This window comes from Vicugna pacos, chromosome 11, assembly GCF_048564905.1.
Source record: "Vicugna pacos chromosome 11, VicPac4, whole genome shotgun sequence".
NCBI classification, from domain to species: Eukaryota; Metazoa; Chordata; class Mammalia; order Artiodactyla; family Camelidae; genus Vicugna; species Vicugna pacos.
In genome coordinates, this window is record NC_132997.1 from 10,119,608 (window position 1) to 10,263,786 (window position 144,179).

Genomic DNA, 144,179 nt, shown 5'->3' on the forward strand with positions numbered 1-144,179 from the left:
CTTTTCTGTTTTAAACAAAGATAAGGAAATAGAGTAAGTTCTATTCAATTTCCCTCTGGGCCCATTGGCATTCCTCCCCTGTGATGAAAATATAAACAAATAACAGGAGTGGGGAAAAAAGGGAGGGAAAAGATCCCAAACATGTTAGTGGAAAATATATGTATAATCTTTGATATATAACTTAACAAAAGTTTATGGACCAAGGATAAGGAAGCCACACTGAACAGATGCGCTGGTTCTGAAATATGGTCCAACAAAGTCTGTAACAGGGTGAGCTTTACTTTGAACATTCTCCAAGTTGAAATGAAAGCTTCACAGAACTGATACATCAGGCACCATCAAATAAAAATGCTGATATGGCACTGCTCCCAAAACAAGGGGAAGAGAGGCTTGAGGGCTGGATGGGGAGGGGAGGGAAATGGGAGGGAGCAGTGAGCCAGCCTCACCTCCCTACTGGGGGCTCAAACAGTTGCTGCCCTGTGACAGTAAATACACAGCAGCCATTTCGGTCATTCCTATTGTCAACTGAAATAAACACATAGCCTTAAAGTTAAACGTTGTTTTATTTGGTGGGAGGACTCAAGCTGGGATGACAGCCTCTCAGATGGCCCTGAGGGACTGCTCCCAAGAGGTAGGGGAGGAGCTAGGATATATAGGAGCTTTACAACAAAGACCAGGTAGTTGGAACAATAAGATTACTTGTTATCTAAAGAGAATCAGGCATCTTAAGTTAAAGAATTTAGTGTTTTTCTATGTATGGGAGGAAGTAAACATTTGGGCTCACTGAATTCATTCCTTTGCCAAGCACCTAGCTACCTAGGGCCAGTATCCTGTCCTTTCTTATTCTGTCTGAATATGTCCGAGTGCATCATTGTGAGTGGCTGCAGGGGCAGGTCTGCAGGCTTGCCCTCACTGGGGGGTGGCGGCAGCCACTGATGACTTGGTTTCAGCATTCTTTGTTTACTGATATGTTTGCAGTATTTTTGTTCACAATGCTCACTCTTGGTCCTAAATTAGACCAATATTTTGGGAGACATTTCGTGACCAATTTTGTCCCATGGTGCTAGGAAGGCTTATTCCTAGATTAGGTGAAGAATCTGTTGACATGCCACTCAATGCTAGTTTTGGATCAGGCCCTGTTGATATTAAAAATTCTCTGGATCACCTGTCTTACTAGTCTATTATGATCCAGGAGATGTTTACCCCTCATTGCTCATACCCATACCTAGAATCACACTATTACAATTATTTTATGCAGGGTTATAAATTTTATCTATTTCTTCAAGATGTTCAGCCATCAATCTTGTTGCAGACCTAGTTACACACAGGGAAATGGAGGAGACAACAATTTTATAAAAGACAGGATATAAGTAATATTGTTAGTAATGTTAATAAAGCCACAAATAAGAATTTAATAGCTGAGAAGTTACATTTTGGGGTTAAAATTTTGCTTGTGTTTCTGATTGAGTTTGAGTGATCTTATAAGAAAATTTATATTTATGGTCAGGCTCAGAGAAGGTATTATTAATTGGCCAGGTGAGGTCTCTCACCTTGTAATGTGAATAGTGGCCTAAATAGAACTATCATTCCTTTTTAGAATAAATTTTCTGAGGGCTATCTAGTTAGAGCCTCAGAGTAGGGAAACCCACCAAGGTAACACAGAAGTACTGGACATAAGTTATTTACCATAAACCTAACAATTCGATTAGTTCATAATCAAAGGTGTGAGCAAATATCAAAGTAATTGGTATACAGGTCTGGTCCAGTGTCTTGGGTCAGCTGTCTACCTCTGATGTCGTCTTCTTCTCATATTGGCTTGGTAGCTTTTTCTTCATTTGAGTATTGTTTTAAGGTGAGCAGTACTCCATAGGCCAGTCCACTGCAGGGGCTCTCTCTGACTGGAAACTAATCCAAAAGTCAATTTCCTTTAGCTTTCACTGTGCATGGTCTAGTGTAGAGTACCTGGTAATGGGTCCTTCCATTCAGGTTGGAGACAGTTAAGTCATGTCTGTTCCAGTATGTATAATCCCCTGGTTGCAGATCATGGGGCATTAGAACTTTACCAAAGGATAGATTATTGAGCTTCAGAAACAAATCTAGAGTGTCCTTTTAATAATTCAATTAAACTTTGCAGCAATGTAACATAAAAGCAAGGAATGATTTGGGAAGTTTCTTAGTAAATATAGACCTCAATTAACAAAACTAGAATTTAATATCCATTAAAATATAATCTTTTTCTCTCTAAAGTTCCCTCATTTTTATCAAATATAGTCAAATCAAGATTAATTTGTTTATAAGTTAAGTCTAATTATTTGATCATATAGGCTGTTTTAAATTGGCTGTGTTGGAACTTTTAATAAGAAGTCTCAGTCTAAAATGTTAATAAGGTTTCCTAAGGCCAGGAAAGCCACGTCAAGGGCTTGTCATAGATTTTTGTCTTACAGATTTAGGTAAATTGTTTTCTCTTTGAGGTCCTTAAAATACCTTGAGATTCCTATATCTGTTAGGAGATGATCTTTTTAATTTAATCTTTTTAATTTAATTTATCTGATAGAGCCACTGGGGACCTAAGAGTTTCCAGTCTCTGGAGGGATCAGATAGAAAAGATAACTGTTTCAAGTCTGCTTACATAGGTGTAATTCATCAAATTGCTGTGAGTCATAACTAGCTTAAAAAGAAGAGTTTCTTTATGCCTGGGAAACACATTAAAGCCAGTAATATTTCAGACAAAGTCAAAAATTATAACCATATTCATCAGTTTACTTAGTCCCCTGTAACTAACCCTTTTGTTAACACTGTTATGAAATCAGAGTTCTCATTAAACCTTTAAAATTTCCTACCCAGTTTAGTTTAGCGCTATAGTTCAAAATTTACTAGAAACCAGTAAATCTCCTTGAAAAGAAAGCATTTTGTAAAATCATCAGAATATAACAATAACTGTCTATAAATGGCAAAAGACTTAAAAGCATGATTAAACACCATTACACTGTAATCTATAAAGAAACCTGGTCACAATAACCAGAATTATGACTGGTAACATTTCAGATATACCAGAATTTTAGGGAGCCTATATAAATTATATAATATCTATATTAATAATATTTTCTCATACAATATAACCTAGGAAGATTTATTATTCATTTGACAATACTTCCCATGTTATTTAACATACCAAATGAAACTTACTACTTTAAAATCTCTCTTTGGGATGTTTCAGGGGCCCTCTGTAGCACTCCAAAGTTAACTGGAGATCAAAAGAACATTAATCAGAAATTGATATTTGGGAAGCTTGTTAAATGGTTTCAAAACACTTGGTCAAATAAAAGTATAGATCACTCTAAAGTAGTACTTATTCATTAACAAGAAAATATTTCAAATGTAAAGGCAGAACAGATCACTTAAGGAGTATAAGTAGTTTACAATCTGTTACTGAAGGGAGATTAACATTTTAAGAAAACTTTGTCCATTTAACAAAGAGAAAACCGAATCTAGTCTTTTACAGGGTTACTTGTAAAATTCATTTACTTTGACCAAATTTATTCTAAACTTAGCCAATCCCGACCATGTACAAAACTCTTTCCTCAGGGTTCCTCTTCCACAAGCCTTCCACAACTTTCTATACTCATATTATTTTGTCCCTTATTTTCTCTTTCATTCAGAAGTAACCAGCTTCAGGACGAAGTTACTATTTTCCATTAACAAAATATAATTCCATTCCTTATATCTTCCTTTACACATTCACCTTATTTTCCTAGGATACTGAGATGTCTCCCTTAATAGTAGAGAATATTTCAGGGTGGCGCCAAACATTTATTAACATTTTTAAACACCTTTAGTTTCTCTGTAAGAGGAAGTCAAATGTTAAGTAATATTTCAATCTTATTTTATCTGAAAATGACATAGCTATTTAATAAACTCCCTTCATTTAACTTAATTTAGCACAACTCTACAATTTAAAGATACAAAATATTTAGAGATTTTAAGCATACATTTTTAAAAATATATTTTTAGAGAATTTACCCAAAAGGTCTCATCTCATTTGCATTTTAATTTACTTAGAATTTTATCACACATTATATTATTATTATATTATTATTATTATTATTATTATGACAAATCTGCAACAAGTATAACAGGATCTTACTTGAATTTCATTAAACCTAGGTACAGTAAGGGTTTTATACTTAATATTGATGACTCTAAATATGTCTTTATTAATTAGAACAAACTTAAACTAAACTTAATACCAAGCATTAACTTAATATTAAATATTTTCCAGTTCATGTGAACCTGACAGTCAATTTGGTCAGTTTTTATTTTAAAAATACTTAATTTGTACGCTCTTATTTTTATGTCAATTAAGCAGAGCTCTTTGACTTTTTTTTTTAAGCAGTAGAAATATCTCATATCCATAATGTGCACACAGACTTATAAATAGACAAAAGCTAGAGATCTCATAGCTTCACTTTAAATCTTACTTAAGAGTTAGGTATTACAATATAAATTTACTGCTTATAAATAACAGTTGGAGTAAGCTGAATTTGCATGCTCAAATCACTAAGGCTTACTATTTATGAAAAAGACAATTAAGATTTCTTGACAAAGTCTGAAGGACCTGTCAGAGTTCTGAGTTTTCAAATGCCAAAAATTTCTTTGGCCTTAAGTTTATCTCGTTGAGCTAATTAGGCTCAGTCCTAGGTCATTGTTTGCTGTATTTACATTTCTGATCTGCAAGACAAAGACAGTTGCTTCCAGTTCCCCAAAGAATTGGTCTGTCACCTAGGCCCAATTGTATCTTCTTAATTTGCCTTTCTTTATCAGTGAGAAGAGCTGTAAACAAAGAATTACATGTTTTAAAACTTTAAGGTTTACTTTATCTTGTCTTCAAAAGCTTTCAGAAGGCATTTAGTAAGATCTGTTTTCCTTGAGTTATAAGTTAAACCCAGGGTAAATCTCTTATTTATTTTTTTTTTTTTAGCCCCTGAATATTAGTTTTTAGTTTTACTTTATATTGGATGGCTCAGGCAACTCTATTGGCTTCCTTTAGTTTGTTTAATGTTTTCTGAGGGACAGATATGTGCACAGACTTATAATACCAAGAAGGGGAAGTGTTTTTCCATGGAAACATATCTATCCCACAACATAATTTAGCAAAAGAGATTTATATAAAGCCCACTTAAATATATCAATTTTACAAACTTTTATCTCAATTTTATTAACTCTTATACCTTTAATTTTAATATTTATTAGGTTTAATCAATAATTCTTATTGCTAGAAGGGGTGCCAGGAGCCTTTTTCTTTTATTAATTTCTTGTCCACTTTATCTAATTTTATATAAAATTCTCTGGGATCACCAATTTTGAGCCAAAGGACTTAGGCCTTTGTAAAATTTTCATTTGATTAATTGATCTGTTGCCCCAATCATTGATCAAGTATCTCAGTCTATATATATATATTTTTTTTTCTAGCCCTATAAATATATACATTTTAAACTGGGGTAAATAAAGCAGACTTGTTTGAACTTTAATGTTGGGGACCAGTAGGTGATCCCTTTTGCCTTTTTCTTTTTTTTTTAACTTTACATAGTGTAGTATCAAAACCTTGTATCTAAATCCAAAAATGTCCATTTTATTTATCCCATTCAAAATAGCCATCTAAAAAATATTTATCCAATTGGGATAAATCCCTTATTATTGTTAAGAAAAAATCTTTTGACATTTTTACATTTCTTTTTTCAGTTACTCAACCTAATCAACATTAATTATTCTAATGATTTTATTAGCATCTCTAAAACACATTGAAGAAAAAGAGAAAACACAAATGTAGCTTTCCAAACCGGTCTTTTCTCTCTTTTAAACTAAGTTCTTAGGTTAACCATTAGATATATTTTTCTACCTTTAAACTTGATTGATTTTAATAGGTACCAATAAAACAGCTGTTTATAATGAGAGCTCTCTTAACTTTCACCAATTTAGAAGTTTTTCCAAATTAAAGGAGCCATATATATATATATCAAATTAAAGGAGCCATATATATATATATATATATATATATAGTGACTTTAAACCAATAAGATGAAGAGGCTTTTCCACATTAGAGTGGGGATGTTGCCTAAATAAAATTCAAAAGTTTACTCCCCAAAAGGTAAAGGCCTTTGTGGCCCAGGCTGATGCAACAAAGTTCAAAATGGCAAAATGCCTAAGAATTGGTACAATCAAAGAACCGCTGAGAATCCCAATTTATTTGCTTGGCCACCACATGCACACAATACTTGTACCCTTTGCATGGCAGAGTACAAATTTTCCTTTAAAAAAAAGGAAACATATACATACATACACACACATGAAACACCCAGAGAAAGACAAAACATCTACATTTCAAGGACACAGAAAGAGAAATCCAAGTTCCCCTTAAAGGGGCTTTTGTTTTTATAAGGTCAGAATTCCAAAAAATGTTTTATCAGGCCTGGCTAGTTACTTTCAGAGTGAGATTGTTTTTTAAATTCCCAATTAAAGTTGTAAGTTTTGTATGTAAATAAACCTGGCTGGGTTATTAGTTGGAGGCTGGCAATCTGTCATTTCTTTTTCTTCTGTTTTGAAAGTTCTATTCCCCATTTTAAGGTCGGGTTGTCAGAATAAAATTGGTAGTAGGTTTTCCAGCAGGGACAACTGTATGGCATGAGGTTTTTGCTTCTACCACTCCTGCAAGTTTCTCAGTCACCTGAGAAAGCTGTTACCAGCCAGGAGGAGGGTCCCATTTTTAGAGTTGAAAGGTTTCTCATAAGAGTTTTACTTTTATCCTAACAAATTTAATGGAGGTAGCCAAATTGAGGAAAGCATTAGACCAGCCTCTTACCTAACCACTCAGTCCAGACCCCAGTATCTTTCAACTGGGCCCCACTCAGGATGTCTCCACTGAGTGGGTATTTCCTGGTATCTTTCAAACAGCCCCACCCAGCATGTCTCCACCTGGGTGGGTATTTCTCCCCAGTATGTTTCAACTGGAGGACCAGGTACCTGGATTCACCACCAAATAAAACTCAGGATCATCAACCAATATGGGAGATCTGAGAACCAGGAGAGACTCACCCAAATTCATCTGGACTCTGCAAGGAGGTGGATGGGCATAAAGGACCTCTGCTTGTACCAAGGCACCGGTTCCTCATAGAGTTCAGTCAAAGGAGAGAAGTCTGTTCTGAGTCCCTTCGTGGTTGCCAAAACTGTCGACTGAAATAAATGTGCAACCTAAAAGTTATGTTTTATTTGGTGGGAGGACTCAAGCTGGGATGACAGCCTCTCAGATGGCTCTGAGGGACTGCTCCCAAGAGGTAGGGGAGGAGCTAGGATATATAGGAGATTTACAACAAAGACCAAGTTTATTATCTTATTGGAACAATAAGATTACTTGTTATCTAAAGAGAATCAGGCATCTCAAGTTAAAGAATTTAGTGCTTTTCTATGTATGGGAGGAAGCAAACATTTGGGCTCACTGAATTCATTCCTTTGACAAGCATCTAGATATCAAGGGCCAGTATCCTGTCCTTTCTTATTCTGAGTCTGCTCAGAGTGCACCATTGTGAGTGGCTGCAGGGGCTGGGCTGCAGGCCTGTTCCCACTGGGGGGTGGCAGCAGCCACTGATGACTTGGTTTCAGCAGCCACTGATGACTTGGTTTCAGCATTCTTTGTTTACTGATATGTTTGCAGTATTTTCATTCACACTATTAATGCATTGGTGGCAAATAGTGACCTATTGAGGGGTTGGCAGGGATTGCCTGGTGTAATTAAGCTGCTTTCTAGCAGTGCCTTCAAAAGTACTTTGCCTATAGCCACCATCTGTGATTCATGGCCAATGTTTCTGCTGAGGGAGGAGTTTGGTCTAAAGGCAGACAGAGTCCTTTCCTGCACAGCCCACCCCAGCACCCTCAGCCGAATCTCCTCCAGGAAGCCTTTGATGTCTGTCTAGCTCTTAGGACAATGGAGAGAATTCCTTCCAGCCTTTCTTCTTATTCTCTTCACCTCCCTGAAATGTTGTCATCCCCATCTCCTTTTTTTCCATGTGTTCTACAAGGTTGATTTCTCTGCAGAAGGTGTCTTAGGTGGAATCTAAGTCCTGGTTTGGTACCTCCAGACCTAGGTTTGAATCTCTGGTCGTGGGTGTATTTCTCTCTAAGATTCTGATTCCCACTGGAACGCCCACAGCACACAGTTGCTGGGGTGAGGGGTTAATGGGATGAGATGTACTAGTGGTACTGCAGATTACCAGAACCAAGCCATGGAAGCTTCTAACATCAATCTCCTTCCCTTATGGAGTGGAAACCAAAACCTCTGTATTTATCATTGGGGTTCAGCAAAGCCATTCTGACCTTTACATCTTTCACAATATACAATGGCTTCCTCACAGAAAATATGTTTCCTCCCCTGTGAAGCAGTGTATCTGAGTTTGATGTCTCTTCCTTCATCCATAACTAGACCACCTTAGGCTGTTGTCTAATCCCTTGAGTCTCATTTTGCTCTTCTGTGAAATGGCAGTAGTAACAGCAATAATAGTATCTTCCATGGAGGGTTTTTATGACATTCCAGTACAATCATGCATGGTAAGGACTCAGGTGTGATTACTCTGGTCTTTTTCTCTTTGCAAGGACTCACTAAGCCTCACAGCAGCTGAATCAGTTTTCCTAGGTGCTGGAGAGCATCTCACAGAGAGATAGCTCCCCAGTGGACTTTTGCTTGTCCCCAAATCCTGTTGTCCTCCTATGGAGACCTGAACTCCTCAAGGGAGGGGTGGGTGTCTGCCACATCTTTGTAGCTTCCAGAGTCCAGCTGTTCTCTGGGCGTATCTGGGTACTAAATGAATCTTTACTGAATGTAAATCTGTGGTGTGGGTTAAATTTGCAGAAGTCAGTTTCATTCCATAGACACTAGAAGTTTTCTTTCCAGACACAAGTGCTAAGCAAGTGGCCTCTGTCTTTGGGGCACCCCATGTCTCCTCTCCTCTCTCTTTTCCCTTGCTCCTCATCCTGTGTCTTTCTCATCCATCCCTGGCCTTGGGGAAAACACAAGATCCCTGGCACTTCATGCCTCCTCCCAGGGGATCGTTCCCAAGTCTGAGCTCCTCCACAAGGAAGTAAAAGCCTTCACTCTCTGACAGCAGAATCCTGTCTCCACTGTGGACTTCCCTGGCCTCTGGGGAAGGTTTTGGGACCTCTCAATTAATCCAGTGTTGGGGAAAGAATTGGACTTGTGGATTCTGTGATTCCTGTCTGCCTTCTATGACTTTATGACTGTCTTTCTGCAATGGTTGGGTCTCGAGTGGAAAGTCAAATTTCTGAGAAAACCTGGTGGGACCTAGGGCTGTACACCCCACTAGAATCCTTCTGGAACTCTGGTCTACAAAATCACCACTGTTAGGGTTGAAGCAGCTGGGGTAGAGAGTGTGAAATCATCTCAAGGTCCTTAGGTCCTTTCTCTCCTTTCCCTGATGGATGTCCAGAATCTCAGCTGGAAAATCACAGTCTGTCCTGGGGTTTCATACAGGGTTTTTTGTGATTATGACAAAGGACCTGCCTTGAGCCCCAGATGTCCACCTTCATGGTGTGATTTGCCGGGGAGGCAGGGAGATCCAAACTGGATGCCCAGAGCCTGACCTGCAGCCTGAAAATCCAGGTTCCAGATTTATTCCTTTAGGCATGTGGGGCATTTCTTCACTAGAGTCCCTGTTAACAGGTAAGGTTCCTGGGAGTGGGCTGATGTTATCCCCATATCCAGCCCCTCTTTAGAAGGGCTTGAGTACTCACAAGAACTAGACACAGGCTCTGGGGAGGAGGCAGAGAATCACAAGGGAGGGGATGAGTAAGCTGGAAACTAAAAGTGACTCCCCTAGTTCACAGACATCCTCTGGAGCCAACCTGTGGAGGAGAAGTTGCAGGCAGGAGGCATGAGTGTTTCCTTAGCATCTACCATGTGCCAAGGTATCTCATTTGTCACAGACAAATAAACAGACAAAACTATGAAATAGCTCTTTCCTGCCTTCCACACCCAATACACTAAAATATAATCTCCATAAGGGGGGAGGATTTGTGTTATTCACTGCTACATTCCCAGCATCTAGAACAGTCTCTCACTGCTCGATCAACATTTGCTGAATGAACAAGAACTATTATAACCCATTTTACTGATGAGGGAACTGAGTCCAAGAAATCTTCACTGATTATCACATTCTACATAACTGGTAGATGGTAGAGGCTGGATTCTAACTAGGTCTCCCCAACTCACTGATCAAGTTTTTCTACATGCATTTGGTTGTGATTCTGCCCCTACATGTGTCCACCTTGGAGCAGGACCCCAGGACCCCCGCCCATACCCACCTAGGAGTGCCACCATTGAGCTTTGGTTACCAGCTTGAAGAAGCAGAAAGGGATCTAGGCTGAGATTAAGAGGAACAGTGCCCCAGCATCCGGAGCAAGCCTTGGGTGCATCTCCATATGTGCTGCCCTCCTTTGTGAAAATGGGATTATCAACAGCCTCACAGACAGGATGTGAAAAGTAAATGAGACCACGGGTGGGCACAGGAATTGGAAAGCCATAATGTGATAACCACATTTGAAGGAAAATTGCTCACTGCCTAAAACCTGCAGCTTCCTCAATTAGGAGGACTGCACAGAAAGGGAGAGGGAGGTGAATTGCTCTCATATTCTGACTGTGGTAATCAGCCCAGTTATTTGCTCCTCAATTCTGAACCCTCTTCCCTCCCCACTTCTCCAAGAAAAGGAGATTATTTTTAATTAGTTTTACACTAGATAAATGAAACTCCACAATAAGTTAATGAGAAGGACATTGCACCAGGAGACAGCATGTTTGATTATTTTTGCAGAATTTCTTAAGCTTTATTATTTCCAGGCCATCCCTGCAGGAGTCCCCATGTCTGGGGTGAAGAACATGGGAAAGATGCCCAGGATTTCTGGGTTGTTCATTTGTGGTACTTGAGACCAGAAAGAAATACTCTTTACTTTCATGAAGGGAAAGCCCGAGACTGCTGTCAATCATTTTGGCTGTTCTCCAAGGGAGCAATTTTTCTGATACAACTGAGTAGCCCAAAGTCCCCTTAATAATGACCATAGCATTGAACAGGATAGCCCTGCTTCTCTGCATCCTCAGTTTCCATTTTTGCTTAGATCCTATCATCACACATTTGATTCTTACAACATGTTCCTGATGGATGTCCCAGGATAACTTATCCTAAAATTCTTCATTGGCTGTCCTTGGCCTGAAAGATAATATCCAAACTCTTTGGTTTCTTATTATCAGAGCTTTGCCTCCATCTCCTGAGAAACCACACACCCTTGCTCTCTGGTGCCTCTGAACATTTAAATGTTCTTCCTTCTGTCTGGGGTCTTTTCCTTATCCACCTTCTTGACCCCTCAGGGCAAATTAGCAGGGAAGCACTGTCAGATCTTCTGAGGCAGCTCAGGGTTGGTGGGGTCTCAGCAACCATCCCAGAGTGCCACACACACAGGTCAGAACATGTATGAATGTCCCTGCACAGTAACAGTACTCAGGGGCTCTGTCACTATGTGCTGCTCCATCTGGAATGAAGAATGAAGGGAGAGGCTAGAGAACTGTACAAGGCTCTTTGCTGCCTCAACCTGGAAATGATGAAAACTAACATTTCATTGGCCAGAGGTGGTTACGAGGTCCACCTAACTGCAAAGAGGCCACAGAATGCAGGGGAGCAAATGAAACATTATGTGAGCCTTGCTGTCTGTGCCACACTGACCTTAATCAAGTTTCTTTTCATCCCTGGGTTCAAAGAATATTCTGTCCAACCTTATTATGTTATAAATGGGGAAACAGAGACATCCTCCAGCTCTGAGACATATATATATACATACATACATACATACATACCCAGGACCTTATGCATGCTAAGCATGCACCCTACCACTGAAATATACCAACTCCCCTCTACTATGGTTTAATTAATTCTAAAACCTGACAAGAGTCAAGATCCTTCTGGACCTTGTAGATTTCATTTAATGGCTCTGCTGAGGGACTGAATATACCTCCTGGACCTCCATCACAGCTCATTGCACCTGTGACTTCTGGCTTTGGGGGAGGAAAGTTCTCTACCTCTTTATTTCCTCATAGTCTTCCCTATAAAATACTGTGGGATCACCTTCTGTGAAGACAGCATCCTTTGCTTTTTAGCATACATCGGTCCTCATAGGAGAAATTTCTATGGTGACAACTATAAATGAAGGACTTTTGTAAGAAGGTAGATTGTCTTGACCTAATGCTTTGTGTTGCTTTGCATAGATACTGCCATCTCATGCCTGTAATACATAAGATCATGTAACAATCATATTCAAATTGGTTTAAAATTTTAAAGTTCACTTGCAGCCTTGGGCAAGGAAGGAAGAATAAAGGAAGGAAACTAAGCATCTAGTGTCTTATCCCCAGCAAAATGAATTGTGGCACTTAGACAGAATAAGTCACAGGAATGGCTGTAATTCTGCACCTGCAGCAATCTGATTATCCAAGCAGAGAAAAGAATCAGAACCTAGGAGACCCGGGAAGGCTGCATGCCACATGTGGTTACCAAGGTTTAGATGTTTATTTTTAGAACAGCATGATGAGTTGTTATATCTGTTTGACCCAAGAGAGAACCTGGGAGGAAAATGCTGTCTCAATCAATATTGAAGCAGTTTGTGTCCATAACAGATTTGTTGTGAGCATAATTAATAAGCCAGCATATTTTTATTGAAGTCATAGTCTGTTTTCAATATTAGAGAGGGGGAAAAAGTATAATGTGTTCACTAGCCTCTATGAAGATTGAAGAACAGATTCAGTACAAACTGCTGGGTAGCAATTCAAAATCCAAGCCAGGATGTGGTCTTCACTGTCATGTGAGGAACTTGGAGGGTACACTGTGGGCTGAGGGGACCAGGGAAAGCTAATGAGGTGAGCAGACCAGGGTAACAATGGAAAGGCAAAAGGCTGTGTGAAAGGACTGCTCAGACAGGAGGAGCAGCACAGCTACTGGGTGGTGGGGAAGCTGTACAAGGTATTGGGGAGCTATAAAATAATTGGTCAGCTAAGGGGATAGCAGAAGATTGTAAGGGTAGATTTCCAAGCCAACTAAAAGTGGTATCTTCCTCCTCAGAGCCCTAAAGTCACCTCTTTTTAATGATCATGTCTTCCCTTTTCACTTGAGATCTGTAAATCTGAGATTTATCCACATTTGCAGAGTTCAAGCACTCTGAAAATAATTCTATTCTTTTCTTTCTGTCTCACTGGGCCAACCAAGCATATTGCCTCACATTCAGAAAATATGCAGTACCCTATATATGCTTTGAGTTGAGTTAAGCTGAATTGAATTGAATTGAACTGAACTGAACTGAATGGGACTAAAGCTAAATTTGAGAGCTTTATGGCCAGCTGAAGTCTAATGAGGTAAAGAGTTGGCCTGTAATCTTTAATCCCATGTTAAAGAGTTTGGTCTTTATCCTGAAAGCAATGGGGAGCCATTGATGATTGTGGGCATGGGTGTAATATGTCTAAAAGCTAATCTGTAGCTGGCTGAAGTGGAGAGAGTCAGGAGACCTAGAGACCCATTATCATTTATGAATGGCTTGCAGTTGCTCAGGAGCCAGCCTGAGGTGATGTGAAGACCACGTGCTTAGATGCTTGCAGGAACCAGGCAGCTTCCTGAGACAGGAGAAGGTAATTGGGCACATTTTGTGGGCAGATTCACTTTGTTTTCATGTTAAACACATTAAACTAGACTTCATCTACTAAAAGAAATAGCTCAGTCTGTTTTTCTGGATTCCAGAGTTGTTCTCCATCTGCATTGTCATTTTCCTGATTTCAACTGAGTCAGAGATGCAAAGAAATATTTCTTTCCTATAAGACAAACAACAGTCTGAGCATGATAATAAATGGTAGCTCACACTTGACCTCAGTGCCAGGAAGACTCTGAGGAGAGATGGGCACTGAGACAGGCTGCAGCCTACATTCCAGAATAAAAAGGGCAGTTCCTATTTAGCTACAATTGATTGTTCATGAGCAGAAATGCAAGTCTGTTCACCAGATATTTTTGAAAGAAAAGTGGGAACCCAGAGCTCTCTGACTTCTCTGAATCTTAAAATATTGGCTCAAATGTATTTAAAACACTGTTGATGCCAAGCAGGTGCTCATTCCTACTTTTTGATCTATGTTTGGGTACAAAAAGAAAGAGTCTTAAGCCCCTGAACCAAGATTTAAGTCCCAACTCTGACAACCACTGATCTTGAACAAGCTACTTAACCTCTTTGAGCTCCAAACACCTATTATAAAAAAGCAGATAATATTTCTCTCCTTGCAGAGTGGTGAGGAATAAATTAGAGGATAAGCATATTCTAAGTACTGAAAAAAAATCAATAACTTTAGGTTTTGAAGTCTGGGGTGCAAGGATCCAAGAGCACTATTCCTTGGGTGTGGAAAGATTAGAAAAATAGATCTGTGGATTCAACTTGGGGCAGTGATGGGGCTGGGGCATTGGTGACAGTGTCCCAAGAAATTACTTGGTCACAGAAAGCATCTGAAACTTGGGCATGGAAAATACCTTTGGCCACAGTTCTCTAAGACATTGCCAGCTGTAATCAGTGGTCCATGTAAAGAAAGGTACCTCTGTGAGTGAAATACGTATGACTTTTAGGTGAACACAACTCATCTCAGATGGTTGTTGAGTTCAGGGACCTGGGAAGGAGGATGTTCCATGTGCCAAGTTGAACCAATAGAAAACAACAGCAAAATCAAGGCATAAGGATGATAAACGCAGGTAGATTCTAGTCTCCCACCTGTGGAGAGGCCTGAAATCTGTCCTATGTTTAAAGCTCAGCTTGCATTTGGTTTCAGTTTGATAAGCTGTCACCGAAAGCCCCTTTTCATGTCCTCAGCTTTCACAATGGTTGGCAGGCTGAGCCACTGGAAATTATCCTACAAAAAGGCAACCAATGTTGAAAGGCTTTGGCTGTGATGCTGTTTCCAGAGTTAACCTTTTTCCAGTATTGACATCTGTTGCAATCTATTTTACAGACTTCACAGAGGGGTCAATCATAAAAAAAATTAATAAAATTAAGGAGCAGGCTGGATGTCTTTTAAACCATGTCTGTATGAATCTGGATATGTGAGGTTTCCAGTGGGATCCTTATCTATATTCAGATGTGTATGGGTATATTTGGTTGAGCAGGCCCCACCTAAAAGGGAGGAACTTCAGCAGAGGGCCAATATGACTGACAGCAAAGTATTCTCATGGGAGGGGTTGGGGGTGTGGGTGGGAGGATGCATGATTATGAAGAAAGTCAGGTAGATCTCACTCCAGTGGGGCCCACAGGATCACCATGCTTTGTGCCAGGAGACAGGATGTTGGGATGGTATACAATAATCTGCCTTACTTAAAACTTTGTACAACACTGAGGCACCATAGTCTGTGTGGGTTCATCACCAGCTGTGTGTTCTGGCCAGCAGAAGTCCCACTAAGACAGAATGAATTACTCTATACTCTGTGGAAAAGTCAAGAGAGTGAGAGGGAGTCGGGAGTCAACTCCATGAGCCTCTCAAATCTCTCATATTTACTGAATACAGTCAAAGGAGGAATGCAGGAATTTAGGGAAGGATAGGGTGGGATCAAAATGAGTACAAAAGGCTTTGTTTATTGTTGGTGTTTGGCTCAATGTCAGAAGACCCTTTTTGGTAAATCATATATGTGTTGAGTCTTTCAGCTTATCAGGGCAGAATGTATGAGAATCAGCTGTTTAACAAGATTTTTCTTGGACTCAGGTGGCTGTGCCTGTCTTAGGTTGCCCCCTCAGGGGATCTTACCAGTCATTGGCTAACCAGCTTTCTCACCTGTGAGTCTGCAGCTTTATACCATTCCAGCCCAAGGCTGTTTTGGGGGCAGAAGACTAACAGCAGGCATGCCCAGTGTTTATAGTCAGGGGCCTGGGTCATTGCTAAAACATCAAGGCAGTTGCTAAACACATCTTCTTTAAGGAGATAAGTGGCTGGAATCTGTTACACAATTTGTTAACCCAATCATGGGCTCCCACAGTCTGTTCCCTTATATCTGAGGGTGTCCCATATCCAAAGGTGACCAAGAAGAGAGCCCACTCTCAAGCCTCACTACTGACAAGTGCTATTCCATCATGAAATAAGTCTGCCAGGCAAAGCACAGTAAAATGTGCCTCTAAAAAATTATTTGTGGTTTATCTTAAGTTAAAATTTAACTTACAATTCTGTTTTTAGTTTGTTTGTTTTTGCTAAATCTAATAAACCTACTATGAAATTCTCACTGTTTTAGGGGCACATAGTACCTCACCAAAGTGGCCCCTAGGGGCTTTGCTGGGGGCTATGTCGTAAGGCAAGAAGCTCATAGTGAGAACCAGTGAAATGTCAGTGATTTTTTTCTGACAGTGTGGTGCCATTAGTCTCACAGGCTTGTGTAGTTTGAGAAAACTTAGGGTAAACATGGATAGATTTTTACAAAAAAATTTGAAAAATAATCGTGGTGGACCTTAAGGCAGCTCTTGCACAGATTTTTTTTTATTAAGGTATAATTATATACAGTAAAATCCACCATTTATAATGTACAGTTTTCTCAAATAATACAGTCACACAAACAATCAAGATATGGGACTGTTCCATCATCCTCACAATGCTGCCGTACCCAGTTGCGGTCATAAGAATATCTTAATATATACAGAAAAATCATTAGACAAAATTTAATATACGCATCATAAGTCTCTTATTAGGCTAGGAAAAGAAGGAATCTTCCTTAATATGATACAGAATAGTCTACAAAAATATGTAAAATATCATACTTAAAGATGAAATATTGAAAATATGAGCAAATGATGCCAAATACCATTGCTTCTATTCAACATTATTCCAGAGATTTTTACCCAGTGCAATAAAATACACTTTAAACAGATATAAAGGCTAGAAAAAACTTGACTATCATACTTCACAGATGACATGTGGTAAATTAAAACAGCAAAAGAATTTATAGAACCACTATTTGAATTAACAAGTGAATTCAGACCCTATAAAAATTGCTGGAAAATGCCTACATAAACATAACTTTTACTTTCATGTGACAGCAACAATTTTTCAAAAATGAAAAATTAAGGAGGAAATAAAAATACCTGCACATCATACACATCCAACCAAAGATTTGTAACTAGTCTATATAAAGAACACTTACAACTCAATAAGACAAACAATCCAAGAAAAATAAAGATTGTACTAAAGAAGCTATATGAATGGCAAATAAGCAAATGAAAAATGGCTCAAAATCTTCATCATTAGGAAAGTGAAAATAAAAATCACAATAAGATACTACCACACATCGACTAGAATGGCTAAAATTCAGAAACCATCCACGCCCAGTGTAAATGAAGATATAGAGCAACTAGAACTTGCATATGCTTCTGGCAGAAATTTAAAATGGTACAAGCAGTCTGGAAAACAGTTTGGAAAATCCTTAAAAAGTCCAACAGATACCTATCATAAGTCCCACCAATTCTACTCCCAGAAATTTAGACAAGAGAAATGAAACATATCCAACACACATGTATTTGAATATTTAAAGCAGCTTTATTTATAATAGCCCCACATTGAAAACAGCTCAAAAGTCCATCAACAGGTAAATGGATAAGCAAATCATGACATCTCCATAAAATGGTATGCTACCAAGTGATAAAAAAGAGAGAATTATTAAGATGCACGACAACCTAATACTGTAAACAGATGTCGACAAATGTCGACAGTCAAATGAACCAACTTTAATAAAAGCCATGCAATGGAGCACCATAGAGCAATGAGAATAAACGATGTTTGCTACAGACAGTGATATGGGTACATTTACAAACATAATGAGGGGGAAAAAGCAACACAAAATAATACTCTAGGTTTTTATATATATAAAGTTTATTTTTTTAAAAAGATAAAACTTACCTATTGTGGTAGACCTTCGGGGCAGTGATTACTTTGGGGAAAAGGAATTAGTGACTTAGAAGGTGCATAAAGTGGATTTGGGGGTGTTGAAAGTGGTCTATTTCTTGATATGGGTAGTGCCTTTATAAGTATGTTCATTTTGTCAAAATTGATTGATCTATACGTATGATGCTTTTTCCTTTTACTCTAGTTCCATCTTAGTTCACTAAAATAATTTATTTTAAAAAGCTTAGGAAGAAACTAAAAGGGTCTGAATTGCCTTGGTTACTGATCTTTAATATACACCCACTATTACTCTCTCAAATCTGGGCGGACCCTTATACACACGTGTCTCCATCTTAAGCGCGCAGCCCCGCCCTCAGGACACGGGAGCCAATCCGCGCACGTGCTTCCCAGCCATGTCCAGGCACCCTCCCTGGCCGTGCCCCTCCCTCCGCCCGCCCAACAGTCAGTTCCTCAGGCAGGCAGGCGGCAGTTGGTTGAGCGAATGGCGGCTCTGCGGAACTTCAGAGCGGTGCCCGCCTTTCTCCGGGCGGCAACGGCGGCGGAGCGGTCCCTCCAGGAGGCGCGGCATGGGCAGAGTGGCGGCCGCGGATCTTCGTTCCCAGCGCAGCGACGGCAGCGGCGGCGGCGGCTCGGCAGCCAACCTGGCGCCGGTGGCAGTGGCGGCGGGGGCGGGGGGCACAGCCCCGAGATGGTCCGCGGGCAGGTATTTGCTGTGGAGCCACGCTCCAGCAACCTCTTACATTGGGGAGGGCTCCCACGTCGTCGAGTGGTGAGTGTTCTCGCTCTGCGTGCCGGCTGCGCCCTCCCGCATGGTCCCCCGCCTGGTCTTAGTACACGCAGCCGCGGCGTGGGCCCCTGACCACAGCCCCAACCCCGAGCCGGGCCGGGACCCCAGCCAGGCTGCCCCGTCGTCCTTGCGCAGGCGTCTTGGGCGGGGCTGGGCCTCTAGGCTGGGGTGTTGCTTGGGGCGCTTCCCAGCCGGCCCTCTCTGGTCGCGGGGATTGGGGGAGTGGCGTTCAGGCGGTGGGTAGTGGCGCCAGGGGTGGGGTGGAGACCAGGACCTGGGCACCCAGGACTCCCCACCAGGTTGAGTGCACAGTGGCTTGTGTGCACAATCCTGAAATCATCATCTTGTTTGCCCTCTGTGGGAGCCATGATTGGGTTAACAAGTTGTAACAGAGCCCAGCCGCCTGTCACCTTTAAGAACAAATGTGCTTAATAACTGCTTTGCAACAAGGCGCTTGTGCATAGGCACTTCTGTCTCCTTGCCATAGAAAGCAGAGACAATGCCTTGCTTGCATAGTTGAGGTTTTAGATAAGCACTCTGCTCATTGCAAAGCAATGCCTCAGGACCTCAGCTATAAACCCTGGGCATGCCTGCTGTTAGATAATCTGTTATTCCCAAAACAAGGAACTGGCTGGTCTGGTAGTCTGCTTTGTAATTAACATACCTAAAGAATGTATCTTGTTCCCCTCGCCCCATGACTTCCCTAAAGATAAACCAAGCCTTTGTACTCATAGTGACTTCTCCAATCTCTAGCCCATCCTGTCTTTCCCTAAATTCCTGCATTCTGTCACACCACTGTTAATGATTTTTCCTTTGATTGTACACAATAAATGTGGGAGCATTTGAGAGGCACCTGGAGTTTTCTCCCGACTCCCTCTCACTCTCTTGACTTTTTCCACAGAATCTCGGGTAATTCATTTGGTCTCTGTGGGACTTCTGCCAGCCAGAATCCACAGCCCACCTTATCTGCATTTTCCATGGATGGATTCGGTTCAGCACCTTCCGTGGTGCCAGTGGGAATTGCCCATCATGTCCTTGGGCCCTTAGAAGAAATAATGCTTAACTGTGTACTGAAGAAAGTCCTTAGGTTCATAACATGTCAGTTGAAAGATTTGTTTTTTTAATCTGATAAGAATTTTTCCTAGTCTGAAGATGATTTAGATTGGGTAACTTTCTATCACAGTTGTCCACTTAATGTGACTTACATCTCTATTAGGTGAAATGTCAAGTCCTCTTAGTGTAATTTTTTTTTCCTTTCTTAATATCCAAGTACAAATACTGGAATATTAGAATCCTGTTCCAGACGATAACTTTTAATCTTCAGGTTGATGATATTTAATATAAGTTTAATCTATTTTGTGCTTTATTAGTATTTAGTAAATGTTGGTTAAGAATGCTGGGTTTATAAAGGATTTCTTGATTGAAATAATATTTGAATAAATGATATATTTACTCATTTATTTATTTAAATTTTTTTGAATTGAGATATAGTCCGTTACAGTGAGTCATTTTCTAGTATACATCGTAATATTTGTCGTACATATATATACATGTACATATTTTTTGTTTTATATTCTTTTTCATTAAAGTTTACTATAAGATACTGAATATAGTTCCCTGTGCTATAGAGAAGAAATTTGATTTTTATCTGTTTCCATTTTTTATTTTATCTTCCTGATTTCTTGATTGAAATATTAATAATACTTGACTCACTGATTTTATAAAAGCTTAATGTTTCCAGAAGGACTTAAAAGATTTTAAGGAAGAAAAAGAAATCTTTCATTTTCTGAATCTGTTCTTTTGGAATTTTGCCTTTCCTGTGCAAAATCATTTCCTAATCATTCGGTAGAGGATATAAAGAGTGGAGTTTGAATTGAGCCTTTCTGAGTGGGTGTGGTTTTGATAGGAAGACAATAGATGCAAGTGACAATCTAAGCTGTGGAATCCAATCCTGGAAAAGAACTTAGGTGGCAAATTGTGGGGAACTCTGTAGGCAGAAGGGAGTTTGACTTTATATTTGTGCAATGGAGAAGCATCAGAGTTTTTGAGAAGAGGCAGGCACATGATCAGTTTTGAAATTTTGGGAGAATCTACATCAACACTGGTGTAAATGATGGTAGAAAACTCAGATGGGGAATAAGGCTATGCAACCTTCTAGAGGTGAAGTGATGTAGTGGCATGGAAGATGGAGATGTTAAGATCAGTAACAGTCTCTTCTCAGAGGAGTGGTGGGCTTTCCATCATGGCAGGTATGGGATGAAGCAAAGGATGATGAGATTTTACAGAGTAAGAGGCTGAAGAGGTGAGATTTGGATTTGGGAGAGATTCTGAGACAGGACCTGGTGATGTAGTATAGGGAAGTTTGTTAATTCCAAGGCTTCTAGCTTGGGGGGCATGGTGGTGCCATTAGAGGAGGAGTACTGTAGGCAGAGGAGGTTTGTTAAGGAGAAATAGTTCTGGTTTGGACTTGTTGAGTTTATGATGCTGGTAGGCTATTTAGGCTATATACAGAAGGCATCCTGAAAATAAGAGAGACTTAGAATCTGGAGATGAAAATTTGTGTAATTTGTAGTCTGGCGTGGATGAACACAGATTCTTATTTGAGTCATTGGTTAGGTGAAATTGTGTGCATATATTCTGTGTGTTTATCTTTTTAGTAAAGAATCCATAGCATTCAGTACATTTTCAAAGTGTTCATTATCCCAGAGAGGTTAAGAATCAGTGAGACAGAACAGAAAGACTGAAGAAGGAACGTTGGTAAGCAAGTAGATTTAAGAGGTGGGCAAAGGAAGAGGAAGCTGAGGACTGGTGATATATAAGACTTGGGAAAAAAGAAAAAAATGATATGAAAGAAGCTGAAGCTGTATGTTTCATCATCTAATTAAGGTAAGTATCTATGTTGGATAAACTCAGTTTGAAACATTTTCTGAATGACTGAGAGATTGTGAAGTCATCTCCATAGAGGTCCTAATTGAAGTCTTGAGAAGGGACACGTTGAGAAAAAAAATTTGTGAGCTGAGCCAAAGGAATGTCTGACTTTAGGTGTCCTTAGTGGGCAAGCTACAGAAGAGGAGGAGGAGATGTGGTCAGAGACCAGAGAACTGGGAGCCCACGTTGTCAGAGGAGCTGGGGGACATAGTGGTCACTGGGGATCGGTGCTGAGGACTGTACAGAGCACAGCGCAGCTGGAAAACAAGCTGTTTGTTGACTTTCAGCTCTCCTCAAAACATGATTTTAACAAAAATTTCATTGTGCTCACATTCCTGATGGCACAGTATCCAGTCTTGTTAAAGTGTCTGTGATTCCGGCAGGCTAGTGAGAACTACCATTTAGTCAACACTTTCTGTTTTCTTTTCTTTTTTTAAATATATATTAATTAGTCCTCTTAACCAAAATGCAGAGGTGGTTCCTTTCAGTAAGTGGAAGTTTGGACACAACAAGGTTGCTTAATTTGCCCACGGATACCCAACTAGAAAGTGGTAGAGCATCTCTGTCTGGTTCCTAAGTGATACTCAACCAAAGATCAGAGTTGAGAAAATACATGCTTTCAATAGTAGAAAATATCTGTTGTCTGCTTTCTGTGTGATTTTCTTTTTAGCCTTTTACAAAAACCTTTCATGCAAGGTCATTCATTTAGAATTCATTGAGTGCCAGTTTTCCACAAGGAGTCAAGGGGCACCTACCCTTCATTAGCTCTTGCTCCAGACAGTGGGGTGCAGTTAAGCAGGAGCACAGAAGGCCCGTGGGGAGTGCTGTGGGGACAGAAGGCCAGAGTGATGTGGGACTGTCTGTGTCTGGCTTCACAAACCTTCGTGCTTGGTGTGGATGTATGATTGGGAGTTTGCCTTGAGAAGTGCACCCCAGGTAGAGGAGAATGCACATGCCAAGGCACAGAAATCTGAAAATGGCACATCTGGTCAGGAAAACCAGGAGTTGTTTGGAAAGGGAGGGTGTGGGTGGGTGCCTTGGGGAGAAAGCTGGAGTGGAGGCAGCTGGGATAGGTGGGGCCAAGTTCTGAAGGATTTTGTTTTCTAAGGAGCTGGAACTTGAGTTGGTAGGTGAAAGTAACTGAAGGAAGCCCTTTTTCTGCTGTATCCTCATCAAATTTTGTTTCCCTCTTTGTCTGTCTTTGACTTTGTACCCACTGTAATTGTTCTGTTTTCTTTCTGCTAATTTAGGGGTACTCAGTGGGTGTGATTTTTTTACTCTGTCTCCAGGGGCATTTTGAAATGTATGTGGGTTTTGTTTTGCTTTTTGTTGTTACATTGATTGAAAGTGTTACTGGCCTTTGTATATGTGGTGGAGGCGGATGTGCCAAATGACCCGCATACAGTGCACACGTGGCACAGTCAGTCCCTGCACCAGGGGAGCATCCTGTTAAGATGCCAGTGGTGTTTCCCTCCAGCCCATCCCCAAGAAGGGCTGGGCCCTAGGCATGTCCTGCCTTCCTCTGAGGTACATCTCCTGCATGAACTTGTCCTTATTAGTTTCAGCTGTAGCCCTCCCTCTATCCCTCCCTGGGACTTTGCTGGGTATTGGTACCAGCTGTTTGAAAGGCAGGACCAGCAGTGCTATAAATCATCTACAGAGGCTCCAGACCAGATTCCTAGTTGTGCTGGTTTGACTGTTAATTTGACTTTTAATAAAGAAGTCTCTTGTATGGTTTTTGGAGCTCAAAGATGTGAGGAGACCATCCATCTTACATGAGCAACAGAAAATCCAGAGTTTCTGAACGGTTTTGAGTACAAGGAAAATGCAAACAAAATTCATTTTCATATTAGTAACATCCCTAATAATGTGCTCCCAGTGGTTGGCTATAGTTGATATGCCATTCTGATGAAATGAATTGGTATGTTCTCAATTCTCAAGCATTAATAAAAAGTTTTATGAAAAGCATTCTAGTTGAGTTTTCTAGGAACCATGTATAGTTTATTCCTCACCTTGCTCGCAGTAATGTACCTACTAAGTAGAAAACAACTGATACCCCAACAGGCATCTCATGCTACCCCACCACTCATCCAGCCTGCTCTGCCCACCCCCCTGCCTGACCCTGAGATGCTCTTTCTTCCTTTTTGCTTCTCTTTTCTCTTTCACTTCCTGGGGCTCCTGTACATTGGAAATCCAATAGAATATATGTTCTCCAAGGTCTGTCTCAGATGCTCAGTCTTAGAGCAGGTTCTGGTCTCTGAACCCATCTGAGGCTGGTAGGAGCTGGGGGTAGGGGTGTAGGGGTGAGGTCTGCATGGACTTCACCACAACCAGCTGACTATCATTAGTTGCAAGCTTGCCTTAGGTGCTGTGGTTTCAAAGTCATTTTCATCCTCACCTTTGAGGTATTATTTTTTTCACTTTACAGATAAGGAAACTAGGTCTCAGGTAACTTGTCCAGGGTTCACAGCCAGTAAATGTAGAGCAGAACTGAGATTTGTCTAGACCTGAAAACCTGACATTATTCTTTTCTTCCCTAAACTCCTATAGACTTTCTTCTGTTATGGTGAGTTACCTGGAAACATGCTTCCTGCAGCCTGGGTTCCTGAATGAGTTGGCACCAAAGTATAACATGATTGTCATGGCCAACTTGGGCCTAATGTAGAGTTGGAAGAGGGAGGAACCAGAAACTTGGAAGGGGTGAGGAAGGTAGGTTCAAAGCAGCATCATTTTTATCAGAAGAGTGTTTATCAGTGTTGACCCTTCTCACTCCTCCTACTTACCTCCACCAGTTTCTTGATTTTCATTCATTTAGTAATGTTACCGAGCATGTACCTGACCTGTGTGCTAAGCACTAGGATCAAAGTGGTTTTAATGCTTTGGTGTTTACAGTCTAACAGGAAAGTAATCACATTTACTGAATATGATGAGGTGCAGAGTGTTACCTTTTATACCCATAAAAAGTGGAGCAAAGTTTTGAGGAGTAGTCCAGGAGGGTTTCCTGGAGGAAGTGCTGTTTAAGCTGGGACCTAGAGAATGACTTGGAGGTAGCTGAGTGAAAGATAGGGAAGGGTGCTAAAGTAATTCAGGCACTACTTGTAGCAAATGGGTTGTAGAAATTGGGGAGTTTGTGATTAAGATCCAGGGATTTCTTATGGTGTTGCACGGACAGGAAGAGTAGTTAAAGCTTCAGGCATGGATGTAACCAGGAACTAAAAACTAGACCAAGGCAGCTACTTCCCTCCCTCTTCACATTTACAGAATCTTCTTGCACCCTGCATCTCTGCACAGTTTTTTTTTATTTATTCTTTTCATTTTGCCACATCCCCATGCACTTGGCAGAAGAGAGCTGACCCTAGCTTCCCAGGGGTATATGTCTTTAGAGCACTCTGACTCCTGGGGGAGAGAATACAATCCAGCTTGGCCTAGTGTCCACCACTGGTCTGGGCACCTGAGGCCCAGGTGGAGACATTTGATAAGGCTGAACCTCTCTAAGGTGGCAGAGTGAGGTGGGGGTGGTACTGAGATGTCTCCCGGTGACCTCTGACACTTACCAGGCCAGTTCTTGCTGCTGCTTCCCCTGCTGATCTTGTGCTGGGCTGAGGCCTGCTGTTGGGGGCTGAAGGGGGAGGAGAAGGGGGGAGGGCAAAGTCATTTATGCAGGAGAGGGCCTTTGGGTTGCTTTTAGGGTGCTTCTACTTTCCCATCTCTGTCAGTGTGGGAATGGTAGCCAAACTGGATGGCATTTCTTACAATGTATTTAACATTTGACAAATATATAACATGTGAGTTATGCAGCCTAACAACAAACACCCAAGAACCCACCTCCCACTGACTGACTTCAGACCAGATTGAGGCCCATGTTCTGATCTGTGGCTGGGAGTCTACAGTAGAGCGGGGAAGAGTGTGGTCTCTGGACATCTGTGTGTGACCTGAGCTTGTTTTTCTCTCCTGTAGAGAGGGTAGTGATACCCACCTCAGGGTTGGGAGGATTGGATGAAACACACAGGTGAGTGCTGAGCCCTTAGCCTCGGGTTAGTGCTCTAGTTGTTACTCCCTGGAAGTGAACGGGCCTGGTGAGACTAGTGTCCTCCCTGTCCTCAGTCTCTTGGGCATCATCCTGGAGTGTGAAGCAGAGTCTGTGGAAGTGAGACTGTTATACTTGAGTCACATGGTTGTGTGGTCTAGGGCAACATCCTCTCCTGGCAAGATTTATCCATAGAGCATCTTCTCTGCCTGGCCCTGGTCCATGTTCCTGCATGCTCTGAGAAATGCTGCAGGTGTAGGAGACAGACTGATAAGGGAATAGATTACTGTCACTTGGTGATACAACTGATATGAGATAATTCTGGACAGAGCTACTAACTCCACCTGGGCTTCCCAGTTACTAATTAATTCAGCAAGTGTTGTTGGTATACACTAGGACACAAACTAGTTCAGTTACTTCAGTGAATAAAGCACCTAGTCCCCAGGCAGCTGATGGACAGTGGGATGCCTGTCTTGGAGAGAGCCCATTCCATAGGTTGTTTTGTTTTGCTTATGTTTTCCTTTGCTGTGCAAAATCCTGTAAGTTTATTTATGTCCCATTTGTTTATTTCTGCTTTTCTTTTTCTTGAGTAAACTGCCTTGGGAGAACATTGCTGGGATATATATGAGATAATGTTTTGCCTATGTTTTCTTCTAGGAAGTTTATTTTACCTTGACATATGTTTAAGTCTTTAACTCATTTTGAGTTTACTTTTGTATATGGTGTGAGGGAGTATCCTAGCTTCATTGATTTACATGCTGCTGCCCAGGTTTCCCAGCACCATTGCTGAAGAGACTGTTTTTATTCCATTATATGTTCTTACCTCCTTTGTCAAAGTTTAATTGACCAAAATTTGTGGGTTCATTTCTGGGCTCTCTGTTCTGTTACATTGATGCATATGTCTGTTTTTGTACCAATACCATGCTGTTTGGATGATTGTATCTCTGTAGTATTGTCTGAGGTCTGGGGGTGTTATTCCTCTAGCCTCATTCTTTTTCTTCAGTAATGCTTTGGCAATTCTGGGTCTCATGTGACTCCATTAAATTTTCATATGATTTATTCTAGTTCTGTGAAATATGTCCTGGGTAATTTGATAGAGATTGCATTAAATCTATAGATTGCCTTAGGCAGTGTGACCTTCTTAACAATGTTGATTCTTCTAATCCAGGAGCATGGGATATCTTTCCATTTTCTCAAGTCTTCTTTAATTTCTTTCATCAGTGTTTCATAGTTTTCCATGTATAAGTTTTTCACCTCCTTGGTTAGATTTATTCCTAGATTTTTTTTCTACTTTTGGTGCTATTTGAAAAGAGACTGTTTCTTTACTTTCTTTTCCTGCTGGTTCATCATTAGTGTAAAGAAATGAAACTGATTTTTGTACATTAATCTTGTATCCTGCTACTTTGCTGAATTCTTTGATTAGTTATAGTAGTTTTTGTGTGGACCTCTTAGGGTTTTCTATATATAGTATAATGTCATCTGCGTATACTGTCAGTTTTACTTCTCTTCCAATTTGGATCCCTTTTATTTCTTTTTCTTGCCTGATTTATGTGACTAGGACTTCCAAGATTATGTTGAATAGGAGTGGTGATAGTGGACAACGTTGTCTGATCCCAGATTTTAGTGGGAAGATTTTTCAGTTTTTCACCATTGAGTACTATGCTTACTGTAGGTTTGTCATAAAGTTTTTTAATATGTTCAGATATGTTCCCTGTATACCCACTTTGGTGAGAGTTTTTAACATAAATGGGTGTTGAATTTTATCAAATGCTTTTCCTACACCTATTGAGATGATCATGTGGTTTTTTTCCTTTCTCTTGTTGATGTGGTATATTTCATTGATTGATTTGCTTATGTTGAACCATCCTTGTGTCCCTGGGATGAAACCAACTTGATCCTGGTGTATGATATAATTTATATACTGTTGGTTTCTGTTTGCTAATATTTTGTTGAGGATTTTTGCATCTATATTTATCAGTGATATTGGTCTGCAACTTTGTTTTTTGGTAGTTTCTTTGTCTGGTTTTGGTATCAGGGTGATGGTGGCTTCATAGAATGAGTTTGGGAGTACACTCTCCTTTTCAGTCTTCTGGAAGAGTTTGAGAAGGACCATTATGAGTTCTTCTTTGTATGTTTGATAGAATTTCCCAGTTAAGCCATCTGGTCCTGGACTTTTATTTGTAGGGAGGGTTTTTATTGCAAATTCAATTTCATTTCTAATGCTCAATTTGTGTTCAAGTGGTCAGTTTCTGCTTGATTCAGTCTTGGTGGACTGTATGTTTCTAGAAACCTGTCCATTTCTTCTAGGTTATCCATTTTGTTTCTATGTAGTTGTTTATAGTATGTCTTTATGATGTTTTGTATTTCTGTGGTATTGGTGATCCTGGATTTTTGTTTGTTGGAAATTTTAAAGTTTACTGATTCAGTAAATCTCCTTACTAGTTACTAGTCTACTTTGGAGCTCTCTGGGCTTCTTGTAACTCAGTATCTGTTTCCTTCCCCAGGTTAGGAAATGTTTTAGACATTGTTTCTTCAAATATGTTTCCTGTCCCGTTTTCTCTTCTCCTTCTGGAGCTCCTATAATGAGAATGTTACTCTGCTTGATGTTGTGCTATTAATCCCATAAGCTGTCTTTACTTTTCCCCCCCTTTATTTCCCTTTTTGCTTCCATATTTGAGGGTGTTTCTCTCACCTGTCCTTGAGTTCCCTGATTCTTTCTCATGCTTCGTCTAATGTATTTTTAAGTTCAATATTGTATTCTTTAGTTCTGTGACTTCTGTTTGGAACTTTCTTATATTTTCTAACTTTGTTGAAGTTTTCACTGTGTGCATCCATTTTTTATTCTCAGTTCAGTGGGCTTTTTTTTATGAGTGTACTTTGAATTCTTCATCAGGCTAATTGCTTATCTTCATTTCATTAAGATTTTTTTCTGGGGTTTTATCGTGTTGTTTCATTTGGAACATTGTTCATAGTCCTCTGTTTCTTCATTTCACTTGACTTTCTGTGTTAGTTTCTATGCATTAAATAAAATGACCTTCTCTCCCAGTCATGAAGAGTTGTGCAGGAAATGAAATTTATCAATTAACCCTGACTACTCTTGGTTGTCAAGGAAACTGTGATTGTACAAGCAGCTTATATTATTTTTAACAGTTCCCAGCTGTTGAGGATGTGCCAAGATTTGTCACTATCCAGAAGGGGAGGCTCTCAGTCAGCACCTAGATTCAGGCTGATTGGAATAGAAACCCTCCAATAACTGCTTTTAAAAAATACAAATATATTGAGTCTTTGGACTGGAAGTGTAGGCCCTGCTGACCCCCAGAGCCAGGAAGCCTGGAGGTGTTCCCTGGAGAACAGTCGTAAGCAACAGGACTTCAGATAAATGCCCAGGCTCCTTTCTGGGAAATGTCAGTGAGTTGTAACAAGGCAGACTGATAGTGCAAAGATGGCACCTGCAGCCTGCCTTCCGTGAGAGCACCTCTGTGGCCTCCTGATGTGTGCCAAACCTGACCTGCCTCCAAGTCCAAAGCTCTAAGACTAGGAAGTAGGCCTTTGTTTCACATCAAGGCTAGGGGTGTATCTCAGTGTAATATGCAGTTCCCTGAAAGTGGTAGCCTGCCAAGAAGTGTCTCTCCAGTTGTTATAGTCCCATGGGACCCAGATATGCAATCGGCCAAGGCCTCCAGAGCCAGGTAGTGAAGGAGCATCCCCTGAGTGGAAGCCACAAAAACTGGGTCACCAGTGTGTAGACATTCCCTGCTTGGAGATACTGGTACTCTGGAGCCCATCAGAGGGAGAGTGTGAAGATGGCTGGAGGGAGGCAGTGGGAGAGTGCAAAGATGACACCTTCTGAATAAAGGGAAGCAGAAGAAAAGAAAAAAGAAGAAAGAAATATAGCAGGACAGAGGGAGAGCTGGGAAGATGGCTCCTGCTGGCTGGGGCATAAAGTTGGCTCCCAGAGGGAAGGGAAAAATAATAAAGATGGTACCTGCTGGTTTTATTAAGGCAGAGGGAGAGTAGGAAGATGACACCCACCACCAGCCTGAGTCTCTGGGGAGAATCCCAGCAGCCCCTACCCCTCAGACCAATGCTTCCAAATTAGGAAATGAATCTCTTTCACATAAAATCTGGATGCTTTAGAAAGGGCTGCTTCTGCACTTGGCCCTGGGACCAAGATCACAGGCCCTTTAAGAATGGGTCCTGAATTCACCACAACTCAGTGGGTCTCACAGGCATGTGACCCAAGTGTCTTCCAATTCAGATGTTTTGGGGTTTTCTCTCTCAGTTGTTAGTATTCAAAGTTTGAGTCCCCATGCTGGGGTACAAACCGTTCACACCTCAGGGAGAAGTTCCCCATTTTGAATTCCCTCCTGAGTGTGTCTGTCCACAGCAGGCATGGGGTTTATGGTGAAATTGTGTCTCAGCCTTTCCCACCTCCTTTGATGTGGTTTCCCTCTGGTTTGCCTGATGAGAAGAGGTTGCTCCATTTCTTAGGCTTTTCCAGAGAAAATTGTTCCTCATGTAGTTGTACATTTGTTGTGTTTGTGGGAGGAGGTGAGTTAAGCATGTTTCCACGGTGCCACCTTGAACTGAAACCTATTGTGTATGTTTTAAATTTTGGTTTTCAAATGCTCAGTTCACTGCTAGAATATGGAAGTATGATTAATGTTGTGTATTTATGTTTATGTATGGATCTTGAATTCTGGGATCTTGCTAAAGCCATTTATTATAATTTATTATGAGTTTTCTTACAGATTCCTTGGAACTTTTTCCATAGATAATGATGTCATCTGTAAATAATGACAATTATATTTCTTCTTTTCTAATCAGTATGCCTTTATTTCCTTTTATTGCTGTGCTACACTAACTAGAACCTGTAGTGCCAAGTTGCAAACTGACAGAAGAGAGCAGACATTCTAACATTGTTTTTGAACTTGGGGGAAAGCATTAATTCTTTCACCATTATGATGTTAGATGTGGGTGTTTTGTAGATGTACCTTTAAGTTGAGGTAGTTCACTTCTGTTCCTAGTTTTCTGAGCATTTTAAATGTGAATGGGTGTTGAATTTTGTTTAATGCTTTTTGTGTATTAATTGATGTGACTTGCATGGGTTCTCTCCTCTAGACTCTTCATAGGGTAGATTACACTGTTGATTTTTGACTATTGAACCAGGCTTGCATTCCTGGAATAAATTCAACTTGGTGATAGTCTATTCACATGGATGCTTATGGTAGGTATTCTTGTGAATTTCTTGCAGGAGGCTAAATTACATTTCCCCAATGAGGTCCATATCTAATCACTTCTGTGACAATGTGTGAATGTTACCTTGTATGGCAAAAGAGAGTTTGCAGAAGTAACTAAGTTAAAAATCTTGAGATGAGGTTATCATAAATTTTCTCAGTGTACTTAATATAAAAGTAGGGACAGAGGAACTGAGTCAGAGAGACCATGATGTGAAAGGAGCAGAGATTAAAGTGATGCAGTTTGAAGATGGAAGAAGGGACCAAACTCAAGGAAGGCAGGCATCCTCTGGAAGCCAGAAAGGAAAAGGGAACAGATTCTCCTGTAAGTTCTCAAAAGGAATCAGATCTGCTTGACACCTTGACTGATACCAGACTACTGAGCTGCAAAACATTATTATAATACATTTGAGATATGTTAAGCTACTAAACAGTAATTTGTAATTTAATGATACAATTTGTAATTTGTAATAACTTGTCATGACAGCCAGAGAAAATGAGCACACATATTTTGTTGAGAATTTGTGTTTGTGTATCCATATTCCTGGGGGTATTTGTCAGAAATTTTCTTTTTTGAGCTGTCATTGTTGGGTTTTGGTATTATGTTATGCTGGTCTCATAAAATATTTTGAGACATAATCACTTTGCTTCTATTTGGCAGAAAAAATTTTGTGGAATTCGTGTTATTCTCTTGGAACATTTAATGGAGATCTCTAGTGAATATATGGATCTGGAGATTTCTTTTTTGGGAAGAACTCTACCTATGAGTTGAATTACTTTAAGAGTTTTAATATATGTTAGATCATCTATTTCATCAGAGTTAAGTTTTTGGTAGCTAGTGGTTTTTAAGGAATTTACCAATTTCATGTCTGTTTTCCTTGTGTGTGGGTATATATATTATGAAGTGTAGTCAGTTTACAATTTTGTGTCAATTTCTGGTGTACGGTATAGTGCTTTAATCATACATGAACATACATATACTTGCTTTCATATCCTATTTCATTAAAGGTTAATTGTAAGTTGTTGAATATAGTTCCCTGTGCTATACAGTATAAACCTGTTGTTTATCTAATTTATGTATTATAGTTAGTATCTGCAAATCTCAAACTCCATATTTATCCCTTCCCATTCTTGTCCCCTCTGATAACCATAAGTTTGTTTTCTCTGTCTGTGTGTTTCTGTTTCATAAATAAGTCCACTTGTGTCTTCTCCTTTAGATTTCACATTTAAGTGTTAGATGGTATTTTTCTTTCGCTTTTTGCCTAACGTCACTTAGAATGACCATCTCCAAGCCTATCCATGTTGTTGCAAATGGCTTTATTTTATTTTTGCTTATGGCTGAGTAGTATACCATTGTATACATACACCACAATTTACTTATCCAGCCATCTGTTGATGGACATTTAGGTTGTTTCCATGTCTTGGTTATTATAAATAGTGCTGCTGTGAACATTGGGGTGTATGTATCTTTTCCAATTAGAGTTTTCTCTGGATATATGCACAAGAATGGGATTGCTGTATCTTAGGGTAAGTCTATTTTTAGGTGTTTGAGGAATCTCCATACTGTTCTCCATAATGGCTGCCCCTAACTACTTTCCCACTGACAGTGTAGGAGGGTTCCTTTATAGGAGGGACTGTTCAATATGCAAATACAAATCTGTTGACACCAGTCCACACACTTCCAGCTGTGGGTAGTTAGGGAGGGATATTAACTGTGGAGTGCCTTTGCAGAATCATTAGCCCCTAAGGCCACAACCAGATGGGTCATCCTCCCTCACCTGGACAAGACACTCCTGCACAGAAGTCCCACAAATCCCACAGTCATGCTGAATGACATTCCCCTTTTACACACTTTTAACAGGTGCCCCATTAGCTTCCTCTCAGCCCATTCCCCACATGTTCTTGGGATTAAGAGGGAGCTGTCTCCAACACTCCCCACATTGCAATAAACCTAGGAGACTAGAAGAGGCTCCCTCTACAATGGTGCAGAGATAAGGGAAGCCCTGTTTTTCAGGCCAAGTCTTCCTCTCTGGTCAGGACACCAAGGCAGGAAACCATGGTCTGTCATCTGGCCACCTCAGGGAAGCAGACTGAAGCTCCCCAAAGACAAATGTTGTCTCCAGGGTCCATTCTAGAGAACTGGTTAGTATCCAGAGGGCTGAAAGGCACAAAACAGTTCTTCTTCTCTAGTTTGTTCAGGGATGCAGATGATGATGGAATGTGCCACAGGCCCATGGCCAACCAGGCTTGAGGGAAAAGGACAATGCAGGGGTCCCTGGGGAAATTGAGAGCTGCAGGCTGCCAGGAGCGTCTGAGGACCCCGTGTCAATGTGGAGGAAGATCTAGTCAGCCACCTGTGGATCCATAGCTCTGGGGAACTCCTCGCGCTCCTTCTTAGGACCTTTCTCTGCAGAGCAGTGCAAACATAAATAAGACTACAGTGGTCTTAGGTTATTTCCAAACAAAACTATCATTATTCACATTTTACATACAACCCTCCAAGGTGCTGCTCCCTCCCACAGCCACCTATATCCACTTCCCCAACCCTCTAACTGCCCACCACCCCACTCCACCCTGGTCCTTATGGTCCCATCCTCCTTCCCTGCCCTTCCTCCCAGCCCCCCAGATCAGCTGGGGTCAGCACTGAATGAGGAGGAGCCCCTAAGGTACCCTGGGATCCCCCTGGGGGGCTGACACTGGAGGGCTGACCCACTATTCCATACTGGCTGCAGTTCCTCTTTCTCCTCCTCCTCCCTGTGACAAAAAGGTCACACCTCTTTTTTGACTGTGAGGCATGTACCAGCCCCAGAGTCAAGGCCAGCATCCCGGAGATCCCAAGGTCAGGGTTAGGCAGGGACAGCTTCCCAGCAGACACTGGGCCCCCACTGGAGCCCACTTCCTAGACTTGGCAGCTGGTGGAAGTGGTGGACTGAGGCCAGTTGTCTGAGGGGAGGGGGCCTGGGGATCCCCCTGAACTCCAGAGCAGACAAATCTCAAGGGCCCTGGGGCAGAGCTCTGGGACATCCCCCAGGGCCACAGGCTGTACTGAGAGGCCAAGAGGAAGGCCAGGGTGGGGAGCTTCTCCTTGTCCTCACTGCAATCATACCCTGGCCCTGGGGCCTTCTTAATGGAAGACCTCTCTCTGAGAACTGAGGCATCCCTGGGTTCCAGGCTCCATCCAGTGCGGTTTTGACCCTGGGAAGGGGAGAGGGGCAGTCCAGCCGGGAATGGAGGGAAACCCTGATGTCCTCGAGAGAGAATAAAGTGTTTCATCCTGAACAGGTCACTTTCTGTTCAGTAGCACCTTAGAAGTTCCTTGAAATCAACATCTGGTGGGCTTTCTTCATCACTGACCCCTAGATGGGGGCCTTGGTCATGCGTCAGGGCATCTTGGCTGATGTCAGGCTCACAAGGACTTGAGTCCAAACAGGGTGCACTGACTGGTGTGTGCCTGCACACCCAACTCCTCCTTCAGGACTAGGAGTCATTTCTGCACCAGCTGGTAGTAGGGAGGTGGACTGTGACTGGCCCTGCATACACAGGTGCGGGAGGAGGGCTGGGTGGTGGGATGATGGCACTAGTGTGCAAGAGAAGGGATGTCTCCAGCACTCCAGTCAAAATACAGACTCTAGAGCACTCCTGCTGTCCTCCTGGGCCTTATTCCCAGTTGTGTATCCTTCCTTTCCCGATGGGCCGCCATTCTCTCCTTCCTATGGTCCTGCATTGCACCCAGTCCCTAGCAGGTGCTCTACAATGCCAGGCCTTCCAGGCAGGGGGGGATGAACAGAGCCCTGTGGGCCTCCTGTTCTGTGGTCCCATCCCTCCCCCATCTGTCCTAGGTCTTTGCTTCCCTTGGTTACCTAGGGGTCCCTCTCTCCTCTGGCTCACCTCTTCAAGGGTGAGTCCTTCTTCCTGTCCCAACTCCTCAGCTAGGATCAAGAGATACAGGTGTGGTTATACCGAAAGCAAGTCTGCCAGGGATTGAGGGTGAATGAGAGCCTCCATGTAAGATGGAAGAGGCTGTGAGTATCCTTGTCCTGGAGTAACTTGTATGCCATGAATACCTGGAGGGAAAGTGAAAAACAGAGACCCACCCCATGTCCTCCAAAAGATGGCCTGCTTTATTTAAACCACTGAGGCAGTCAGCTACACACACACACACACACACACACAAAGCTGAGGGACAAGGTTCAGAGTTTAAGTCCCAAAGGCCTGGGACGAACCCCAATCCTGTTGCTGAGAGTGCCAGTCCCTGGAATCTTGCAGCCCCCAGGCTCCAGGCCCAGCCCACCTTGGTGATGAAGTCTTTCTGGTAACACAGCTTGTCAGTGTAGCTCAGGAGATCCAGGTCCGTGTAGGTCATGTTCTGTTTCTGCTTCAGTTCATTTCTGTCCTCTTAGAATTCTGCATCTAGCTCCCCAGTGGCTGAGGGGACAGGCCCCACCAGCTCCTACATGGTGTCCACATACTCTTTCACAGCCTCAGGGAATTTACTTAGGTGCCATGGTCTCCCAGGGACACTAGGATCTGTGTAGCTGCAGGTGGGTCGGCTGGGCCCTGGGGCCACCCTTCCTAGGCACACACACTGGGGCAGAGCGGGAGGAGGAAATAAAGGTTAGGGGCTCCTGCGTCCAGCTCCTGACCATGCATTGCACATGTCGGTTCAGACAGTGTTTGGACAACAGGGACATGGGTTTGGTTGGAGTCCTGACCACCTGTATCTTCACCCACAGTGATGGAGAATGAGGAGGGAGAGGTAAGGGGGAGCTTCTGAGAGAGTCACATGTGAGGAAATGGGAAACTTCAACTTTCCAAGTGTCTCCCCATCCCGCCCACTTCTCAGGTAGACTTTATATGGGGTCCTTAGAAAGGAAGGTGGGACTGAAGTTACAGAACTGACCAAGTCAATACCCCAGAGTGACAAAGGGCAGCTGAGACCCCTCTTGGTCACTGTCGAGGTTGAAAGACCAATGAGCCCCTTGAGGGAAAAGGACTGATGTGGGGGTAGTGGCCATCCCTAAACCCCTGTTACCTTTGCATTCAACTCCAGTGGGCACATGGTTACCTGGCTGAGGGCACACTTTTGGGTCTGGGGGACCCCAAGTTTCCAGCCTTGGTGGTGCTGGAGGAGGCAGGCACTGCACCCACTTCATCCACTGCAAATGCTAAATCTGCATGTCCTCCTTTATCTCAAACTCCATGACCCTGGGGGGTTAGGGAGGCACAGGCCATGCTGAGAAAAAGGCCTCAGCTCTGGAGCCCACCAAGGGAGAAGAGATGGAGGAATCAGAAAAGGTTGTGCTGGGGACAGTCAAGGCCTGTGAGATGCAGCAGGGAGCTGCTCCTGGGGGAGATACCAGATCTATGGACACCCTTGCCTCCCCAGTATTGGATGGTGTTCGATAGCATAGACCGAGGTCGCTTAGTTGAAACAGGCCTGCATAGAAGGTCCACAGAGGAGACCAGGAAGGTGTCACATGGACTGTCCTGAGAGCACTAACTGGATGTGATATCATTTGGCGGTGTGACTCACAGGAGAACAGAAGCCCTGGAGGGTAGGGGTATTGTCTACTTGATCCATTAAATGATGGTTTTTCCTAGAAAAGCACTGGTCCCTAGTGGACCTTCTTATATATTTGAGGAATGAATGCGCCCAACAAACCCCATCACACAGATCTGAGTGGGCCTGGTAGCCACTTATACCTCCCAGGGATCCCTGCAACCCACACTCACTAAAATTGTTCCCAACAGAGCTTCTTTTCTAATTTTTATTTATTTTTTTTAACTTTTTAAAATTGATTTATAATCATTTTGCAATGTTGTGTCAAATTCCAGTGTTCAGCACAATTTTTCAGTCATACATGGACACATACACATTGTCACTTTTTTTCTCTGTGAGCTACCATAACATTTTGTGTATATTTCCCTGTGCTATACAGTATAATCTTGTTTATCTATTCTACAATTTTGAAATCCCAGTCTATCCCTTCCCATCCTCTGCCTCCCTGGCAACCACAAGTCTGTATTCTCTGCCTACGAGTCTATTTCTGTCCTGTATTTATGCTTTGTTTTTGTTTGTTTGTTTTTGTTTATTTGTTTAGATTCCACATATGAGCGATCTCATATGGTATTTTTCTTTCTCTTTCTGGCTTACTTCACTTAGAATGACATTCTCCAGGAGCACCCATGTTGCTGCAAATGGCATTATGTTGTCAGTTTTTATGGCTGAGTAGTATTCCATTGTATAAATATACCATATCTTTATCCAATCACCTGTTGATGGACATTTAGGCTTTTTCCATGTTCTGGCAATTGTAAATAGTGCTGCTATGAACATTGGGGTGCAGGTGTTATCCTGAAGTAGGGTTCCTACTGGATACAAGCCCAGGAGTGGGATTCCTGGGTCTTATGGTAAGTCTATTCCTAGTCTTTTGAGGAATCTTCACACTGTTTTCCATAGTGGCTGCACCAAACTGCATTCCCACCAGCATTGTAGGAAGGTTCCCCTTTCTCCACATCCTCTCCAGCATTTGTCACTTGTGGATTTTTGAATGACGGCCATTCTGAATGGTGTGAGGTGATACCTCATTGTAGTTTTGATTTGCATTTCTCTGATAATTAGTGATATTGAGCATTTTTTCATGTGCCTTTTGATCATTTGTATGTCTTCCTTGGAGAATTGCTTAGGTCTTCTGCCCATTTTTGGATTGGGTTGTTTATTTTTTTCTTATTGATTCATATTAGCTGCTTATATATTCTGGAGCCAACAGAGCTTCTTGATTCCACAAGAATCAGAGAAAAGGTCTTGGGATGAACACACTGTGCCTTGTCCCCTCCAAAGCCCTTCCTAACAGTGACAATTAATGAGATCACATGTCCCATTTGAAATGGGAAAACATTTCCACTCAAGGTCAAAGTCTCAATGACACAGGAGACAGAGGCTTCCTCATAGGCAGGAGGACAATGAGCAATTAACCCAAACACAGCTCCTCTAGCTGAACTTTCCAGGGTCCAGGTCCCCAGAAAGCACTGTCCATGAAGGATCCTCTCTGTCCCTACCTTCCTAAGTCCTGATCCTCTCTTGACCCCAGTGCATACAGGGGCAAACTGAGGCTGAAGGAGGTAGAGTGACAATCCCACATATGACTGCTAGTAGGTGGCTGAGTTACCAATGTCTCATAAGGACAGAGTGCTCACTTTTGGAACAGAAGTTCCAGCATTTGCTGGGTGGTGTTGAAGGCTCTATAGATGCCCAAGAATGTGTTCAGGTAGGAGGGGTTGCTGCTCAGGATGGCAGGTAGCAGGTTTACCACCAGCTTCTCCAGCCTTTGTTGCTGGAGGCTCCACACCCTGTAGGTCTCATCCCTGCTCCTCCCTGATGGTCCATCTTCCCCCTGGGATGGAAGGTGAGAGACATGAGTCAGAGGCAGCACCGAGGACCACCAGGGGGTTCAGGCTGGAGCTCAGAATCCTCAAGCCTCATGGTCTTGTGCCAGAGGTGGAATAGGGGAGCCCTGAGCAGACACACAGTTCTTGGGATCAACAGTACAAGGGGTAGATGGTGATTATTAAAAGCATTGGTGTCTCAGATCATTGTGTCAGCACCACAGTGCCAGTATCTCCCTGCATCAACTATCTCATTCTTGTGACTGCAATCACAACATCCCATTCTAGAGATGAGAACACAGAAGCTGATCCCTGGGTGAGAGGGATCAGGATTGTCAGGCCAATGTAGACACGTGGAGACAGACAATAAACAGGACAACCTGTAGAATAATGCAGAAACACCCTTGACTTAACATGAACTGAGATTCTGTCAAAATCTCTTTCTATTTTCTGACTCATATGTGGGCACTGACTTTGCATCTGGCCAAGGCAGGGCCTGGGCTGTGAGGACAGGTGGGAGAGCTGGGGAATAGTTTCCTTTGCCAGCAGGTCTCTAAGAGGGAGCCCAGGGGAGGAGCAGGGCAGCTCTGGGACCTGGGGCTTCCTGGGTGTGGTGTCTCTTCCCTCACACTCACACTGAGCCCATCCTGGCATCTGTTGGTTTTATGGGGCACCTGCCCCTTTTGCAGGGAGATAGAGCAGGGGACTCTGGACCAGATCCTGTCCCATGTCCTGTGTGAAGTCCTGCAAACACAGTACCCAGTGGCCAGGCAGAAACCTCAGAGCCCTGTCTCACTGCCTTCCTGGTCCTCAGATCCATAAGACATCTCCACTCCAGTCACACACACTCAACTCTGCACAAACCTCCAACAGGGACAAAAAAGCTGGCAACCAGAGGGCCTTGGTTTCCCATTGGCATGGATAAGAAGGCCCCTCAGGAGTCCTTTTTCCCTCCTGCCAGCCCTGCCCAGGTGTAGTCATGACAGGATCACCAGGCTCAACAACCAGTTCCTTTCAGACTGGACACATCCCCTCAAGTCCCCTTTCCCCCCACATGGAGGTGAGGGGAAGTGGGCCTGCCCAGGGAGGGCTCCTCGAGGTGACTGGTCCCAGACTGGCTTGTTCCAGTCTACCTGGTGTTACTTTAGGTGAGATCCTCATAAGGGACCAGAGGCGTCAGGGTTCAACAAATGCCTTCAGCAACTGAACAACCTCTCAATCAAGGGTTTCCTTATGGAGATGTCCTGGGAGATCAGGAAACAGGAAGAGAGCATGTTTCTTCATCAACTGTCTCCTGCCAAGTGAGCTGTCTCTGGGGCCGTCACTAGAGTGTGGGTGCCTGGTAACCAGGTTCCATTTCTGTTGGGGTCTTTTAAGGAAGTGATGTCACTTCCTGGGATCTACTTCCTGGAACCCCCTCCTCAGACAACACCTCCACACACATCCCTCTGGGCTGCTGTCTGCTCACCCCCTTCTTGATGCAAACCCACTTCTTCCACAGTTACAGCAGCCCTGCCCTCTCCACAGCTCCCAGGGATGGTCTGCATGCAGCTGTGAGGAGACGACCTGGCTTCTAGTCTCGTCTTCATTCTTACCTGTTTTCCATCCTCAATAAGTCCTGGTGTCTGTCCAGGCCTTTCTGTCTCCCTACCTGCACAGTGGGAATGATTCTAGAATGTTCTTCCACGGATGTCCTCAGGCATATGCAGAATAAGACCTGAAAAATGAGGAAGTGTTGTTATGTGTAGGTGTTGCCTCCTATCCCTTTTTTCTTTGTTTTACTCCCCCATGTCTGTTCCTTTTCTGGTCCCACCCCATAATCCTTATTCTATGTCATTGAACATGAGTGTCTATGTGTGTGTCTTTGTGTGTGTGTGTTTAAGCTAGTGCTCACACTCTGACCAGCAGAAAACTGCTCCCACATGGGAGGGATGTGCAAGATCATCCTGAGGTCTAAGGGTTTCTAATTTCCAATGCAAACACAATGATGGGGACTGAGGCCCTGGCTAGCAGATCAGAGCTCATGACTCAAGGCTATGCAGGTAGAAGGACTGGAACTTGGATCAAAGACAGTGTGTCTCCACTGTCCACACTCAGTCCCACAGTGCTGGGGGCAGTGAAACTGTTCAGTTCTCTGGTCACACAGTCTGTGGGCTGAACTTCTCCAGCTGGGCGTGTAGTGACCCAGGGACAGATGAGCAGATGATGGCTGTCATCACCAGGCAGACTTGACAGTCTCATTTGCTGCTTCCTTTATGTTCCTGTCTTTAAATCCTTATCCCCAAGACTGAGGCTGGCTGTCAGGTTTTATCCAGGCTCAATCCCAGTAGAAACAGAGATTAGGTCACCAGGAACAAGAGGCTCTTTACTCAGCTGGAATATCTCAGCTTGCTTGTAACTCGCTGAGAAGCAGTTTCTCCCAGTGAATTCATTATAAAGTGGTCTCAGTTTTGCCATTTGTTTAGATTCCTCATATTAGTAATATCATGCAGTATTTATTTTGTCTGACTTACTTCACTTAGAATGAAAATCTAGGTTTCCCAGACGTACACCCCAGTGCTCACAGCAGCACTCTTTACAACAGTCGAGGCACAGAAGCAACCTAAATGTCCAAGGACAGATGAATGGATTAGGAAGATGTCATATGTGCACACAATGAAATATTACTCAGCCATAAAAAGAATGAAGTAATTTCATTTCCAGTAACACAGTTGGACATGACGTTTATCATACTAAGTGAAGTAAGTCAGAGAAAGACAAATACTTCACTTGTATGTGGAATCTAAAAAAAAGATACATATGAAAATATTTATAAAACAGAAACAGACTCACAGACATAGAAAACAAGCTATGGTTACCAGGATGAAAGTGTTGGTGAGGAGGGTTAAAGTAGGAGTGTGGGATTAGCAGGTTCACATGATTATACACAAAATATATAAACAACAAGGACCACTTTATAGTACAGGGAACTTTATCCAGTAACTATTAATAAAGTATAATAAGATGAATATGAATCACTATATATATAATATATAATTGAATCACTATGCTATACAGTAGGAGGTAATGCAACACTGTAAATCCAATACACTTCAATAAGTCATGGGGACAGAGAGGGTGCAGGGATCCCAGAGGACATACAGCTGCCCAGCCCTGATGGGAGTGGGGGCTGAAGGATGATGAAGGGAGAGCACCCCCAGGCAGAAGGACTCCTGAAGGGAATGAATGGGGAATCATGTGATGGGATTGATGGCTCAGCTTGTAAGGACTACGCTGCCAAATGACAATGAGAATGGACCAGAACAGGTGAGGTGGGTAGCTTTGTGCCTCCCTGGGAGGCTGGCGCAGGAACAGACAGGCAGGAGGAAGTGTGAATGGGATCGGGCCAAGGCTCTGTGTTTGGGGAGAAGGGGAAGGATCAGAGGGGGCTGATGGAGGAGAGGTGAGAGGATCTGGGGATCACTTAGCCCAGAAGCAGAGGGAGACAATTCCCAGATTTCTGGCAGAGGAAACTGGGAGGATGGTGCTGCCATTCCCCAAACACAAAACAGAGAAAGTGGGCTTGAGGGAAGGATGATGACTTTCCATTTGGACATGATACTAAAGTGTCTGTAGGCCTCTGACTCTGAGTCTGGCTGCCTTGTGTTACTGGGAACTTTTAGAAATGCAATTTCTCAGGCCCTACCCCAGATCTCCTAAATCAGGAACCCTTTGGGTGGCTAGGGCCAGCAATCTGGGTGTTAACATCCCTCCAGCCCTTCCAGGAAGGGTGTGCTGGTCAATGTTTAACAACTCATTCCTGGGGACAGGGGAGGAGTCCTGATTTTAGTGTCTGCCAATTCAGTGGTGGGAACCATTCCACCACAGCTGACTTCTGGCCACTCGCCTGATGTCACTGCACACAGGGTTGTGAAGAGGCACAATTGTCACTTGCAGGCAGCATGAACTAGCTCCAGGTGGTTGTGATGTGAACCTAGGGCCCCAGAGACCCTGCTGGAGACCAATTGCATGAATGTATCTACTAGGCAGGTAGATGTGTGGGTGTAAAGCTCGAGGGAGGAATTGGGGTGCAGGAAGTGTTCTGAAGATGCCAGCGGAGATACAAGCTCTGACTAGGTAAACATAGGGACAGAAACATGAGTAATGATTCTTGGTTCCTGCCCTTAAGGAATGTGCAGTCATGTAGAAAAACAGAACAAAGTATTCTAGAGAATGACAGAAGCACCAAGGGTGTTAGACCCTCAATCTGGGAAGTTTCCTGGAGGAGGTGACAGGGGCTGGGTTTTCAAACACAGGAAGGGATTTGGGTAGATGAGAGGGAGGCCAGTATGCCAAGCAGAAGGGAGAGGGAAGAAAACAGCAAACAACATCCAGGGGCTGCATGTGGGTGAGCACAGCCAATAGGAGGGGTTAGCACTGTCATGACAGATGGGAGGCCAGGGAAGTCAGGACCAGGAGGGAACTGGGCTCAGAGCAAAGGAATTTAAACTTCATTTTGAAACCTATGAGGAATTGTTAAAGAATTGGAAGGAGTGGGGGTCTATGATCAAAACTTTATGGAAATGACAGGCCAGCCAAGAAATAAGCACCACTCAGAGGGTTGGAGTACTCAGATTTATGCTGGCGGGCTCAGAGGGGCTTCTGCTCTGAAACTCTGAGCACCTTCAAGACGTGTGCTTGAGGTTTTATAGGATTAATTACAAGCTTGGGATTTTTAGCAAATAGGGGGTGAAGAGATCAGCAATATCACAAAAGGGAAGAAGGGAATCAGTAAGCTAGAACTTTTTAAAAAAGGAACAGATCAGTTACCAACACTAATAAAACTTAAAATTATGATTTAGTCTAGCAGAACTCAGATCAGTAATATGACACTGGTTAAACTTAGATTTATGAGTTAGGCCCAGCCCTGCTTTTCCTTCTCAAACTGAAAGGTCATGCTACCTCCTCAATCATCATGCTCTATTTGCTATGAAATTTCTTCTGCTTCTCAAACACATGAAGCTGTTTGTCACCTCCAGGTCTCTTTGTGTACACTTCCTCTTGCCTGGGACCCTCTCACACTAGCTCACCTCTGGGTTAACTTCAACAAGTTTCTGCCCAAATATCACCTCCATCGGGCCCTCCAGGGCCATGACATGAATTAGAACAGGCCCCCTAAGTTCTCTCCATCACAGCACCTCCTCCAGCTCCTTGTGAGAGATGGCATGAACCACAAGCTACAAGGATCTTATTGGTTTCTGTGGCTGAGTTTAAAATGTGTGCATTTCAACTCCAATGCCAAAAGGGAAAAACAACTGACTTCCCACAAATGAAAAAAAAAATTAATTGTATTTAATGGCATTGAACTTTGCTCTCAAGGCCCTATTCTAATGTTCTCCCAGCTCAGGATACTTGGGCCAAGTTTTAGGTTTTCCAGATCCATTTAAACATTCTCTGTGCAGTTCAGAGTTTGATTACAGTTTTAACAAACACCCTCAGTTTCTCAGGGTGTCTTCGTATTCCCTCTCCCTTGTCTTCATTTTCAATGGGCCCTGGGCACAGGGAAAGCTCATACACCACAACCCTTGGAAGTGGGTCTGGAGAGGGGAGAGGCCTGATGCGCTGCTTCTGGATACCAGCCTTTAAAACTCTGACAGCTTCAACTGCAGTGAGATGGGGCAGGGCTTTCAAAGTTAAACACAGAATTATCAATTGATCCAGCTGTTCCACTTGTAGAACTAAATTTCCAAAAGAATTCTAACCAGGGTCTGTGTTCACAGTAGCATTCTTCTCAACAGCCTAAAGGGGCAAACAGCACGTGTCTATCTGCAAATGAATGAGGGAATCAAATGTGGTGAATACACACAATGGAATATTATCCCAATTTGAAAAGGAATTCCGTTCTAAAGTTAGGTTTACCAGTGGGTAATGTGGGCAGGAAGGTATATGTTGAGTATATGAAATTCACTCCTCTTGGGGAATGATGGAAATGTTAGCTATCTTAATTGTTGTCGTTGTTTCATTGCTGTGTATATTTGTTATGGAAATGACAGGCCAGCCAATAAACAAGCTCGACTCAGAAGGTTGGAGTACTCAGATTTATTACACCGGTGGGCTCAGAGAGGCTTCCACTCTGAAACTTTAAGCATCTCTAAGATGTATGTGAGGTTTTAAAGGGTTAATTACAAGCTTGGGGTATATTGGCCAATAAGGCATGAACAGCTCAGCAGTATCACTATCACAAAAGCAGAAGCAGGGAGTCAGCAAACCAACTCTCCAAGGCCAGATATGTCTCTCTGAAAATCCCAGTTGGCTAGCAAAAACATGAGTGGGGAATCAGCAAACCGACACTTATTAAACTTAGATTTATGAGTTAGCCCATCCTGGCTTTTCCTTCTCACTAATTCTTTGCTCTTTTAGTATACTAGCTAAATAAACAACCCTGTCCAAATTCAAGATTTTACTATTGAAAAAGCATGGATACTTATGAGCTCTAAAATCTCATCCGGATCATCATATGGTTATATAATATGGGAAGGTAGGAATGTTGCCTGTTGGTCTCTTTTTTAAACTATCATACTTTGGGTGGGCATGCACAGGTGAATCCAGTCCTGCAGTAACTAGCGGATAATTATTTTGATTTGCAGAGGTTTTTAGAAGGATTTATCCAAGTAAAATAATTAATTATATTCACAGGATGAACATCATTCTAAACATTCTAAGAGGAAAGTTAAAAAATTACTTGGATAGCCAGAAGGAAATATTTTTTAAAAATAGAAGAGAAAATGTGAGAATTAAAGGCATTTTCTCTTTCACAGAACCTTGCTCCTCCTCACTCAGTCCCTCCCTGGTTCCTTCTGCTTCCCCTGAGTGTCTCCCTGCTCACCTCTCCAAGCCTTAAACTGACTCAGGGGAAGAGGAAGGTGGTAATCTTTTAGATGGGTGGTTTCCATTAGAGCACTTCTTTAGCTGGTAATAAATTACCTGCTCAGTTTGAAGACACAAGGTTATGTACTTCATGGCCTAGGCTGAGTCCACTTAGTGTCTTTGACAAGATTACACTTTCAGGAGTTCTTTATTATCCACACACCATGTAGCTAGAAAGGCAGAAATGATAAAGAGAGAATCACAGAAAAATTAAGAGCTTGGAGAAAAGTGCATTTCTGCGTAGGAGGGCAACAGATGAAGAACAGCTGTACTAGTGACTTGGAAAAGGCAAATAATCAAGGTATTACCTTAATATAAGTACATTTAGGGAAACCAAAGTTCTCATGTGAATCACATTTTTCTTGTGTTAATGTGAAGGAAACCAGCCAATCCTAATTGGGTCACCAGCAAAGGTGATGCCATGAGAAGCTATCCAGAACTCCTGGGTAATGCAAACGTCTTTCTCATCAATTGATGTTTCTTATTTAAAGGCTTCATTTCCCCATGCCCCAGAATTTTGCAGAAGTACACCTTCAGTGTGTTTTCAGTTTACAGCCTACACATGGGAATGTACCCTGATTACTGCATGGCATTCATCAGCCAACAGCTGCATGGAATTCTGCAATTAGTAGATTTTGCTCCTTTGATAGAACAATCATTAGATTAGGGTCTGGAAGATCACTACATCAAGGGACATGGTGGCCAAGGGAAGCTGACTACCTGCCACCCCACCCTCTGTAACTATGGAATAAATAGGGAGTTAAGAACTCATTGAGAAGAGTTGCTAAAAGCTGTACTTGAAGCCTTTCCACTAAAGGTGAACTGGGAGATGTCACAACAGTGTGCCCAGAAGATAGGTTGATTTCCATCAGTGATTTGTTGAAGGTTTCTCAGAATTCCCTGGTGTGAAACAGGGGGCAGACCAAAATATGCTCTAGTTTTAGCAACCTTTGTTTTAGCTCTCTTGCTAACTATTCATATCCAAATTAAGGGAAAAAAATGTTATGGTGACAGGAATAAACTATTAGTCAAATCTTAGCAGCAGCTACTCAATTTGGGGACAATCTAGAGAAAGACAAGAAAAGAAGAAATTAGACTGTGTTGGCTGCTTAGTTAGAACTTTTTACCAAAAGGAATAATCCCTACTCTGGTCAACCTATGAAAGAATCAAAGGAAGGGACTGTAAAAAGAGACTATGGAGGATGAAGGGATTGCAGGAACAAGAGAATCAGGAGAACCTAAATGAACAAAACCTTCAGCTAGGAAATACTTGGCAAATGGCTCAAAATTGGACAGACTGAGAGAATCCTGGTGGTGCGAACTGGCAAACAATATGTGTCAGTGACTTTTCCTCAGGCTAATGTCTTTGATTGTTCTGATAAAAACTGGTGCTCCGTCACAACATTGTAAAATGACTATAACTCAATTAAAAATGTTTAAAAAAATAAAAAGACATTTAGAAGTTCAGAGACTCAAAAAAAAAAAAAAAGACTGGTGCTTCTTATTCTACAGTTTCCTCAGAAATTAATTTCTTTTCTTTTTTTTTTCAAGATTTAAAAACCTTTTATTTATTTTTTTTCTCCTCAGAAATTTCTTACTTTCCATCTGGCAATAGATCATTAGAGGTTGTTGGTATTTTGAACCAGTCTCCTTGTTCCTTTTCCTCCACAATTCCCATGAGATCAGGTCCTCTCACTAAGGAGTGTGTGTTCTTATTTCTCCCCGTTCATCTATAAACCTATTGGGGACAGACCTATGTGCAACTAAAAGATTACCATATTCTGTAGTCTGGATGGAATATCTATGGAGCTCCTTGGGGAAAAAACACCCAATTTGTTCACTATGTGCCTTTTGAAAGAAAAGGGGCATGGTATAGAGTGGCAGTCTCACATCATGCTGGGCAAGCACACCAAGCAAAAACAAAGCAATGTATCACTTTGGGTCTAGGAAATAATATTTTCTTTCCCTTTGACCTTTGTGGAGAGGTTTTCTGAGTTGAAAGATTTTTTTTTTATTATATTTCCCCAACAGTGGACAACCTTGTCTTCCTGATCTTAGGAGGAAAGCATTTCATCTTCCACCATCAAGTATGATGTTAGCTGTGTGTTTTCAAAAATGTACCTTATTAGGTTGAGGCAATTCCATTATATTCCTAGTTTGCTGTGGGTTATATCATGAAAGTGTGCTGATTTTGTAAAATTTTTCCTCTATCTATTGAGATAATCATATGTGATTAAATGAGACAACAATTTGAGTTTATTCTATTAGTATGATGTATTACTGTAGTAATCATTTTTAACCTGTAATTGATGGTTTAGCATCTTGAAATCATTGGCCAAGCTAATGGCTAAATATGTTAACATACATACCACTCCTGTGTTTCCACAGGTACATAAAAATCATATTACAAACCTCAATACCTGGGTTTTGCTTCCTGCTCAGTAGGGCACTTCTGTACCTTACATAGTATAGTTAGGTTACTATAGTTTATTAGCACCATTCATGATTTTCCTTCATGTCTGTGTCTCTTGGCCAAAACTGCTTGTTCCCTATATGGTCCTGGATGGTGTGGTGTGTCCCTTCCTCTTGAAGAACTGTAAGTAATAAGGTTTTCTTTCACTGGCAGCGACCTCCATGTCTCATTTTACCATACCTGATTAAAACAAATCCCAGGTGCATCTTAACAGTTGGTGCAGTGAGCAGGGTGTTTCAGTGATGGATGGGAATGATATGTCTCTTACTAACTGGATCCAGTTGACCACAAATACTGCTTGGGAAGGCACTGCTGGCTATTGACACACTTGTGATTTATCAGCTACTGCATCATATTGTGTCTGTTGGGGTTCTCAGTTTATCTAATTCAGTTGTGTCAGAGTTCAAACAGCTGAATCCACCCTTAGCTCAAGATGCTGTGGTCTGAGCAGTTGGTCCCTATGTGTTTGTGATGTACCTAGTCTGGATGAGGTCTCCAGGGATACTTAGGGTAATTTGCTATTGTCCTGAGCAAAGGTCCCCTAAAGGGATGGGAACAGTTACTCTCCCACCTTCACCTGATGGGTGAGCCCTATCTGTTGACCTTCCAGGACAATGTAGGTAGGGGCTGCTCCAATAGTCTTCATTATTTTCCTTGTATGCAAAAGACATACCAGCTTGTCTCATTAGGTAGCAGAATATTGCCTGACTAGGCATCTTCAAACTGAAAGGACCTACTGGCTCTCAGTTTGGGGGTACCCATCCCAAAGAGACCATGGCTCCCCACAAATGTTATGTTGCAAAATCCTCTGCTGTTATCTGCCTTGCTGCTGTCACAGTTTGATCCCAGACCCAAGGATATAAGGTATAAGAGGTCCCATCCCTGGAGAACTCCCTGGAGACCAATGACCCAATGTTTAATGAAAAAGAGAAAAGGAAAGGGATATCTGGTTCTAACTAACCCCAAACTCCCAAGGATGTGTTCCAATTAATTAAAAAATTATAAAATACCTAATCAATGCGCATGAGATATCTTAAGTGCTGCTGCTTATCAGTATACAAAAGGTCTTATACTCAAAACAAACAAAAGAAAATTGACATCTAAAGCTGATGCCACTTCTGCACTTTTGGATGTAAATGCCAGACCTTCTGAGGTCAAGTAGACATCCTATTGACCACCAAGGGAGGCCACCACTCACAGTGCAAACCACTAGGAATCACCAGGAGTTTTCAGGTAAATACCCAAAGGGTCTGATCAGGGGCAGACAGAGCACAACCCACTTAATGATACAAGCTATTATAAGAGTTTGTTTAAGAGTTAAAAAGAGGTGAAAGGAGCTGATTATAAGGCAGAGAGTGGCTGTACCAGGTAAAAGCTGCTGCCCTAGAGCCACCTGGCCACTCCCTCTCCTTCCATTTTTCTTAGCAGCAGAGAAAAAAGCTAAAAAGCACATCTTCAAGCTGTTAAAAGCTTTAAAAAGAAAAGGGGAAAACCCTAGATCTGGGAGAAAAATCAGATAATGAAATAAATGACATATATGATATTTTAATATTAATATAGTAAATAAATTATGTATGTGTATAAACATGTAATTATATTAAAATAATTCCAATTATGAGCCCCTGCAACAGATAAGTGATGATGCTTACTCCAACAAATGTTGTGAAAGCATAAAGAGAGGGCAATGAGAAGGAAAGGTCTGGCTGGGCTAACTCATAAATCTAAGTATAATAAGTGTCAGTTGGCTAATTCCCTGCTGATGTTTCTGCTTGCCAGCTGGGATTTTCAGAGAGACATGTCTGGCCTTGGAGTGTCGGTTTGCTGACTCCCTGCTTCTGCTTTTGTGTTAGTGATACTGCTGAGCTGTTTGTGCCCTATTGGTCAGTATACCCCAAGCTTGTAATTAACCCTATAAAACCTTAGTCACACGTCTTGGAGGTGCTCAGAGCTCCAGAGCAGAAACCCCTCTGAGCCCGCCAGTGTAATAAACTTGAGTACTCCAACCCTCTGAGCGGCACTTGTTTCTTGGCTTTCCTGTTATTTTCCATAACAGTAAGTCAGATATAAACCAGCATATACTAACAGCTAAGCATAAGATATGTATTATTTTCTCAGTTAGTACTATAGAATGTGATAAAATAATTTTTTGATCAATAGGAATTCAGACTGAGATACAGTAGTTGCAGCAGAAGTTGTGAGTACACTCCACATCATAAATCATCATGTCTTTCAGCTCAAATGACTGAACACACTGCTGCCAGAAGTACTTTCAGATTCTAAAGTTGCAACCAAAATGTCAAGTGCCAGGACATGTCCACTGCAAAAACAACACAAATAATAGCTTCACTTAGGATTACAGAGATTATCAATGTTCTAAATGCTTCATCTTTTTTTTCCAGCACAGCCTTGGATGCAAGCAATTGCAATGCAGAAAATATATATTTACCTCTTGCTTCTACACTACTCTTGCTAGTGGTAAAACAAATACAAATTTTGCTGGATGTTTACATTTTACAAAAATGTTTATTCTAAGCTTAAATTATGAATGACTCTATGGAAGATGTTGGCTGTTTTGCCCATATACTGCATAATGCTTGCTTTTCAGATAGCTTTGTTGCCGAGTCCAAACTCGTTCTGCTCACCACATGACAGGCCAATAAATTGGAAGATGAGGGGTTGGGGCAAGGAATAGCCACTTTATTAAGAAAGCCAGCAGACTGAGAGGATAGCCAACAAATGTCTTGGAGAACCATCCTGCTCCAGTCAGAATACAGGCTCCTTTTATACAAAAAACAAGGGAGGGGTTGTGGTTGGTTATTGCAAACTTCTTGCTGTAGGCATTCTTTGTTCTTGCAGCCTTCCACATGTACCAGGTTATGGTGTCCCTGTAAACTTCCAACAAAACAAAGGTTATTCTCTATTTTGCAACTTGCCATCTCCACATAAGTGCAGAAGTGCTAACATCCTTAAAGGTCAGATCCCTTTGAATAGGCTCTCCTGTCTATTTCAGGCCAAAGGCAACATTGTTTCATAAAAGGTGCAGAGCCAGCAAGACTGAGACTAGAAAGCAGGGCACAGTGGTCGAAACTAAAGGAACAGATCCAATATAGAGTCAAATTTGTTCTCCTTTATTATAGCTTCTGTTGTCCTTTCTGTTAATGTTGAAGTAATTGTCATGAAGTTGTTCTCTGACTTCAGTTTTTATATTATTTGAATTCAGTGATTAAAAGATTTTTGTCATTTTTGTTGGCATTTAGTATTTTTCATTTTTCTTGTATTTAGAAATTCATTGGTGCTCTCTAACAAACACAGCTGGAAGAGTTCTCAGTTAATTTAAAGCTCTGAACTAATAATTTTCAAGGAAAGGCCTCAAATTCTTGTTTACTTTTTGAATCCATTGAATGAATCCAATTTGCTTATTTTTTGTTTATCATTTTCAGTATTTCTTTAGCAATAGAATTATGGGAAGTGAAAGAGCAAAAAGTGTTATTGAAATATTCCATTGTTTAATGGAACTTGGTGAAGTCTTCCTGTCAGACTGTTCTTAAAAGGGAAAATATTAGTTATGTATAGGAAAATAGATTCTGGTTTGTGGATAATCATTATTGTATCTGTGATGACTGTATTTTGAAATGAGTTTCACCTCTTGAAGAATTTGATTGTTTTATAGGAATGTTACTAATTTCTCTTCTAACACAGAGACAAGTGGAATGATCATGTGTGGTGTTAAAAAGGAAAGGAAAAAGTTGACCTAAAAGTTCTCTTTTTGTCAGTGGACATGTTGAGAAGTCATTAATCAAGAGATTGAACATAATCCTGAAGAACGGAAAAGGCAAATTGTGCTGAGAAAGAAAATCCGGACTGGGCTACCTTGTAAATCTAAATTAATAAGTGTTGGATTGCTGAATCTCTGCTCTTTTTTTTTTTTTTTTTTTTGCTAGCCAGCTGGATTTTCAGAGAGACATATCTGGCCTTGGAGTGTTGGTTTGCTGGCTCCATGTCTCTGCTTTTGTGATAGTGATGATGCTGAAGCTATTCACGCCCTATTGGCCAAAAATCCCAAGCTTGTAATTAACCCTATAAAGCTTCATGTACACATCTTTGAGGTGCTCAGAGCTCCAGAGCAGAAGCCCCTCTGAGCCTGCTGTCACCATAAATCTGAGTACTCCAACCCTCTGAGTGGTGCTTGTTTCTTGGCTAGCCTGTCATTTCTGTAACAGTGCCATGAATGATGTATTATGTGTTTAATCGCATCAATTTGTAGAGCAGTTCCCAGAGTTGTTTACTTTATGCTATTATATCTGTTCATAATGCTAAAGTTGTGTGTTTTTTTGTTACAGAAATGACAGGCCAGCCAAGAAACAAGCACCACTCAGATGGTTGGAGTACTCAGATTTATTATGCCTGCAGGGTCAGAGGGACTTTTGCTCTGAAGCTCTGAGCACCTCCAAGACATGTACATGAGATTTTATAGGGTTAATTACAAGCTTGGAGTATTTGGCTAATAGGCGTGGAACAGCTTTAGCAGCATCGTCACAAAAGTAGAGGCAGGGAGGCAGCAAACTGACATTCCAAGGCCAGATAGGTGTCTCTGAAAATCCAGCTGGCTAGCAAAAAAACATGAGCAGGCAATTAGCAAACCGACACTTATTAACTTAGATTTATGAGTAGGCCCAGCCCAGCTTTCCCTTCACATTCTTACTAATCAATGTCCAATGGACAAAAGAACTAAATAAGTAAGATGTGACCACTGTAGAAGATAAGTTACAATGTAAATAGAACAATGTCAGTGGACTATCTCTGGAAGAAATTCTGTAACTGAATTCTTCAAAACAAAGAACTGTTAAACAGAGCCAACACATCAGGGAAATGTAACATATGAAAGAGATACGTAATTTAAATATTTATACTTTATTTCAGTTGAACAAGTAATAAAAGTATGTCTCACGGCTTGAGCTTTATTTTCTAAACCTGGCAATTCTATCCAGTGTACTGGAAGTCGCAGACCCCTCTCTGAGCTGGCTGGAGGGCTTTCAGGAAATGCACCACGCGCTTTCTGGCCCAGGACAAGGCAGTCACTCTGAGCCTTCTGTGCATGTGCGCTGCCCCACTTACCCTCCCCGTACTTGTCCCTGTGCTCCCATTCTGAGGCTGTGGTCTTGCGAGAAGATGGTGCTGGTGCCTCTGGTGGCTGAAGGTGGGGAGCAGAGTTAACAGGACTCGACTACTGAGTCCCTGAGTGTTGGGCGGGTGGAGCAGGGGCCCCCGCGCGAGAGGGGTAAGTGAGAAATGGCTTTATCCTTGGACTTCGGTGTGAATATGGCTCTGTTTTCATGAAAATGAGGAGAACCGCCTCATCCCAGCGCTTGTTAACCAAGCAACAATGAGTTTTCTCATCTTGGGGGTGAAGGGTGGTCTGAGGCCTTGGTGCGACCGCTCGCGGACTCTGGCTTTCTGGCGCTCAGTAGGTATGCACTTCTCTTCTCAGTGGAGAACCGTTTTCTCTTCCTCTCGGGATCTCGCTCCATCCTCCCAAACACCTGCGGTCAGTGTCACGTCCCATTTTAACGGTGAAACAGGCTCAGAGAGGTGATAGGAATCCAAAGTGGCGACTGGCGCAGGGGCAGGAGGAAGGATAGAGTCCATACCTCATTCTCTGCCCAGCATAAAACTTGAGCGTGAGTCAGTCGCAGCAGTTAGCAGCTTTATGGCCCTAACCCCCTGAGGAAATCACTTTGAAGTGAATGCGGCATTGGATTTGGGGAATTTATTTTTGCTGCTAAAGAACTTATGAGCCAGGCACATAAATGGAGGCGTCCCGGTCCCTCTGACCACCCCCGCCCCAGCATTGCCTGTGTTCTCAGTAGCGCCAGTTTGCTTTTACAGGTGGTCCTGCTTGTAATTCAGGCCGTCAGGAAGATCCCAGAGCTTTAGATTTTGGGTGAATATTCCAACTGGCTTGGGTCAGACTTTCTTGCAACAAAGCAGCTTTTGTGATGTAAGAAGGGGGTTCCAGGAGCAGGAATCCCTGGTCGGACAACCAGTTGGCCTGTGACTTCAGTACATATCCAGAGCCCAAGTGGAAGGAGCTCTTATTGCTTAGCCAGAGCAATTTGGGTCCTCCTGCCAGAATCACTGTCATATCCAGACTGTCACAGACTGGGTGGTGGTGGAAGTTGGGGCCAACTTTCAGAAGAGATGTAAGCTGTGGCTGGGATAGGAGGGCGAAACAAAAGGAACAGAAGGTACAGCTTCTTGGGGAGTTATGAAAGCATCGTGTGGAAGGAAATGCTTACTAGCCACAGGGGAGGAAATTACCTTCTTCATCCCTTCATTCTTTACTCCACTCTTTCTGGACTCTAAGCTGCTACCACACTACACCACAACTAGAGATATGCTGATGACCTTCCTGTCTTGATCTTAGAGAATCAGAGACAGTACTGCAAGGCAGGTCTTTAAGACTTGTACTTCAGACAGGTCTATTTCTGCTTTAGTTAAAATATGGTGTTGGGATAGTGTGGGCAGGAAATGGGTGTAAAATATTAAGTGGTTACAGTCATACATTTTATTATGGCAGAATCAAGAGCAGGCATTGAGTCTCTTGATAGTTCAGGCAGGTTTTTTATGTTTTGACAACAGATAAATCAAAACCAGTTTTGTGTGTGTGTGTGTGTGTGTGTCAAAAGATACTTTTGAGGCCCTGAAACCAAGAGGAATTTTTTTCTTCCCTTCCAAAAGAGACCAGCCCTTTAAAACACCCCATCCCTTTTTTTCAGAGTCTTGGGATTCTCTGTTTTTTGATGAACAGTTTACATTTTTGTTCTGTATTTTTGCTCATCATCAGTTTTAAAAGCATTATATTCCATTCCTCGGCTTTTCCTAATTGGCTGAATTAGTTTAATATGTTTACATCTTTCTGGGTTTGAGCATACATTCTTAATAAACTAGCAGGAAACAAATGTTTTTACATTTGAAACTAGTGTGTCCAAGCACTGCATAGTCATACAGTGTCATACATCAACACAGAATGCTCCCTCCCTGACTGTTACCCTTTCTGCCCCTTCTAAAGTTGTCTCCCTTTCTGGGGTACTTGCCAGCTACTATGTGGAGCTCTTTAGGCAGGTGACATCTCTCATGACCTTTCCTTCTTAGCCGTACCCTTACAGTTCTGCTCTCTCTTCCAGGACCAGAAGAAAATGATCACATCCCCTGTGAATTCTTTAAAATTTATGCACAATTTTGCTTAACAGTGATTATTTGAAGTTTATAAAATGTACATTCATGTGAAACAGTAGAAATGAATAAGTTAATATCAGGAAAGATAGAGAGCAGAAGTCAGGAAATTACAGTCCATGGGCCACATGCAGCATGCTCCCTGTTTATTCATGGCCCAAAACTAAGAATTTTTAGATGATTGAGAAACAAGCAAATCAAGAGTAATGTTCTGTGATGTGAAAATTGTATGAAATTCCAATCTCAGTGTCTGTAACATTTTATTGGGACATGGTCATGCTCATTCATTTATGGCTGTGGCTGCTTTTCATTTACATACATCACAAGGGCAGAGTTGAGTGGTTGTGGCAGAGACTGTATGGCTCACAAGCCGAAAATATTTGCTGTGTGGACATTTACTGAAAATGTTTGCTAACCTCTAATACAGAGTAGCAGATCCATAGAAGGGCAAAGATGCCATGTAGGTAAATGTGAGTCTTGTTATCTTACTGAGTTCTGAAACTAGGACATAGAAATTTTTTGAGAGGCTTCAGTATGTGACATTGTGAATCTTCCAGTGACAGCCTTAACATTACATAAAGAAGTGGTAAGAATACAGAAAACAGTTCTTATCCAATCTGGAAGAAGTTAAGAAATGTCAAAAGTACATATGTGATAAATAATTCAAATGAATTGAGCCAGTGTTAGGACTCATGATTGTTCAAAGAAGGGGCAGGTCTGTGTAGACCAGGGTGAGGTTAATAGGTTAGTAGGATGAGGCTTTGTGACAGTCCTGAGGACTGGACAGAATCTAAATCTTTGTAGAGCCTGATAAGGGATTCCTCTCATATTTAATTGTGGTAAAATACATGTGAAATGAAATTCACAGTTCAACCTTAAAAAGTGTAGAATTCAGTGGCATTTTGTATGTTCACAATGTTGTGCAACCACAGCCGCCATCTACTTCTAGAATCTCTTCCTTATACCAAAAGGAAACCCCGTGCCCTTAATAAGCAGTACCATAAGTTAATTAACAGTTGCTCCCATTTACCCCAGCCCCTAGCAACTGCAAATCTATTCCTGTTTACAGACCTGCCTATTTTGGATAGACCATATAAATGGAGTCATGTAGCCTTTTGTGTGTGGCTTCTTTCACTTACCATGTTTTCAAGATCCATCCATGTGGTAGCTTATATCACTTCTTCATCCCTTTTATGACTGAGTAAATATTCCATTGTATGTGTGCATGTGTGTATGTATGTGTATATATATACACATACACATACATATGCACACACATATGTATATATATATGTAGTTGATGGGCATTTGTGGGTGATTCCTGTTTGGTTATTGAGAAGAGTGCTACTGTGAGCATTGTTGTACAAGTTTTTGTTTGAAGACCTATTTTCAGTTCTTTCCTAGGAGTGAAATTCATGGATCATGTGATAATTCTGTGTAACTTATTTTGAAACTGCCAAACTGTTCCACAGCAATGTCCTTTGCAAGTCATATGAATTTTATGTTACCCTTTCTATTTCCACACAAAAGGCCTTTGAAATTTTGATAAGGATTGCACTGTATCTGTAGACCACTTTGGGGAATATTGCCATTTTAAGAACAGTGAGTCTTACAATCTATGAACATGAGGTGTTTTTCTATTAATTTAGTTTTTTAAATTTCTTTCAGCAATGTTTTATAGTTTTTAGTATACAGATCTTACATATCCTTGCTTAAATTTATTAAGTATTTTATTATTTTTGATGCTGTTGTAAGTGGAATTGTTTTCTTCCATTTGATTCCTTATTGATAGTGTGTAGAAATACAACAGATTTTAAAGTATTGATCTTGTATCTTTCAGCTTTGCTGAATTTATTCACTAGTTCTAACAGTTTATTTGTAGATTCTTTAGGATTTTCTATATAAGTCATCTGCAAATAAGAGACAATTGTACTTCTCCCTTTCCAGTTTGAATGCCATTTGTTTATTTACCTACCTATCCACCTACATACCTACCTATTTGCTCTGGCTAGAATTTCTAGTACAGTGTTGAATATATAAGTAGCCAAAGCAAGTAACCTTGTTTTTTGTTTGTTTTGTTTGTTTTAAAATCATCTTAGTCTTCTTAAGTGTACAGTTCAGAAGTGTTAAGTTTATTTACACTGTTGAGCAACCAACCTCCAAAGCATTATCATCTTGCAAAACTGAAAGTCTTTACCCATTAAACAGACACTCCTCACTCCCCCCTGCCTCCTATTCAACTTTCTGTTTCTATGAGTTTGACTACTCTTGATACTTCATATAAGTGAAATGATACAGGACTTGTCTTTTTGTGACTGGCTTATTTTACTTAGTGTAATGTCTTCAGGGTTCATCCATGATGTAGTATGTGTCAGAATTTTCTTCCATTTTTAAGGTTGAATGATATTCTATTGTGTACATATATCATTTTGTTTATTCATTCATCTGTTGATGGATATTTGGTTTACTTCTGCATTTTGGCTATTGTGCATGGTGCTTCTATGAAAATGGGTGTACAAATATCTCTTTGAGACTCTGCTTTCAATTCTTTTGGATAAATACCAAGAAATGGTATTGCTGGATCACATGGTAATTATATTTTTAATCTTTTGAGGAACCACTGTACTGTTCTCCACAGCGTCTATACCATTTTATATTCCCACCAACAGTGCACAAAAGTTCCAATTTCTATGCTTCCTCATCAACACTTGTTATTTTCTGGGTCTTTTGATAGCAGCTATCATAATGGGTATAAAGTAGTATCTGATTGTGCTTTTGACATGAGTTTTCCCAATGATTAGTGATGTTAAGCATATTTTCATAAGCTTATTGGCTATTTGTTTATTTTCTTTGGAGAAATATCTGTTTAAGTCCTTTGCTCTTTATTTATTTATTTATTTTTTGTTATTGAGTTGTATGAGTTCTCAGAGAGCCCCCAGACAGGTCAAAACACAATTCTTTGAAAACAAGATACATATATAGACATATGTTTTATTGTGCTTTGCAGATATTGCATTTTTTATAAATTGAAGTTTTTTGGCAGCCCTGCATTGAAACAAATATGTTTGTGCCATTTTTCCAGAGGCATTTTCTCACTTCTTGATAATTCTCATAACATTTCAAACATTTTCATTATTATTATATTTGTTATGGTGATCTGTGATCAGTGACCTTTGATCTTACCATTGCAAAAAGATTGTGACTTATTGGAAGCTCAGCTGATGTTAGCATTTTTTAGCAGTAAAGTATTTTTCAATTAAAGTATGTACGTTTTAAAAAATGTAATCTTATTGCACACTGATTAGACAATAGTATATGTATATGCACAGGGAAACCAAAAAATTGATGTTACTGAATTTAGTAAATTGGTCTGGAACTGACCCTGACATATCTACAAGGTATGCACTCTGGCACCAGCAAGCCAAACCAGGAATGCCTTGGTTTTTCCAGATTTTTTGTTAGATTGCAGAGTTCTGAAAAACTTGATTCTGAGAGTCTCTTCTAGTTTAATCATTGCTTCACAGGAGGGATGGAATTCTGGGTTTCCCTACTGTACTATTTTACCCCAAGATTTCCACATCAGTTTTATTTTCAGTTTTTAAAACTTTTTTTTTTATTGAAGTATAATTGATTAACAACATTGTGTTAGTTTCTGGTATAAAGCAAAGAGATTCAGTTATACATATATACACATATTCTTTTCCATGTTATTTTTCCATTGTGTTTTATTACAGGATATTGAGTGTAGTTCACTGTGCTGTACATTAAGATATTGTTGTTTATCTTTTTTATATATAGTAGTTTGTAGCTGCTAATTCTAGACTCCTAATTTAAACTCCCCCATCCTCTTTCCCCTTTGGTAATCATAAGTTTGTTTTCTATGTCTGAGAGTCTGTTTATGATTTGTAAATAGGTTCATTTGTGTCATATTTTAGATTCCATGTTAGTGATATCATAAGGAATTTGTCTTTCTCTTTCTGACTTGCTTCACTTAATGTGATCATCTGTATCTCCATCCATGTTGCTGCAAATGGCATTATTTCATTCTTTTTATGGCTGAGTAATATTCCACTGTGTATGTATACCACATCTTCTTGATCTGTTCTTTGACCAATGAACACTTAGGTTGCTTTCATGTCTTGGCTATTGTAAATATTGCTGCTATGGACAATGGAGTGCATATACTTTTTTGAATTATAGTTTTCTCTAGATATATGTTGAGAAGTGGGATTTCTGGATCATATGGAACTCTGTTTTTAGTTTTTTGAGGAACCTCCATTCTGTTTTCCATTGTGCTGCACCAATTTACATTCCTCCCAACAATATAGGGGAGGTTCCCCCTTTCTCCACATTCTCTCCAGCATTTCTTATTTGTATTATTTTAATGATGGCCATTCTGACCAGTGTGAGGTAGTACCCGATTGTGGTTTTGATTTGCATTTCTTTAATAATTAGTGACGTTGAGCCTGTTTTCATGTGCCTATTGGCCATCTGTGTGTTTTAATTGGAAAAGTGTCTGTTTAGGTCTTCTGCCCATTTTTTGATTGGATTGTATATTTTGTTGTTATTTTTGAGTTGTATGAGCTATTTATATATTTTGGAAATCAATCCCTTGTCAGTCTCATTGTTTGCGAATATTTTCTCCCATTCCATAAGTTGTCTTTTCATTTTATGGCTTCCTTTGTTGTGCAAAAGCTTATAGGTATGATTAGTTTCCATTATTTATTTTTGCTTTTATTTCTATTGCCTTGGGAGATTTACCTAAGAAAACATTGGTACAGCTTATGTCAGAAAATGTTGTGCCTAATTTCTCTTCTAGGACTTTTATGTCATCATGTCTCATGTTTAAGTCTTCAATCCATTTCAAGTTTGTCTCTTAGTATTTAGGTGCTCCTGTATTGCAAGCACATACGTTACTGACTGTAACATCCCCTTCTTGAATTGTTCTTTTTATCATTGCATAGTGTCCTTCTTTTATGGTTTTTCTTTTAAAGTCTGTTTTGTCTGATATGAGTATTGATACCCCCACTTTCTTGTCATTTCTTTTTGCATAAAGTCATTTTACATCCTTTCACTTTCAGTCTGTATGTGTCCTTTGCCCTAAAGTGGACCTCTTTTGGTAGCATATTGTAGGCTCTTGTTTTATTATCCAGTATGCAACTCTGTGTCTTTTGTTTAGACCATTTAGTCATTGACATTTAAAGTAATTATTGATGGATATGTATTTATTGCCATTTTAAACCTTGTTTTGTGATTGACTTTGTAACTTTGTATTTCTTCTTTGTTCTGTTTTGTTTTTCACATTGTGTTTTGATGGTTTTCTTTTATATTATGTTCATGTTCTGTTCTTTTTGCTTTTGTGACTCTATTGTATATTTTGATTTGTGATTACTCTGTTTTTGAAGCATGTTAACCCATTACTGTATCTATTTCCTTTAGACTGGAAGTCATATGGGCCCAAACACATTCTTAAAAAAAAAATCCACAATTTTTTACTCTCCTCCACCACATTTTATGATTTTGATGTCCTCTTTTGCATCTTCGTATTTATTTATTTTTTTGCCATTCACTGTAGTTATCACATTTCCAGTTGTGATATTTTCTTTTCTATGTATTCCTGCTTCTTTTCTATTTAGAGAAGAGCTTTCACTATTTCTTTTAGGATAGGCATAGTATTCCTGTATTATTTTAGTTTTTACTTGTCTGAGGAATTTTTTATCCCTCCCTCTATTCTAAATGATAATCTGGTTAGGTAGAGTATCATAGATTGCAGGTTTTTTCTTCAGGACTTTAATATATTTTGCTACTCCTTTCTGGCCTGCAATGTTTCTTTAGAGAAATTAACTAGTAGCCTTATGGAGATTCCTTTGTAATTAACTCTTTGTTTTTCTCTTGCCACCTTTAAAATCTCTTTAATTTTGGCCATTTTAATTACAATTTGTCTTATTGTAGGTCTTTTTGTGTTCATCTTGTATGGGATCCTCGGTGCTTCCTATACCTCGATATCTGTTTCCTTCTTTACATTTGGGAAGTAGCCATAATTTTTTCAGATACATTTTTTCATCTCCTTTTCTCTTTCTTCTCCTTCTGAGATCCCTATTATGCTTAGGTGGGAAACTTTATATTATCCCATGGGTCTTATATATTGCTTTCATTTTTTTTTTATTTGTCTTTCTGTCTGCTGTACTGACTGGGTAATTTCTGTTATTCTGTCTTCCAAACCACTTATTCATTCACACTGCATTATCCAGTTTGCTGTTTGTTACCTTTAGCCAGTCTTTGTCTCAGCAAATGAGTTTTCTAAATTAATTGGCTCCTGTTTATAGTTTCCAGTTCCTTGTTACAGTGATCTGCAATCCCATCATTCTTAATTCCTTCCGTAATTTCATTACCTCCTTTTTGAACTCAAGTTCTGGTAGGCTGGAGAGGTCTGTTATGTTATTTACTCTTTCAGCAAAATCCTCTTATTTCTTTAGTTGGTAATGGTCCTTCTGCTTTTTCAACCATAAAGTCCAAAGTGTTCAACATAACGACTTATATATATCATGAAACAAATACCACAAAAAGTTTAATATCCATCATCTCATATAGATACCCCAAATGTTTTTCATTGTGATATAACTCTTAGAATTTATTCAAACTTTCATATATACCATACATTGTGTGAACTGTAATCATCATGTTGTACATTACATCCCCAGTATCTATTATACCTGGAAGTTTGTAACCTTTTTGCTTATCTATTTTATTTATTATTGAAGTACAGTTAGTTTACAATGTTGTGTCAACTTCTGGTGTACAGCATAATGTTTCAGTCATACATATACATACATATATTTGTTTTCATTTTTTTTATTATAGGTTGTTACATGATATTGAGTATAGTTCCCTGTGCTATATAAAAGAAACTTGTTATTTATCTATTTTATATAGTTAGTATCTGCAAGTCTCAGAACTCCCAGTTTATCCCTTCCCACCTCCTTTCTCCCTGATAACCATAAGTTTGTTTTCTATGTCTGTGAGTCTATTTTTGTTTTGTAAATAAGTTTGTGTGTGTGTGTGTATGTGTGTGTGTGTTTAGACTTCACATTTGAGTGATATCATGTGGGTATATTTTTTCTCTTTCTCGCTTACTTAGAATAATGAAGGACCTAGAGAATAGTCATTCTAAGGGAAGTTTGTAACTTTTGACCACTTTCATCCAGTTTCCTCTCCCCACCTTTTAGTCCTCCACTCCCAGCCACTGATAACCACTAATCTGATCTCTTTGCCCATGAGTTTGATGGTTTTTTTATTGTTACATTTTTGTTTAGATTCCACATATAAGTGAGATCATACAATATCTTGTGTCTGATATCAGATTTTTCATAATTCCTTCAAGGTCCATCCATATTGTCATAAATAGCAGAAATTCCTTCTTTTATTGCTGAGTAATATTCTCTATATATTTTATATTCTATATATATTTTATTCATAGTATTTTATACCTCTTAATTTTCCCTACCTCTATCATGCCCCTCCACCTTCCTTGTCCTACTGGTAACTGCTAGTTTTTCTCCATATCTGTGAATTTGTTTCTTTTTTGTTATATTCACTAGTCTTTTTTATATTCTGCAAATAAGTGATATCACACAGTATTTGTCTTTCTCTATAAGACTTATTTCACTTAGCATAATACTCTCCAAGACCATCCAAATTATTACAGATGTCAAAATTTCATTTTTTATGGCTGAGTAGTATTCCATTGTTTGTATATACAGCACATTTTTATCCATTCATCTGTTAATGGACACTTAGGTTGCTTCCATATCTTGGCTGTTGTAAATAATGCTGCAGTAAACATTGAGTGCATGTATCTTTTTGAATTAGTGTTTTAATTTTTTTTTTTTGGAAATATACCCAAGAGTGGAATTGCTGGGTCACATTTTCAAGTTTTTTGAGAAACATCCATACTGTTTTCCACAATGGCTGCACCAGTTTACATTCCTACCAACAGTATATGAAGGTTCCTTTTCTCCACATGCTCTCCAACATCTGATATTTATTGTCTTTGATAATAGCCATTCTGATAGGAGTAAGGTGATGTCTCATTTCTCTGATGATTAACAATGCTGAGCATCTTTTCACACATGTGTTGGTCATACGTATGTCATCTTTGGAAACATGTCTATTCAGGTCTTCTGTCCATAGTTTTTTTTAGGGGTTTTCTCTTGCTCTTTCATTTGAGACAGATCCTTCTGTTTTCTAATTTTGCTTACTTTTCATCTTCTAGGAAATAAGTGAAACAGTTACAGCCACATAAGTGGCTTCCTTATGTGGAAGCATCCCCATACAGTCGGTGTGTACCCAGTGGATTTGATAGGATAGCTGGATCCAACTTGAACACAAGTTATGCCTTTCCTTAGGGTGTGCTGGCAGTTGTCACCTTGGTAGTAGGTATTACTGGAGATGGAGAGACTACAGCTGAATCCAGGTTTGAGCTCGGGTTTCCACTCTGCTCAGTGGCTGTCTCCACCCTCTTAGAAGTGGGCATGAGTCACATATTGCTGGACTAGGATCCCTGAGGGTCAGGTCCCAGCTGGCTCCAAGTATGTGCTCTCCCCACTTCTAGCAGTGGTACTTTTGCTCCAGAGGGGAGCAGCACTGGTGCAAGGTTGGGCATTTGGCTTGAACTGGGGCACAGACCATGGTGGTCCTTCCAGGGCAGACATCTGGACTGCTTCTGTTGTAAGCCTGGGCAAGCAGCTGCAGTGCATGTCGCCACCTTGCTCAGATGCTGCTTTGGGTCTGAGCCTCCTTTTTCCTCCCAACTGGCTCTCCTCTTGGCCTCTGCCACCCTTGCCCTGGTGTGGAACTGCACCACAGAGCACATAGGGCCTGTGTGGGCCCCTAGCGTGGGTCTGGGCACCAGCTGTGTTTGGCTTCAGATGCAGATCAGAGGTGCTTCTCATATGCATTCTATGTAAATGCCAGTAATGGCCACCCCTGCTCTTCTCAGGTGCCAGACTGGGTTACACACAGCTGGGACCTCATCCCAGTGTGGATCTGCATAACAAAGCAAGTGGGACTCCAACGTTAGCTGGGCTCGGGCTTGAGGACCTGCCGCAGCAGTCGCAGGAAACCAGGCAGCCATATGTGCAGTTTTCAGTCTGTGTGTTTTGTCTTGCTTCAGGAGCAAGCAGGCATGTGCATGCTCCACACTGGTGAAGTCCAGGCTTCCCATAGCCCTCCTTTTAACCTTACTGGCCCTCCAGTTGGCCAAGGGGCTCACCTTCCCTGTATCAGACCCCATGCTAGGGTGCCAAGTATGTGACTTGACCACTAACTCCCCGAGGAGGATCTCTACCTGTGTATTCTCCCTTTTCTTCTGTGTCCTCTCTCAGGGGCACAGGTCTCAACCTGATCACTTCTCTTCCCTTACAGCCATATTCTGTGTGGATTTTTCTTACAGCCTTGGTTGCACAGGAGTCTCCTGCCAGTCTCCAGTTAGTTTTAAGTGAGAATTGTTCCACATGTGGATGTATATTTGAAGTGTTTGTGAGGGGAGGTGAGTTCTGTGTTGTACTGTACTATCTTCATCTCCTACCTCTGTCAAGTGAATACTTTGCCCGTTAAGTTAAATCTAGTCTTATTTATAAAGTCATACAACACAGATGTATGTGGAGACATTCTCAGAATTAATAGGAGACTTGGGTACAATATTAAGGTATTACAAAGTTACAAAGCAAGTAATACTAGAAACATCACCAAGAAGTAGTTATTGAATCCAGAGGATCTCCAGCGGCTCAGGATAAGGTGGATTATTTTTCACATGGGAATTAGAATTATTTTCCATCTTTAAATTCTCCAGTTCTCAGAAATACCATGTACTGATAAAAGTATAAAAAATCAACTCTTCAACTAATTTTATCACAAAATGTCTGTCCTTGTATGAATGTTTTTAAAATTTAATTGAATTATTCATTCATCAACTACTTATGAGAATCTACTAAGTGCCCTGTGCTATATACTGTAGGTTCTAAGAAAAATGAACTGTGGGCCCTTACAAAGGAGCCACTCAGTAGGGTGGGAGTGGGAGGTTAGGACACTGATAGAATATTGTTGAAGTCTTATAACTGAGGTACACAAAAAATTCTGCTTCATATTCTTTTTCTTTAAAAATTGCAGCTGTTTTATTGATCACCTTATCACACTTCTCTGTAATAAAAATATATGATTAATTGAGGTTGAAGGTTTGTTTAAAAATTTTCCTGTCATGATAAAACTATTTTATTATTCCAATGAATCAAAACAAATATATTTCAACTATTTATGAATAAGTGTTAAACACAAAAGTAAAGTTTTATTGGAAATACATCTTACAGAAATGGAGTTGGATGGAGTTTTTAGAAACTAGTGTATTTTATTAGTCAATGAGAATTACTCCCATGAAAAATAGTTCAGCCTTAAATCTACTCTATGTTCAATTCCATGGCTGTAAGCATTGAGAAAACTTGTTTGCATAAATAAGTAGATGTGAGTGAACAGAGTGAACAGAGTTTTGTTATAGTAATATCTCTTAATTTTTTGAATTGCTCCTGAATTATATGCTACCAAAGATCTATCAAAGAAAAAATACTTTTAATGATCTATCAACTGATAACTCTGATTAGGGTTTCTTTCAATTTAATTGAAATCAAGTATAGTCACCCCTTGGTATCTGCAGGGGACTGGCTCCAGGATCCCCTCCAAGGATACCAAAAGTGACTAATGCTCCTTAGGTGACTCTCTCTATCCATGGATTCCACATCTTCAGATATGGAGGGCAACTTTAACTGAAAACCCCTTGACTTGTAAAAGGATATGTTCTCACCCACCAATCAGCTGTTCCTTTCTTTGATGTACTTGAGGGGCTTGCACCATGAGGGTATTGCATCTTCATAAGGTTTTCCATATTCTTAATGAGTATGTTATTGGTAAAGAAAATGTAACTAGACATTTTAATCCTATTTTGAAATGCTCTGTCTGCCCTTTATATTGATAATTTAACCTGATTTCATTTTGTTGTGGTTACTCATTTGAATTTATAGCAGCTTGACTTCAATATCCTGCCAAAAACTGCTCCTTTACAGCTTTGTCCCCACTTCTTGATGTCACAAAATTACATCTTTATACATTGTGTGCTCTAAAACACAAACTAATAAATCTTTTAAATGTGTTATTCTCTAAATTATGTAGAAAAAATGATTTGGAATTACAAACCACAGTTACATTAATAAAACTTTTATTCCAAATTTAAAAAATGTATAACTCAAATCATGTAGAAAATGGAAAGTACAGTTATAAATAATTGTCATAGTAATACTAGTTCTGTAATTGCCTATGTATTTCCTTTTATTGGATCTTTATTCATGCAGTTTAAAGTTAATATTTAACATCCTTTCATTTTACCTTGCAGGGCTTTCTTGAACATTTCTTGCAGGGCAGGTCTAATGGTCATTAACTCCCTCAACTTTCATTTATCTGGGAATGTCTTGATTTCTTCTTGAAGAGCAGTTTTGCCAGATGTAGTATTCATAGTCGACAGGTTTTTTTTTTCATTTAGCTCTTTGAATATATTGACCCACTGCCTTCTGACCACAAAAATTTCTGATGAGAAGTCTGAAGATAATCTTAATTGAGGATCCCTTGTGTGTGATGAGTCACTTCCCTCTTGCTGCTTTCAAGATTTACTCTGTCTTTTGAAAGTTTGATTGTAAGGTATCTTAATATGAGTCTCTGATTTTATCTTAAAATTTGGAGTTTGTGAAACTTCTTGGATGTTTATATTCATGTCTTTCATTAAATTTGTGAACTTTAATTCAAACATTATTTCTTTAAGTATTCTTTGAACATTTCTGTGACTTTGAATGTTTCCTGTGCCCCTTTCTCTCTCTCTTCTTGCCCTGGGACTCCCATGATGCATGTTTTGCTGTGATTGATGGTGCTTCTTAGGTCCCTTAGGCTCTGTTCACTTTTCTTGGATCTTTGTACTTTACATTCCTCAGCCTTGATAATTTCCATTGTCCTATCATCAAGTTCACGGATTCTTTTTTCCATCAGCTCAAATCAGCCTTTGAATATCCATATGGATTTTTCATCTCAGTTAATGTACTTTGAAGCTGCATAATTTCTTTCTGGATTCTTTTTAGGTTTTCTATCTCACTGATTTCCATTTTGTTCACATATCATTCTTGATTTTCTCCACATCTTTCTTAAGTTCTTTGAGCATTAGTAAAAGAGTTAAAATCTTTGTCTGATATATCTGCCATTCAGTCTTCTGTAGTGATGGGTTCTTTTGATTTTTTTCTTTTGCATGGCCTATACTTTTCTGTTCCTTTGTATTCTTTGCAATTTTTTGGTTGTACATTGGTAAACACAGGTAATAATGTGGTAACTCTAGAAAAAAGATTTTTCCCCTTTGCAGGGTTTGCTGTTCTTTCTATTTTTGTTAATTTTTGGGATTGATATATGCTCTCTGTGCCAAGAATCGGCTTGATGTGTAAACAATGTCTTCTTAAGTCATTTCTGGGCCCTTCCTTGGGCAAGCACAGTTACTATTTAATTTTCCCAGTATTTGTAATTGTTTTCAATTTCCTAATTAATAATTTGTTTCCGAAAGGGAAAAAGTAAAAAAAAGGGGGGGACCAAAAAATGAAGGGGCTTGTGACAAAGTGGGGAAGTGCATCAGTGGCTTTCTGCTTCTTTGCACCTCTGTGATCAGAAGTATCAATGAGCAGTCAGAGCACAGATCCCCAGTATTTGGAGGACTTTGCTCTTTTTACCCACTCTAGCTCCTGTAAGGAGCTGCAACTCTGCTCTGGGCTGAAATTCATTGAAATTAGCCAAAAACACCATCCAAGCCTCCTCCTGGAAGTTGTAAACCTTCAATGGACTCCAGTGTTCCAAAATCCTACATTTGGACAGATCCTGCCAGTGCAGCTGTTGTATCTGTGGGTATATCTGTCTGGTGATCCTACCCCACTATCTTCCCAGAATTCTCTCGCATTCCTATTTATAGCCAAATAATATTCCATTGTATGTAAATACTACATTTGTTTATCCATTCATTGATGAATTCATTCATTGATGGACATTTGGACTTTTTCTACCTTTTGGCTATTTTGAATAGTAGTGCTATTGTTTCTGTATGTACTTCCTGAGTGTGTATATGCACACACACATATATGAATATGAAATTTCACACATCATGTCAAATACAAATTTTTGTGTTTAGCTTTTTGAGGAACAGTCAAACTGTTTTCTATAGCTTCTTAAACCATGTTTTCATTTCTACCAGAAATATATGCTGGTTCCAGATTCTCTAATTCTGGTCAAAACCTGTTTTCCATTTTTTAATTGTAGTCATACTAGCATGGCTGAAGTGGTACCTCAATGTGGTTTTGATTTGCATTTCCCTAATGACTAGTGAGGTTGAGCATCTTTCTATATTTGAACATTAAAAAAAATTTTTGGAAAAATGTCCTTTAAATGCTTTGCACATTTTTTAATTGGTCCTTTTTGAATTTTAAGAGTTCAGTGTATATTCTGGATATCAGACCTATGTTAGATACATAATTTGGAAATATTTTCACCAATTCTGGAAATTGTTTTTTTCTTTCTTGATAAGATCCTTTGATGCACATAAATTTTTAAAATTCTGATGAAGTCCAATTTATCTGTTTTTACTTTTATTGTTTATGCTCTTGGTGTCATATTTAAGAATACATTACCAAATCTTATGTTTTCTTCTAAAAATGTTTATGGATTTAACTATTCTATTTAGAACCATTTTGAGTTAATTTTTGAATATGGTGTTGAGGTAGTTGTCCAACATTATTCTTTCCCTGTGTTATCCAGTTGCCCCAGGACCAGACAATTCTTTCCCCATTGAATGTTCTTGGCCCATTGTTGAAAATCAGTTGTCCATAGTACATGCATTTATTTCTGAGCTGTGTATTGTTCCATTAGTCTTCATGTTTATACTTATGCCAGTACCACACTGTTTTGAGTACTGAAGCATTGTAGTACTTTTTGAAATCAAACTCCTCCTCATTTGTTGTTTTCATTTGTTTAAGATTGGACTATTTAGGACTGCTTTCAATTCCATAATTTTGAGTATCAACTTTTCCATTTATGCAGAAAAGGCTATTGGAATTTTAATAGGGATTGCAATGAATCTTTAGATCATTCTTGGTAATATTATCACTTTAACAAATATAAAGTCTTCTAAATCCATGAGAATGGACTATCCATTTATTTAGGTGTTTAATTTCTTTAGCAATTTTTTGTAGTTTTGCATATCCTTGGTTAAATTTATTACTAGGTATTTTACTCTACTGGATGGTATTGTAAATAGAGTTTTTTTTTTTTTAATTTACTTTTTGTGTTGTTCATTGCTGGTGTAGGAAAAACCAAACCCTGATTGTTGTGTGTTGATTTTGCAGTCTGCAACTATGGTGAAATTCATGTATTAGCTCTCGTAGCTTATTTTGTGTATTTTTTTGTGTATGTGTGATTTTCTCTATATAGGATAATGTATGCAAATAGAGAGAGTTTAACTTCTGCCTTTTTAATATGAGTGTCTTTTATTTTTCCTAATTGCCCTTGCTAGATCTTTTAGTACAATACCAAACAGCAGTGGTGCGAGTGGGCATCCTTGTTCTGTTCCTCATCATGAGGAAGCTTTCAGTCTTTCACCAGTGAGTATGTTTTTTGTAGGCTTTTCATACATGCCCTTTTATCATGTTGAGGAAGTTTGCCTCTGTTCTTTATTTTCTTCATGTTTTTATCATCAAATGATGTTGGATTTTTTTTTCCTGCACCATTTGAGATGATCATGTGGTATTTTTTCATTTGTTTTACTGGGGTGGTGCTTTACAGTGATTGATTTTATTATGTTAAACATCAATCTATTCCTGGGATAAATCCCACTTTGTCACAGTGCATAATCCTTTTAATATGCTGCTGAATTCAGTTTGCTAGTATTCTGTTGTGGATTTTTTCATCTGTATTCTTCAGGAATATTGGTCTATGATTTTCTTTGCTTATGAAGTTTTTATCTGGCTTTGGTTTCAAGGTAATGCTCATAGAGTGAATTAGGAAGTATTCCTAACTTTTACAATTTTTTGGAAGAGTTTGAGAAGGATTTGTACTTTTTTAATCATTCATTAGAATTCACCATGAAGACATCTAGTCCTTGACTTCTTCTTTGTTGTGCTGTTTTTCATTACTGATTGTGTTAACTTGTTACATATCTGTTGAGATTTTGTATTTCTTCTTAAGCCAATTTTGGTAATTTGTGTTTTTCTAGGAATTTTCCGATTTCATCTAGTTATCTAATTTATTTGGTGTACAGTTGTTCATAATATTCTCTTAAAATGATTTCTTCCTGTAATGTCGCCACTTTGATTTCTGATTTAGTTCTTTGTGTCTTCTTTCTTTTTCTTAGTCCACATAGCTAAAGACTTATTAATGTTGTTTTATTCAAGGAATTAAGTTTGGGATTGACTTTTTTTTCCTTTCTGATTTTTATTCTCTCCAATTGTTTCTGCTCTAATATTTATTATTTCCTTCATTTTGTTGGTTTTGGGTTTCATTTGCTCCTCTTTTTGTAATTTCTAAGTTTGTAAAGTAATGCTATTGATTTGAGATCATTCTTCTTTCTTAATGTAGGCATTTACTACTGTAAATCTCCCTGTATGCATGTCTTTGGCTGCATCCCATAAGTTGTGATATTTCATGTTTTGTTTTTCTTTTGTTTCTAAGTGTTTCCTAATTTTTCTTGTGATTTCTTCTTTGACTCATTGATTGTTTAATAGTGTATTATTTAATATCCATATATTTTTAAGTTTTCCAGTTTTCACTTTGTTACAGATTTCTAGCTTTATTATGGGCAAATTGTTTATGATGATTTCAGTCTTTTTAATTGTATTGTTACTTGTTTTGTGGTCAAACCTATGGTCTATCCTGTACAGTGCTTCTTTTGCCCTTGGGAAGAACATATATTCTGCTAATGGTTGGTATTCCACATACTTTTCTTATGTCTGTCTGTTTTATAATGTTTTTCAAGTACTCTGTTTTCTTACTGATCTTTTGTCTAGACATTCTTTTTATTGATTGAAGTCTTGTAGTGAAATTTCAACCTGTTGTCATAGAACCGTTTCCTTCTCCCTTCTAGTCTGTCAATATTTGCTACATATATTTTGGTTCCCTCTTCTTTGGTCCATTCATGTTTTTGATTGATTTATTTTCTTAATTAATCCTTTTCAAAATATATAATGTCCTTCATGCCTTAATGACTTAATAGTGTATTTTTTCCTGATATTAATACAGTGATCCAGCACTATTTTGGTTACTATTTGCATGGATATATTTTTCCATCCTCTTACTTTAAATACACTATGCTTTGGAGCTAGACTAATTTTCTTTTTCTTTTTTCTTTTTACATTTTTTATTGATTCATAATCATTTTACAGTGTTGTGTCAAATTCCAGTGTTCAGCACAATTTTTCAGTCATTCATGGACATATACACACTCATTGTCACATTTTTTTCTCTGTGATTTATCATAACATTTTGTGTATATTTCCCTGTGCTATACAGTGTAATCTTGTTTATCTATTCTACAATTTTGAAATCCCAGTCTATCCCTTCCCACCCTCTACCCTGCCCCCCCCCCCGGTAACCACAAGTCTGTATTCTCTGTCCATGAGTCTATTTCTGTCCTGTATTTATGCTTTGTTTTTGTTTGTTTGTTTTTGTTTTTTAGATTCCACACATGAGCGATCTCATATGGTATTTTTCTTTCTCTTTCTGGCTTACTTCACTTAGAATGACATTTTCTAGGAGCATCCATGTTGCTGCAAATGGCATTATGTTGTCGGTTTTTATGGCTGAGTAGTATTCCATTGTATAAATATACCACATCTTCTTTATCCAGTCACCTGTTGATGGACATTTAGGTTGTTCCCATGTTTTGGCTATTGTAAATAGTGCTGCTATGAACATTGGGGTGCAGGTGTCATCCTGAAGTAGATTTCCTTCTGGATACAAGCCCAGGAGTGGGATTCCTGGGTCATATAGTAAGTCTATTCCTAGTCTTTTGAGGAATCTCCACACTGTTTTCCATAGTGGCTGCACCAAACTGCATTCCAACCAGCAGTGTAGGAGGGTTCCCCTTTCTCCACAGCCTCTCCAGCATTTGTCATTTTTGGATTTTTGAATGACAGCCATTCTGACTGGTGTGAGGTGACACCTCATTGTAGTTTTGATTTGCATTTCTCTGATAATTAGTGATATTGAACATTTTTTCATGTGCTTTCTGATCATTTGTATGTCTTCCTTGGAGAACTGCTTGTTTACGTCTTCTGCCCATTTTTGGATTGGGTTGTTTTTTTCTTATTGAGTCGTATGAGCTGCTTATATATTTTGGAGATCAAGCCTTTGTCGGTTTCACTTGCAAAAATTTTTTCCCATTCCGTAGGTTTTCTTCTTGTTTTATTTCTGGTTTCCTTTGCTCTGCAGAAGCTTGCAAGTTTCATTAGGTCCCATTTGTTTATTCTTGCTTTTATTTCTTCTAGGAGAAAATTTTTGAAATGTATGTCAGATAATGTTTTGCCTATGTTTTCCTCTGGGAGGTTTATTGTATCTTGTCTTATGTTTAAGTCTTTAATCCATTTTGAGTTGATTTTGGTATGTGGTGTAAGGGTGTGTTCTAGCTTCATTGTTTTACATGCTGCTGTCCAGTTTTCCCAACACCATTTGCTGAAGAGACTGTCTTTATTCCATTGTATATTCTTGCATCCTTTGTCGAAGATGAGTTGACCAAAAGTTTGTGGGTTCATTTCTGGGCTCTCTATTCTTTTCCATTGGTCTATATGTCTGTTTTGATACCAATACCATGCTGTTTTGATGACTGTAGCTCTATAGTATTGTCTGAAGTCTGGGATAGTTATTCCTCCAGCCTCTTTCTTTCTCTTCAGTAATGCTTTAGCAATTCTAGGTCTTTGATGGTTCCATATAAATTTTATGATTTGTTCTAGTTCTGTGAAATATGTCCTGGGTAGTTGGATAGGGATTGCAATAAATCTGTAGATTGCCTTGGGCAGTGTGACCATTTTAACAATATTGATTCTTCCAATCCAAGAGCATGGAATATCTTTCCATTTTTTACACTCTTCTTTAATTTCCTTCATCAATGGTTTATAGTTTTCTGTGTATAATTCTTTCGCCTCCTTGGTTAGATTTATTCCCAGATATTTTATTAGTTTGGGTGCTATTTTAAAGGGGATTGTTTCTTTACTTTCTTTTTCTGTTGATTTATCGTTAGTGTAAAGAAAGGCAACTGATTTTTGAACATTAATTTTGTAACCTGCTACCTTGCTGAATTCTTCAATCAGCTCTAGTAGCTTTTGTGTGGACCTTTTAGGGGTTTTCTATATATAGTAACATGCCGTCAGCATATAATGACACTTTTACCTCTTCTTTTCCAGTTTGGATCCCTTTTATTTCTTTCTCTTGCCTGATTGCTGTGGCTAGGACTTCCAGGACTATATTGAATAGGAGTGGTGATAGTGGGCATCCTTGTCTTGTCCCAGATTTTAGTGGGAAGCTTTTGAGTTTTTCACCGTTGAGAACTATGCTGGCTGTATGTTAGTCATATATAACTTTTATTATGTTGAGATATGTTCCCTCTATACCCACTTTGGCGAGAGTTTTTATCATAAATGGGTGTTGAATTTTATCAAATGCTTTTTCTGCATCGATTGAGATGATCATGTGGTTTTTGTCCTTTCTCTTGTTGATGTGATGTATTACATTGATTGATTTGTGTATGTTGAACCAGCCTTGTGTCCCTGGGATGAACCCCACTTGGTCATGATGTATAATCTTTTTTATGTGTTGTTGGATTCTATTTGCTAAAATTTTGGTGAGAGTTTTGGCGTCTATGTTCATCAGTGATATTGGCCTATAATTCTCTTTTTTTGTAGTGTCTTTGCCTGGTTTTGGTATCAGGGTGATGGTGGCTTCATAGAATGAGTTTGGGAGTATTCCCTCATTTTCAATCATCTGGAAGAGTTTGAGAAGGACTGGTATGAGTTCTTTGTATGTTTGGTAGAATTCCCTAGTGAAGCTGTACGGTCCTGGACTTTTATTTGTAGGGAGGTTTTTAATTGCTATTTCTATTTCCTTTCTAGTGATCGGATTGTTCAAGTGTTCAGTTTCTTCTTGATTCAGTTTTGGTGGACAGTATGTTTCCAGAAACTGGCCCATCTCCTCTAGGTTATCCAGTTTGTTTCCATATAGTTTTTCATAATATTCTCATATGATATTCTGTATTTCTATTTTGTTTGTTGTAATTTCTCCATTTTCCTTTCTTATTTTGCTAATTTGTGCTCTCTCTTTTTTCTTCTTTGTGAGTTTGGCCAGAGGTTTGTCGATTTTATTTACTTTTTCAAAAAACCAGCTTTTGGTTTGGTTGATTTTTTTCTATAGTCTTGTTAATCTCTATTGCATTTACTTCCTCTGTGATCTTTATTATTTCCTTTCTTCTGCTGCTTTTTGGGGCTTTTTGTTGTTCTTTTTCTAATTGATTCAGGTGGTGGGTTAACTTGTTTATTTGAGATTGTTCTTCTTTTTTGAGGAAGGCCTGTATCACTATAAACTTCCCTGTTAGCACTGCCTTTGCTGTGTCCCATAGGCTTTGAGTGGTTGTGCTTTCATTATCATTTGTCTCAAGGTATTTTTTAATTTCAGCTTTGATTTCCTCATTCATCCATTGTTTTTTCAATAACATATTGTTTAATCTCCATGCTTTTCTTTTTTTCTCCTTTGTTTCTCTGTTGTTGATTTCCAGTTTCTTGGCATTGTGGTCAGTAAAGATGCTTGAGGTAATTTCTGTCTTCTTAAATTTGTTGAGGTTTCTTTTGTGTCCAAGTACATGATCGATCCTGGAAAATGTTCCATGTGCACTTGAAAAGAATGCATATTCTATTTTTGGGGGGTGTAATGCTCTGAAAATATCCACCAAATCTAGTTTTTCTATTGTAGTATTTAATTTCTCTGTTGCCTTGTTTATTTTCTGTCTGCAAGATCTGTCTAGTGATGTTAATGCAGTGTTAAAATCTCCAACTATGATTGTATTCCCATCAATATCGCCCTTTATCTCTGTTAGTAATTCTTGTATGTACTTAGGTGTTCCTATATTGGGTGCATATATATTAACGAGTGTAATGTCTTCATCTTGTATCACTCCTTTAATCATTATAAAATGTCCCTCTTTATCTTTCTTTATGGCCTTTGTTTTAAAGTCTATTTTGTCTGAAATCAGTACTGCAACACCTGCTTTTTTGGCTTTTCCATTTGCATGGAATATCCTTTTCCATCCTTTCACTCTCAATCTATATGTGTCCTTGTCCCTAAAGTGAGTCTCTTGTATGCAGCATATTGAAGGTTCTTGCTTTATTATCCAGTCTGCCACCCTAAGTCTTTTGACTGGAGCATTTAGTCCATTAAAATTTACAGTAATTAATGATAGATGTGTGTTTATTGCCATCTTGAACTTATTTTTGCAGTTGAATTGGTATATCCTCTTTGTTCCTTTCTTCTTCCTTTAGTGGTTTGGTAATTTTCCTTTATATTATCATGGATTTTATTTAACTTTTGTGACTCCCTTGTAAATTTTTGACTTCTGGTTACCCTTTTTTGTAAATCTATTAACCTATATCTGTTATTATTAAACTGATAATAACATGATCTCAAACCCATCCTACTGTTAAAAAAATTTAAAAAAGAAAGAAAAAAATTCTATATTTCCCTGCCTCCCTCTCCCACTCTCAGTGATTTGTATGTCTTCTTTTATAATTTTGTGTTTTCTTTATTTGTAATTCATGAGTTATCACCTTTCCAGTTGTGAGTTTCTCATTTCTGTAGCATCCTGCTGCTTTTCTATTTAGAATTGCCTTTTCAATATTTCTTTTAGCATGGGTTTAGTGTTGCCAAACTCCTGCAGCTTTTTTTGTCTGTGAAACTCTTTATTTCTCCTTCTATCCTAAAGGATAGCCTTGCTGGATAAAGTATCCTAGGCTGCATCTTTTTTTCATTCAGGGCTTTGAATATATCTTGCCACTCCCTTCTGGCCTGTAGTGTTTGTGTAGAGAAATCAGCTGAGAGCCTTATGGGGGTTCCCTTGTAATTCACTCTTTGCTTTTCTCTTGCTGCCTTTAGAATCATTTCTTTATCCTTGACTCTGGTCATCTTGATTATGATATGTCTTGGTGTGTGTCTATTTGGATTCTTCCTGTTTGGGGCCCTCTGAGCTTCCTGTACTTGGATATCTAATTCCTTCTTTAAGTTTGGGAAGTTTTCAGTCATGATGTCTTCAAAAACCTTTTCAATCCCCTTTGATCTTTCTTCCCCTTCTGGGAACCCTATTATGTGAAGATTGGGACGCTTTATATTATCCCGTAGGTCCTTTATGCTATTATCATTATTTTTTATTTGCTTATCTTGTAGTTCTTCCGAATGGGTGCTTTCTGTTGCCCTGTCTTCTAGATCACTAATTCGTTCCTCTGCATTAACTAGTCAGCTTTGCACCGCTATTAGATCATTCCTCATCTCTGTCAATGAGTTTACCCATTCTGCTTGGCTCTTTTTTATAGCTTCAATTTCATTTTTGACATATTTTATCTTTCTAAGCACTATCTCTTTTAATTCCTTCAGCAATTTGATCACTCTTTTTTGAAATCTTGTTCTAGTAGGCTATCGATGTCTATTTCATTGAGCTTTCTTTCAGGGGATTCCTCTTGTTCTTTTAATTGGGAAAGGTTTCTCTGCTTCTTCATCTTGCTCATACCTCTCTGGCACTGTGGTTTATGGAGTATCAGTTGTCTATTTTGGATCTTAAGGATTTTATCTATCTAATGCCTATTTATGAATAGAACTTAGGAAATAAAACAAAGAATTAATGAGAGAGAGAGAGAGAAAGATTTTTAAAACAACGGAGAAACAGGGTTGAAAACAGTGTATAATGAATAATAGAAGAGCGAGTTGAAGCAGAGTATTAATCGGGTTGAGACGTCCTTTTAAATCCTTTAAAATAAAAGAAAAAGAAAAAAAAGGGTGGGGAGATGAATAGATGTATTTGAAGCCTGTGTCTAATCAATAACAAGGCATCAAAACCCAAGAGAAATAGAAATGAATTAAGAAGTAAAAATTAAGAGAGTAATTGAAAATAGAACAGGTAAAAACAGATTTAAGAACAAAACAAAAAACAAACAAAAAAAACAAAAAAACAAAAACCAAAAACAAAACAAAACAAAAAAAAAAAGGGATTGTCGGTGTTCTCCTGGAGTCTGTGTGCTTTTAATGTGAAGTCCTTCTGTCTTCGTCCTGTTTTGGAAGCTCAGCTTGTTTTCATAGGCTCTCCGTTGTTGCCCTCTTCTTTGCTGCTCCCAGCACCTGTCAGCAAGCAGATCGCGCCTCCTCCTAACACGGGGTCAGATGCAGCTCTCCTCTGCTGCGGGAGGGCGGGTCACTGCCCCTCTGGATGCTGCAGTCAGATGTTGCAGACTGGCCAGGCAGGAGGGCGGGTCGTGCCCCCTCCCAGCACCTCGGTCAGGGGCTGTGTTCCTTCCCGATAGGCGGGGGTCGCTTTCCCTCTGCCTGCGCCACCGGTAGCTCCGCTGTTCTGTGTGGCTGCGCGCTCCGCCGTGCCTGCGCTCCGTGGGTGGGCTCGGGGAAGACCGAGGGGCAGCCTCGTCCCTGCTCCATGCCAAGACCCAGCTGCTTGTTTGTCTTTGTGGAGCAAGTTCTCTGAGGGACTAGGATGGAAGGATCCCACCTGCCCCGGGCTGTAGGCCTGTCTCAGTCTGGCCCTTGAGGCTGCTGAGCCCTTTGGTGCGGTTGCAAGTTTCCCCCCCGCCCCCCCCCCCGCCCCATGCTAAGCGCTGGAGAATATGGCGGCTGTGCCTGGGCCCCGCCTCTCTTCCCCTGAAAAGTTTCTGCGGGATTTCAGAGATGGGGGTATGCACCCTTCCCCTGAGAGCACATCAACCTTGCTGTTTTATGGAGGGCCCAGGTTGTTCTGTCCTGTACACCCACAGCCACGGCGCCCAGCCCCTTGCAGTCCCCCGGGGCTGCCTCCGTGCAGCCGCCCCCATCCTCCGCCTGGCTTGTGCAGCCCGGCCCTGCCCGCCGCTGCCGGCCCGCGTCTCAGGCTGGGTGTCGGGGGGATGCTCTGTGCCCGTTTTACTTAGTTCTGTCAGACAAGGGCTGCTCTGTACAGTTTCGAGCCTCGGAGGCTCCCCCTCCATCCCGCTGGCCTCTCAGTTGGAGAGGGGAGACCCAGCAAGCGAGCGCCAGTCCTCCTTTGCCGCTCCCTCCCCGCGGGACCTGTCCTGCACTGCTTTGCCTTTTGTTCTTTCTTTTTTCCTTTTCTCCTACCAGATTTTTGGCGTCTTTATCTTTTGAAGCGGGCGATGTTCTGTTGGAGTTCTGCAGGTGCTCTGGTTGGCTGAGTGAGTCTGTAGATGTGGATCTTGGTGTATTTGTGGGAGAGGGTGACTTACAAGCGTCCTTCTACTCCGCCATCTTGCCTCTTCTCCAGGATTTGTCTTTTAAATGATGTAGGGGGAAAAAGTGAAGTTGCAACCCCAAATGCAATAATACTGACCTCTATATTGATTTGCATAGTTATCTTTACTGGAAGTCTGTATTTTATGGCTTTGAGTTAGATAACTGTCTCATATTATTTCATCTCAACCTGGCGCTCTCCCTTTCGCATTTCTGGTAGAGCAGTGCTGTTGGTAATGAACTCCTTTGGTTTATGCTTATCTGGAAATACCCTCAGTTTTGAAGGACAATTTTCCTATATATAGAATTTTCAGTTGACATATTTCTTCCCCCCTTCAGCACTTTGAATATATAAACCCATTGCCTTCTGGCCTCCAATGTTTCTGCTGAGAAGTCTGCTGCTAATCTTAGGATACCTTGTATTTGATGAGTTACTATTCTTTTGCTGCTTTAAAGATTTTCTTTTTTTGTGTGTGCGTTTGATTGTAATGTGTCTTGGTGAATGTATTTTGAGTTTATCCTACTTGACATTCTTGGAGTATCTTGGATGTGTAGATTCATGTTTTCCTTGAAATTTGGAGAATTTGTGGCCATTATTTGTGCAGTTATTCTCTTCTCTCCTCTCTTATTTTTCTGCAACTCCATAATGTTTATGTTGGTCTGCCTGATGGTGCCGCCTAGGTCATTTATGCCATGTTTACTTTTCATTCCTTTTTGCTCTGCTCCTCAGACTTGATAATTTCAATTTTCTTATGTTAAAGCCAGATGATTGTTTTATGCATTCTCAAATCTTGTTAAACTGTTTCAGTGAATTTTTCATATCTGTTACTGTAATTTTCAGTTACAGAATTTCTGTTTCATATTTTTGTTGTAATTTCTATCTCTTTACTGATATTCTTTTTTCATTTATAAATTGTTTTCCTGGTTGAATTTATTTCTTTGTTTTGTAGTTTCTTTTTGCTTTTTTAGTATATTGATTTAAAGTCTTTGTTTAGAAAGTTCAGTGTTTGGTGTTCTTCAGGGACATTTCTGTTAATCATATTTTTCCATTGATTGGGACATACTATCCTGTTTCTTTGTATGACTTGTCATTTTGTTGTTATTGTTGTTGAATCCGGACATTTGCATATTATAATGTTATTGTATATTGTATAATATAATTTTAGAAAATGCTTTCTTGCTTTTCTCCATTTTGCTGTTCTTGATTGTTGATGGCTTCAGTTATCCATATGACTTTTCCAAACAGCCTTTTTTCCTCAAAGTCTATATTTCTTGTCATGTGTGGTCATTGAATTCTCTGTTCCTTTAGCTTGTGTTCAGTTACTGTTTTGACGGACTTCCCCTTGAAGGCTGGGATAAATCTAAAGCTGAATAAACCTCCCAAACCTCCATCTTTCACAGTCTCTGCAAACTGGCTCTGTGCTGTTATTTTTTAGTACTTAGCATGTCCATATTCAACTGTCCTAGCTTTCACATCCTGCTTGCAGTGCTGTAGAGATCAGCTGAGGTGAAAGCTTAGGGTTTTCTGAGGTCTTTTCCCAGCATGCATTCTGTCCTGTGTATATGTATGGCTTTCTAAATTCCCTGGTGTATGCAAGTAGTTTTGATTATCTTAATTTCCCAAAGAAGATACTCTCTCCCCAACTTATCCCCAGGCTTTAGGTGATCTGTTATGTCTCTACTGTAATCTTTTGCTCAGGTAAGTATGGATTTTTCTTATTTTTGAGCATTGCAGAAAATCACTGCTTTTCTGCCTGGACTGAGGTGTTTTTTTCCCCCTATGATAAAAAATTTATTTATTTATTTATTTTTAGTTTTTTGGTATAGTTGATTTGCAGTATTATGTTAGTTTCATGGATACAATATAATTTGATATTTGTATATGTTGCAAAAGGATAAACAAGATATGATTTTGTTGCTAGTGTTTATTCCTTTCCCCTATATCACACGTTTTATGGAAATCAGTTTACTAGTTTGCTTACATGTTGAATATTCATATTTTTTCATTTTTTCACTCTTCCGTATTTATTCCAAGTTTCCTTCTGACTTGATAGCACTGACGCCATTAGATAGGTGCCCTAAATGGGCTCTCAGATGACTGTTACAATCCACAGCCACTGAAAAAATGATAATACATTTGCAAATAAGAAAGAAGGATATTTTGCCATTTGTGCCCTTTGTTCACTTTTTTTTTCACTTCAAAAACCAGAATTTTATAACCGGCATAAACATTTCTATTACATCAAAATATCTAGAAATAAACTTAACCAAAGAGGTTACCTATACTCCAAAAATCCAAATGACACAAATAAATGGAAAGATTTCTTGTGCTCTTGGATTGGAAGAATCAACACTATCAAAATGACCACACAACCCAAAGCAATCCACAGATCCAGTGCAACCCTCATCAAAATACTCATGACACTCCTCACATAACCTGAACAAACAATTGCAAAATTTATAAGGAACCACAAAATATGCAGGTCTTGTTTTTGTATCCATTGAGTCGGTCTATGTCTTTTGATTGGAACATTTAATCTATTTACATTGTATGTTCTTATTGATATTTTAAAAATTGTTTTGGTTTTATTTTGTAGGTCTTTTATTTTTTCCTCTTATTGTTCTATTTTCTTGTGGTTGATGACTAGAAAAATTTCTTTAATATTTGTTGTAAAGCTGGTTTGGTGGTGCTGAATTCTTTTAGCTTTTGCTTATCTGTGAAGATTTTGATTTCTCCATCAAGTCTGAATGACAGCCTTGCTGAATAGAATAATCTTGGTTGTAAGTTTTCCCCTTTCATCACTTTAAAAATATCATGCCACTCCCTTCTGGCCTGCAGTTTCTGCAGCAAAATCAGCTGATAACCTTATGGGAGTTCCCTTGTATGTTATTTGTTGCTTTTCTCTTGCAGATTTTAATATTTTCTCCTTATCCTTAATTTTTATCAGTTTGATGACTATGTGCCGTGGTGTGTTCCTTTTTGGGCTGATTCTGTTTTGTACTCTCTGCACTTCCTGGACTTGGGTGACTGTTTCCTTTCCCAAGTTAGAAAAGTTTTCAGTTATTATCTCTCCAAAAATGTTCTGAGGTCCTTTCTCTCTCTCTTCTCTCTCTGGGACCACTATCATGTGAACATTAATGTACTTCATGTTGTCCCAGGGTTCCCTTAAACTATCTTCACTTCTTTCCATTCTTTTTTCTTTTTTCTGTTCTGCAGTACTGAATACGACTAACCTGATCCAGTCTTCTGCCTCATTTAGTATATACTTGGTTCCTTCTAGTGTGTTATCCCTTTCAGTAATTTTATTCTTCAACTTTGGGTATTCTTTCTTTATTCTGACTCTTTGCTGAAACATCCCCCAGTGCATCTTTACTCCTGAGTTCTCTGAACAGCTTCATCAACATTAGTCTAAACTCTTTCTTGGATAGATTGCCTATCTACTCGTCACTTATTTCTTCTTCTAGAGTTCTACCTTGTGTGTTGGCCTGGATGGTATTTCTCTGCTTCCTCATACTTTCCATCTTTCTATTTGTATTTTTAGGTTGGTTAGTTATGTTTCTCGACCTTGGAGAAGTGACCCTCTGTGGGAGACATACTGTGTGTCCCAGCAGTACATTCTTCTCTTGTCACCCAAGGGCCAGAGTCCAGCTGGTCCCATGGTAGAGTCTGGCCTGTGTTTGCGGACTCCTTCCACAGGCTTTGGGTTTGCTGCTTTCTTACTTATGGTGCCTGCCCCCTGTTGGATGAGGCTGAGCTAGAAGCTTACACAGGTTTCTTGGCAGTAGGAGTCAGTGCCTGCCCACTGCTGGGTGAAGCTTGCTTCTGGACCTCTGGTGGTTAGGGCCCTGTTTAGGGGCATGTCTAGAAGTGTTTATGGCTCAGGAGGTCTGCTGATGTGTGGGGTAGGTCTTGGTGCTGATGGCCCCATCAAGATGACAGCCTCCAGGAAAGCTAATGTAGTTGAACACTCCCCAAATGTTCACCACCAGCTTTTATGTCCCCTGGGTGAGCCACAGCCAACCCCTAACTCCCCTGGCGACCTTCCAAAACCAGCAGGCAGGTGTGCCCTAGATTCCTACGAAATCACTGCCTCTGCCCTTGGAACTGGCACATATTAGATTCTGTGTGTGTGTTTCCCAAGAGAATAAAGTTTGTTTCCCCCAATCCTATGGGGATCCTGAAGTTAAGTCCTGCTGGCCTTCGAAACCTGTTGTCCTGGGATTTTTTCCTCCCAGTGCCATAACCCTGGCTTGTGGAGCATAATGTGGGGCTCAGAACTCTCACTCCTGTGAGAGGGCCTCTGTGACTTAATTCTTCAGTTTGTGGTTTGCCCACTCAGTGGGTTTGGGGCCCAGATTATACCACAAGCACTCCCTTCCTACTGTCCCTCTGTGGCTCCCTCTTTATGTTTCCAGTTGAAGAAGATCTTTTTTCCTAAGTTCCAATCTTTTTTACCCAGTGGTTGTTTAGCAATCAGTTGTGGTTTTGTTGTAGTCATGAGGAGAAGCGAGCTCTTTGTCCTACTACTCCTCCATCTTGTCTTCTCTCTCTGATGGATTCCTATAGCTAACTATTCTCACTTTACAGAAAAACAATATTCTCCTGAACATATTGAGGATTCTATTTAGAATATTTCAAAACTTGCCCTTATTTTTGTACTTCCTCCCTTACTCTTCAGTCATTCTGTTCAGTCTGGTGGCTTACTTTTAATGCTTTAGTTTTTTCTTCTTGTTTGTTAAGTCATCATTTTCCTCTCCTGTTTTTCTCTGAAGATCTAGTTTGATTAACACAGGTGACTTGGTAGGTAAGGATGCAGATACGGATGTATCTTACCGCAGACTCTCACCAGAAGGTTCTGTAGGTGAGTGGGTAGGGGATGGACATGGGAGGACTCTCCTTCAGGCCAGGCTGAAAGGAGGCAGGCAAGCAAGCAGGAGGTCCCCCTTCAGTTCTTGAAATGGAGAATGGTATATCCTGAAATTAGAGTACTAAGATCTGTTTCATTAAGTAGTTGCTTTAAACAAAACTACATGCTATTATGGAGGATTGAAGTTTGAGGAGCTGCATTTCTTAGTTGGCTTCACTTGGGTCAGAACTGTCTGTATTGTCCATATACAGTCATCCCTTGGTCTCTGCAGGAGGTTGGCTCCAGGACCTCCTATGGATACCAAAATCTGCAGAAACTCAATTCCCTTACATAAAATGGTGTAGTATTTGCATAAAACCTACTCACATCTTCCTATACATTTTATTTTTTAATGTTTTTTCAGTTTTGAGATAAAATTGACATATGGCACTATATAAGTTTAAGGTGTACAACATAATGATTTGACTTACATTATGAAATGATTACCACAGTAGGCATAATGAATATTCATCATCTCATATAGATAAATTAAAGAAATAGAAAAAATGTTTTCCTTTTGCTGAGAACTCTAAAGATATACTATTCTTAAAGATTATCATTTATAACATACAACATTAATTATCTCTATCATGTTGTACATTACATCCCTAGTACTTATAACTGAAAGTTTGTACCTTTTGTTTACCTTCATATAATTCCCTCCTCCTGCCTCCCTACCCCATCTCTGGTAGCCACAAATCTTATCTCTTTTTCTATGAATTTGTTTGCTTGTTTTTGAAGTATAATTGACCTGTAGAACCATGTTAGCGATTCTGTATACAACATAGTGATTCTGTATACATTTCAAAATGATTACCATGATAAGCCTAGTTATCATGTTACTATACAAAGATATCATATAATTATTGACTATATTCTCTGCACTGCACATTTTATACCCGTGATTCATTTATCTTGTAAACTGAAAGTTTTTGCCTCTTTAATATCCCTCACCTATTTCACGTGGAATATAATATGTATGTGTAGTCAGACTGTAATAATCCTACCTAATAAAACTGAAAAAGGAAAAAAAAAACTATTCCTCACCTATTTCTCTCCTTACCCCACCACCTCTCCTCTGGCACCCACCTGTTTATTCTCTGTATCTATAACTTTGTTTCTGTTTGGTTGTATTTGTTCATTTGTTTTGTTTTCCAGATTCCACATATAAATGCATTCATATAGTGTTTGTCTTTGATTTATGTCACTTAGCATAATACTTTCTAGGTCCATCCAATGTTGTCATAAATGGCAATATTTCATTCATTTTTATGGCTGAGGGATATTCTGTTATGTATATATGTACATATATACCATATCTTCTTTATTCAGTCATCTGTTGATGGATGCTTAGGTTGCTTCCATGTTTTGGCTATTGTAAATAATGCTGCATTGAACAGAGAGGTACAAGTTTCTTTTCAAATTAGTATTTTCATTTTCTTCAGATAAATAGCCAAAACTGGAATTGTTGGGTTATATGGTAGTTCTATTTTTAATTTTTTGAGAAGTATTCATATTGTTTTCCATATTGGCTGCACAAATTTACATTCCCATCACTAGTGCATGAAGGTTCTCTTTTCTCCACATCCTTGCCAACCCTTGTTATTGTCATTTTGATAATAGTCATCTGACAGTTGTGAGGTGATATCTCACTGTGGTTTGATTTGCATTTCCCTGATGATTAATGCTGTAGACCACCTTTTCATGTGCCTATTGGCCATCAGTATGTCTTTTGAACAATGTCTGTTCAGTCCCTTCCCCACTTTTAATTGTTTTTTTAATGAATGTCAAGTTGTGTGAGTTCTTTGTATATTTTAGGTATTCACCTCTTGCCAGATATATCTTTTGCAAATGTCTTCTCCCATTCAGTAGGCAGCTTTTTCATTTTGTTGATAATTTCCTTCAATGTGCAAAACATTTTTAGTTTGATGTAGTCCCAATTGTTAATTTTTGCTTTTGTTTCCCTTGCCTAAGCAGACATATCCAAAACATATTGCTAAGACTGATGTCAGAGAGTGTACTGCTTGTGTTTTCTTGTAGAAGTTTTATGGTTTCAGGTCCTACATTTAGGTCTTTAATCCATTTTGGGTTTATTTTTGTATGTGGTGTGAGAAAATAGTCTAGTTTGACACTTGCGTGTAACTATCCAGCTCTCCCAGCACCATTTATTGAAGAAGCTATATTTCCCCCATTGTATATTCATGCCTTCTTTATGGTAGACCCTCCCATATAATTTATATAGTCTGTAGACTACTCTAATACCTAATACAATGTAAATACTATGTAAATAGTTGTAAATACAATGTAAATTCTACAAAAGTAATTGCTGGTGTTTGGCAAATTTAGTTTTTCCTTTTGGAACTTTCTGGAATTTTCCCCCCAAATATTTTCAATCCACAGTTGGTTGAATCTATGGATGCGGAACCTGGGCATATGAAGGGCTGACTATATAGATTTATCTATTTTTTTAATGTGTCCCAGCTTTAGAGAATGGCTGCTCATCAGCTTTAGTCTTAACTAACTGCTGGGTCTCCACAGAGTAGGGGGCCACCAAGGTGCCCTGGCAGTCTTGTTTTGGCAGTGAGTCAGCCATCCGACTACCTGTGCTGACCCCTGCCTGGTTTGAAGGCTTAGAGCTTGGTGGTCTCTGGCTGTGGTTGGAAGCTGCCGCTTCTGCCTACCTGTGTTTCTATAAATTGTAGGCAATGTGCCTCTAGTTTCCTTCATTTGATGTTTTTTTGCTGATATTATCCAGAAGTTACATTAAATTGTCTTTTTTAGTGTATTCTGTTACTTGCACATTTGTTTGTTTTATTTTTGTTTTATTGTTTCTTCCACTTCTATTATTGGAGGCATCAGAGGCAGATGTGTGTTTTAAGTCCATTATCTTTAATTGGAAATGTCAGATATTTGTGAAATTGTGCTCATTATTTTCCACTATTCTCTGTCATCTGATTGTGTTCTCAGATTTCAGGAAATTTCTTCTCAGCCTTCATAGCCTACTTTTCTTTTTTCTTTTTTCTACCAGCCACTCAGATATTGGTGTTCCCTCACATTCTGTGCTGGTATCTCTTTACTCAGTCTGTCTCATTGCCATTTTCACCCATATCCTTATTTCCATTGTAGACCCCTCTCCTGAATTCCAGAATCATCTCTCTCACCTTTAAGTGAGTATTTCCACTTCCATGTTTTGAAGACATTTGGAGTCCTGTATGTATGTCTAGTATCCATCTCATTGTCACTGCTCTTCCTTCTGTTTCTCCAGAGTTGACAAAATTTCCAGAACCTCCAGGGCAGATTGCACAGACTCTCTGGGAGTAAACTCTTCCTCTCTCCCTTTGCTCAGCAAGTTCCCTGTGTAGCATCTTCAGTGCTGCCCCCCTTAATTTAGTCAGTCCAGCTCCACCCTACTCTGGGATCATTGCTTCTTCAGTGACAATTAGTTTGTATAACTGGGACAGAGATGTGTATTCCCATTGCATGATTGGCTTCCTGCTGTTCACAGCAGTGACCTGTGATGAGTGGAGGTGGGGGAAGGGAGGAGCAAATCCCCAGAGGAGTGTGTAAGATGGTTCTGCACACATCATATATTGTCAATCCTTTAGGGCATGGGAAGAAAATATTAGCTGGTCTATTTACATTTTTATCTGAAAAATAACAGAATTAAGCTCTCTTCAAATGTGAATTGACAGTATTTTATTTAATTTATAGATAGATATAAATAAAACTGATGGTTGCTCAAGAATTTTAGAGATTTAGTTGAGTGATTAAATATTTGGAGATCTCTAACAGGATTTAAGTCAAATAGATGAGCTTGTTTCCACCCCAGAATCTCTTCCCCCTGCCTCTGCAGCCTTTATTTTATCACAGGTTCAGACCTGCTCTCCTGTCCTGTTGTGCAGTCTGTTGATTTACCACATTTTTTCAGGTCTTCTTAACTTTCATTGATGTTTTGGTATATATTTATAAAGAAACTGGTATTTACATTTAATCACTGAAAGTTTTATCTGCTCAGTCAAATCCAAGGTGCTAACACTCTCATGTGAACTTGCACAGAACCCCTGTATGATCTCTGTCTGCGTTGCACAGATTTGTGCTGTGGGTCCTTTAAGTCCTATGGTAGGTATGTCTTTATATGTTTCATTATAAGATTAAGTTTTTTCAGACCAGGAAGAGTATATTATTCAACTTGGAATTCCCCAAAACTAGTACAGATCTGGGCACATGAGGGCATGCAGATATTTTTCCCTTAAGTAATAAATTAATTCACCAGTGGTATTTCTACTATGATTTCTGTTTTTACTCACAAAGTGTAACACAAAGCAAGTTATATAATAGAGGTCCTTTGTAACATTTCTGGTCAATTTGCAATAGTAAAAATGGTAAAAATTTGTATTTAAACACTTTTTTTCCCACATCACCTGATTCAGACCATTTCAGATTGAGTAGAAATATGTTTTCCTAGGGATCATTGTCATTCAGAGATGTGACTGTGGGCTTCACCTGGAAGGAGTGGCAGCAGCTGAACCCTGCTCAGAGGGCCCTGTACAGGGATGTGATGCTGGAGACCTACAGCCACCTCCTCTCAGTGGGTAGGTAGCACTTGTTTCATGTAGACCCCCAGTACACATGTCCTTTTTTATTTACCTGTGGAAGTTTTGTAGAATATAATAATGTTTAGGTTGGGGACTCAGAGGTAAAGGACAGTTTATCCCTTGTGGGTACCAGAAAGAATGTGTTGTCCTCTGTCCCATAACAGGATTAAATGAGCATTTTTAATTGTACTCTCTTTGAGGTATACTGTCCTCCTCCTTCAAAGGCCCCAAAACTCATCCAATTTGTCTCATGATACAATTCTCATTTACAGGATATTGCATCCCTAAGCCAGAAGTGATCCTCAAGCTGGAGCAAGGAGAGGAGCCATGGATATTAGAGGAAGAATCCTCAAGCCAGAGTGTCCCAGGTGAGTTAGTGTGAGTAGGAGCCAGATGGAGGTTAGGAGGAAGTTGGATCACAAAGGGTTAGTTCAGAGATTAAAGCCATTGAAATGGTCTTTAGGAGTCACTTTTTAGTGGCTCTGGACCTTTGGAAGCAGCTTGTTGACATGACTCAAATATCCAAAGTCACTGAGTCACCCAGTATCTCCTATTGTCACTCTCATACCCAAATGGTTTCCTTCTTTTTTTTTTTAAAGGTATATATAGAGTTAAATACACAGGGTTTAAGTGTTCAAGTGAATACAATTTTGTGTATGTACAGACCGATATTTCCATTATCAAGGTGGAACTTTTTTTTAGCACCCCAGGAGGCTCCCTGGTGTCCTCTTACCAGTAAATAACATCTCTTCCGTCTGTTATCACAGATTAAATTTTCCTGTTTTTAACTTCAGATAACTGCAGTCATACAGTATGTACTGTATGTGTATTTGCACTCTCTATATACATACACACTATATAGTGTATATATACTACACACACACATATATATGTGTGTGTGTGTGTGTGTATATAGTATCTAGCATCTTTGGATCAGCGCTATGTTTGTCAGATACATGTGTATTGTATATATTTGGAGTTTTTGCTTTGTATTGCTGTGTAGTTTTCCATTGTGACTATTCCAGAATTTATCTGTCCATTTTATTACTGAAACACATTTGGGGTACACATTTGAAACATACTTCTCTTAAATAAACTTATTTTGAAATTTGGGGCATTTGAAAAAGGGTATTATAAATTGTTTCAATTCAAATATAGTTGATTTACAATAATGTATTTGTTTCAGGTGCTTCATTTAAAGTTATTATAAGATAATGCCTATAATCCCCTATGCTATACAATATCTATTTGTTGGTCATTTATTTTATAAACTGTAGTTTGTGTTTGTTAAACCAGACCCCTAATTTGTCCCACTTCACTTCAGTCTCCCCTTTAGTTACCATAAGTTTGTTTTATGTATCTGTGAGTCTGTTTCTGTTTTGCATATACATTCATTTGTGTATGTTTTTTAGATTCCACATATAATTGGTATCATACAGAATTTGTCTTTCTCTGACTAATATCACTAGGGCATAATATTCTCTAGGTCCATTCACATTGCTACAAAAGACACAATTTATTTTTTATGACTGAGTAATGTTCCATTGTGTACACGCAAACACACATACCAAATGTTCTTTATCCAATCATCTCTTGATGGGCACTTGTGTTGTTTCCATGTCTTGGACATTGTAAATAATGTTGCTATGAAAATTGGGGTGGATGTATCTTTTCCAATTAGTGTTTTTGTTTTCTTTGGCTATATACTCAGGAGTGTTATCTGCAAACAGTGACAGTTACACCTCTTCCTTTCCAATTTGGACACCTCTTATTCTGTGTGTGTGTGTGTGTGTGTCTATGATTGCTGTGATTAGGGCTTCCAATACTATGTTAACAAGTAGTGATAATGGGCATCTCTTTCTTGTCCCTGGATTTAACAGGAAGACTTTTAGCTTTTCACCATTGAGTATGATGTTGGCTGTGGGTTTGTCATATATGGCCTTCATTATGTTGAGCTATGCTCCCTCTATACCCATTTCAATGGGAGTTTCTATCATGAATGAATATTGAACTTGATCAAATGCTTTCATCTGCATCTATTGAGATGATCATGGGATTTTTATTCCTTTCATTAATGTGTGTCACATTGATTGATTTGCAGATAATGATCCATCCTTGGATCTCTCAAATTTACCCACATGATCATGGTGTGTGACCCTTTTATATATTTCTGCATTCAGTTTGCTAATATTTTGTTGAGGATTTTTGCATCTATATTCATTAGAAATATTAGCCTATAATCTGTTTTCATAGTGTCTTTGTCTGGTTTTGGTATCAGGGTACTTATCACCTTGTGGAATGAATCTGGGAGTGTTTTGTTCTCTTCAGTTTTCAGAATAGTGTGAGAAGGATAGATATTAGCTCTTTATGTGTTTGATAGAATTTCCCTGTGAAGCCATCCAGTCTTGGACCTTTGTTTGCTGGGAGATTTTTTTATTACAAGAAAAACCATTGTCAGTTTTTGACTTGTAGGTACCATAGCCTTAAGGTGCTAGCGCAGAAGCCCTGAGGGTTGAGTGGGAGCTGGTTCCATTCCTCAGAAGGAAGCAGTACAGGAGCAAGAGGGGCTGGAGTGTATGCCTACTGTAGTTGTCCTGGCACATGTCAGTGTTCCAGGACACTCCTGGTCTGTCATCCCTGACAGCACCAGTAACGCCCCCTATCCCATTCAGTGTAGTGTCAGGTCCAGTCCAGCTCTGTCCCCCATGTGTGCACTCTCAGCAGCAGCACCCTTCACCCTAGTGAGGAGCTGTGCCATGCAGTAAAAGGGGCAGGAGCGGGTAGTTGGTGTGGTCTGGGAGGCAGTCCTGGGAAACCAGCCAGAGTTATGAAAGTCTCAGCCTGCCTCATCTGCCTTCTTTTTTGAGCAGGCAAGCATGTGTGACATGCTCTTCATGAGCGGTGTCCCATGTTTCTCACAGTGCCGTCTCCAGTCCCACTGATGTTCATACCAGCCAAGGGGCCTTGTTTTCCTAGTGTTGGGCCCCAGGTTTGGGGTGCCCAGTATGTGGTTTGAACTGCCCACTCCCTGGGGAGGATCATTGAGTCTGTGTAATATCCCTCCTAGGGGTGCAGGTCCCAAACTGATTGCTTCTGTTCCCTTCCTTTCCAGCTCCCTGTGGGTCTTTTTTTTTTTTTTTTAACAGCCTTAGTTGTATAAGAGTCTTTTTGCCAGTCTCCAGATTGTTTTCAGTGAGAATTGCTCCAAATATAGATCTATTTTTGATGTGTTCATGGGAGGTGAACTCAGCATTCTCCTCTGCTGCCACTTTGATTTCCTCTTCCATAAATATTCTTGCGTGTATATTTTGGAGGACATCATTTTTGTTAGATGTATAACCAGAAATAAACTTGCTGAGTATAGAGTAGTCACATATTTAGCTTTAGTAATATTTAGCTTACACAGTTTTCCAAAATGTTTGTACTAAATTATATCACCACCATCCATGTGTGAGAGTTCCAGTTGCATTACATCCTGTTAGCACTTGATATTGTCAGTCTAATTAATTTAACCATTCTGGTCATTGTGATGTGTTACCTCATGAAGTTTTAATTTCCATTTGTCTGGTGACTAATGATATTGAACATCTTTTCATATGTTTGTTGCCTATTGAGATATCTCCTTTACTTAAGTGATTATTCAGGTCATTTACTTTTATTATATTGAGTTATTGGTCTTTTTATACTGATTTATAGTTGTTTAAAACTATTCTGAGTATGAGTCTTTTGTCAATAGTATGTATTGAAAAGTACCTTGTTTAAACTATGTCATCACTTTCTTAATGATATCTTCTGATGAACAGAAATGTACTTAAAAGACTATCCTTTCATTGAATTGCAGTTTTATCTTATATATCAGGTGATCATTTATGTGTGATTACATTTCTGGGCTTTCTGTTCTGTTCTTTTTGATGATCTGTCCAACTTTATGACAATACTACATTGTCTTTTATTACAGCATTATAACTTATTAATAAGTCTTGATATCTGGCAGTTTTAGCCTTCTAGGTTTGCTGCTTTAGTCAAGATTGCTTGGTTGTTATACAGCATGAATACAGAATGTTGCCAGGAATATCTTTAATCTACAGAATATATTAAAATGATACCTATGTTTTTAGATATTCTGGAAAATTCTGTGCTGCAATAGGTCTTCTACATTTTCATAAAATTTTAGAATCAGCTCATCAGTTTACACACACACACACCCCTGTTGGGACTTTCTTATTTTTGTTGTTGTTAAGATGTCATTGGTTATTTTGGGGGAGAATTGACATCTCAGCAATGCTGTTTTCAATCCATGACCATGGTACCTTTACTTAGGTCTTCAATTTCTCCCTGGTCCTGTGGTTTTCAGTTTAGCAGTTTTTCCAATTTTTCATTAAATATGTTCCTAAATATTTTATACTGTTTTCATTTTTTCATTTATACCATCTGAACTGTTTATTCTCTAATTGTTTAATGGGAATATATAGAAAAACAGTTGATGTTTACACATTTACAGTGTATCCTGGAACCTTGTTTCCAAGATCAGATGAGATTGGGCTCATTCAGGGTGGAATGGTCGTAGACCCTGCAACCTTGCTAATTCACTTATTCTGGTAGTTGTTTTGCAGATTTCTATAAATTTTCTACATAAACAGTTTTATCATCTATGAATAAAGACAAGTTACTTCTTCCTTCCCAATCTTTATACCATTTTTCTTTTCCTTGCCTTTTGTACTGGCTAGGTGTACTAGGAAAGTGTTTTATAGAAGTAGTGAGAGTGAACATCTGGATCCTGTTTCTGACCTCAGGGAAAAAATATTCAGTATCTTACCATTAATTTTGATGTTAACTGAAAGATTTCTGTAAATACCCTTGATTTTTTGAGGAAGTTTTCTTCCATTCCTTGTTTGCTAAGACTTTTTAAACAATTATGAATATTGAAATTGCCCAAATGCTTTATTTTTTGCATGTAGTGAGATAACCATATGGCTTTCCTTATTTGTTCTGTGATTATGGTGAGTAGTCTTAATTGATTTTCAAATGTTAAACCAATCTGATATTTCTGAAATATATCATCTTTGATCATAATATATTGTTTTTATGATTACTGAATTTGATTTTTTTGTGTGTGTCCATGGAGATGTTACCCTGTAATTTTCCTTATTGTAAACTTTCCACATTTGGGGTTGAAGACTATATTATTTTCATTTTCATAAGATGCGTTGAGCATTGTTTCACATTTTTCAATTCTGTGGATGATTTTATATAAGATTGTGAGCCATTTGGGTCTGAAGTTATCTCTTTGTGGAGATTTAAAATTTCAGATTGTTTTTAATATTTATCTTTGTTAATATTATGATAAATAAAATACATGTAGTTTCTGGAACAGTACAGATGAATTATTATTAAAGACAGGTAATAACTGTGTGATTCTGACATACCTTAATATCTTATTCTTGGTGCAATGAGACAGAAGCCAAATGTCCAACACATACATGCAAAGTTAGTATTGCAGGTGAAGAACACTGATAAAATTAACCTGGCCATGTTTCTATAAAAGAGAGGTAGATTTCCTCTGTCCTCTTTTTAAAGGGGATAAAAACCTTTGTTCCCTTGGAGGATCCTGAGTTCTCTCTAACATTTTAGCACATAAATACATTTCTTCAGGGAGAAAAAAGACTTTTGTTTCCAGCTTTACACCAAGGATGTCACCAGAGTCCAGATGAGATCTTGAATTTTCAGAAATTTCAAAACAGATCTATGCCCCCTCCCCACACACAGCTTTTTTGTCACCCAGTTAGTAGACCAGAGACCATCCCATTCTGAAGACAGCAGTATTTAATACTATGACTGCCTTGCTGAGGTGTATATACCAAGAAGTGGGTGAGGAAAATAGAATCAGACTCATTCTTCCTTATTGTTGAGAAGTCAACAGTGGTGAGATTTCCTCTAAGAGGGATGAAATCCAGATTTGATACACTCTCCCAGAAATGGGTGGCCCTGCCCACTACCTTGTGCCTTCCACAAGAATCACAAATTAAGAATTCAGGCAGCTTTTGTAATCTTGGTTGTACAGGCTATTAGAATAAGCCTTTAGCAAGGTAACAAGTGATACAGACAGTTCTGCCAGGATCCATGGTGTTTCCATAGCTTATAGCACCACAGGGATGTTTCTCAACACTGTCAGAGTGCTGCCATTGAGCAGTATGACCACACCTGCTTTCAGTCTGGCGAAGTTTAAGGCCAGAGCAGACAAGGCAGTTAGGGAAAACCTCTGTGACTCCAGGCATTAGATGATTATTTTGCTGGCCAGCAAGGCTTTACCTGTAGGGTTTTCTTTTTAAAAGTCTTTTTCATCTTGTCAGTCATAGATCACAAGTTGAAACCCTGAAGGGTGGGTACAACAGCCTAGAGATCCATATGAGCCTCTGATGTGTCAGACATCAGATTGTAACTCATTAGCTCATTTTAACTCATTTGCTTATTAGCAAATAATATTACTCTTCCAAAGCCATCTCCTAAAGTGTATCTCCATCTGGAGACTGCCCTGGTCATGGTATCTTCTTTGTATACTGCCTTCCCTCAGGTAAAAATAATTTCTAAGCCTTTTAAAGTCCCTACAAGAAAAACTATCCATCATGGGGGCTTGTTCTTTCCAGTAGTGTAAGATTCTAGATATGGATGCTAAGGTTTTACCACAAATATTCTTTCCCTGATTGGCATGACCATCTCTAGGACTTATGCCAAGTTGATTTATACCATATATTCTGATGTAGTAGCCACAAAATAACATAAAGCTGTTCTTAAAAATTACCCCTTTGAGTGATGTCAGCATCATGGCAGTGTGAGATACTTGTTTTGTCTCTCCCCTTCAACCTACAACCAGTAAAACATCTGTAACACAACACATCCTCTGCCCAACACACCAGAACACCAGAGAGTTCCGTATATCTATACATCTGAAGGTGGCTGGCCTGGAACACATAAAGGCGGCAGGACCAGAGGAACAGATAAGAGTGGGTGACAGTGGATGAAAATGAACAATTTATGGAGAGGCAAACATCTGGGCTTACCTAGGAAAAACTATATTCATTCTGGATTTGTAAAATGATGGCTTGATTCTGATCTGAATCCAGATATTATATGTTTGTCTCAGTGATATGTTTTAAAAAATATGTATTATCAGTTCTTAGGACATTGAGCTCAAGGAAGTAGAGTATTGTAGATAGCACAGCAGTAAAAACAGTCCTGCATAACCAAAATCTTAAAGTAAAGGTAAATGAAGCTTTTGGAACCAGGTTTAGAATTTTATCCAAGGTTTTGTTTTCTTGGTATATAGAGATGTTGAAAAATGTATATGAAAGCAGGATTGAATACTGATACTAAATCAGATGAGATTTGTTTGGGCAAAAGTCAGGAAGCATTGCAAAGGGGTTTGATGGTCAGGAGAGGTCCACTGCTGACCAGTGCTGATGAAATAAGGGGAAAATACCACAACTAGGGTAGAGCTGTGCAGTCTGATCCTGTGGCAAGAATGGTTTGTCTACTCTTGGGTTTTGCTCTTGTTTGCATATTTTTATTCCTCATGAACCAGAAGTAGAAACAATTAAATCTTGGGTTTTAGTACTGTTCCTTTGTGAACTGGAGCTTAGAGCATTGATTCATTACTGCTAGGTAGAATAGGAGAGAAGATGTGACTGGATGTATACACGCTGTTGTCATATTCTAGGCATGAGAGATCATGACCTAAACTGATGAACTCCCCCAGATCTAATGCTGTTTCCTCTAAATATCCTTGTCAGCTAATCTTTCTTGTCACTCTATTTATATTTCAGAATTAATTAATAGCAGTAGAAACTATTCAAGAAACAAGTTTGATGAGTTTAACAAAGGTAGAAAATGGCTCCATGGTGACAAACATGGAATAACTCATTCTGAAGAGAAACCTTATGAATGTAATAAAAATGGGAATGGCCTCTCTCTTAATGAAGACTCTGCTCTGCATCAGAAAATTCAAATTTTGGAGCAACCTTTTGAATACAATGAATGTAGGAAAGGTTTCCATGAAAATTCACTCCCTGTTATTCAGAAGAAAACTTACACAGGACAGAACACCTGTGAGTACACTGAATGTGGAAAAAACTTCTGCAATATGTCATCTCTTACTGCTCACCAAAGAACACATTCAGATGATAATCACTATGATTTTAATAAATGTGGAGAAAATTTCTTTGAGGAATCCATTCTCTTTGAACAGAGTATTCACCCTTTGAGCCAGAAGTCAGACATCATTCAAATTCAGGGAACCCACTCAATTGATAGTATAATTGAATATAATGAATATGGAAACTGTTTCAGTGAAAAGCAAATTTTTGGTGTACAACAGAGCATACACACAGGAGAAAAAACTTATGAATATCATGAATATGGAAAAACCTTCAACCAAAAATCAGCCCACACAAGACATCAGAGAACCCACAAAGAGGAAAAATCCTGGGAATGTCATGAATGTGGGAAAACTTTCTATGAGAATTCATACCTCATTAAACATAAGAGAATTCATACAGGGGAGAAACCTTATGAATGTCAGGAATATGGGAGATCCTTCATTGAAAAGTCAACTCTCACCCAACATCATAGGACACACAAACGAAAGAAATCATATGAATGCCATGAATGTGGGAAATCCTTCTCAAGTAATTCGGCCCTTACACTACATCAGAAAAGACACACAGGGGAGAAGCCCAATGAGTGCTGTGAATGTGGGAAAGCCTTTCTCCGAAAATCAGACCTCATTATACACCAAAGAACTCACACAGGGGAAAAACCTTATGAATGTAACACATGTGGAAAATACTTCCGCCACAGGTCAGCCTTTAATTTGCATCAGAGAATACACACAGGAGAGAAATCCTTTATATGTAATGAATGTGGTAAATCCTTCTATGTGAAATCATACCTCATTGTACATCAAAGAATTCACACAGGGGAAAGACCTTACGAATGTGACGAATGTGGGAAATCCTTCTCTGCGAAGTCAACTCTTAATAAACATTTGAAAACTCATACAGGTGAGAAGCCCTATGCATGTATTGAATGTGGAAGATTTTTATGCAGCTTCAGGAGTTTCACACAGCATCAGAGGACACACACAGGAGAGAAACCTTTTGGATGTAATGAATGTGGGAAAAACTTTCGTCAGAAGTCATCCCTAACTGCGCATAAGAAAACTCACATAATACAGAAACCCTATGAATGTAATGAATGTGGAAAATCATTCTGTCTGAAGTCAAGACTCACTGTACATCGTAGAATACACACAGGGGAGAAACCCTATGAATGTAATGTTTGTGGAAAATCATTCTATGTCAACTCAAAACTCACTGTACATCAGAGAACACATTTGAGGAGAAACTCTATAAATATAAATGAGGGAAATCACTCTGGGTGAAGTCCAGAGTTTATAGAACAGAGAACACAAAGTGGAGAGGAAAATCTATTAATATAATGATTTTGAGAACACCTTTGTTCAAAAATCAGTTTTCACAATACAGAGCAGAGAACATAAGAGGAGAGAAAATAATATGAAGATATTCTGGACATTGGAAAATTTTCTACTGGAATTTGGACCATATAGTATATGAGATAGCTGAGTGGAGAAAACCTATTGGTGAAGGAATACAGGGCAGATTTTGCCCAAAGTCACACCTTACTAAATAGCAGAGAAATGATATATAGCATTTGTAGAGAAGTCTTTACTCACAGGCCAGGGAAAATGCACAAGCTATAGGAAATTATAGGAAGACATTTACTATGAGGTGATATCTTATTAGGCTTGTGTGAAATACTTGAAGTGGCATCTCAGTGGGTATCAGATAGTAGTTATTAGAAAAGTACTTCTAAGTAAGTGGAAGCTTTAAGTTAAAGTTAAGTTTATCATACATCAGAGATGTTCAATTGAAGTGTTTAGCAATTTAGGAAATGTGGAGAATGTTTTCATTTTAGCACTTTGCTTTGTTAAAATACAGTCTGGTCCATTGCCCGGTGTGCTTTTTCTTTCAATTAAAGGTATTATATGTGACCTGGAGTTGGCAGTTGTAAACAATTCAAAGATTTATTACTCAGGCATATATGAAACAAGGAAAGGTTTTTGCAGTGGACCCATCAATAAGAAGACTTTCTGATGTCCAGGTGGAGAGAGAGAGCCTGGTCTTGGTGACATACATATGACAGGAGCATTCCAGCAGGATTTTTTAAATAATTCTGGGGCGTACTAATTTTGAGTGGCTTGTCCTGAATTGATGGATCAAAGGGGTAAGGTAGGTTGCCTTGAATGCAACTTACTAGCTGTAGTGGAATTGGGTGAGTATAGAACGTAGGTGGTTTCTGCCCTGCCAGTGTCTTACCAGTTTGGCCAGCTGTCATCCATCATGTGAGTGACTTATTGCACCCAACGTTATTTCCCCACATACTTACCACTTCTCACATGTGATACAATGATTTTTTAAAGGGAAAAATTCACATACAAACATATAAATTGTCAAGTACAGGGCTTTAAAAAGCACAAATAGATTCTTCTACTCAATAGGCTATAGTAGCTTTCAGCAGACCTTTGCTCTTACTAAGGACAACTAGAAAGGCAGTTCACAGAAAGTATATTTAAATGCAACCTGTTATTGCAAAGCAAAGAGGGCTGGTATGGTAAAATTCAGGAGAGGAGTGAAAAAGTAAATGGGAAAATGGGAGCACCTGCCAATTCTGGCTACAGGGAGAAGCCTGAATATTGAGCTTGGCTCAGGCAGAGGATTATGGCTTGGTGTCAGGGCAGGGGAGATGTAGGGTGCAGGGAGGCCAGAAAACAGAGCCCAGCAGAAATCTGGCAGTCAAGGCTGGAGTGAAAAATTTTGAAACATAGGAGACTTCAAACACATGGCCAGTTTATCAAAATTTTCTTTACTGAGGGAAAGGTGAATAGAATTCAGGAACTGCCAGCAGGCTGGGCCCTTGGTGAACACAGCATGCTCTCAGTGACAGTGCAGAGTCCTACCAGAGGTAAACTGTACCTTACCAAATCTGCAAACAATTCCTGACTCATATTTTAAAAATCTCCCAGAAAGAAAACTCATAGAAACAGATGACTTCACTCTAGTTATTACAAGTATTTAAAGAAATAGTACCAAGCTTTTATAAGCTCTTCCAGAGAAAGGAGGATAGGAGTTTTCCTGTTCATTTTATGAAGCTAGTACAACACTGATACCAAAACCTGTAAGTTATTTCAGGAAAGTAAAGTTACATTCCACTATCTTATGAATTTAGATGCAAAACTCTGAAATTAAATAAAAATTCCAGTCATATCACATATGTTGACTAAATGATATTAGAGGAATCAAAGGATGCATTTAATGTTTAAAATTCACTTGATTTGGCCTTCTATTCCCCTTCCTCTCAGATTCTGCCTTCTCCCTTGAAATTTGTACAATTGTCTCCTGCTTTCCTGTCCTAGAGTGGGAGTCAGAAGAGCCCTGACACGGGGGATGAGAAAGGTGTGGAGGTGATGTGCCCCTTTGCATCAAAAGTGCTGAGGGCAGATGGAAGAGATGATCAGCAGGGCTGAGATGCTGGTAACACTGGGCAGATAAGTAAATGTACTGAGGGTGGTGAGAGCCAGGTTCCTCACTGTTGGAGACGGTATCTGTAAACACAGAAGGGGAAAGCTACAAAACCACCTAAGGTGTTGGAATGTAATTCATATTTTAAGTACACAAATCGAGTAGTGCTTGTGGGTGTGTGTTTTGGATCTGGGTGCTGAGAGGGCCTAAACACAGTGACACCCACATAGGGTTGAGCACACCAGGTGCCAGGTGGCTAATTTTAAGTACTATTCTCCCACCAATAAACAATGAGGTCTCTGAAGGTATGGTTTATTGAAAGTCAGAGATGGGGAGAAATACAAGATGATCCTGAATCATCTTATCTGTTAGACAATAAAATGTCAAAGAATAATGGAAGCACATTAAAAGGAGAAAAGAATCATCTTGTACAGCTTCCACTGGCAAAGTTTGACACAATTTTAACATCAAAACAAATTAACAGCATAATAATGCAGAAGGTAAAACAGGAATCCATTAATTTATACAGATATAACTATGTTAATCCATGAAGGAAGGACAGCTTTATACAATGCCAGCTAATAACTGTAGAAGGAACAATGGCAATGGAAAAACACAATGTGGTAACCGTCATACTGGTGGTTGATTCAGTAAGTAGCTGACAACAAAGGCTAGAGTTTGTGGGTAGAGGTTTGATGGACAGGATGTTGGCATAATCTCCAAATATTTCCTCACAAAATACTAATCAGCTACAGAGGTGAAAACAGTAACTTTATGATAAACCTGGCAGAGAACAACATAATCAGATGATCAAAGTTCACTTCACCAGAGGCAGAGCAAGTCACTTTGTTGTACCCCCTGATGAGATGCACTGAAAAGAGCCAGCATCACTAGTGCTATATTCCTGCTAAGGATGGGTGGCCAGAGTGTGATCACGAGGAACCATTAGATGAACTCACTTGAAAGGTTCTTTCACAAAATGAAAGCCTATGTTTAAATTGGCAAGGACATAAAAGGAAAAGACTTCCAGATTGGAAGAGGCTGAAGATTCTTAACAAGGAAACAAAAAGGAAAGAGCCATTAGCATAATTCATAGTTTATGGATTGAATGGTAGTGTCTATTTATTGATTTGGTTCAGTAAGCAAGTGTTTTGGAGGGGGAATACACACTCCAGTATTTAGGGGAAATAGAGTCTCATGTCTGCTGGTTTTTTTCAAATGCATCAGAGAAAGAGGAATATGTGTGAGTGTGTGTATAGGTTTAAGATTGCAAGCAAGTGTGCTAGAGGCATGGAGGAAATGCAGTGCACAGTTGGGGAAGTCTGAGTTTTTGTGCACCACTTACGACTTTTAAAGTTTGAAGTCATTTCAAAGTAAATGTATGAACATTTAATAAGCTAATTGATGTAACTAACATATAAGTAGAAAAAGGCAAGTGAAGCCATGTTAGCATCTCAGTAGATGCAGAAAACATCTTTTAAAACACTACACACCTTCATGATTGAAAAAAACTAAACTAGAAATGAAAGGAAATTTCACTAAAAATAATAAGAAAATAAAAATCATCCTAAGCAGATAAATACTGGACTATTTCTTCCTGATATTAATAATGAAACAGGAAGTCTTGTCACCACGACTTCTATTCAACATTGGACTGAAAGCTCTATCTTGGTCAGGTTAGAAAGGACAAAAAAATCAAAAAAAGGCATAAAAACTGTTAAGATTGAATTAAAACTCCTTATTTTCAGGTGATATCATTGTATTAGTAAAAAAGTCAATAAAAAGTCTATGGAAGAGTTATTAGAAATAAGTGAATTTAGCAAACTGACTATATAAAAATCATATTTTTGTGTGTAACCAACAAATAGAAAAAATATGATACCAGGACAATTGTATCCTTTCTGGCTAGGGTAGCATGGGCTAGACTTACCCTCCTGCCTGACAAAATTGGGTAAAAGGAAACAAAAACTACTTGTTTTCAAGTCACAGGATGTCAGGCAATAAAGGGCAGTGATCCTTGGAGGTGATGGGTAGGTTCACTATATTGTGATGGTCACACATTTATATCTGTTAAATTGTATCAAGTTGTATAATTCAAATATGTGCATTATAAATACTGTGTTACATTGTCGCTACATTTATAACAGGCCTAAAGCAGTTCTAGAAATCTAAAAACTGCATCCCAAAATTGAGAAGTTAAAAAACAAAAAGGACTTTTAATGACTTTGAAGGCTGATTTCTCCCCAGACTGGCTGATTCAGTGCTGCCCTAATCACCATCCAACATTTTTTTTGTCAAATTTAAAATGTATATGCAGATTTAGTGACCAATAATAGCTAAGGCAATCTGAAAGTGGCAAACTCAATCTATAGGACTTATACTGCCACATAACAAGGCTGTTACAAGCATATCTCAGAGTTATTATAGGCTTGAATTTGTATCACTGCAATAAAGTAAATATCACAGTAAAATGAGTCATAATTGTTTTGGCTTTCCAGTCATATAAAAGTTATATTTACACTATAGTATATAAAGTGTGCCATAGTGTTATGTCTAAAAAAACGTTGCCTTAATCAAGAAATACTCTTTCTTAAAAATGCTAACCATCATATGAAACTTCAACTTGCAATCTTTTTGTAACAATAACATCAGGGACCACAAATTATCATAACAAGTGAAATAGTAATGAAAAGTATGAAATATTGTGAGAATTACCAGAGTGTGACACAGAGACATGAAGGGAGCAAATGCTGTTTTCTCCTAGACCCCATCCCCCAGCCTGAGCCCCTAGACCCAAAGTCATCCCACTTCCCATCAGTCTTGTCCTCAGGAAGTCCCACCCCTTTCTTTGAGGCGGTTTGATGCAGTTTAACCATTTCTCTAACTCTGGGCCCTGTGACAATTGCTTCATTCCTGACAGCCTACTTTATTTGCAAAATCCATGAGCATAACATTAAATAGGCAGTTTCCAGGAACAAAAAGGTAACAGGAAAGATGCAGCTGAATTCCATTTGGTGAGGACATCCCTGGGGAAGGGTGAGGCCTTGAGCCTGGTTGAGGAGGCCACAGAAATGGGGGTGGGTCAGGGAGGCTCAAGGCTCTTCTCTGCCACTGCCTGGAGCTCATCTCATTGAGGTTTTCCAGCTACAATCTGCAGGCACAAGATCCCCCATCTGGCCGGACAAGGATAGATCACCTAGGGACGCCCATATCCAGGAACCCTGCTCTGGGCACCAGGCCCATATCAGTGGGGTGGAGAATCCCTGGTTACACAGGGCCTGCCTGGATGTGGCCACCCCCGTGTGTCAGGGCAATGTTGGAAATGGGTAGGGGCTGCTGCAAATAGTTGATTAAGATGAACCCAGAACCTACACTGGCCCCAATATGAAATGTGGATTGCGAGGCTACCGGCCCATCTTGAGCACCACTACCAGTGGTCACCCCCTCACCTCCCATCCCAACCCATGTGTGGCCCCAAACTCATGCCCTGGACAGGGCTGTGGGAAAAAAACACTGCTCTGGAGAATACTTGGGTGTAAAATGCATCAGAAGCTCCTCACAACCCCCACCCTGGGCATGGGGTAAGGACTGTGCCACCCTCTCCAGCACAGTGCTCACAGGCCCAGCTGGGAGCCCTGGGGGCTCTAGCCACCTGCTCCTTCCCTGCTGATGCTCATATAAGTGAGAAGTCCTGCAGTGATGTTAAAGCAGGCACATAGCTAGATAAGAACAGAGAAAGACATAGAACAAATGGCAGATTTGGGCAGAAAGGAGGGCCACAGGCCAAATGCATGAAACCATACATCATATAAGCACCAGGGGTCCCTGGGCAGAGAAAGAAAAGCAGGAACCTCTGGGCTAATAAGTGGTCACACCTTCAGACATCAATAGAGAAAGGACAGGACAGGCAGGAATTTCCGGTGTCTGAAACTTTTTGCTCATTTTCCCCACATTACAATAAAATTAACTTTGCAAGATTAGAAGTACCCATCATTCACCGACTCCATGACATTTCCCACATAGAATAAATTAGGATAAAAATCCCTCCTCCCTTTGGGAAGGTGGAGTTGGGATAAAAATCAGGGATTATGACCCCAGACCCTTCCCTCCCTAATAAATATTCTGCATTTTTGCACCCTATGTAACCAACTTGCCAAAGAAACTCAGGGCAGCCCCTCACCTGAGCCTTCCCACTCTCCCCTTGGGTGTGCTATCCGTCCTTTAATAAATTCTCACTTGACTTTTTTAACCACTGTGTCTTGTCTCTGAATTCCTTTTGGGACAGGACAAGAACCTGGAACACCAGTTACATCCACCAGCAACAGAATCATGCACTCTTTTGCCTTTCGTGTCTGGCATACTTTGCTTAGTGTAACATCTTCAAGATTCGTCCATGTTCTAGCAGGTATCAGAACTTAAATCCTATTTTTTTCCTTTTTGCATTGCCATTACATTGATTTTCTTTCTTTTTTTTTTTTTTTGAAGTCCTTTATTGTGGTAGATTCCTGAACAGTAAATGACACTTATTTCAGGTGTATAATTTGATGAATTTTGATAGATGTATATAACATTAAAACAACTACCGCAATCAAGATAGCCAACATTTCCATGATTCCCCAAGAGAAGCAAATTTCAATACCCAGCTTATACATTTCTGCCCACATTACCCCCTGCTAACCCTAACTTTAGAACTGAATTTGTTTTCAAGGTGGGATAATATTCCATTGTGTGTATTCACCACATTTGATTCCCCCATTCATTTGCAGATGGACACATCTTGCTTGTCCCTTTAGGCTGTTGAGAATAATGCTACTGTGAACACAGACCCTGGTTAGAATTCTTTTGGAAATTTAGTTCTACAAGTGTAATTGCTGGATCAATTGGTAATTCTGTATTTAATTTTGAAAGCCCTGCCCCTCCTCACTGCAACTGAAGCTGTCAGAGGTAAAGTCTGGCATCCAGAAACATCACATCAGGCCTCTCCCCTCTCCAGTCCCCCTTCCAAGGGTTGTGGTGTGTGAGCTTTCCCTGTGCCCAGGGCCTATTGAAAAGGAAGAAAAGGGAAGGGGAATATGAAGACACCATGAGTAACTGAGGGTATTTGTTAAAACTGTAGTCAAACTTTGAACTGGACAGAGAATGTTTAAAGGATCTGGAACACCTACTAACTTAGCCCAAGTATCCTGAGCTGGGAGAACATTATAATAGGGCCCTGAGAGCAAAGTTCAATGCCATTAAATACAAGTAAAAATTTTTTTTTTCATTTGTGGGATAATAGTTGGTTTTTCCTTTTGGCATTGGAGTTGAAATGCACACATTTTAAACTCAGCCACAGAAACCACTAAGATCCTTATAGTTTGTGGTTCATGCCATCTCACAAGGAGCTGGAGGAGGTTCTGTGATGGAGAGAAATGAGGGGCCTCTTCTAACTCACGTCATGGCCCCAAGGGTCCCTAGGAGGGGGTGACACTTGGGCAGAAACTTATTGAAGTCAATCCAGAGGTGAGCAAGTGTGAGGGTCCTAGGCAGAAGAAAGTGCACACAAAGAGGCTGGAAGTGACAAATAGCTTGATGTGTTTGAGAAGCAGAAGAAATTTCATAGCAAATAGAGCATGATGACTGAGGAGGTAGCATGACCTTTTCAGTTTTGATCATAGGCACCACTCCTTCCAATTCTTTACCAATTCCTCATAGGTTCCAAAATGAAGTTTAACTTCCTTTGCTCTGAGCCCAGTTCCCTCGTGGACCTGACTTCCCTGGCCTCCCCTCTGTCATAACAGTGCTAACCCCTCCCATCAGCCGTGCTCAACCCCATGCAGCCCCTGGAAATTATTGGCTCTTTTCCCTTCCCTCTCTTCCCTTCTGCCTGGGACACTGGCCTCCCTCTTCTCCACCTGCCTAATGTCCTTCCTGTGTTTGAAAACCGAGGTCCTGCCACCTCCTCCAGGAAACTTCCCAGGTTGAGGGGCTCACCCCCTTGACACTAATGTCATTCTCTCTGCAATGGTTGGTTAATTCTCTTTCTAAGTGACTGCACACACCTTAAGGGCAGGAACCAAGAATCATTACTCATGTTTCTGTCCCTATGTTTACCTGGTCAGAGCTTGTATCTCCGCTGACATCTCCCAAACACTTCCTGCACCCCAAGTCCTCCCTCGAGCTTTACACCCACACATCTACCTGCCTCACAGAAACATTCAAGCAATTGGCCTCCATCAGTAGTTCTGGGGCCCCAGGTTCACATCACAACCGTCTGGAGCTAGATCATGCTGCCTGAGAGTGACAATTGCTGTGTCTTTTCTCAACTCCCCATGGAGCAAAGTCAGATGAGTGGCTAGAAGTCAGCAGTGGTGGATGGTTCCCACCACTGAATTGGCAGATACTAAAATCAGGGCTCCTCCCCTGTTCCCAGGAATGAGTTGTTAAACACTGACCAGCACACCCTTTCTGGAAGGGCTGGAGGGTTTGGTAACACCCAGATTGCTGGCCCCACCCACCCACAGGGTTCCTGATCTAGGAGGTCTGGGGTAGGACCTGAGAAATTGCATTTCTAAAAGTTCCCAGTAACATGAGGCAGGTGGACTCAGAGTCAGAGGCCTACAGACACTTTAGCATCATGTCCAAAAGGAAAGTCATGATCCTTCCCTCAAGCCCATTCTTTCTCTGTTTTGTGTGTGGGAAATGGCAGCACCATCCTCTCAGATTCCTCTGCCTGAAATCTGGGGATTGTCTCCTTCTATTTCTGGGCTAAGTGATCACCAGATCCTGTCACCTCTCCTCCACCAGTGCCCTCTGATCCTACCCCTTCTCCTTGACCTCAGGGCCTGGGCCTGGCCTCATTCACACTCCCTCCCTCTTGTCTGTTCCTGTGCCAGACTCCCAGGGAGGAACACACCTACCATCCTCATCTCTTCTGGTCAATTTTCCTTGTGACATGGCAGCATGGTCCTTACAATCTGAGCCATCAATCCCATCAGAGGATTCCAGCATGAAAGGGGTCATGGATCCCCATTCATTCTCTTCAGGAGGCCTTCTGCCTGGAGGTCCCCTCCCTTCATCATTCTTTAGCCCCACCCCCATCAGGGCTGGGCAGCTCTATTTTCTCTGGGATCCCTGCGCCCTCTCTGTCCCCATGGCTTATTGAAGTGCATTGGATTTACAGTGTTGTATTAGTTCCTGCTGTATAGATAGTGATTCATATACATGTATATATATTCTTCTTCATATTCTTGTCATTATAGGTTATTAATAGTTACTGGATATAGTTCCCTGTACTATAAATTGTTCCTTGTTGTTTATCTGTTTTGTGTATAGTCGTGTCTACTTGCTAATCCCACACTCCTAATTTATCCCTCCTCACCAACACTTCCCATCCTGGTAACCATAGGTTGTTTTCTATGTGTGTGAGTCTGTTTCTGTTTTATAAATAAGTTCATGTGGATCATTTTTTTAGACTCCACATACCAGTGATATATTTGCCTTTGTCTGACTTACTTCACTTAGTATGTTCAAAGTCATGCCCATCCCTGTTACTGGAAATGATATTATTTCATTTTTTATGGCTGAGTATTATTTCATCATGTGCACATATGCCATCTTTCTTACCCAATCATCTATCCTTGGACTTTTAAGTTGCTTCTGTGTCTTCACTGTTGTAAATAGTGCTGCTGTGAATATTGGGGTCTATGTCTGGGAAACCAAGAGACTGTCATTCTAAGTGAAGTAAGTCACACAGACAAAGATAAATTCTACAAGATATAAGTAATACAAGGAATCTAAACAAATGGCAAACTGAGACCACATTATAATGAAGTCACTGGGAAAAAAGTGCTCCTTAGGGGGCAAAAAGCAAGCTGAGATAGTCCAGCTGAGTAAAAGCCTCTTTTTCCTGGTGACCTCACCTCTGGTTCTACTGGGATTGGGCCTGGATAAAACCTGACAGCCAGCCTCAGTCTTGGGGAGAAGCATTTAAAGATGGAAACATAAAGGAAGCAGCAAATGAGATTCTCAGTTCTGGTGATGACAACCATCATCTGCCCATCTGTCTCTGGGTCACTGCATGTCCAGCTGGAGAAGTTCAGCCCACAGACTGACCAGAGAAGTGGACAGTTTCTCTGCCCACAACACTGTGGCACAGAGTGTGGACAGTGGAGACACACTGTCTTTGATCCAAGTTCCAGCCCGGCTACCTGCATAGCCTTGAGTCATGTTCTCTGACCTCTGAGCAAGGGCCTCTAGCCCCTCATTGGGTTTGCTTTGGAAATTAGAAACCCTCAGATGTCAGGATGCTCTGGCCCATCCCTCCCATGTGGGAGCAGTTTTCTGCTGGCCACACAGAGAGTGAGTACTGGCTTAGACACACCCACCCACACAAAGACACACACATAGACACCATGCTCAATGACATTGAATAAGGATGATTGGGTGGGATCAGAAAAGAAACAGACATGGAGGAGGGTGTAAGAGAAAGAAAAAATGGATAGGAGGCATCTCCTACATATGACACCACTCCCTCATTTTTCCATTGTTATTCTGCATATGCTGAGGACATCCCTGGAAGAAACTGCTAGAATCATTCCCATTATGCAGGTGGGGAAACAGACAGGCCTGGACAGACACCAGGACTTATCCAGGATGGTGAACAGGTAAGAACAAGGAGTGGAGTCTGGAAGCTGGGTTGTTTCCTCACAGCTGCACGCAGACCCTCCCTGGGAGCCATGGAGAGGGCGGGGCAGCTGTAACTGTGTAAGATGTGGGTTTATGTGGAGAAGGGTGTGAGCAGGCAGCAGCCCAGAGGGCTGTGTGTGGAGGTGTTGTCTGAGGAGGGGGTTCCAGGAAGTGGACCCCAGGAAGTGACATCACTTCCTTGACCATAGACCCTGGCAGAAATGGAACCTGGTTACCAGGCACCCACATTCTAGTGATGGTGCCAGAGCCAGCACACTTGGTTGGAGACAGTTGATGGAGAAACATGTTCCCTTCCCATTTCCTAGTCTCCCAGGGCTTCTCCATCAGGAGACCCTGGAGTGAGATATTGTTCAGTAGCTGTAGGAGTTGGTGGAACTCTCAAGCATGATGCCCATTGTCCATTGTGAAGAGGTCATGTAAAGTAATATGAGGTGTCCTGGAACAAGCCAATCTGGGAACAGCCACCTCTGGGAGCCCTCCCTGGGCAGGCCCAATTCCCCTCATCTCCATGTGGGGGAAGGGGGACCTGAGGGGAATTGTCCCATCTGGCAAGAACTTGTTGAACCTGATAGTTCTGTCATGACAACACGCAAAGACAGGGCTGGCAGGGGGGAAGAGGAATCCTGAGGGACCTCTTATCCATGCCAATGGGAGTCCAACACCCTCGAGTTGTAAGCTTTTTTGTCCCTGATGGATGTTTGTGCAGAGAGTTGAGTGTGTGTGACTGGAGGGGAGATATCTTATGGATCTGAGGACCAGGAAGACAGCGAGACAGGGCTCTGAGGTTTCTGCCCGGCTGCTGGGCACTGTGTTTGCAGGACTACACACAGGACATGGGACAGGATCTGGTCCATGGAGTCCCCTGCTCCATCTCCCTGCAAGAGGGGCAGGTGCCCCATGACACCAACAGACCCCAGGATAGTCTCAAGGTGAGTGAAAGGGAGGAGATGTCACACCCAGGAAGCCCCAGGTCCCAGAGCTGCCCTGCTCCTCCCCTGGGCTCCCTCTTTGAGACCTGCTGGCAAAGGAATCTGATGCCCCATCTCCCCCATCTGCCCTCACAGCGCAGGCCCTGCCTTGGCCAGATTCAAAGTCAGTGCCCACATATAAGTCAGAATCTCAGAAAGACACTTTGACAGAATTTCAGTTCATGTTAAGTCAAGGGTGTTTCTGCATCTTCTATAGATTGTCCTGTTTATTCTCTGTCTCCATGTGTCCACATTGCCCTGACAAATCTGATCCCTCCCACCCCAAGATCAGCCTCTGTGTTCTCATCTCTACAATGGGATGCTGTGACAGCAGTTACAGGGATGAGGTAGTTCATGCAGGGATGTGATGTCACTGTGGTGCTGACACAGTGATCTGAGACACTAATGCATTTAATCATCATCACCGCCCCTTGTACTGATGATGCTGAGAACCTTGAATCTGCTCAGGGCTCCCGTATTCCACCTCAGGCACAAGACCCTGAGGCTTGAGGATTCAGTCTGAGCTCCAGCCCCAACCCCTGGGGGTCCCTGGTGCTTCCTCTGACTCATGTCTCCCCTCTTTCTTCCCCAGAAGGAAGATATACAATCAGGGAGCAGGGATGAGACCTACAGGGTGTGGAGACTTCAGCGACACAGGCTGAAGAAGCTAGTGGCAAACCTGGTGACTGCCATCCTGGGCAGCAACCCCTCCTACCTGAAAACATTGCTGGGCACCTATAGAGGTTTTGCTATGGCCCAGCATGTACTAGACCTTGTGTTCCAACAGTGAGCACTTTACTCTCATGGGACACTGGTGACTGGGACACCTAACTGCAGTGACATGTGGGATTGTCACTTTACCTCTCTGAGCCTCAGTTTACCCCTTTGCACACTGGGGTCAAGAGAGGATCAGGCTCTAGGAGGGTAGGAACAGAGGAGCCCTTCATGGAAAGTGCTTTCTGGGGCCCTGGCCCCTGGAAAAGTCAGCTGGAGATTCTGTGGTTGTGCTAATTTGTCATTATCCTCCTGCCCATGAGGAAGCCTCTGCCTCCTGTGTCACTGGGACTTTGGCCTCGAGTGGAACTGTTTTCCCATTTCAAAGGGGATTTGTGATGCCATTAGCTGTCCATCCTAGGGGAGTGAGAGTAGCGATCCCTTGGAGGGACAAGTGGGGCCCCAGGTCCACTCAGATATGTGCTATGAGGCTGGGTGGGCTCAGTCATTCATTCCTCAAATATGTAGGAAGGGCCCCAAGGGACAGGGGCTTTTCTAGGAACAACCATCATTTAATGCATCTAGCAGACAACAGCCCTGCCCTTCAGGGCTTCTATTCTCCTCGGAGTCACACTGTCACACTAGATATCACATCCAGGTAGTGCTCTCAGGACAGGCCATATGACACCTTCCTGGTCTTCTCTAGATATGGATGCATCCTTCCCCATACTGATGAGGACAGTAAACCCCTGCACCAGCTGAAACTGTGAGTCTCTCCGAATGAAGTGGGAGGGACTCCCTTTCTCAAAGACTGTGTGGAGCTGTGGGCTGTGTGGATGGAGAGGGCTAAGAGGAACACTGGATCCAACACATCCTCTGATTCTGGCTTGAGAGCAGAAGTCTTAGGGCTTCTCCTGGAAAGAGGAAAGGAGACCCTCAGAGCTGTGGATGTGGCTGTGGTGCTGTGAGGGACATCCAGGAGGTCTTAGGACTGAGTAAGCTCCTAAGAGTACCCACAGCCATCCCCTCTCCATCCCTGCCCTGCCCTCTACTTCCTTCCTGGGACCCAGCACACAAGGGGTGGAGGGCATCCTGCTTACCATCTGGTGGAGCCTCCATGGTGAGGATTTAGCTGGTGATCAGGGGACCCAGTGAGACTCAGGGGACAGCTGTGGCATCCTATTGGAGGTGAGTGCCAGAGGCAGGAGGAGATTCAGGCAGGGTCCCTGGAGGGTTAGACAGCAGGCAGGTGCAGGAGCTAAATTCTGAGCTGTGAGGGGGCCCGTGGGAAGGCTGGGTGGCAGACACAGCCTGTATGTTCCCTCCTGGGTCAGACAGTCATAGAGCAGCTACTGTGTCCCTGAGAGGGCAGTGCTTAGAGCAGACAGCTTTCCTATACTCAGAGAGGACACATCCAGTAGGTATAGGCAAGGAGAGGGACCGAGCAGTGTGACAGGTGTCCTGAGGAGGTGTGGAGATGGTCACACCAATGACAAAGGGCTGTCCCTTCAGAAGGCTAGCAGCAGCCTCTCCTGTGTGTTCAAGGCTGCCTCTGCCCAGACTGCCAGGTAAGATGGGACGTGGAGCAGTGCCAGCATCTGGATGGGCAGGAGCCAAAGGCAAAAAGGCCCAGGTCCCTTCAGTGCTACCCTGGGAGCCCAGCCTCCAAGGAGAGGCCAGGCCTCTGACTCTGGTGCCTTCTGACCACCCCCAGGGCCATGTCCTACACCCTGGGAACCTGGCTGCTGCAGTACCCAGATGATTTCCACCAGCCTCCAGAATTTCCATGCCTTAAGACAGTGCTCACTTATGTATAGCTGAGAATGCCTGGCTCAGACCTGGAGCAGCAGGCCCACCTCCTCCTGGCACAGCTGGAGCAAGTGGAACTCCCAGAGGCAAAGAGTGATGGTGAGTAGGATGCAGGGTAGGTGATGGGTTGAGTGAGGAGGGGAAGGCACTGGACCACACAGAGCAGAGCCTCCTGAGGCTGGAACTGGCCAGGAGCAATTAGGAGGCTCAGAATCCTCATCCCCTGGACTGCATTCTGGGAAGCCTTACTGGGGGTGGAATCATGGACTGAGAGTTCATTGAGTAGCAGTGAGGGCTCCCCTGTCTTTGGGAGACATGTGGGAAAGCAGTCCTATTGATGAGAGTTTCCCTTCTTGGAGCGACAGCACCAGCTGCAAAACCCGCTGGGGAAACCCCTCTGGGTGGAGAGCCAGCTCCAGCTCTCCTGCCTGCGACAGCGCCAGAGTCAGAGCAGAACAACGTGCTGTATCGGTCAGGCTCTGTTTCCTGCCCTCATCGTCAGTGCCAGGAAGCCCACTCTCCTGAGGTGTTTGTGAATTTACAATTCCTGATTATTCTTATTAGTGATAATATATTACTTATGACCTGTTGTGTCTGGCTGAGTAACAGATGAATAGAATGATAATCATTGTTTTTTGGTTTAAATTTTAAACTTTTAAAAATTAAAAATAAGGCAGGACATTGCATTAAGGCAGGGTCCTGGATATGGTCCGCCCAGGGGAAATTTGATTTACAACAGTGACACCCACTTGAGCTCCGATGAGCAGAAAGAGTCTTCCCAAAAGATATCAGGTGATGGAGAAGCTGCAGGAAAGTCTGAGCCTCAGGCCAGGCATCCTAGGAGGTGCTTACAGGCCCTGCAGTCTCTCAGGCTCCCCAAGCAGTGATGGACTGCCCCACCCCTTGTCCATCCCCCAGGACTGGCATCCTTGTATTCAGTTTCTGCAGGGGATGCAGCTCTGCCTTTCTCCTAAGACCACAAAGAGGGGATGAGTGGGCCAATGATGTCCATCACAGTAAAGTCAGGGGGTCCCATGGCCTGAGGTAACTGAATGAGGCCTCAGTTAGCAACCTCTCTCTTCTCTGCCTTAAGATGGATGCCCCCATGCACACAGCATAGGTCCTCACAGGGAGGAGATGCTGAGCTCTTCCTGGAGGGGGAAAGACTGAAGCCCCTGATTCAACTGGGAGCAGAAAAAGGAGAGATTAGAGGACCCAGGGGAAGGGCCACCTGGGCTGAGGCTCCACCTTCATGCTTAGGAGCACAGGCTCACTGTCGGTTTGTAGGACGTGGCCAGAATTGATCACACCCAGGTGTGAAGGCAAAACCAAATTCAACTTGACAAAACACCTTCAGTACAGAAGCCCAGACATCCTTTGTCCACTTGGAAGTTTTGGAAGCTTGAGATGCTGTGTAGCTCATGATGGACCTGGGGTTCTCTCACATACTTCCAAATTCTTGGAAAACCACATACAACACCTGTCAGATTTCTGATTCTGAGAAGGGCCCCACCTGGTCAGACCTCTAAGGAGATACTCCAGTGTCTGCCAGTCATGGAAGACTTGTGGCTAAGCTGTCAGGACCTGTAGTCAGGCTGTAAGGGCCATCCAATCCCCTACCAGTTACCCACTTATACGTTCTGTAGTTTTGCTTTTAGAATTTCTTCAACCCGTCAACCCCCAGGGTTCATACTGTTAATTACAGGTAAAAGCTGTGAATTCCTGGTTTTCAAACATTGCAAATGACAAATCAGTCCTTTTGCTTCAAGAAATCCTGATTCTTTTCTGGGATTTAATTCCAATTTTAAGATGACATCAGAAACAGTTCATAATTTATTTAGATTAATTATTTTCAAATCATGATTGTTTATTTACTGTATGTCAAGCAGTGAGCAGAGAGCAGGCTGAGAACTGATTGAGGAGCTTCCTGGTCTGGGAGAAGCTCTGAATCCACAGAAGGAGAGAAGACATTCTGGGAAGTGCCTGCCATACTAGGAATATGGACAGGAATCATGCTTGGTACATTCAGGGAGTGATCCTAGATTTAGAAGCTGCCTGGGGGTGACAGGATTGGGCTCCACTTTCAGAGAAAAACAGAACATGGTTGTGGGGGAAACTGGTAGCTGGAGCAATGGAAGAAAGTCCTTTATGGACAAGGGATCAGAAGGAACATTATGCAGCTTGGAAATTCATGTTTTCTAAAGTTTTCAATAGATAGGGTAATTACACATGTTAAGTGCAAAAGTGACCAGTAATATATGTCATTTCAGTTTTTCAAGTTGTGCATCATTTTAGATGAAATGAGACAAATATGGTGTGTGATACACTTCTAATCTGTTTTTACATTTTATTGTTAATATAAACAGCAAAGTGCCCTACATGTCTTTGTTTGGATAGACTCACTTCTCTGCACCAGATACAAAGGGCTGGGATGTGCACAAGTGACCCCAGCATGTTCCCACTCTCTCCCTGCAGGTCCTGTGACACATCAACCTCCTTTCCCTTGTCTGCTGTGGACCCACAACACAGCTCAGGGGCTTCATCAACACTCCCTGACACCTTGCCTTTGGGAAATGCTGTGTCATGTCATGATAAAGACAAGGACTTCAAGTAGAAGGCACACTCAAGACTTCAATTTTATGGAATTTGGTTTCTCCTAACTGCAAGACTGATGTTGAGATGCTCTCTCTGCCACATGTACTGCGAGAATGAAGACCATTCACAGCAATCAGACTATCAACATTCCAGAAAATGTCGACATCACTCTGAAGGGACTCACAGTAATTGTGAAGGGCCAAGGAGGCACCCTGCAGAGGGACTTCAATCACATCAATGTAGAACTCAGTCTCCTTGGAAAGAAAAAGAAGAGGCTCCGGGTTGACAAGTCGTGGGGAAATAGAAAAGAACTGGCTACTGTTCGCACTATCTGTAGTCATGTACAGAACATGATCAAGGGTGTTACACTGGGCTTCCATTACAAGATGAGGTCTGTGCATGCTCACTTCCCCATCAATGTCGTTATTCAGGAGAATGGTTTGCTTGTTGAAAGTTGAAATTTCTTGGGTGAAAAATGCATTTGCAGGGTTCAGATGAGGCCAGGTGTTGCTTGTTCAATATCTCATGCTCAGAAAGATGAGTTAGTCCTTGAGGGAAACAACATTGAACTGGTATCAAATTCAGCTGCTTTGATTCAGCAAGCCACGACAGTTAAAAACAAGTGTATCAGAAAAATTTTGGATGGTATCTATGTTTCTGAAAAAAGAACAGTTCAGCAGGCTGATGAATAATATCTAATTTGTCTGGGTACAGAAAGAGCAAGATGCCAGATGACTCTTCAGATTCAGTTGTAATATCTTAAGGATACAATAAAAGCTGTGTTGATTGGGAAAAAAAAAAAAGGTTCATGTTGTGTGTGTGTGAATGTTACCTGTTTGTCTGACATCCCATGGAGCCAGCAGCACCCATGCCATTCCTCATAGCCACCAGAGGGAGGTGTATAACTGTTTATGACAAACACTCTGCTCCATTCAAAAGTGGTCCTTTCCAATTTAGCCTTCATCAGAATGTGTTTTATAAACCTAGGATTTCTTTAAGGTATATAGATTTGCTTTTCTTCTTTAATCTCATTTCAGATCTAATGTAAATACACTACAATTCACAAATATAGTTGAGCCACTGAGTGCAAGTTGTCCCATGTGACAGATAGAAATGTATAATTCTGTGTCCAACCCCCATTTGTGTCCACCTCTGTCCCTTCCTCATTCCCTCCAACCATCTGTAAATATCTATTTAATTGATACACTTTGATCATCAGTGTAATGTTGTAGAGATATTTTAAAATATATTGTCTTTTGCGTATGTGATGTAGATCATTGTGTGCAAGTGGTCTGCTCACAGGACTGTGGGATTGTCCCTGAGTCCCTAGGGGACAATTGAAGGTGGCAGTAGGTCTCAGTGGGAGTCACTGAAAGGGAAGGTCTCCTGCTCAGCACAGCCAAGGTGGGTCCACACTGTCTCCTGTCCCTTGAGCAGTGATTCTGCTTTCCCCTGGGGAGCTCTGCTAAAATCCTGTGTATCCTGAAGGGGCATCAGGGTCAGAATGAAGGACACTGATTATAGGAACTCTGGGAGGAGACAGGTTATGATTTTAATTACCTTGGTCCTTTGCCTACAACAGCTTTTCCTGTGTTGTGTTACAACAAACACTCAGCCACCTGGGAGCAGAGTCTATGCAGTGGTTTAAAGTGTATTACAGGTCTCTAGCCCAGCACTTGTCCAAGAGGATGTGCTTGTATTGCTGAATGAATACATTTGGGAGGGAAAATATGACAGGTTTGCAAATGATTTTGAAATGGGGACTCTCCTGGAGTTTTCCTGACAGGAGGTCATCATAAATAGGCACCTTCCTCATCTGCCAGGCTCATTACCCCTGATGACCTTCCCATGGGTGTGTCTTTGAAGAATCAACTCCTGGCTCTGGGTGAAGGAAGAAGGAAAACAATGTGTTTCCTTAGCATTCTGGGACATGAGGTTACTTGGTGGCAACTGTAGCTCTTCAAAATCAGTGCCACCCTCTGAATTTGGGCCCCTGTATTTCCAGAAGTCCCCCAAGGCTCTAGTCCTCTCAACAACTAGGTCAGATCAAAGTCAGAGGAAGTGTGGGGTGAATGCCGTGTTCCTCTGGGGACAGGTGCCTCTACCTTCACAGGGAGAGTGGGCTGTGGAGGGTGGGTACAGTGCCATTTTTGGATCAGCTGTGTCCCAGGGGCCCTTTGCAAGGGACCACATTGGTTTTTGGTAACCTCCTGTGGATTAGGTGTGCCCAGGCCAAACATAATATCTTGACAAGAATGTTTCAATTCAACACAAATGTACTATCCCTACAGAGCCCAAAATATGTAATAAAATTATTTAATCTAGATAGAAATCAGTGACCTGGAAAAAAGTTGGTGTGCGTTAAGGTGACCATCTCCACACAAATCTCAGTAAGCTCCTACTTAATGTGCAGGCAGCACTGTCCACCTGGGCTGCTGGCTGTGAAGCTGTTTGTTATTTCTGGAGTTCCTGCCCTGTTCCCCTGCCCTGCAATGACACAGTGAGCATTGTGCCTGGTGATGAAGATGGCCACCCCAACAGCAAATGGACATTGGGATTCCTTAAGAGGCACTTTACAAAGGCAGATTTCCAGGCTCTGGTCTTGGAGATTCTGACTCAGTAGATCTGAGAAGGAGACCAAGAATCTGCATTTTCCTTTGCAGGCAGGCCTGTGGAACAGTGTTTGGACACGATCAAGTAGTGGTGTGGACACTGTTGTCATGCAGAGTATTGCAGGGATCCAGGCTCAGCCACTCCTTCCTATGGGCTCCCTTCCCATGAAACTTGCAGCCTCAGTTTACTTTTCTAGAAAAGGAATACATCATATATGGCCTGCTTAAGCCCTGGGCAGCTTGTGGAGATCAAGGGAGATGATATGAGTAACATAAGAAAACAGCTAACATTTATTAACTATTGACCATGTTCTGGGCACCAGATGAAGCACTTTTCCTGCATAAGTCTTCATAAAAAACATCATAGGAGGGATTTGCTTTCATCTCTGTTACTTCTGTTTAAAAGATGAGTGAGCTGAGACACAGGGAGGTTAGGCATCTTGTCTAAAGTCGTTGAGCTTGGGACGTGAGCTCTGGCATGAGCGCAGGGCCCAGGCTCCTCTCCAGTTCCACTCGTGAAACCTGGTAAGTGCTGAGCACAAGTGGCAGTGGTGCAGATCCAGCTTTCCTACCCCATCCCCTACTGACAGCATCAGGATTTAAGGTCTAAACCTGAGGGATATGACAGGTTGGAGCCTTGAACATTAAATATGGCTGGCCAGTGCCCTTCTGCAGTAGAGCAAGGAGCAGGTGGTCCTCATCTGACCCTCCCCTCCCTGCCAGCTGTCAGGGGTGTGGAAGCATGCACCAGTTTCTGCTGATGGGAAGGAAGGAAAACACAATGACAGTAACAAGTCCAGCTGGGGCACAGGCTGCCATCTTGAATTGCCAAGGCCAGAAGCCAAAAGTATTGAGAAGAATTCTTAAATCAACAGCCCTTTACACTTGTATATTTGACAAGAATAAGAGGATGCTACAATTTATTGAGCATCAACTCTATGCAAAACCTTTTTGAATTGTCATTTCTTTTGAGCCTCACAGAACCCCTGTGAAGCAGGGCTTTTTCTGATCCCATTCTACAGGTGAGAATCCTGGGTCTCAGAAGTGTTAATTAACATCTTCAGGGGCCAGCAAGCAATGGACAGTCGATCATATTCAGAGGGGCCTAGCTCCAAAGCCCTGCCCTTCCTGTGCCACAGCGCCCCACACAGGGCACTTCCCCTCCATCATGGTGGCCGGCTTTGACAAGGCTCTTACCTCACAACCAACTGCGGGATAATCTCTCTATACAACTGTAGATCTTGAAATTTGATACTCTGTCTCATGATAGGACCAGGGCATCCTGAAGCATGTGGGAAGGCTAAGAAGACAGGGTTAAAAGGGGGTTCAATCTCATGCTAAGTGTGAGCTCACTTCAATTATCAGCCAGGCCAGGATGAAAAGTCACAGTTAACCGAGCACTACTTAGTACCAGGAACTTGCTCATAAATGACATGAGTAAAGTGTCATCACCACCTTGCCAGATTGGGTTGTATTATGCCATTATGGATGCAGAACCTCAAGGTCAATGAAGGGGAATGAAAGAGGGAGGTGGGAGTGCTATTCCCCCCTGTCCTCCCCCCACAGCCTGGGCCTGCCCCTTCCTTGCCCAAATCCTCTCCCACCTGCGGGCTGATAGGCTAGTTCCACCTGCTAAGGTTTATCCTTTCAGCATTAGGCCAGTAATTGCCATTAACATGCAAATTCTGTAGGAAAGGCTAACACTTAAACCCTTATCAGTTGTTTCCACTTTGGAGCTGGGATGGATCAATCAAAGTAAAGTATGGTTGGTTTTGATTCAGGAAGGCAAGGTGGTTGGAGAGGAAAAGAGGGAGTGCAAGGCTAGAGGATAAGAAGACACAAAATAGGAACTTGGGAGCCCTACTTGTGGCTTCACAGACTCTGGCCTCTTTTCCCCCAAATATCTACACTTGTATGAATTCATCTTTGAACTCCTTGTGTTCATTCAGGTATTTGATAATTGTTCTTGCTCACTGGAGCCCCTGCCAAGTAGAAGGTTCTGGTACTGAGGGGCAGCTCAGGCCCAGGGTGAGGGTTCCTAGCCTTGCCAGATAGGTATGTTAGTGGCTTTCCCATTTCTGTTTGTGGAAATAGTAATGGGGAGGCAGGCAAGGTGAAGAGGTTCAGGTTCTGTTTTCAACTGTATTATGAATGAGAACCCCTTTCCAGGCTCAAGGGAGAGCTCCACATATGATACATCACCACCCACGCATGGACATACACACACACAGAGTTCCACCTGCCCATGAATGATCCCCCTGAAATACTCAGCAAAGCAAGGGTTGGGATGTGAGTGATGGGAGATGGTGAGTCGGTGCTTTCCGAGGCAGAACAATGAGTTCCCTAACCTCTGTCACTGGAATGAGCCAGCATAGCAGTTAGGAGCCTGGGCTGGACCATTTTCCACCACCAGTGCCTGGAGCAAGTCATTTAATCCCTCGGCAGACAGCTCCCTTTTCTGATCTGTAAAGTGGAGGTAATACCAGGATCTACCTCATAGAATTGGTATGAGAACTGAATGAGCACACATAAAACACTTAAAACAATGCTTGACACCTAACAGGTGCTCAGTAAATATCTGCTGAATGAATAGAATAGTCATTTTATCATTATTATATTCTTACCAGGAGGAACTTCCCATGGTGGCTTCAGGTTCAGTGGGAAGAGGGAGCAGAGCCCTATTAAGGTCCTCACATCTGTCCTTCTTGTGGGTCCAGATGGCCTGAAGACTTGTCTCAGTTCTCAGTCTAGGAAGGAAAGGGAGAACAACCAAATGTCTCAAAGCAAAACAAATGATGGAATCTAGGATAAGACGGAGGGGGGGTTTGATGTCTTACAATTAAATAAAGGCATTGCCACAGAGCCGCTTCTGGGGAGACAGTCAAGCCAGGCCTGTTTTTGTGTTTTTGTTTTTTTGTTTTTTTTTTCCCCTAACTCCAGGCTTGGACTGGTTGGTAATGTTGAGCTTCCTTTTGGATCTGAATGATCCATAGAAGGAAAGCTTATTTTTCACTTTTTTTCCCCCCAGTGCTCTTCACTCTTCACTCCCTTCTCTGCCCCCTTTCCTGGGATTCGACCCCAATATAAGAATCCAAAATGGTGGCACTTCCTTGATGAAAGCAGAGACCGTGTAGCTGTGGGTCTCTAGAGGGGATGGAGTCCTACATAAAGTACTTGGCTGATCTCCTTATGAAAAGCAACTGACAGATGGGGACTGAGCTGTGCTTTATCATCCATGCCCCCACTTCTTGATCACATGGGAAGGATAACTTCAACAGACCCTGGTATTAGGCCTGGTGGAGGCGGGAACAGCTGTGGGGCAAGGCAGCTCCAACTGGGGCATGTGGGACTTTAGTTTCTGACACATGCATGTATGTAAGGGGATCCAGCAGCTGGGCAGCCAGTGAGCTTGGGTAGAGAATCATTGACAAAGCAGCAGTAGCTCTGAGTAAATCACAGTGACCTGGGCTGCAAATTTCACTCCAGGGGATGGGGACTTGGATCAACACGGAGAAAAGGCATCCACCTCAATTTTTCCTGCAATGCCAGAGGAATAAAACAAGTCAGTGTTGAATGCAAAATTAGCTTTGGCCAGTCTTCAGAGTGATTTGAGCTATTTAGGAGTCATGGAGAACAAGCCAAAGGAAGTTCAGAAGTTTGCATCTTGATTTGTCAAGGGAGCAGAAAGAGGGGATGGATCACCAGGTGGCTGGTTTCCCTGAGTCACTTGTTAGAGAGCAGATGAATGAAGATGGCTGGAACTCATGAGAAGGATCCTAGAACATTGACTTTGTTACAAATCCTGGCACAATTTAGCAGGCAGATCATAATCCCAGCAGATGCATGGGTAATCTGGTGTTCCCGCTCAGTGGCCCCAGTCACTGAAAGGACCGTATCAGTTTCTGAAAACCTTCCTACAGGCTAAAATCTTCTTCAAGACCCTCTGCAAAATGTAAACTCAGGCAGAATGTAGACATTAGGGATTCAGTGGAGAGAAAAGCCACAGAAGCACTGAGGCCAACTCCACTACAGCCAGCCTGTTGGAGTTGGGAGTGGATGCTGTTGGTGCCCTGCTTGTCTCACCTTTCCCAGCTGGTGCACTCCTCCAGCTGCTGTGAGTGTTGGCCATTAAAGGCTCCAAATGCCTCTTCCCCAGAGAATTGCTCTCTGCCAAATGCTTGTCCTGTCAACCCTTCTGCCTCAAGGTGAGACCAGCCCTGTGCTCTCATCTGTACGCCAAAGCTCCCTGCAGGGTCAGGCTGAACCAGATCACCAGCTGAGGCCACATCCTTGCTTGTCCCTTCCTCTGCTGGATCCTGCCTCCCCTGTGCACCTTCTACTGAGACCACCCCCTCCAGACATCATTTGAACAAGAATCCCCGTTGTGGACTTGGCTTCTAAGTAACCCAACCTATAAGACAGTTGGGAAAAGAGGGGCATTTCACAACAGTCCCAAACCTGACTATGCATCAGAATCACCAGGGCAGCTTTTGAAATACAGATTCCCAGGCCCTGCATCCCAGGAATCTGAATCAGCGGGCTGATGTGATAGTTTTGCTAAGTGGCTCCTTGGTAATTTGAAAGCAGGCAGTCCTTTGACCAATGGGAACCACTCATTCTGGCTCATGGCATTTCTTTCCTTACATAGATCTTTTAGAAAACAGTTATTGATCAAGTTCAGGAACAAATCACACCATCTGTCAAAGACTGAGAAGCAGAGATTTAAGTAAATGGGTCCACAGTTCTCAGCAAGTCTCTTGCAGTGCAGTGTGCTATACTGACTCTCAAAACTTTTTAAGCAAATTGTACCTTCACATGCTCTTTTTCATGTGTCCTGAAATGTGGAGGTCTGTCTGGCTGGGAAAAGGGAGTCTCTTTTGAGGCACTGAGTTACCATGGAGCTTTCCAAAAAGAAGTATCTGACCAAACTGAGAATTTAATTAATGCTTCCCAGTCCCTGCACTCAGGAGTGTTAACCAGCAAACCCCTCCCCCTCATTTTTTAACGCACAGGCCAACATTTTCAATATGATTTTCTGTGTGGATTATTTGCTGATGAAATTTGAAAACAAGTATTTTGTTCTGCTATTGGGGACCCTGTAATAGGAAGACTCATGACTAGGTTCTTGTGAAAGACACAATCCTAACACATTCTAAGCAAGTTGATTAATTAAATAACTGAATGAAGATGGTTCAGCCTAGTGCAGAATATGGGACTATTCTGCATTTTGTAATGATAATGATGAGAATCTTGATAAGAAGAGCAGGAAAACATGATTGCTGAGATTTGTTTGAGTGCTTACTGTGTACAAGGCCCAGCACTAATTACTTGGTCTGCATTATCTTTTTGTTTTTTTTCAATTTGAATTATAGTTGATTTACAATGTTGTGTTAGTTTCTGGTGTAAACATCAGTGGTTCAGTTATACACATATATATTTAATCCTCCCAGGAACTCTTTGAAGTAAACATATACATTAGGGGTGCATGAAGGCCTCAAAAAGATGGAACATTATTTGTCTGTTGTGTAAAAAAAAATCCAGGGCTGGTATGTAATGAGAAACCCAGGCTCCTTCCAGCTCTTGGATCCACCATCTTTGTGATCCTCATCTTCCCAGCCCAAGATGGCTGCTGGAGCTCCAGTCATCACATCATTAGCCCAAACAGGAGGATTAAAAAGGAGCATGATGCTTGTGTTCTAAAGAGACTTTCTAGAAATCCCACACCACAGCTGCTTTGATCTCATTGGCCAGACAGAAGCCTCTAGCTGCAAGTGAGGCCTGGACATGTAGCCTTTTGGTTGTATGACAGTGGACTGAGTTTTAAAAATTGAGGTTTTTATCAATTTGGAAGGGAAGGAAAATATGGCAGAACAGTTTCTGCCATAGTAGGGGATATTCTTATCACCATTTTGCAGATAAGGAGGATGAGGCACTGAGAGATTTATCCTCATGACTTAGCTGTGTTCACATAATTTATGGTGGCAGAACCACAGTAGGACCCTGGTCTCTCTGACCCAGGGGTCCCTCTTAACTAGTCTTCCTTCCTGCAATTTTTGCTATTTTGTAAAATAGCCATGTTACCTTAGAGTTACACTTGTTCATTTTCTTTCCGGGATGCCTTTTTCCTCTTCTTGGTATAAATCCTAGCCATGTGTCAGAACTCATCTCTGAGGTCCCAGAAAGCCCTTCTTTTCACCCCCAGCTGCTTTCTTCCTTCAGCAAATATTTATTAAACACCTGCCTCCAGTGCCAGGTACTGTTCTTGGCTCTTGTGCTGCATCAGTGAGAAAAACAGATTTCTGCTAGCTTAATAACTGTGTCATCTTGATCATGTTATTTAAGCTTTCTGAACCTCAGTTTCCTCATCTGTAAAATGGGAATAATAGAATATATCCCACAGAGTCATTGTAAGGATTGAATAAGATACTAAAAAGAAAGTGCAGTCACAGACATCATTACATTTCATAAATTGTACCTATCACTGTGACTTCTGGTTGTTGTTTTGAGCATGTCTTATCTTCCCCAATAGGCTGTAAACTTCTCATGGGCAGGAATAGTATCCAGGGCCTCTAGCATCATCCAGATATCTTACTTACCAATGTGGGGGCTTAGTAACTGTTAAGTGGATCAAAAGGGTCCCAGGGTAGAGAGGACTTCCTGCTTGCTTATGCTTCTAGATCAGGAAACTGAGAGGCAGAGATAGCCCCATAGGAACTTTTTTTTGGTCTAATTTAAGCTTTGAGTTGTGGCGAGTGGTGTGCTAAAGAGAAACTAGACTGACAAGACTGAGTACTAATCTGCTCATACTCTCCTGGAAGGCCAGAGGAAGAACATATATTCTTTTCTTTTTAGGGTTTCTTTTCTTCATCTTCTCTGATAGATGGAACATTCCAGCAAGTCCTGTGCTGACCACTTCCTGTGTTTTTTCTGTCTCCTCTTTCTCCCCACCATACATTCTATTGCTCACCTTGGTCTCTGCCACCTATGGGAATGATGCCACTGGCCTAGTGTTGACAGAAGAAATTTCTGGAAGTCCAGAGGCATCGTGCATCCGGGGTCCCAGAGCTGTTGCATTCTAGCCCCGCAGACAGAATCCCACAAAGATCTAACCAGCAGTTCCATTGAAAGTGCACGCCGGGTGTGCTGGCCACTGCACTCCCTCCACTTTGTCTTCTCAGCCCAGCCCTCTCCCCGGCCCTTCTGCAGAGGTGAAAGGCAAGTTCACAGGATGCAGGGCCTTCTTTCTTCCCTGACATCTGGTTGGATCTGGGGCAGCTAAATAGTGGCTTTGCCAGGAACAGCATAAGCTTATTCACTGTGGTTTTTAAACACCAAGTGCAAATATTTTTCCTTTTCAGCTTGGGGTCACTCGGAGGGAAAAAGCAGGGCTGAGAAGGAGATTAACCTTTTAAAAACTATTATGACTTTCAACAGAAAAAAAAACCAATGGCATCCTTTCCTTCTGTTCTGAGTTTTTATGTGTGATTGTTGTTTGAGGCAAGACTGGGAATCCAAAGATTTTTAAATACTGTTTTAGCTTCTTTTTCTACTCAAAGTCCACCTTGATTGCATTCAAGAGCCCACACAAATCCCAGGAAAGCCCAGGGCCACCCTCTTTGCTTTCTCTCTCATCTGTCCTCATTTCTGCCCCACTTTGCCTCTACCTTCTCCGTAGCCCTTTGATTTCTTCCCTTAAGTGGGGCCCCCAACACTCTACAAGTGGGAGGGGACACAGCCAGAAGCCCTGCAGTTAGCAGCATTTTAGGCAGTGCCCCTGCCATCCACGGGCACTGCTGATAGATGCCTGGAAGGCTGACAGTTGTGTCTGGATCCAGGCTTCTGCCAGAACTTCTGTTGATTTGGGCCATCTTAGTGCATCCCAGAACCTTAGCACCATTCTGATCCTCTTCAGAAATGATGTCACCCACTCCGGCTCTGGCCCCACATGGTTGTGGAGCAGAAGCAGGGAGCTGATGACCCTGCCATTGCCAGAAACCTGGTGACAGTGTGAGAAGAGAGCAAGTCCCTCTCCCTTGTGATGAGTTATTTCCGTGTCCTCACTGGACCACAAAGCACACATTCTTCTCTGACTCTCCCTCAGTTTCCCTTCTTCCATTTGCTCCACCCTTCCAGCTTCCATATGTGGATGCAGTTGCTGACTTCATGTGGGAGGGAGAGCCTGTGCCATGAGGACATAAAGGCAGTTAGAGCAGAGCTGTGGGAGTCTCTGTTCTCCCTTTCTTGCCGGGGGATGATCTGAAACAGGCTCCAGGGTGGTTGATGTTTGTGAAAGGGCTGAAGGATGCTTGCCATGTACTATTAATGTTGTTATGGCAACACAATGGTCTAACATGTTGTTACATGTGCCGTTTGTGTTGGGGGTGGGAAGGGATCAGAAATTAATTTGCAAACTTCAAAGAGCAAATTCCAGTTGTATCCCACCCTTATCCTTTCAGCACATGTGCAAGTATTTGCCAATCTGTTGAATAGCTCAGCCTCACACTGACTTAAATTGTTTTCACAGTCAAGTGAGACAGTCCCAGCCTGGTGTGAAGAATGAGAGATAATGGGGTGATGGAAGTCAGTGTATTCCTTCTCATGACTGGGCAGTCAGCATTGGGGCTGGGCTGGGCTGCTTTAGCTCCCTGGGTTTAGGTATTTGTCCAGCTTCTGGGCTCTGCTCACATGCTAGTGGTTTCCATAGCCATGTGGCACTTGGCAAAGCTTCTCAAACTCTTGGGGCCTTAGAGTCTGCATGTCCAACAAGCTCCCAAATGATGCCAGTACCACTGACCACATGCCCTCTATTGCACCTGGAGCAGCAAGTCTGGGAAGAAAGTACCACTGCCTTCTGAACTCCTCCAGGGCTGAGAGCACTGCTAAGCCCCTCCTCTGGGACAGGGTATGCTGGAGGCTGCCTTGGAATCCTGATTTGCCATTCAAGTGAAACCCACAGGGATTAGCAGCAGGGCCTGCACTTGGGTGAGACCATCTGCCCCTCCAGGGGGGAGTCTGTGAGGCAAGGCAGATTCTGTGGGAAAATCTGCCACCCTCCTTGCCTAAGGTTGCCCTCCCTCACCCTCCTATCCCACTGAGATCCAATTTAGGCCCCTGGGACTCCCAGAGTGCTTTGAAGAAACATCCCATCCCTAAGAAGCAGAACAGGAATCCAAGCATGCCTCTCACCTGATGCCTGCCCAAGAATGCAGGCATCTGGTGTCGGAGGCACTTCCTGGCCAGTCTCAGGGGAGGGGGCTGAGGGAGGCCAGCCTGATGGAGAGGGGATGGTGCTGCAGCAGCTCCCCATTCTGGGGCAGTGAGAAGAAAGAGAGCCCTTTCACAGCAGCCAGCAGGAGGGAGACAGGCCCTGTCTGAACCTTAGTGATGACCTTGATGGTTTTGCTCAGAGGCTCCAAAGCTTTGTGGACTTTGGGCTGTTCTTTCTGGCTGTGTTTGCAACTCTGTGCCCCTTGTGAGGGGGTGGACCACTTAGGAGAGGGGGAACAAGCCTTTTCCCCTCATCCTCTGCTGCACTGACACTGGCCTGTCTTCCAGAAGGGCCCAGAGGGCAGCCCAGAGTGGGGTCAGGGCAAGAGACTCAGGCTGGGGTCTGGGGTCTGGGCTGAGGGAGAGGCCTGAGTGGGCTCCATCCTGAGTCTTGCACTGGCTGGCCCTGGGCCCTACCTGTCAGTCCCTTTCCCCTCCCCTGTCACCCTGCCCCTCCTGCCTTCTTGGAATTCCTCAGTATCCTACTCCCAACCTGAGATCAGAGAGATTGCTTTATCTCCCTGTCACCCCAAACCGCCATGAACTGGGAGTCCTCAGACTAAAGTTCCCCAATTTCTAGTTTCTGTTCCATTTTAAATGGCCATAAACCATTTGGGGGGCTAACCTGAGTTCTGTAGTCCTAAATCTGATAGTCATCACAGGAGGTCGGCCGCAGAGTTGGACCTGTTTGTGCAGTGTTGAACTCTTTGCAGCACTCCCCCTGCACCGTGGTTAGCCCTTCCATTTTGACTCAGGCTCCTGAGTGGCAGAGGCAGTGCCTGTCTTACATTTCTTCTAGAGACTCTACCACCATCCTTGTCGTGTTGAGCAGGCAGTGGGGCGGGCAGAGGTTGAGTGCTGAAGTGGCTGCTCTCCTGCCCCAGCTAAGTCCACTTACTCCAATTTTGCCTCCTGTCTCCCTGGAGCCTGATGCTGTGCATGGCTCCAAGGGCCATGTGTTGGCCAAACCACTACCAGTGTGGTTGGTTATCTGCAGCCCTGCTGCATGGAAGGATGTTCCACCTTACCATCTGAGAACACACCCTCTGCGTTGCTTTTCCAGGTGTGCTGATGGGGAGGCACTGGTTTGTTTATGCTTTGTTACCTAAGGGCCCTTAGAAGGGGAAGGAATCATGCCTGTGGACCAGGTAGCTTCTGGTGGGTGCCGCTGAACCTCTGTCAATTTCTTCAGGGCATAACGCTTTCCAAATTTGGGAGGAAAGTTGTTCAAATCTGAATCCCAAATATCATGCACACTTACGATGAATTGCCATTATTTGCTGTGCAGGCTGCACCTCAGAACAATCCAATCAGAACCTCTGGGGGTGGAGCCAGGCATCTGTGCTTTAGAAGTCCCCAGGTGGATTCCAGTGTGCAGGCAGAGTTACTGAGAATCGTTGACTTAGGGAAGAAGTAGCGACTTCACTCCCACTCTACCCACCAATTTCCCTCAAGGAACTGAGTGAGACAATTAAAGACCAAAAGTCACACATTCTCATGAGGACAAGGGATCCTGGGTAGAGTGTCCAGCCACCAGGCAATATTCATCTGGCCTGAAGGACCAAGTACTGGGAGGGAGTGTCAAAGAAATAAGTACATGCCATCAGTTTCCTGTCTGCGCTCCTGGAGAAAGATGGGGAGAAGATTTAGGGCCACTTGACCTGCTTTACCTTGGGGAGTTTAAGATCAAAGGCATGAGAATGGCTGGCAGGCCGGGGGGTGGGAAGTTGGCAGGCTCATGGCAGGGGCTCCTCCTTCTCAGAGCTGCCAGCCTGCTGGGAACTGGGTTGTCCTCTGGCAGGAGCAGCAGCAGGGTCAGGGCACCTCCACCAGCTCGGGAAAACTCATGAGTGGGGAGACCAGGGCCTTCAGCTACAATGCCTCCAAGTAGGACTTGCATTCAGCACAATAAAAGCTTAGGGGAAAAATGACTGTTATTTTCTTCAAAACAAATTTTATTACACCAAGTTTCATTATAAAACTATTACAGTTTTGGGTGTGTGTTTATTGCATAAACAATGTTGTTACTCTGATCTTCACCATCTTTCAAACCTGGGCCTCAAAGGGAGTTTTATTTCCTAGATTTAAAGCCATGGAACAGTTGTTTCATATAAATGCCTTATAAGCATAGGAATAATTCAAGGAAAAATAAAACTCTCAGCTATCTTTCCTCCTCAGCCCCTGCTGAATCTCCCCAACCTAGAGGCAGGCACAGCCCCTATGTGCCAACTATGTTAGATCTTATAGCTAATGAACTGTATCTGGATAGATGTTCACAAGACAGGGTGTAAAGACAGTACAGGAAGAGAGGACAGTGGGGCTCAAGTTTCAGGCTCCTGTTGCATCCAACCTACAAGGATGTGCTGGCTTGGGAAGGTGTGAAACCCATTTAATTTGGTCAGACAGGATCTTAGGACCCAGTCCTCTCCACCAACCCATAGTCAGGGGTGAGGGACACAACAGCTACTACCATTGTCTCTGCCCTGATCTCTGAGCATTTATATTTACCAGAAGCAGAGCTTTCCTATCAGGATGAATGTCAGCTCATGTCCCTTAGTTCCTTCCTGGGAGCTCCACTTTCAGAGGGAGCGAGGTGTAGACTGCCACCATCCTATGGCAAAGTCTGTTTTGTCCATTTTACTGGTGTTTTCCATTTTTAATTAATTTATCTGATTTTTATATTCATTTAATTGAGGTTTTCAGGCTTTTTTTCCATTTCTTAAGTTGAATGCTTAATTTAAAAAATAAGCATGAAAGTTGATAGCTATAAATTTACCTCACGGTACAGATTTGGTAATTTTTCCCCCTTGTAACCCTCATGAGCCCTCCTAATAGCATAAAGGAATCCAGAGTTTGTAGCACAATGACTGTGGACTTTTCCTGTTAATCTTTTAGTGGTCACTGTGTATTTTGCCCTGATGGAGTTCTTGCAGACCCACATGCAGGCTCCCTTGTCTGGCACCAGATCCTTCAGAAGCATTTGTGGGATGGGGGTGACGGTGTTCTTTTTTTTTTTTTTATTATTATTAGAACCAACTCCTGTTGTATTTTGTGCCAACAGAGACTTGTGGAGGTGTGGGCTCCCTTACAGCTAAGCCTTCATGTGAGTGTGTCTTTTGTGTTGAAGGAAGGAAGCAGACTTGTTTATGGACACATCATGTCAGGTACTGTGCTAGGTACTTGTTACCTGAACAGCCACCTGCAGAGAGGGTAGGGCAGTGTTATCTCTCTCAGATGAGAAAGTATTTTGAGGTGAAGCCAGTTCCTAAGGTCACACAACTAAAGAGTCAGACTTGAGATTGTATACTGACATCCAGTCTCAGTTGCCAGAGCTCTTTTCATTACTCCCTGTTTTCCTTAATTAGTGTTATTAATAATTTTGAAATTTTAGCATATTTTATTTTTACAAGCAAATTTAGTTCAGAAACATATTCAAATTTGAATGGTCATTATTTTAGAAATGCTTAGAGGGAATGTTGTACCATGTATGCTACCTAGGTACAAAGACTAGCTAAAATTCTTTAAAAAAAATGAATATTTTCATTCTCTTCAGGAACAGAGTGCTTCACAGTACTCAGTTGTGAAGATTCACGTGAACTCAGTGGGTTAGGAGCCATAAAAGGAATTAAATTAGGCCAGGTCTAAATGAAACAAGGTCCTAGAAGGTAATGGAAAGACAGTACTGCCCACAGCATCACTTACCTAGCATAGGTCTGATTGCTGTGCACCTGCATGGGGATGTCAGTGTCTGGCTTCACAAACCTTCAGGCTGGGTGTTGATGTATGACTGGGAGTTTGCCTTGAGAAATGCACTCCAGGTAGAGGAGAATGCACACGACAAGGCACAGAAGTATAAACATGGCACCTCCGGTCAGGAAAACCAGGAGTTGTCTGGGAAGGGAGGGTGGGGGTTGGTGTCCTTGAGGAGAAAGCTGGAGTGGAGGCAGCTGGGATAGGTGGTGCTGAGTTCTGAAGGACTTTGTTTTCTAAGGAGTTGGGACTTGATTTGGCAGGGAAAGTCACTGAAGGATGCACTTTTTCTGCTGGTTCCTCATCAAATTTTGTGTTTCCTTCTTTGTCTCTCTTTGACTTTCTACCTGCTGTTCTTGTCTCTTCTTTCTACTTATCTAGGGGTTCTCAGTGGGTGTGATTTTTATCCAGTCTATGGGCATATTTTGAAATGTATGTGGGTTTTGTTTTGTTTTTCATTGTTACATTGATTGGAGCTGTTATTGGCCTTCAGTGTGTATGTGGTGGTGGCGGACGTGCCAAATGACCTGCATGTAACTTGCACAGCACTTCCAGTCCCTGCACTGGAGGAGCACCCTGTTAAGATTCCAGTGGTGTTTCCCTCCAGCCCATCCCCAAGAAGGGCTGGGCTCTAGGCAGGTCCTGTCTTCCTCTGAGGGTCATTTTCTCCATGAACTTGTCCCTATTACTCTCAGCTCTAGCACTCCCTCCATCCCTCCCTGGGACTTGCTGGGTTTTGCTACCACCCATTTGAAAGGCAGGACCAGCAGTACTATAAATCATCTACACAGGTTCCAGACCAGATTCCTAGTTTTGCCAGTTTAACTGTTAATTTGACTTAGAAGTCAATAAAGAAGTCTCTTGTATGGTTTTTGGAGCTCAGAGATGTGAGGAGATCATCTTATATAAGCAACAGAAAATCTAGAGTTTCTGAACAGATTTGAGTGCAAGTAAAATGCAAGCAAAATTCATTTTGATATTAGCAACATCCCTAATAATGTGCTCCTGGTGGTTAGCTATAATATATATGCTATTTTGATGAATTTAATTTGCATCTTCACAAATCTCAATTATTAATAAAAATACTTTATATGAAAAGCATCCCAGTTGAGATTTCCAGGAACTATGTATAGTTTATTCCTCACCTTGCTCGCAGTGATGTACCTACTAAGTAGAAAACAACTGATTACCCAACAGGCATCTTGAGCGACCCCACCACTCATCCAGCCGGCTCTGCCCACCCCCCTGCCTGACCCTGAGATACTCTTTCTTCCTTTTTGCTTCTTTTTTCTCTTTCACTTCTTGGGGCTCCCATACATTGGAAAGCCAACAGGATAGATGTTCTCCAAGGTCTGTCTCAGATGCTCAGTCTTAGGGCAGGCTCTGGGCTCTGAACCCATCTGAGGCTGGTAGGAGCTAGAGGTGGGGTGTAGGGGTGAGGTCTGTGGGACTTCACTATGACCAGTTGACTAACATTAGTTGCAAGCTTGCCTTCGGTGCTGTGGTTTCAAAGTCATTTTCATCCTCACCTTTGAGGTATTATTTTTTTCACTGTACAGATAAGGAAACTAGGTCTCAGGTAACTTGTCCAGGGTTCACAGCCAGTAAATGTAGAGCAGAACTGAGATTTGTCTAGACCTGAAAACCTGACATTATTCTTTTTTATTCCCTAAACTCCTATAGACCTTCCTTTGTTACAGTGAGTTACTTGGAAATGTGCTTCCTCCAGCCTGGGTTCCTGAATGTGTTGGCACTAAAGTATAAAATGATGATTGTCATGGCCAACTTGGGCCTGCTGTGGAGATGGAAGAGGAAGGAACCAGAAACTTGGAAGAGGTCAGAAAGGTAGGGTCAAAGCAGCATCATTTTTATCAGAGCAGTGTTTATCAGTGTTGATCCTTCTCAGTCCTCCTACTTACCTCCACCAGTTTCTTGATTTTCATCAATTTAGTAATGTTACTGAACATGTACCTGACCTGTGTGCTAAGCTGTAGGATTGAAGTGGTTTTAACGCTTTGGCGTTTACAGTCTAGCAGGAAAGTAATCACATTTACTGAATACGATGAGGTGCAGAGTGTTACATTTTATACCCATAAAAAGTGGAGCAAAGTTTTGAGGAGTAGTCCAGGAGGGTTTCTTGGAGGAAGTACTGTTTAAGCTGGGACCTGGAGAATGACTTGGAGGTAGCTGAGTGAAAGATAGGGAAGGGTGCTGAAGTAATTCAGGCACTACTTGTAGTAAATGGGTTGTAGAAATTGGGGAGTTTGTGACTAAGATCCAGGGATTTCTCATGGTGTTTCACAGACAGTGAGAGCAGTTAAAGCTTCAGGCATGGATGTAACCAGGAATTAGAAACTAGACCAAGGCAGCTACTCTCTAACCTCTTTACATTTAGAAAATCTTCTTGTACCCTGCATCTCTGCACAGCTGTTGTTTTTGTTTGTTCTCTTTTCACTTTTACCACATCCTCCTGCACTTGGCAGAAGAGAGCTGACCCTAGTTTCCCAGAGGTATATGTCTTCAGAGCACTCTGACTCCTGGGGGAGAGAATCTGATCCAGCTTGGCCTAGTGTCCACCACTGGTCTGGGCACCTGAGGCCCAGGTGGAGACATTTGATAAGGTTGAACCTCTCTAAGGTGGCAGAGTGAGGTGGGCGTGGTACTGTGATGTCTCTTGCTGACCTCTGACACTAGCCAGGTCAGTTCTTGGTGCTGCTTCCCCTGCTGATCTTGTGCTGGGCTGAGGCCTGCTGTTGGGGGCTGGGGCGGAGGAGAAGAGAGGAGGGCAAAGTCATTTAGGCAGGAGAGGGGCTTTGGGTTGCTTTTAGGGTGCTTCTGCTTTCCTGTCTTTGGCAGTATGGGGGTGGCAGCTAAACTGAGTGGCATTCCTTACAATGTATTTAACATTTGACACATAACATGTGAATTATGCAGCCTAACAATAAACATCCAAGAACCCACCTCCCACTGACTGACTTCAGATCAGATTATCAGAGGCCCATGTTCTGATCTGGCTGGGAGTCTGTACAGTAGAGCTGGTAAGAGTGTGGGCTCTGGACACCTGTATGGGACCTGAGCTTGTTTTTCTGTCCTGTAGAGAGAGGGTAGTGATACCCATCTCAGGGTTGGGAGGATTGGATGAAACACACAGGTGAGTGCTGAGCCCTTAGCCTTGGGTTCATGCTCTAGTTGTTACTCCCTGGAAGTGAACGGGTCTGGTGAGACCAGTGTCCTCCCTCCCCTCAGTCCCTTGGGCATCATCCTGGAGTGTGAAGCAGAGTCTGTGGAAGTGAGACTGTTATACTTGAGTCACATGGTTGTGTGGTCTAGGGCAACACCCTCTCCTGGCAAGATTTATCTATAGAGCATCTTCTCTGCCTGGCCCTGGTCCATGTTCCTGCCTACCCTGAGAAATGCGGCAGGTGGTGTAGAGATGGACTGATAAGAAAATATATTACTGTGTCACTTGGTGAAAACACTGATATGAGATAACTCTGGACAGAGCCACTAACTCCACCTGGGCTTCCCAGTTACTAATTAATTCAGCAAGTGTTGTCAGTATACACTAGGACAGATACTAATTGTTCAGCTATTTCAGTGAATAAAACACCTAGTCCCCAGGCAGCTTATGGACGGTGAATGCATGGCCTGGAGAGAGCCCATTCCACAGGTTGTTATTTGGTTTTGCTTATGTTTTCCTTTGCTGTGCAAAAACTTGTAAGTTTAATTAGGTCCTATTTGTTTATTTCTGCTTTTATTTCTTTTTCTTGAGTAGACTGCCCTGGGAGAACATTGCTGAGATTCATGTGAGATAATGTTTTGCCTATGTTTTCTTCTAGGGGGTTTATTGTGTCTTGTCTTATGTTTAAGTCTTTAACTCATTTCAAGTTTATTTTTGTATATGGTGTGAGGGAGTATTCCAGCTTCATTGACTTACATGCTGCTGCCTGGTTTTCCTAACACCATCTGCTGAAGAGACTGTCTTTATTCCATTATATGTTCTTGCCTCCTTTTTCAAAGATTAATTGACCAAAAGTTTGTGGGTTCATTTCTGGACTCTCTATTCTGTTCCATTGATGCATATGTCTGTTTTTGTACCAATACTGTGCTATTGTATCTTGTAGTATTGTCTGAAGCCAGGGAGGGTTATTCCTCCAGACTCTCTTTTTCTACAGTAATACTTTGGCAATCCTGGGTCTTTCGTGATTCCATATAAGTTTTCTAGTTCTTTGAAATATGTCCTAGGTAATTTGATAGGGATTGCATTAAATCTGTAGATTGCCTTGGGCAATAGGACTATTTTAACAATATTGATTCTTCCAATCCAGAAGCATGGAATATCTTTCCATTTTTTTTAAGTCTTTTTTAATTTCCTTAATCAATGTTTTGTAGTTCTCCATGTATAAGTCTTTCACCTCCTTGTTCATATTTATTCCTAGGTATTTTATTGCTTTGGATGCTATTCAAAAAGGGACTGTTTCTTTACTTTCTTTTCCTGTTGATTCATCATTAGTGTAAAGAAATGCAACTGATTTTCATACATTAATCTTGTATCCTCCTAACTTGCTGAATTCTTTCATTAGTTCTAGTAGGTTTTGTGTGGACCTTTTAGGGTTTTCTATATATAATATCATGTCATCTGCATATAGTGACAATCTTACTTCTTCTTTTCCAATTTGGATTCCCTTTATTTCTTTTTCTTGACTGATTTATGTCACTAGGACTTCCAAGACTAAGTTGAATAGAAGTGGTGTGATTGGACAACCTTGTCTTCTGCTCCAGATTTTAGTGTGAAGTTTTTTCACTTTTTCACCATTGAGTACTATGCTTGCTGTAGGTTTGTCATAAATAGTTATTATTATGTTCAGATATGTTCCCTCTATACCCACTTTGGTGAGATTATTTTTATCATAATTAGGTGTTGAATTTAATTAAATACGTTTCCTGAATCTATTGAGATGGTCATGCATTTTTTGTCCTTTCTCTTGTTGATGTGGTGTTTTATATTGATTGATTTGCTGATGCTGAACCATCCTTGTGTTCTTGGGATGAAGCCAACTTGGTCATTCTGTATGATCTCTTTTATGTGTTGTTGGATTCTGTTTGCTAATATTTTGTTGAAGATTTTAGCATCTATGTTCATCAGTGACAAAGATCTGTAATTTTTTTGGGGGGGGCAGTTTCTTTGTCTGGTTTTGGTATCAGGGTGATGGTGGCTTCATAGAATGAGTTTGGGAGTGCTCCCTCCTTTTCAAACTCTTCCAGAAGATTGAAAATGACCAGCATGAGCTCTCTGTATGTTTTGTAGGATTCCCCAGTGAAGCCATCGGTCCTGGACTTTTATTTGTAGGGAGGTTTATTATTGCTAATTCAATATCATTTCTAATGCTTGATTTGTGTTTAAGTGATCAATTTCTTGATTCAGTCTTGGTGGACTGTATGTTTTCAGAAACTTGTCCATTTCTTCTAGGTTATCCATTTTGTTTCTATATAGTTATTTGTAGTATTCTTGTATATTTTGTATATCTGTGGTATTGGTGGTCCTGGATTTTTGCTTGTAGGGAGTTTTAAAATTTACTGATTCAGTAAAATCCTTACCAGTTATCAGTCTGCTTTGGAGCTCTCTGGGCTTCCTGTAACTGGGTGTCTGTTTCCTTTCCCAGGTTAGGAAAAGTTTCAGACATTATTTCTTCAAATATCTTTTCTGTTCCCTTTTCTCTTCTCCTTCTGGAGCTCCTATAATGAGAATGTTACTCTGGCTTGATGTTGTGCTATTAATCCCATAAGCTGTCATCACCTTTTTTTTTTTTTTTTCTTCATTTCCCTTTTTGCTTCCATGTTTGAGGGAGTTCCTCTCACCTGTCCTTGTGTTCACTGATTCTTTCTCGTGCTCCATCTAGTGTATTTTTAAGTTCAATTATTGTATTCCTTATTTCTATGACTTCTGTTTGAACCTTTCTTATATTTTCTAACTCTTTGTTGAAGTTGTCACTGTGTTCATCCATTTCTTCTTCTGAGTTCAGTGGGCTTTTTTATGAGTGTACTTTGAATTCTTCATCAGGCAAATTACTTATCTTCATTTCATTAAGGTTGTTTCTGAGGTTTTATCTTGTTCTTTCATTTGGAACATTGTCCATTGTCCTCTGTTTCTTCATTTCACTTGACTCTCTGTTGGGTTTCTATGCATCAAATAAAACAGCCACCTCCCCCAGTCTTGAAGGGTTGTGTGAGAGACGAACTTTGTCAGTAAACCCTGCCTACTCTTGGCTGTCAATGAAACTGTGATTGTCCAAGCAGCGTATTTTATTTTTAACAGCTCCCAGTAGTTGAGAGTGTGCCAAGACCAGTCACTATTCCAAAGGGGAGGCTCTCAGTCAGCAGCAAGATTCAGGCTGAGTGGAAACCAAATCCTCCACTAACAGCTTTTAAAGAATACAAATATATTGAGTCTTCAGACTGGAAGTGTAGGCCCTGCTGACCCCCAGAGCCAGGAAGTCTGGAGGTGTCCCCTGGAGAACAGTCACAAACAGTAGGGCTTCAGAGAAGTGTACAAGCTCCTTTCTTGGAAACATTAATGAGCTGTAGCAAGGTAGACTGAGAGAGCAAGGATATCACCCCCAGCCTACCTTCCCTGAGAGCACCACAGAAGGCTCCTGTTATGTGCCAAACCTGAAGCCTGCCTCCTAGTCCGAAGCTCTAAGACTAGGAAGTAGGCTTTTTTTTTCACATCAAGGCTGGGGGTGTGTCTCAGTCTAATAAGCAGTGCCCTGAAAGTGGTAGCCTGCCCAGAAGTGTCTCTCCAAATGTTATAGTCCCATAAACACTCAGACATGCAATTGGCTCAGGCCTCCAGATCCAGATGATCAAGGAGCATCCTCTGAGTTGAAGCCACAATAACTGGGTCACCAGTGTGTAGACATTCCCTGCTTGGAGATACTGGTACTCTGGAGCCCATCAGAGGGAGAGTGCAAAGATGACACCTTCTGAACAAAGGGAGGCAAAAGAAAAGAAAGAAAGAAGAAGAAAAATACCAAGAGAGAGGGAGAGCTGGGAAGATGGCACCTGCTGACTGGAGCATGAAGTTAGCCCCCAAAGGGAAGGGAAAAATAATAAAGACAGTACTGCAGGTTTTATGCAGGATGATGGCACCCACCACCAGCCTCAGTCCCTGGGCAGTATCCCAGCAGCCCCTGCTCCTCAGACCAGTGCTTTCAAATTAGGAAATGAGTCTCTTTCACATAAAGTCTGGGTGCTTTTCAATGGGCTGCTTCTGCACTTGGCCCTGGGACCAAGAGCACAGGCCCTTTAAGAGTGGGTCCTGAATTCACCCACAACTCGGTGGGTCTCACAGGCATGTGACCTGAGTGTCTTATAAGTCAGATGTTTTGGGGGTTTCTCTCTCAGTTGTTAGTCTTAAAAGTTTGAGTCCCTGTGCTGGGGTACAAACTGTTCACACCTCAGGGAGAAGTTCCACATTTTGAGTTCCCTCCTGAGTGTGTCTGTCCACACCAGGGGTGGGGTTTATGGTGAAACTTTGTCTCTCCCTTTCCCACCTGCTTTGATGTGGTTTCCCTGTGGTTTGCCTGATGTGAAGGGGTTGCTCCACCACTTCTGTGGCTTTTCCAGAGGAAATTATTCTACATGTAGCTGTAGAGTTTGTGTGTTTGTGGGAAAGGTGAGTTCAGGATTATTCCATGGTGCCACCTTGAATTGAAACCTATTGAGTATGTTTTAAATTTTGGCTTTCCTTCGCTTAGTTCACTGCTAGTATTTGGAAGTACGATTAATGCTGTGTATTCATGTTTATGTATGGATCTTCTGTTCTGGGATCTTACTAAAGCCATTTATTATAATTTATTATGACTTTTCTTATAGACTGCTTTGAGTTTTCTCCATAGACAATGATGCCATCTGTAAATGACAACTATATTTCTTCTTTGCTAATCGGTATGTCTTTATTTCCTCTTCTTGCTGTGCTACACTAACTGGAACCTGTAGTGATAAGTTGCAAACTGACAGAAGACAGCAGACTTTCTAACATTGTTTTTGAACTCAGGGGAAAAACCTTAATTCTTTCACCACTTTGATGTTAGACGTGGGTGTTTTGTAGACGTTCTTTATTAGGTTGAGTTAGTACCCTTCTATTCCTAGTTTTCTGAACATTTTTAATATGAATGGGTGTTGAATTTTGTTTAATGCTTTTTCTGTATTAATTGATGTGACTACCTGGGTTCTCTCCTCTAGACTCATCGTAGTGTAGATTCCACTGTTGATTTTTGACTATTGAACCAGGCTTGCATTCCTGGAATAAATTCCACTTGGTGATAGTCTATTTACATGGATGCTTATGGTAGGTATTGTGGATTTCTTGCAGGAGGCTAAATTACGGTTCCCCCAATGAGGTCCATATCTAATCACTTCTGTGACAATGTGTGAATGTTACCTTGTATGGCAAAAGGGAGTTTGCAGAAGTAACAAAGTTAAAAATCTTGAGATGAGTTTATCATAAATTTTCTCGGTGTACTTAATATAAAAGTAGGGAGAGAGGAACTGAGTCAGAGAGACCATGATGTGAAAAGAGCAGAGATTAAAGTGATGCAGTTTGAAGATGGAAGAAGGGACCAAACTCAAGGAAGGCAGGCATCCTCTGGAAGCCAGAAAGTGAAAAGGAACAGATTCTCCTGTAAGTTCTCAAAAGGAATCCGCCTGCTGACACCTTGACTGATATTAGAGTACTGAGCTGCAAAATATTGCTATAATAAATTTGAGATATTTTAAGCTACCAAATAGTAATTTGTAATTTAATGATACAATTTGTAATTTACAATTCTTTATAATAATTTGTCATGACATCCAGAGAGAATGAACACACTTATATTCTGTTGAGGATTTGTGTGTGTGTGTATCCATATTCCTGAGATTATTAGTCAGAAATTTTCTTTTTTGAGCTGTCATTGTCAGGTTTTGGTATTATGTTATGCTGGCCTCATAAAATAATATGGGACATAATCACTTTGCTTCTATTTGCTAGAACAGATTTTGTGGAATTTGTGTTATTCTCTTGAAACATTTGTTGGAAATCTCCAGTGAATACATGGATCAGGAGATTTATTTTTTGGAAGGAAACTACCTATGAGTTGAATTACTTTAAGAGTTTTGATATGTATTAGATCATCTATTTCATCAGAGTTAAGTTTTGGTAGTTTGTGGTTTTCAAGGAATTTACCCATTTCATGTCTCTTTTACTTGTATGTTTGTGTGTGTATGTGCATTGTTTGAAGTGTAGTCGGTTTACAATGTTGTGTCAATTTCTGGTGTACAATGTAATGCTTTAGTCATACATGAAAATACATATTTGCTTTCATATTCTATTCCATTAAAGGTTACTGCAATATGTTGAATATAGTTCCCTGTGCTATACAGTATAAACCTGTTGTTTATCTATTTTATATATTATAGTTAATATCTGCAAATCTCAAACTCCCAATTTATCCCTTCCCATTCCTTTCTCCTCTGATAACCATAGTTTGTTTTCTCTGTAAGTGTGTTTCTCTTTCATAAATAAGTCCATTTGTGTCTTCTTTAGATTCCACATTTAAGTGATATCATATGGTATTTTTCTTTCACTTTCTGGCTAACTTCACTTAGGATGACCATACCCAAGTCTATCCATGTTGTTGCAAATGGCAGTATTTTAATTCTTGTTTATGGCTGAGTAGTACTCCATTGTGTAAACATACCACAACTTATTTATCCACTCTTCTGTAGATGGACATTTAGGTTGTCACCAGGTCTTGGCTATTGTAAATAGTGCTCCTATGAACATTGGAGTGCATGTATCTTTTCCAATTAGAGTTTTCTCTGGATATATGCACAAGAATGGGAATGCTGGATCATAGGGTGACTCTATTTTTAGTTGTTTGAGGAATTTCCATACTGCTCTCTATAATGGCTGCACAAAACTACTTTCCCACTAACAGTATAGGCAGGTTCCCTTATAGGAGGAACTGTTTCATATGCAAATACAAATCTGTGTTGACACACATCCAGCTGTGAATGGGAAAGGAAGGAATAGTAATTGTGCAGTATTTTACAAACTTGCTATCCCCTAAGGTCACAGAAAGATGGTTCATCCTCCCTCACTTGGACAAGATACTCATGCACAGAAATCCACAAATCCCACATTGATGCTGACTGTCATTCCTCTCTTACACACATTTAACAGGGGCCCCATTAGGTTCCTCTCAGCCCATTCCCTTTGTGTCCTTGGAATTAAGAGGGAGCTGCCTCCACCACTCCCCACACTGCAATAATCCCAGGAGACTAGAAGAGGCTCCCTCTACAATGGTGCAGAGAGGCAAAAAAGCCCTGTCTCTCAGGCCAAGTCTTCCTCTCTTGTCAGGACACCAAGACAGGAGATCCTGGCCTGTAATCTGTCTGCCTCAGTGAAGCAGACTGAAGCTCCTGAAAGACAAGGGCTGTCTCCAGGCTCCATTCTAGAGAACTGGTTAGTGTCCAGAGAGCTGAAAGTCACAAAAACAGCTCTCCATCCCTAGTTTGCTCAGGGATGCAGATGATGAGGGAATGCCCCACAGGCCCATGGCCAATCAGGCTTGAGGGAAAAAGACCATACAGTGGTCCTGGGGAAAATGAGAGCTGCAGGCTGCCAGGAGCAGTCTGAGGACCCCGTGTCAATGTGGAGGAAGATCTAGTCAGCCACCTGTGGATCAATAGCTCCTGGGACCTCCTCATCCTCATTCCCAGGACCCTTCTATGTAGAGCAGCAGACAGAAATAAGACTACAGTGGTCTGAGATTATTTCCAAAAAAACTATCATTATTCACATTTTACATACATCACCCAGAGGTGCTGCTCCCACCCACAGCCACCAGACCCACATCCCTTACCCTCTAAGTCTCCACCTCCCATCCTACCCTGGTCCTGATGGTCCCAACCTCCTTCCCAGCCCTTCCTCCTTACCCCCCACATCAGCTGGGGTCACCACAGAATGAGGAAGAGACCCTAAGGTACCCTAGGGTCCTCTAGTGGGCTGGCACTGGAGGGCTGGCATGCTGTTTCCTACTGGCTGCAGTGCCTGTTTCTCCTCCTCCTCCTCCTCCCTGCAACTAGGTCACACCTTTTTTTTTTTGCCTGTGAGGGGTGAAACAGCCCCACAGTCAAGGCTGGCCTCCCAGAGATCCCAAGGTCAGGCTTGGGCAGGAGGAGGAGCTGGGCTGAGGCCAATTCTGTGTGGGGAGGGGGCCTGGGTAGCTCCCAAACCACCAGGGCAGACAAATCTCAAGGGCCCTGGGGCAGAGCTCTGGGACATCCCCCAGGGCTGCAGGCTGCACTGAGAGGCCAAGAGGAAGGCCAGGCTGGGGAGCTTCTCCTTGTCCTCACTGCACTTATCACCTGGCCCTGGGGCCTCCCCAGCAGGAGACCTCTCTCTGAGAACTGAGGCATCCCTGGGTACCAGGCTTCATGCAGTGTGCTTTTGACCCTGGGGAGGAGAGAGGGGCAGTCCAGCCCAGAATGGAGGGAAACCCTGGTATCCTGGAGAGAGAATAAAGCATTTCATCCTGAAGAGGCCACTGTCTGTTAAATAGCCCCTTAGAAGTTCCTTGAAATAAATGTCTTGTGATCTGTCTTCATCACAGATCCTTACCTGGGGGCCTTGGTCATGCATCTGAGCATCTTGGCCAATGTCAGACTCACGAGGACTTGAGTCCAAATGGGATGCCCTGTAACTGGTGTGTGCCTGCACACCCAACTCCTCCTTCAGGGGCAGGAGTCATTTCTGCACCAGCTGGTAGGAGGGAGGTGGACAGTGACTGGCCCTGCATACAAATGTGAGAGGAGAAGGAGGGCTGGGCGGTGGCATGATGGCATTGGGGAGCAAGAGAAGGGATGTCTCCAGCACTCCAGTCAAAGTACAGACAGTGGAGCACTCCTGCTGTCCTCCTGGGCCTTACCCCAGCTGTGTGTCCTTCATTTCCCTCTGGGCCCCCATCCTATTCTTCCTGTGTTCCTGCATTGCACCCAATCCCTAGAAGGCCCTCCACAAGGCCAAGCCTTTCAGGCAGGGGAGAGATGAACAGAATCCTGTGGACCTCCTGTTCTGCTGTCCCATACCTCCCTCAGCTGACCTAGGTCTTTGCCTCCTTTGGTTACCTGGGTGTCCCTTGCCTTCCTTCTTCTACCTGGGGTCCATCCCTCCCTTGTCTCCTTGAGTGTCCCTCCCTCCTCTGGCTCACCTCTTCAAGGGTGAGTCCTTCCTCCTGTTCCAACTCCTCAGCTAGGGCCAAGAGATCCAGCTGTGGTTCTGGGGAAAGCAAGTCTGCCAGGAATTAAGGGTGAATGACTGCCTTCACCTAAGATGGAAGTAAGAGGCTGTGAGTATCCTTGGCATGGAGTAAACTTGTGAGCCATAAATACCTGGAGGGAAAGTGAAAAACAGAGATCCATCCCATTGTCCTCCACAAGGTGGCACACTTTAAACCACTGAGGCAGTCAACTACACACATACACACACACACACATCAGGGACAAGGTTCAGAGCTTAAGTCCCAAAGGCCTGGGGAGAACCCCAATCCTGGTGCTGAGAGTGCCAGTCCCTGGAATCTTGCAGCCCCCAGGCTCCAGGCCCAGCCCACCTTGGTAACGAAGTCTTCCTGGGAGCACAGTTTGTCAGTGAAGCTCAGGAGATCCAATCTGTGTAGGTCCTGTTCTCTTCCTGCTTCAGTTCATTTCTGTCCTCTTGGAATTCTGCATCGAGCTCCCCAGTGGCTGAGGGGACAGGCCTCACCAGCTCCTCCATGGTGTCCACATACTTTTTCACAGCCTCAGTGGGAATCTCTTTAGGTGTCATGGTCTCCCAGGGACACTGGAATCTGTGTAGCTGCAGGCAGGTGGGCTGGGCCCTGGGACCACCCTTCCTGGGCACACACACTGGGGCAGAGTGGGAGGAGGAAATAAAATTGAGGGTCTCCTGCGTCCAGCTCCTGACCATGCAGCACACGTGTCAGTTTGGACAGTGTTTGGATGACATGGACGTGGGTGTGGTTGGAGTCAAGGCTACCTGCATCTTCACCCACAGTGATGGGGAAAGAGGAGGGAGAGATAAGGGGAGCTTCTAAGAGAGTAATGTGGGAGGAAGTGAAGTAGGAACCTTGAGGAAGTCAAGTCAGTAAGTGGGAAACTCCTATTTTCCAAGTTTCTCCCCAATCACATCCACTTCTCAGGCAGAATTTATGTGGGGTCCTTAGACAGGCAGGTAGGAGTGAAGTTACAAAAAGACCAAGTCAATACCCCAGAGTGACAAAGGGAAGCTGAGACCCCTCCTGGTGGCTGTTGAGGTTAAAAGACCAATGAGCCCCTTGAGGGAAAAGGACTTATGTGGGGGCATTGGCCATCCCTAAGCCCCTGTTACCTTTGCATTCAGTTCCAGTGGGCATATGGGTACCTGGCTGAGGGCCCACTTTTGGGGCTGGTGTCCCCCAAGTTTCCAGCCTTGGTGGGGCTGGAGGAGGCAGGCCCTCTACCTCCTTCATCCACTGCACCTGCTGAATCTGCATCTCCTCCTTTGCCTCAAACTCCATGACCCTGAGGGTTGAGGGAGGCACAGGCCATGCTGAGAAAAAGGCCTGAGCTCTGGACTCCCACCCCCACCCCAAAGGGAGAAGAGATGGAGGAATCAGAAGAGGTTGTGTGGGGACAATCAAGGCCTATGATGTACTGTCTGCAGTGAGGAGCTTCTCCTGGGGTAGATACCAGATCTAGGGTCACACCTGCCTCCTAAGCACTGGATGTTTTTAATGGCATAGACCCAGGTCACTGAATTGAAGCAAGTCTGCATGGAAGGCCCTCAGAGGAGACTAGGAATGTGTCACATGGACTGTCTTGAGAGCACTACCTGGATGTGATGTTTTGTGTGACAATGTGACTCCTGGGAAAATGGAAGCCCTGAAGGGCAGGGCTGTTGTCTGTTCCAGACATTAAATGATGGTTGTTCCTAGAAAAGCGCTGGTCCCTAGTGGGCCTTCCTATCAATCTGAGGAATGGATGAGCCCAACCAACCCAATCAAACAGATCTGAGTGGACCTGAGGCCCCCTT

At 41.5% G+C, this 144,179-nt stretch overlaps 1 protein-coding gene and 1 pseudogene across 10 annotated transcripts; both read left to right on the forward strand.

Moving 5' to 3' along the window:
- The first annotated feature begins 18,445 nt into the window (after window positions 1–18,445).
- Window positions 18,446–114,502, forward strand: LOC102542306 (uncharacterized). 10 transcript variants are annotated; one of them, XM_072972252.1, is made up of 10 exons: window positions 18,446–18,767; window positions 87,940–88,066; window positions 88,342–88,437; window positions 95,890–97,125; window positions 103,949–104,068; window positions 108,253–108,308; window positions 109,170–109,280; window positions 109,912–110,001; window positions 110,740–110,799; window positions 111,748–111,885. In XM_072972252.1, exons 1-9 carry the CDS (start codon window positions 18,480–18,482, stop codon window positions 110,764–110,766), a joined length of 2,151 nt encoding a protein of 716 aa, XP_072828353.1. In that variant the 5' UTR covers window positions 18,446–18,479; the 3' UTR covers window positions 110,767–110,799; window positions 111,748–111,885. The 10 variants fall into 10 exon arrangements, 8 of the variants coding, with proteins under 8 accessions (XP_072828353.1, XP_072828356.1, XP_072828352.1 ...); XM_072972255.1 differs by lacking the exon at window positions 109,912–110,001; XM_072972251.1 differs by lacking the exon at window positions 111,748–111,885 and having other exon boundaries at window positions 110,740–110,843.
- Window positions 114,503–114,550: 48 nt separating this feature from the next.
- Window positions 114,551–115,700, forward strand: LOC140699624 (large ribosomal subunit protein uL6 pseudogene; annotated as a pseudogene).
- Window positions 115,701–144,179: the final 28,479 nt, after the last annotated feature.

Bases quoted from the DNA above. Each gene is read 5' to 3' on its own strand.
- LOC102542306 (XM_072972249.1), top strand. From the start codon at position 18,480: ATGGCGGCTCTGCGGAACTTCAGAGCGGTGCCCGCCTTTCTCCGGGCG. The intron at 108,309-109,169 runs GTAAGAACAAGG...CTGTGTTTGCAG, and splicing joins TTATCCAGGATGGTGAACAG to GACTACACACAGGACATGGG. The intron at 109,281-109,911 runs GTGAGTGAAAGG...TTTCTTCCCCAG, and splicing joins GACCCCAGGATAGTCTCAAG to AAGGAAGATATACAATCAGG.